This window comes from Ranitomeya imitator, chromosome 6 (assembly GCF_032444005.1).
Source record: "Ranitomeya imitator isolate aRanImi1 chromosome 6, aRanImi1.pri, whole genome shotgun sequence".
In the NCBI taxonomy this organism is placed as follows: Eukaryota; Metazoa; Chordata; class Amphibia; order Anura; family Dendrobatidae; genus Ranitomeya; species Ranitomeya imitator.
The window spans coordinates 488,575,814-488,691,875 of NC_091287.1; the positions used below are offsets into that span (position 1 = coordinate 488,575,814).

Below are 116,062 nucleotides of genomic sequence, written 5' to 3' on the forward strand. Positions count from 1 at the left end.
CTAGCTTATAAGCACTACACTGAGGCTGGCCAGGGTTAGGCAGTAACACCGCGCTCCAGCGATCATGGACGGCTTTAAAGCTCAGTAGAAAACAATTTGTAACACTGTGCATGTTCTGCTTTCTAGCAGTGGTGGTCGGTTTCCAAGGCAACAAAATGTAAACAAAAGAAAACTATTAATACCTCAAGAATGGCTAACATTTTTAATAAGGAATTAATCGCAATATTACTTGTATTTTCCATGAATACCCGTCTATGAAGATGGGAATGACCCTTTACAGATGTCACCTTACACATTGTCATTATTGGTACACTAGATGGTGGCCCGATTCTAACGCATCGGGTATTCTAGAATATGTATGTAGTTTATTTATGAAGATTTCAGAATAATGCCATGAATACACAGGATTCGGCCTGCTGGGCGTGACCAATCAGCGAAGCGTGGTTTAAATCCCGTGCCAATTCGCAGCCGGACTGCGTCTGTCGCTGATTGTTTGCGACCGGCTGGGCATGACCAATTAGTGAAACCAGGGCCAGCTCCAGGTTTTTGAGGGCCCCGGGAGAAAGAGTCAGACAGCCCACGTAGCACATAACACAGCCCACGTAGTATATAGCACAGACACGTAGTATATAGCACTGCCCACGTAGTATACAGCACAGCCCACGTAGTATACAGCACAGTCCACGCAGTATATAACACAGTCCACGCAGTATATAACTCAGCACCTTGAAAAAGAGCAGCAAAACGCGCGTCGGTGGCGGTGTGACACGGGTCCGGCATTTTATTATACAATGGGTAAGCTCCCTAAATAACCACTGTGCTATATATCACTATGCCGTAACTTGGTAGTAATTCTTAATGGTAGCTGATATATGCTGCCGGGTTATGCTTCCCATGAGAACTGTGGGCACTATGCACCTTATATTTTGATAAGTTTTGCCGGTACACCCGTGACTACCCTTACCCTTTGTATGTAAATTGTTATTATATGTGTATGTTTACAAACCATTGATTAAATAAAGTATTATGTACATTTTTACGGATTTTGGACTGAGTACTCCAATTGTTTCTCTGGGTTATACACGTAGTATATAGCACAGACACGTAGTATATAGCATTGCCCACATAGTATACAGCACAGCCCACGTAGTATATAGCACAGCCCACACAGTATATAACACAGGCTATGCAGTATATAACACAGTCCACGTAGTATATAACACAGCCCATGTAGTATATAATAGTATATAACACAGCCCACGTAGTATATAACACAGCCTATGCAGTATATAACACAGCCCACACAGCATAAGCATCATTTTTCCGCTGGACTGTGCCGGTCGCTGATTGGCCGTGGCTGTTTTGCCGCGACCAATCAGCGACTTGGATTTCCATGACAGACAGAGGCCGCGACCAATGAATATCCGTGACAGACAGACAGAAAGACAGACGGAAGTGACCCTTAGACAATTATATAGTAGATATGTATGAGGCTCTGAAGAGGGGTTGTCCCATGAAACACTCTCATCCCACTGTTACATGTCAGGGATTATTAATTTATTCAGTGGCGTAGGAAGAGGGGGGCGGGGGGGGCGGTCCGCCCCGGGCGGCACAATGCGGGGGGCGGCCGGCGCTGCAGGAGAAGAAAAAAAAAAGACGCCCCTTTAAATCTTCGGGCGGCGCCGTCCGCCGCCACGACCAGGGCCAGCTCCCCCCACCACCAGACCCCGCCCCCCGCTCTATACTCACCTCTCCTGGTTCCTGCGGCGCCGGCAGCTGCAGCGTCCTCTGACTCTGCGACGTCTCAGAGCAGAGGGCGCGATGACGTCACTACTGTGCGCGCCGCTCTGCCTCTCTGTCCTGAGCGTCGCAGAGCCGGAGAGACGCTGACTGCACTGGACCTGCGCTAGGAACGGGAGAGGTGAGGATTTTACTTTTTTTTTTTTTCTTTATGTCTGACTGTCTGGGGCTGGGGCAATGCTGGACACACTGGGGCAATACTGGAGACCATGGGGCAGATTGCTGGACACACTGGGGCAATACATGAGACCATGGGGCAGATTGCTGGACACACTGGGGCAATACATGAGACCATGGGGCAGATTGCTGGACACACTGGGGCAATACAGGAGACCATGGGGCAGATTGCTGGACACACTGGGGCAATACTGGAGACCATGGGGCAGAATGCTGGACACACTGGGGCAATACATGAGACCATGGGGCAGATTGCTGGACACACTGGGGCAATACGGGAGACTATGGGGCAGATTGCTGGACACACTGGGGCAATACTGGAGACCATGGGGCAGATTGCTGGACACACTGGGGCAATACAGGAGACCATGTGGCAGAATGCTGGACACACTGGGGCAATACAGGAGACCATGGGGCAGATTGCTGGACACACTGGGGCAATACAGGAGACCATGGGGCAGATTGCTGGACACACTGGGGCAATACTGGAGACCATGGGGCAGAATGCTGGACACACTGGGGCAATACAGGAGACCATGTGGCAGAATGCTGGACACACTGGGGCAATACAGGAGACCATGGGGCAGATTGCTGGACACACTGGGGCAATACTGGAGACCATGTGGCAGAATGCTGGACACACTGGGGCAATACAGGAGACCATGTGGCAGAATGCTGGACACACTGGGGCAATACAGGAGACCATGGGGCAGATTGCTGGACACACTGGGGCAATACAGGAGACCATGGGGCAGATTGCTGGACACACTGGGGCAATACTGGAGACCATGGGGCAGAATGCTGGACACACTGGGGCAATACAGGAGACCATGTGGCAGAATGCTGGACACACTGGGGCAATACAGGAGACCATGGGGCAGATTGCTGGACACACTGGGGCAATACTGGAGACCATGGGGCAGAATGCTGGACACACTGGGGCAATACAGGAGACCATGGGGCAGATTGCTGGACACACTGGGGCAATACTGGAGACCATGGGGCAGAATGCTGGACACACTGGGGAAATACTGGAGACCATGGGGCAGAATGCTGGACACACTGGGGCAATACTGGAGACCCTGGGGCAGATTTCTGGACACATTGAGGCAATGCTGGAGACCCTGGGGCAGACTTCTGGACACACTGGGGCAATGCTGGACACTGGGGCAGATTGCTGGACACACTGGGGGTAATATGCTGGACACACTGGGGCAATGCTGGACACTGGGGGTAATATGCTGGACACACTGGGGCAGACTGCTGGACACACTGGGGAAAGGCTGGACACTGGGGCAGATTGCTGGACACACTGGGGACAGTGCTGGACATACTGGGGCAGATTGCTGGACACACTGGGGGTAATATGCTGGACACACTGGGGCAGATTGCTGGACAACATGGGGGTAATATGCTGGACACACTGGGGCAGATTGCTGGACAACATGGGGGTAATATGCTGGACACACTGGGGGCAGGACTTGAGGCATGGGCAGAATGTAGATACGGGGCATGATTGGAGACACGGGGCAGGATTGGATCATGGGACAGGACGGATACGATGGAGGCTGGTGGGGCAGGATGTGGAGATCATATGGGGTAGAATGGATACTCATGAGGGCAGGATGCGAGAACATATGGCTGGAGCCAGGAATGAGAAACGGGGCCAGGGTGGGGAATATTATTACCATAGGGGCTAATTAAGGGATATTATTACTGCAGTGATGTATTTATTTTATTTTTTGAGTATACTGTTTTAAATGGGGGGGCGGTCCTGTTACTGTGCAGAGTGACACTATATCACCTTTTTTTCTTCATGTGATGTAATGTAGAAGTTGTGAAAAATTAAGTAATGTGTTCTGCAAGCGGAGCTCGAGATAACTGTGTTATTTCCTGCAGAAACGAGTCCTGGCTGGAAGGAATGATGGCGGTCTGTGCTGGATGAAAGATGAAGGACTTCACCTAGAGACGTCACTGGTGAGTCAGTGTTACCTATACACTGACACTATACACTGTATACTATATAGAGGTCCTGTGTATAATGTCACCAGTGATCTCTGTATTACCTCTACACAGATACTGCATACTAAGTACAGATCTCCTGTGAATACTGGCACTTATGGTGATAGTATTGTTTTTTTTTTTATTACTGATCAGTATTGTAGTATTCAGTCACTATGTGGTGGTAATATGTGGTCTGGAAATGGTGTTGTGGTATTTGTCCCTTGTATGTAGTATTATTCGGTCACTATGTGGCCTGGTCATGGTGTGGTGGTATTAAGTCACAGGTGTGGCATGTGGGGGTGACACCATTAGGCCCAGTTTAAGTTCTACAAAACAGGAAAACCGTTTTTGGTAACCTTTGTGTGTATTGAGACGGGAAGGGGGGGGGGGGGGGGGCGCCAAACTCGGGAACAGCCCTGGGCGGCAAAAGCTCTAGCTACGCCTCTGAATTTATTATATACAGGTATCTATGTTCTCCCTTGTACATGGTATTACTGTGCACCGTCGGGAGCACACACACACACACACAGCGCAGCGCAGCACAGCGATGGTGGTGAGGTACGGTCGGTCACACTATGGGTGCAGCACAGTCTGTGTCTACACACTATAACCTGGCTGCTGACGCGTGCGCAGTGGAGCTGCCTCTGCTTGCCCTGTCCCACGTGTGCAGCAGCTGCAGGACGCTCCTGGTCTCCGCTGTTGTTCATATGGTAACAGCTGTGTGCAAGTAAACATCGTCCTGCGGAGTGAGGCAAAAGGTTCTGCCCCAGGGGCAGCTGCAGCACCTCTTGTGCGCTTCTCTGAGGTCCTTCCTTACCTGATGCTGGATGTGACCTCTGCAGCCGCAACTTGTCTCATTAACCCTGCCGCCGCTGGAGGAGCCATGGGCTGTTCAAGCAGCACCCTCACTCACCCCCAGGGGAGCAACCGACCACCTGCGAAGGCAGTGGAGACCAATGGTCCCAAGAAAAGTGGTGAGTGACAGACGTGAGCAGACACCCACTGCTGCATAGGTGTGATATATGTGTGTGTAATTATATATGTATGGTGATATGTACATATATAACGTGTGTATGAAACGTGTATGTGTATATTGTAATTACGTGGATATATCTATGTATAGTTATATAGTGTGTGTGTGTGTATATTTGTGTATATATATATATATATATATATATATATATATATATTGTGTGTGTTTCTGTGTGGATGTAAATATATGTGTGTATGTAATCTATCTATGGGTATGTTACATGTGCTGAAGACTGTTCACGCTTAGCAATGTTTGCTCCTGTGCAGCCATCAGTGTCTGATATTTATGATGGCGCTGACTGTTTATGATGGACGTGTTCGCTGTAATGTACTGTATACAGGGTCATTGGATCACATGCAGCACAATGTACTCACACAGTGCGTCAGTGCAGTGGTCTTTGCTGTACATCTGAGTCCAAAATTGGAAATAATCGCCGCGATTAAAAGACAGTTTATTTTACGAGCAGATTTACAGTGCAATACTGCGCCGAATATGGATTTCAACCTTTCTTGTTGTACGTGTTACACACATAGATATTACTGTGGAGTTTCTGTGTGTTAAAGGGAACCCATCAGCAGGATTCTGCTCAGTAAACTACACACAGTGTCAGGTTGGCGCCGTTATACTGATTAAAATATCTAAACGACAAGACGTGTAATAACACCAACCTGACACTGATTGCAGTTTACTTAGCAAAATCCTGATGACCGGTTTCCTTTAAGTTTTTCAAAATGACAGTTTTCAAGCCAAAATTATTTCAAGAAACAATTTTTTTCCCTGAGTGTTGGGTCGGTTCACCCAACCGTATTTTCAGTGCAAATTTTCTCCATTAAAAAAAAAAACGTCCAGCACACAGAATCAATGTTATTAAATGGGGCGATGCAGATGAGTGTTTTTTTTTGTAATCACCATATCTGCATGTGAATAAAATAGCGGCATGCACTAGTTTCTTCTGTATACGGAGTCAGGCTTGGCCATTCTAGTCTATGAGTGCTCAGAAAAAAAAGTGGATCTCATAGGTCTCATTCACATAGCATCTGATTTTTTCGTATACATTGCAATTCTTTAACATAGGAAACTGTAAATTGTCTTGTAAATTATTAATAGCTGCTGCTTTAAAAAAAAAAAAAAAAAAGTATTGCAAACGGCTGAACGAGAGAAAAAAAAAATCATTATTTTTTTTCTGGATGAAAGTTGGATGATTTTTTTCTTCTCCAGCCTTTGGCTATGTTCACATGCTGCGGTTCCGCAGCGTTTCCGCAGCTGCGGGTCCGCAGCAGCTACCCATGCATTTACAGTACAGTGTAAACCTATGGGTAATGCAATACGCAGTGCACATGCTGCGGAAAAAAAACGTTCGGAAACGCAGCGGCATTCCGCAGCATGTCAATTCTTTGTGCGGAATCCGCAGCGGTTTTTGTTGTGAGTTCTGTTTTTGGGCTCCCTCTGGTGGTTACTGATGGTACTGGGTGACTTGTCTTTCCTGGGTTTCTGGGTTCCACCTGTTCCATCAGCATATGGGAGTTTCCTATTTAACCTGGCTTTGCTGGCATTTCCTCGCCGGTTATCAATGTATCCAGTGTGTCTTGTTACCTCTGCTCCCTGCTCCTAGAACCTTCTGGACAAGCTAAGTTTGGATTTTCCTGTTTTGTGTTTTGCTTAATTTGGTTTTTAGTCCAGCCTGCAGATATGTGATTCTCTGCTGCTGGTTGCTCTAGTGGGCTGAAATTGCTTTTCATGTACCATGAGTTGGCACATGAGTTCAAGTAATTTCAGGATGGTTTTTTGAAGGGTTTTTCGCTGACCGCGCAGTTCACTTTTGTATCCTCTGCTATCTAGCTTTAGCGGGCCTCATTTTGCTGAAACTGTTTTCATACTACGTATGTGCTTTCCTCTCATTTCACCGTCATTATATGTGGGGGGCTGCTATTTGCTGTGGGGTATTTCTCTGGAGGCAAGAGAGGTCTGTGTTTCTTCTGATAGGGGAAGTTAGATCTTCGGCTGGAGCGAGACGTCTAGGATCATCGTAGGCACGTTCCCCGGCTACTTTTATTTGTGTGTTAGGTTCAGGGTCGCGGTCAGCTCAGGTTCCATCGCCCTAGAGCTTGTTTGTATCTGTGCTTGTCCTTTTTGTGATCCCCTGCCATTGGGATCATGACAGGTTTTACACCTGCTCCATAATAGAAAACCGCAGGTGTAAAACCGCAGTGGAATCCGCACAAAAACCGCGGTAATTCCGCAGGTAAAACGCACAGCCTTTTACCTGCGGTTTTCACAAATCGGCTGCGGAAAAATCCACAGACCTCAAGAATACGTGTGCACATCCCCTTTGTCTTCCAACTTCTCAGTGCTTTGTTCGGAGCAGATTCCCTGGGATTCCATGCAAAGAAGGTGACGTGCAGTTTTATTTTTCCACCAGGCATTTTTCGAAACCTGTTCAGAAAAAAAATCCTAAAAAAGCTGGTGGCGACCAACAAAGTCGATTTCCCATGTAAAGGAATAGAAAGGGTTTTCCAAGTGTTTTTGAGGATTTTAAAATGAATCTCATCAAGATAAAAGTTTTTTGCTAACATCAAAGGCAACACAAACGAAATAATAAACATTACTCCTTTTTTCTTTCCTCGGCATTCCAGAGCTGACATTCCGGTTGTCATCTGGCCATCATGTGACCGCTGCAGCCAATCAGTGGCCACAGTGATCATGTGCCACATCTTACTGACGACTTCACCTAGTCAGCACAGAACCACGATGCCGATAGTATGGTACCTGAGCCATGTGTACACTGATTGATTACAGCGGTCACATGCTGGCAACCTGCTAACAAAGACCAGAGAAAGAAGAACTGAGTAGTATTTAGTTATTTAACAAAATATATATATTTTCCGAAATTGTACAATCCTTTAATGATGGTTTCCAGTTGCAGTAAATTAGCTAATGTTTGTCATTGAACTTTTTTTCTGGCCATGTGGCAATAACTTGGCATTACTGCACATAATAATAATAATAATAATAATCTTTATTTATATAGCGCCAACATATTCCGCAGCGCTTTACAGTTTAACAGTTTCAAACACAAAAGTCATAAGTAACAACGTTAACAATACAATAATTAAAGCAAAATAAGACGATTGTAAGCTCGTGAGAGCTTACAATCTACAATGAGGTGGGGGAGATGCAAAGTACAGGTGTGTATTTACAATGATGTATTTACAATGATGGTCCAGCCATCTTCAGGGGGTGGGGGGATAGATGGGGATAGTGAATGGGCTACACACACACAAACATAACATAACTTTGATTAGTGAACGTGATAGGCCGCTCTGAACAAATGTGTTTTGAGCGAGCGCCTAAAACTATGCAAATTATGGATGGTCCTAATATCTTGGGGTAGAGCATTCCAGAGGATTGGCGCAGCACGGGAGAAGTCTTGGAGTCGGGAGTGGGAGGTACTGATTAGTGCAGAGGTTAATCGAAAGTCATTTGCAGAGCGCAGTGGTCTGTTAGGCTGATAGACAGAAATGAGGGAGGAGATGTAAGGGGGTGCCGCACTGTGGAGAGCTTTGTGTGTGAGAACAAGTACTTTGAATTGTATCCTGTAATGAATGGGCAGCCAGTGTAACGACTGGCGAAGAGCGGACGCGTCCGAGTAACGATTAGCCATATGGACGACCCTGGCTGCTGCATTAAGGATGGACTGGAGAGGGGAAAGTCGAGTGAGGGGGAGGCCAATTAATAGAGCGTTACAGTAGTCCAGGCGGGAGTGGATCAGGGCGACAGTGAGGGTTTTAGCTGTCTCCATGGTGAGAAAAGGGCGGATTCTGGAGATGTTCTTTAGGTGTAAGCGGCACGAGCGGGCAAGAGATTGTATATGGGAGGTGAAGGAGAGATCGGAGTCAAACATAACACCCAGACAGCGCGCCTGCTGCCGGGGTGTTATTATGGTGCCACCCACGGAGAGGGAAATGTCAGATTTAGGGAGGTTAGTAGATGGTGGGAGCAGAAGAAGTTCAGTTTTGGAGAGGTTGAGTTTCAGATAGAGAGCGGACATGATGTTGGAGACTGCGGACAGACAGTCAGTGGCGTTCTGTAGTACAGCGGGGGTAAGGTCAGGGGATGACGTATATAGTTGTGTGTCGTCGGCATAAAGATGGTACTGAAAGCCAAATCTGCTGATTGTCTGTCCAATTGGGGCCGTGTAGAGAGAGAACAGAAGGGGGCCAAGGACTGAGCCCTGAGGTACCCCAACAGTGAGAGGAAGAGGAGATGAAGTGGAGCCAGAGAACAGAACACTGAAGGAGCGGTCAGAAAGGTAGGAGGAGAACCAGGAGAGAGCAGTGTCCTTAATGCCTAGTGACTGGAGCCTAGAGAGAAGGAGAGGGTGGTCAACAGTGTCGAAAGCTGCAGAGAGATCGAGAAGAATGAGCAGAGAGTGGTCACCATTACGTTTTGCTCTCAGAAGGTCATTGGTCACTTTGATGAGTGCAGTTTCTGTCGAATGTAGGGGGCGGAAACCGGACTGTGAAGGGTCTAGGAGGGAGTGAGTGGAGAGGTAACGGGTAAGGCGGGAGTATATCAGGCACTCCAAGAGTTTAGAGATGAAGGGGAGATTGGAGACCGGTCTGTAGTTGTTTGTGAAGGATGGGTCGAGGGTGGGTTTCTTTAGTAATGGAGTAATGATAGAGTGTTTGAAGGAGGAGGGGAAAATGCCAGAGGAGAGGGAGAGATTAAAGATTGTAGTTAGGTGACTTGTGACAACTGGAGAGAGAGACTGGAGGAGATGTGAGGGAATGGGGTCGGTAGTGCATGTAGTCGGACGAGAAGAGGAGAGGAGCTTGGAGACTTCTTCTTCTGTGATGGGATCGAATGTGGAGAGTGAGCCAGGGGCAATGAGGGGAGGGATGGGAGTCACTGAACTTAGTTGTTGGGAGCGGATTTCCTGACGGATATTGTCTATTTTCTCTATAAAGTGGGAGGCCAGGTCACCAGCACAAATATCTGTGATAGGGGCTTGTGCTTTTGGCCTGAGGAGGGAGTGAAAGATGTCAAAAAGTTTCTTGGGGTTGTTGGATAGTGAGGAGATCAGAGTGGTAAAGTAGGTCTGTTTAGCGAAGTGAAGGGCAAAGTTATAGGTCCTTAACATAAATTTGAAGTGTATGAAGTCTTCTGGTGTGCGTGTTTTCCTCCATAAGCGTTCAGCACACCTAGAGCATCGCTGGAGAAATCGGGTTTGCGATGTGAGCCAGGGCTGTTTCACTCTGTGTTTGGAGGTTCTGAGGGTGAGGGGAGCTACTTGGTCCAGGGTGCTTCTAAGAGTGTCATTGAAGTGATGTACAACCAGATCAGGACAGGAAAAGGAAGAGATTGGGGACAATGATGAGCGTAGGGAGTCTGAAAGTGTAAGAGGGTTAATGGCTTGTAGATTTCTGACTGAATGGTGTGTAGGAGGGTGCTGGGGTGAGCGAGGATATGTGAGTGTGAAGGAGAAAATGTTGTGGTCAGAGAGGGGAAGCGGTGAGTTATCTAGGTAGGAGGTTGAGCAGAGCCGGGCAAAAACCAGGTCCAGGGTGTTACCGTCTTTGTGTGTTTCAGAGGTTGAGAGCTGTGAGAGGCCGAGAGAAGTGGTTAGTGACAGAAGCTGGGATGCATATGTGGAAGTGGGCCTGTTAATGGGGATGTTGAAGTCTCCCAGGATAAGGGTTGGTAGTTCTGAGGACATGAAGTGCGGCAGCCAGGCAGAGAAATGGTCCAGGAAGCGGGTGGGTGAGCCTGGGGGCCGGTATATGACCGCTACTCTGAGGGAGAGGGGACGAAAGAGCCTGATTGTGTGGACCTCAAAAGAAGGGAATGAGAGTGATGGAACTGAGGGGATGACCTGGAAAGTGCATTGTGGGGACAGGAGTATGCCAACTCCACCACCAGGTCTGTTTGTTGGTCTCGGGGAATGGGAGAATTGTAAGCCACCATGGGTTATGGCAGTAGGAGAGACAGTGTCAGAATCCTGAATCCAGGTTTCTGTGAGGGCCAGCAGATTCAGAGAGTTTTTCAGAAAGTAATTGTGTAGGAAAGGAAGCTTGTTACATACAGACCGTGGATTCCAAAGGGCACAATTAAAAGAAGGAGGAGATGAAGGAGTGAAATTGATATTAGTAAGATTATTAAGGTTTCGATGTGAGGTAGGGTAGGGGTTGAGGTTGGTGGATGGTGGACCGGGGTTTGGGGAGATGTCTCCTGATATCAGCAGGAGTAGGAAGATAAAAAGCAAGTAGCTTTTGGGATTGTATGAAGTTTTTTTATGCAGTCTGTTTGGGTAAGATGGACTGAGGTTTTTCAGGAAGGTGAGAAGTGCATGGGAGCTATACATGGGAGAGGGAAGGAGAGAGGAGCTGATGTATATGAGTCGTGATGGAGGGGGGATTGGGCGGTGAAAGTGGATTACAAGGGAACATACGAGGATAGGAATAAAGCACATGGATAGAAGGGAGAGCAGAGTGTGGGTTACCTGACTCCTGCCCTGACTAACTGCCATGAAATAACTGCGGTATCACGACGCTTATCTTCTGTAACGCTTTGCTTCTGGGACGCTAGCGTGCACCCCCACTTCCATAGACGTTTTATTCCACTAAATTTATTTGATTATGACTATTAGAATATATTAGGAATTAAAAATCATGTTTAGAATAATAGTAACAATAATAATATTTATTTTCTCCTGCAAAATGTTTCTCATCTAGTCAAAATATCCCTATTTGTAATTATTAAAATAAAGTAAAAATAATAATTATTCTAATATTTTTCTATTTTTTTCCTATAGAATTTCCCAATTCCAATCAATAGTCTCGTCCTTTAAAAGTCTAGTTTAGATTATCGGGGTGTCTGATTGAGGGTCCTAATCTGTTCATTTAGCTACTTTGTCTATATTGAACATATTTGTATGGATATTCATCTTTTGTAAAACTACAACTCCCAACGGTGTAGAGACAGTGTTGTGGTAGCATCACACATAGCATGGACTTTGACTGTAAATTCATCATCTTCCCGGCTGCATCTATTATGGAAGACGCTCTCGGCTTTCATTACTTGGTCCAGCCTGGGGATCAGTATTTCACTACAGGTGGGGTAACCCATGATGGCGTGATCCAGATACCGTCCTGACAGTCCATTATCACATTGATCGTCTGATCGCCACATATTCTTTGAAATGGTCTCCGTTGTGACAAAGTAAACACCGCTATTCCCTGTAAGGATTGTCAGTGACCACTGTGTCCATGTAACGATGGAGGCAAGAAAAAGCTCAATGCAAGTCAGATAAATCCCATCCCCCAGGCAAGAAATCAATAACTTGTCTCATTAGCAGATTTAATCACATTTGGTCCCACGTCCACATTCCTTATGGTGTTAGGTATAGGATCCAGTGCAGAGTTGCACATTTTTCCTCTCTGGGCTGTGATCCGAGGACGCAGGCCTCACCGTTCTGGGATACAGTCCAGTAATGATTAGTCTGTGCGCTCGCATACCTCTCTGTGCTGGCTGATGCGATTTATTATTAATTACATGTTTTGGGTGAGATCATGTTATTCTTTGTATAATCATTGATTGAATTGGATACGGACAGCCTGTGCTTTGCTTCTGCTCTGCAAACCATCTCCTCTTTGTATCTTCAGTATATCTCCAATATAACCTTTATTTGGATTTCTTGCTACATAAATAGGCATATAGCATGCTAGACTTGATTGATTACCTTATCATCTAGCACCCTCCTTTACCAGAATCATTTATAGGATGAAAAGAATTGAAATGCAGGGTCACACAACCATGAAGGATCTGACAGCACTAGGACCAATGTTATTTGTATGGACTGTTCAGATGAGGGTTTTTTTCACGGAACGTATCTGCTTGTGGAAAAAAAAAAAAAAAAAAAAAAGCAGAATGCAATAGCTCCTTCTGTATGTCGGGCGAGACTTGCATATTCAAATCCATAGGTTTGCAGATCCATCAGGTTTTTTACAGCTACATTGCTGTTTTTGACGGAAGAAACTGTATTTGGTCTTATGAACAGGATCAGACTGGCCCACAGGAGAACAGGGAAATCCACTGGTGGGTCTCCCACAACACTATATGAGCAGTAGTTGCCATACTACACTTGTTGTAAAGACAAGAGCAGCATCTCATCATTCATTTAACAAAATACCCAGTTTGTTACTATATTGAAGAACTATAGGTAAATTTGTGAATTTGGGTATGCGCCAACCATCCCGAATAGCAGCGATTTGGATACAGCTCACCTGCTCTGCGTCCAAAACGCTGTGTTCTAGGTTACAAGCAGAGTGGATGGGATTTCTATAAATCCCATGGCCACTGTGCTTCTATTTAACACTGCGTAAACTCACTCAGCATGTCGATTATTTGCAGCGTAGAATCTATTCTCACCCATAGCCGTTCATTACTTGCGGTAAATCTACATGGATCACTGAACACATGCGGAATTACCGGCGTGATTAGAACGCGGCATTTTTGATGCAGCAAAAATACGCTGTGTCCAAAACGCTGCTATATCTTGGTCGTGGACACATAACGTAAGGGTAATGTGTGTGTGTGTGTGTGTGTGTGTAGCTGAGCAGTGGTCCCTCAGAGTACGTTACTAGTAGACCCTCGGCACTCAAGTCCGACACTGCTTGTCAAGCCACGTTCAGTATTTGGTCAGTTTTTTACCTCAGTATTTGTAAGCCAAAACCAGGAGAGGAACAATCAGAGGAAAAGTATAATAGAAACACGTCACCACTTCTGTATTTATCACCCACCCCTGGTTTTGGCTTACAAATGCTGATGTAGAATACTGAACTTGTGAACGTGGCCTAAAAGGGATTGTCCGGGCTTAAGGTACAAGCCTGCAGTGAACACATGCGGATTTACCTGCGTTCAATAGACGGCAGCGCTTTGGACGCAGGGAACATGTTCTTCGTCCAAAGACCTAGTTCTGGATCGTGGGCATCTGGCCTAAGACAGCAAAACCTTTATAAGTGGCAGCTGCCGTCCACCCAATTGCATGCAACTCCTTTTATTGCTTTGGACTGCAGTTGTAGCTAAATAGTTAAAATCAATCAGTAGTGCTACAGAAAGTCACAGTGTAACCTAGGCCTAATCCCTGAACCTGGAATAACCTCTACCACGCACTGACCTCTGCAGGGGAACGACACTGTTCTTAGGCTGTGTGCCCACGTTCAGGATTTTTAGCGTTTTTTTAATGTTTTTTTCATCGGTTTTCCGCTGCAAAAATGCTAAAAAAAAGCTTACATTAAGCATCCCATTATTAGAATGCATTCCGCAATTTTTGTGCCCATGCTGCGTTTTTTTCCACAAAAAAAACGCATCGTGGGAAAAAAACGCAGCATGTTCATTAAATTTGCGGAAAATCTCCGGATTTGCCACTATATAATATAGTAGTGGGTCGCTCCGGAAAAAAACGCGAGAAAAAGCAAGCGGATTTCCTGCGAAAGGAGTGTGGTTTTGTTCAGGAAAATTCTGCTAACATTCTGCAACGTGGGTACATAGCCTATATTCTTAATAATGCTTATTCATTTCTGTCTGATGTATAGAACTATGAGAGAAGTGGATAAGAATCTAGTCTTCTTGTGACCACTCTCAAATTGTATGCTCATGGTCACTGGTTGACTACTTGAACTGGAAAAGAGTTGAATCCTAAAAGTGCGATATTACACACTATTAGGGTATGTTCACACTGCATCTTCTTCCTGCAATTTTCTTTCGTTCTATTCAGTTTTATTGAAATTCTTTGAAACTCTCCAAAACAGGCACCATCCAATCTAAAAACTGCAAAAATCACTTCAGAAAATGAAAAACTCTTCCAAAATCTCCCGAAACAAAATTTTAGTAAAAAAGTTTCCACTAGAAAAATACTCAAGAAAGGATCTCAAGAAAAAAATAAGTCTCAATGTTTGAACATAGCCTTAGGCCGGGATCACACACAGCAAGACATGGCCGAGTTTTGCAGGTTAAAACCAAGCTCTGGTGCCGGCACTCCAGAGCGGAGCGTGCGGCCGCATAGCAACACATGGAGCCGCACGCTCCGCTCTGGAGTGCTGGTGCCAGAGCTTGGTTTTAACCTGTGAGACTCGGCCGTATCTCGCTGTAGTGTGACTCCAGCCTTATAGTCAGTGAGCTTCAGTGCTTGTCAAAAATTTACTCTAGGCTGGACAATCTAAGTCTGTACATTATTTACTATGCACTTTCAGAGGAATTTGTCAAAACTGCTTAATAATTTAATTATTAACCAGAATGTTAATGGGTCGCACAGTCAGGGAGTGAAATCTGGAGTTTTCTTAAAGAGGAAAACCCATTGTCAATGAGCTAATAATAAGACATAGGGTTTCCCTGTTCATGAGCATTATACAGTATATTAGCCATTATACATTAGCCAGAATGGATACAAAAATGACCTCTCACTTTTTAGGGCCCAGCCTGTCTTTGTATTATATAGGCAGCCTGAAATATCAGTGAGAGTGCAGAAATATAGCCATCATGGAAGAGTCATCAGAAGAAAACCTCTCCTGTATCCTCACCATAAAATTCAGCATAAGAAGTATGCAAAAGAACATCTAAACAAGCCTGATGCATTTTGAAAACTAGTCCTGTGGACCGATGAGGTTGAAATAAAACTCTTTGGCCACAATGATGAAAGGTATATGTGGAGAAAAAAGGGAACAGAATTTCAGGAAAAGAACATCTCGCTAACCATTAAGGCTAGGTTCACATTGCGTTAGGGCAATCCGTTAAGCGCTTAGCGCTAGCGGATTGCACTAATGCAATGTTTCTCTGGGGTCCGCGTTCGCAGTCCCCGCTAGTGTAGATCCCCGATCTGCGATAGCGAGGGACGGACCTCGGACGCTGCAAGCAGCGTCCGAGGTCCGTCACAAAAGAACGGCACATCGATAGCGCATGCCGAAAATACAAATATCTCGCTGAGGATTTGTTTATACCAAGGAAGGTGACGGGCACAAGGGGTCATTCTTTGCGTCTGGAGGATAGAAGGTTTTTCCACCAACATAGAAGAGGATTCTTTACTGTTAGGGCAGTGAGAATCTGGAATTGCTTGCCTGAGGAGGTGGTGATGGCGAACTCAGTCGAGGGGTTCAGGAGAGGCCTGGATGTCTTCAAGGAGCAGAACAATATTGTAACATACAATTATTAGGTTCTGTAGAAGGACGTAGATCTGGGGATTTATTATGATGGAATATAGGCTGAACTGGATGGACAAATGTCTTTTTTCGGCCTTACTAACTATGTTACTATGTTACTATGTAGCGATGCTCTACAGGCAAAAATAACATTGCTGTCAGTGGGTGCACTAACGGACCCGTTGCATGGCGTTATTTCGCCGTGCAACGCAGTCCGTTAGCGTTAACCCATTAACGCAATGTGAACCTAGCCTAAACATGGTGGTGGGTCAATCATGCTTTGGGGTTGTGTTGCAGCCAATGGCACGGGGAACATTTCATGGGTAGAGGGAATAATGGATTCAATGAAATGTCAACAAATTCTTGATGCAAACATAACACCGTATGTAAAAAAAAGAAAAAAAAAAAAGGGTTGATCCTACTGACAGATTACTTAATGAAAAGGGATTGTTTAAATCAAGGGAGCAAAGAGAATGGGGTCATCAAGGCCGGGCCTCCCTCTCTCCAAGGGCCCCATAGCATCTACATTGGCAAACTGAATGAATATCTGTTATATGATATTTGCTTCACTATTTCTTACTAAGTGCGCAGATCACAAAGATTGTCATACTCCGCACCTCCTGTAACTACTCACCCCGAGTACTCGTGCTCTGCTTTCTGTATTGTTGCGCTTCTATTACTGAATTCGGTGACAGGTCTGGGGTTTGTTACAGCACAATGGAAATTATTTGTATTTTTATTGGAAACAACAATCATTTCTTTTTCCATGCGAATTAATATTCCTAAAGGGTTTGTTCCCAGGAAAGGTTATAAGTGTCAATCTCTGGAGTCCTGAGACCTCTTAATAATCATTAGGTCAGAGGTCCTGTGTCCCTCTCTTGAAGTTAGCATATTTGCTCTGCCTCTCTATTCATTGACTATGGTGCTAAAGGTGAAAGCGGAGTACTGTTATCCCCATGAGTCTCATAGAAAATTAACGAAATGGAAGTACACATGTGTGAAGGCTGTAATTTGCGATTAGAAGAAAATTCTTTTTTAAAGGGGTTCTCCTCAAATAAAAACATCAATAAATAGGAATTTGACATTCTGTTTTAAATTCCTGAATTAAGCTGAGTTTACGTCTGTGTTATAAATGTTGGAAATCTGGTACAGCACATGCATGCTGTTTTATCTTCTGATAATGTGATGAACAACATGACAGAGATGGAGTCCATTGTTTGCCACTGCTATCTAAAGGATTTATCCAAAATAGATATTTTTGCTATGGGCCTAAAAACTAATGGGCAGGCAGTTGCTACCTACTCACCTGCTTGTTGTGCCCGGGGTCGGCGCCGAACTCTGCCAGCACTGAGCGGTCACAATATGTAAAATAGAAGAAAAGGTAACACTCGCCCTCCGATTAAAACTTTCTTTATTCAGTCATGTAGTAGCGGGTTCGGGTTCAGCAGGAGGAATGGGGGGGGACTTCTGGAAATGACGGTAGTTTCGCACTCATGCATGAAACCCGTTGAAGCGCATTGAGCACGAAAAGGCTGTCGTTTCCTGAAGCCCCCTGTGATGCAGTGACCCCTGTGACAGCTAGGGGGCGCTGTGAGTGCTCCTTGGGATGTGCATGGAGGCATATCTATTGTGATAATCGTGGTGAAACAGTGACTGGCTGCGTTGTGAATGGCCGATATGTGTCGCAGAGGGAGTCTGCGTAGTAAGTCTGATGCAATGTTGTTGTTCTGGGACCTGTAGTCCCTCAAGAGTGTGTATATGTATGGTGTAGTTGTAAGGGAGACTTACTAGGCTAGTTGTGTGAGATGGGCGAGACAAACTAGCCACACATCCACACTCCCATCCAGGGGAGTGGTTAAGGGTATATAATGTGACCAAGGTGTGGATCACATGTTCCTGTGTGGTTCCAGTGTTTGGACCTGAGTGGTGAAGGTCCTGGAAGTATGTGTTGGATTTCCTGGGAGTAGGAGTCCTGAAGAGCACATGGTGGGGCTTTGGACTTGCTAGTGGCCTGGGGTGTTGGACTGATGTCCTGAATAGCACCTGGACTGGTTATATGCCTGGGGTGTTGGACGAGGTCCTGAATAGTACCTTGGCAGGTCATATGCCTGGGGTGTTGGACGAGGTCCTGAATAGCAAATGGACAGGTCACATGTGCGGTTCATGTGAGGAGGAGATGCCAGTGTGTTGATTTCCTGGGAGTAGGAATCCTGAATAGCACACTGGGCAACCTGTGTTGGAAGACCTGGGAGGAGGCTTCCTGAAGAGCACATGCTGTGGTGTTGGGAGGTCCTGGGAGTAGGACCGGATCCCTGAATAGCACACAGAAAGACTATGATTCTGGATGTCTATGTGGGGGAAGCTACCGTCCTTCGGTGGGTCTAGACTGACTAAGATATGCTGCCCAGGCAAGCTGGTGATCCCTGTAAGGCAGCTTTCCCGGAGGATTGGACTGACAGAGTCAGCAGGTGGAGCAGGAGCTCCCGTCAGGTACCTATACAGACTGTTGGTGCTTGTGATGTTCTATGAACTGTGTGGTCTCCCACGGTGACTGAACGGAGTGAGGTTCGGCGTCTTTAGAGACCGCGACCCAGTGTCATATGCGCTGTATGTGACTTGTGACATTGGTGAAGTGTACGGCGTACGGACACCCATGGTAACTGGGCGAAGTGAGAGGTCCAGCATGTTTAGTGTCTGTGAGACAAAGCTGTAAATGAAGTGTTGAAGACAAAGCTGCAAGTTAATATCACCAGTTGGTGCCTGTTGTGTTTGATGAAATGTATAATGTGAACTGTGCGCAACCTGGTTTATGACACTTTAATAAACCGTATAGACTGTGTTTAAGCGAAAAATCGGGCCTGGCTACGTTAATCCTGTGCCAAGCGAGTGTCCCCCAATACACTTAGTGAGAGCAATCTTACATATGGCGTTCAAATGCGGGCAATGATCCAGGATGCACGTGCGGAGTTAATGCCTGTAACTTGGCGGGGTTACGAATGTGACAAGCGTCTTGCTGTGGATCGGCGGGTCCACGAAGGTGACAAGCGGCTTGCTGTGGATCGGCGGGTCCACGAAGTTTGCGGTGGAGCCGTGCAGAGCCTTGTGGAGCGTAGCTGCAGTTGCAGCAAGAGGTTCCGCAGCAGCCGGAGCTGCAGTGGCAGTGGCTTGTTGTTGGCAGTCGGAGGTGCCGGTTATATGTGTCTGCAGCGGGAGCTATGGCAGTACCAGCAGGAGCTGATGAAGTGACATATAAAAAGGAAAAAAAAAATCTTTCCTCCCAGATCGTGCAGACTCTTAAAGGGCCAGTACAAGCCCAGAGACATAGTGGTGTACTGTGCGAACTGGGGCCTGAGTGCCGTGGGGGAGTCCACAGGGTGTCCCCAGGGAAGGGGTGGTGTCCCTAAAAGAGGAGGTATCCCTAAAAGTGGGCGGTGACTCAAACGGGGATGGTTGCCCATAAGGGGGTGGAGTCCCAAAAAGGGGCGGTAACCCGAAGTGGGGCAGAGCCAAAAAAAGGTCGGCAATCAGTGACGAGGCACGACTGTGTCCTTTTTGGCTGGATGGAGAGTGTGTGCGGGGGTTGTTAGACCCGGAGAGGGAAGCGTCTTTTTTGATGACCCTTCCTGAAAATTCTGTGTCACCTGGGACAAAGGCGAAAGTGGGTGGCATAGTTGGGGACACTAAAGGTCTTCAGGTAGCCACTCTCTATATTGTCGCAGCTGAGGGTTCCACATACCATGAGGTGGCTGTAGTCCCAAACTTGCCGTGTCCTATGGTAATAGGACAAGATTTGGAAGCACTGTGGGACTGGTGGAAAAAGGGTGAAGTGTTTGTGGAAATAAAGTGTGTGGGAGGTAGTAGTGTTGAGAATGCCCCCCCCCCCCCTAGCGTTGGCAGTCCTTACTTGGGCATGACCACGGAAAATGGTGGACGGCCCCAACTTACGGACATGTCACCTGTTGTGTGCTACGATGTGACTGGTAGTGGTCTGGTAGATAAGGATGGCGTGGTTAAATAGAGTGGAGCTGTCACCCAGATAGCGAGTGACTGTCGGGGACCTCATATTGTTGGGTGTGATATAGACTATGAGGCTGACTGTGACTCTGAGGAAGTAAGGGAGTACAGTAAAGAGGAGGCCACCAAAAGAGTGGGGCCTGAAGTGGAAACCCGGTTGAAGCAAGAGGAGCTTCAGAGACAGGCTGCTGGGGACCGTGTGGGTGCCTTTGAGTTAAGGGATGAAGGATGGCACCTTACAGGACTGCTACGCCCAATTGATGGAAGATGGCGGCCACTTTTGACCCGAAATGTGGACAAACGAAGGGGTGGGAGTACCCTGTCGGATGAAAGAAGTAGTGTCACCTCAGCTAACTCAGGACTGAGCGACATAGGTGGGAGACCTTGTAGCCAAAGTGGTGACAAACTCTGACCAGACAGTAGCCTCGACTGTAAGTGGGACTCATGACCGCACCAACCGTGGGTGGTGGCCATGGAGAGAAAGGCCGGGCAATGGGGTGCACTTGGAAAGTGTGGTGACTAAAGGTTTGGTGACACAGACAGACTGTGACAAAAGGGCCAAAGCTCAAGGCCTACGTGTTTACTGCTGGGGGCGGGGTAAACCCAACAGGGGTATGATTGTGTTATGCGCAAAACTGACTGAGACGGTTCTTTCGACTGGTAGGGCAAGGTGACGTGTGTGACCTGTCTCGAGATCCCAGGTGTATTACAGGGGTTCAACTCCACAAGTTTGAACAGGAGGGGGTATGTGATGCAGTGACCCCAGTGACAGCTAGGGGGCGCTGTGAGTGCTCCTTGGGATGTGCATGGAGGCATATCTATTGTGATAATCGTGGTGAAACAGTGACTGGCTGCGTTGTGAATGGCCGATATGTGTCGCAGAGGGAGTCTGCGTAGTAAGTCTGATGCAATGTTGTTGTTCTGGGACCTGTAGTCCCTCAAGAGTGTGTATATGTATGGTGTAGTTGTAAGGGAGACTTACTAGGCTAGTTGTGTGAGATGTGCGGGACAAACTAGCCACACATCCACACTCCCATCCCGGGGAGTGGTTAAGGGTATATAATGTGACCAAGGTGTGGGTCACATGTTCCTGTGTGGTTCCAGTGTTTGGACCGGAGTGGTGAAGGTCCTGGAAGTATGTGTTGGATTTCCTGGGAGTAGGAATCCTGAAGAGCACATGCTAATGTGTTGGATTTCCTGGGAGTAGGAGTCCTGAATAGCACATGCTGGTGTGTTAGATTTCCTGGGAGTAGGAGTCCTGAATAGCACACTGAACAACCTGTGTTGGATTTCCTGGGAGTAGGAGTCCTGAAGAGCACATGGTGGGGCTTTGGACTTGCTAGTGGCCTGGGGTGTTGGACTGACGTCCTGAATAGCACCTGGACAGGTCATATGCCTGGGGTATTGGACTGACGTCCTGAATAGCACCTGGACTGGTTATATGCCTGGGGTGTTGGACGAGGTTCTGAATAGTACCTGGACTAGTCATATGCCTGGGGTGTTGGACGAGGTCCTGAATAGCACCTGGACAGGTCACATGTGCAGTTCATGTGAGGAGGAGATGCCAGTGTGTTGGATTTCCTGGTAGTAGGAATCCTGAATAGCACACTGGGCAACCAGTGTTGGAAGACCTGGGAGGAGGCTTCCTGAAGAGCACATGCTGGGGTATTGGGAGGTCCTGGGAGTAGGACAGGATCCCTGAATAGCGCACAGAAAGACTATGATTCTGGATGTCTATGTGGGGGAAGCTATCGTCCTTCGGTGGGTCTAGACTGACTAAGATATGCTGCCCAGGCAAGTTGGTAATCCCTGTGAGGCAGCTTTCCCGGAGGATTGGACTGACAAAGAGTCAGCAGGTGGAGCAGGAGCTCCCGTCAGGTACCTATACAGACTGTTGGTGCTTGTGATGTTCTATGAACTGTGTGGTCTCCCACGTTGACTGAACGGAGTGAGGTTCGGCGTGTTTAGAGACCGCGACCCAGTGTCACATGCGCTGTATGTGACTTGTGAGATTGGTGAAGTGTACGGCGTACGGACACCCATGGTAACTGGGCGAAGTGAGAGGTCCAGCATGTTTAGTGTCTGTGAGACAACGCTGTAAATGAAGTGTTGAAGACAAAGCTGCAAGTTAATATCACCAGTTGGTGCCTGTTGTTTGATGAAATGTATGATGTGAACTGTGCGCAACCCGGTTTATGACACTTTAATAAACCGTATAGACTGTGTTTAAGCGAAAAATCGTGCCTGGCTACGTTAATCCCGTGCCAAGCGATTGTCCCCAATACACTTAGTGAGAGCAATATTACACCCCCCATTCATCCTGCTGAACCCGAACCCGCTACTACATGACTGAATAAAGAAAGTTTTAATCGGAGGGTGAGGACTACCTTTTCTATTTTGAACATTGCTATTACAAAGGCTTTTATGGTATGTACCTGTACTTCAATGGTTGATGATGGTTTGCTAAAAGACTGAACAGGTGGTATACAGCTGCTTCAGCAAATGATTAAGTGCCGGCATTCCTTTGCTATAAATTTTCTCCAAAGTTGTCATAGACAGCTCCTGCTGACGATTCAGCGACTTCCGCTGAGATAATGTCCGCTTTGCTTTGTTGATGGGACGTGACTGCTGTAGTCATGCTGATTGACATCCGGCTGCCTAACTGCGGGAGCTGACTGTCAGTCAGGATGATGTCGGCAGTCACACCCCATTGACAGAGCAGCCCAGAAGAGGAAGAGCTGCTCTGTTGACATGGAGTAGCTGAATCGCCGCAAGAGTGGCCAAAGACTTCTAACAGCTGGCGCTGGGTATTCAGGCAGGTAGTTAGCAACTACCTCCCTGTTTTTTTTTTTTTTTTTAAATATGGGCTTAAAAACTTACTGGATAAACCCTTTAAAGAGCAACTAAACTTTCCTTTTTTTATACTTTCCTCCATTGGAAAGTTATAAAACTTTGCAAATTAGTTTATTAGGTGATTTGTCTTAATTTTTGTAAAATAAATCAGTCATCTAAGTGGCTTCCAATCCTATGCTTTTTCTCACTTTATTTGCCTAACTTCAACCGCATTGATATCAGATTGCAGTAATTTGGAGTACAGATGATGGCAGTCACTGCTCAGCTCAGCAGCAGTGTCTCACTAAATTCTAGGAACAAGCTGCTGCAAGAGATTGTCCTGATAAGCAGAAAACTTGGAGGAGACAAAAAAAAAAGAAAAACAGAGGTCTGGAAGTCACTTACATGTAGTTTCCTTTTTACAGGACTGAAAACAAATCCCCTAATAAAGTAAATTGCAAAGTGTCATACGGTAAATTTCCATGCTGGACAAAATTATTTTAAAAAGTTTTCGTTCCTCTTTAACCCCTTTCTGCCATTAGACGTACTATTGCGTCCATGTGGGGTGGGCTTTACTTCCCAAGGACGCAATAGTACGTCATATGCGATCGGCAGCGCTCACGGGGGGAGCGCCGCCGATCGCGGCCGGGTGTCAGCTGTTTATCGCAGCTGACATCCGGCACTATGTGCCAGGAGCGGTCACGGACCGCCCCCGGCACATTAACCCCCGGCACACCGCGATCAAAGATGATCGCGATGTGCCGGCGGTACAGGGAAGCACCGCGCAGGGAGGGGGCTCCCTGCGGGCTTCCCTGAGCCCCCCGCAGCAACGCGATGTGATCGCGTTGCTGCGAGGGTCTCGCCTCCCTCCCTGCTCCCTCCAGCCCCGGATCCAAGATGGCCGCGGATCCGGGTCCTGCAGGGAGGGAGGTGGCTTCACAGAGCCTGCTCAGAGCAGGCACTGTGAAGGCTGCAGCGCTGCATGTCAGATCAGTGATCTGACAGAGTGCTGTGCAAACTGTCAGATCACTGATCTGTGATGTCCCCCCCTGGGACAAAGTAAAAAAGTAAAAAAAAAAAATTTCAAATGTGTAAAAAAAAAAATAAAAAAAAATATTCCAAAATAATGAAAAAAAAAAAATATATATTATTCCCATAAATACATTTCTTTATCTAAATAATAAAAAAAAAACAATAAAAGTACACATATTTAGTATCGCCGCGTCCGTAACGGCCCGACCTATAAAACTGGCCCACTAGTTAACCCCTTCAGTAAACACCGTAAGAAAAAAAAAAAAAAAAAACGAGGCAAAAAACAACGCTTTATTATCATACCGCCGAACAAAAAGTGGAATAGCACGCGATCAAAAAGACAGATATAACTAACCATGGTACCGCTGAAAACGTCATCTTGTCCCGCAAAAAACGAGCCGCCATACAGCATCAGCAAAAAAATAAAAAAGTTATAGTCCTGAGAATAAAGCGATGCAAAAATAATTATTTTTTCTATAAAATAGTTTTTATCGTATAAAAGCGCCAAAACATTAAAAAATGATATAAATGAGGTGTCGCTGTAATCGTACTGACCCGAAGAATAAAACTGCTTCATCAATTTTACCAAACGCGGAACGGTATAAACGCCTCCCCCAAAAGAAATTCATGAATAGCTGGTTTTTGGTCATTCTGCCTCACAAAAATCGGAATAAAAAGCGATGAAAAAATGTCACGTGCCCGAAAATGTTACCAATAAAAACATCAACTCGTCCCGCAAAAAACAAGACCTCACATGACTCTGTGGACCAAAATATAGAAAAATTATAGCTCTCAAAATGTGGTAACGCAAAAAATATTTTTTGCAATAAAAAGCGTCTTTCAGTGTGTGACGGCTGCCAATCATAAAAATCCGCTAAAAAACCCGCTATAAAAGTAAATCAAACCCCCCTTCATCACCCCCTTAGTTAGGGAAAAATTAAAAAAATGTATTTATTTCCATTTTCCCATTAGGGCTAGGGTTAGGGTTAGGGTTAGGGTTAGGGTTAGGGCTAGGGTTAGGGTTAGGGCTAGGATTAGGGTTAGGGCTAGGGTTAGGGCTAGGGCTACAGTTTGGGTTGGGGCTAAAGTTACAGTTAGGGTTTAGATTACATTTACGGTTGGGAATAGGGTTGGGATTAGGGTTAGGGGTGTGTCAGGGTTAGAGGTGTGGTTAGGGTTACTGTTGGGATTAGGGTTAGGGATGTGTTTGGATTAGGGTTTCAGTTATAATTGGGGGGTTTCCACTGTTTAGGCACATCAGGGGCTCTCCAAACGCGACATGGCGTCCGATCTCAATTCCAGCCAATTCTGCGTTGAAAAAGTAAAACAGTGCTTCTTCCCTTCCGAGCTCTCCCGTGTGCCCAAACAGGGGTTTACCCCAACATATGGGGTATCAGCGTACTCAGGACAAATAAGACAACAACTTTTGGGGTCCAATTTCTCCTGCTACCCTTGGGAAAATACAAAACTCGGGGCTAAAACATATTTTTTGTGGGAAAAAAAAAGATTTTTTATTTTCACGGCTCTGCGTTATAAACTGTAGTGAAACACTTGGGGGTTCAAAGTTCTCACAACACATCTAGATTAGTTCCCTGGGGGGTCTAGTTTCCAATATGGGGTCACTTGTGGGGGGTTTCTACTGTTTAGGTACATTAGGGGTTCTGCAAACGCAATGTGACGTCTGCAGACCATTCCATTTAAGTCTGCATTCCAAATGGCGCTCCTTCCCTTCCGAGCTCTGCCATGCGCTCAAACGTTGGTTTCCCCCAACATACGGGGTATCAGCGTACTCAGGACAAATTGGACAACAACTTTTGGGGTCGAATTTCTCCTCTTACCCTCGGGAAAATACAAAACTGGGGGCTAAAAAATAATTTTGGGGGGAAAGATTTTTGTTTTATTTTTACGGCTCTCCATTATAAACTTCTGTGAAACCCTTGGTGGGTCAAAGCGCTCAGCACACATCTAGATAAGTTCCTAAGGGGGTCTACTTTCCAAAATGGTGTCACTTGTGGGGGGTTTCTACTGTTTAGGTACATTAGGGGCTCTGCAAACGCAATGTGACACCTGCAGACCATTCCATCTAAGTCTGCATTCAAATGGCACTCCTTCCCTTCTGAGCCCTCCCATGTGCCCAAACAGTGGTTCCCCCCACATATGGTGTATCATCGCACTCAGGACAAATTGGGCAACAAATTTTGGGGTCCAATTTCTCCTGTTACCCTCAGGAAAATACAAAACTGGGGGCTAAAAAAATAATTTTTGTGGGAAAAAAATTTTGTTTTATTTTTACGGCTCTGCATTATAAACCTATAGCGTTCCTTATTTACACCGGCCTGATGTAGTAACCGGGGTTTCCCTGTTTATATATGTATAGCATAAGCGGTTAAGATGGTATTTTTATACCACGGATGTTATCCAATTACTATATTTAGGGTTTCCCTAGTACCGTAGTTATGGGCCTGTACAATGTGGCCATTGCGCTAAGTACATTTTGGCCCTCTATGTAATGGCCACACAATGTGCTCCTCGGCTGGTCTCCTTTAGGATGTCCGATGTATGCGCTCCGCGCATGCGCGGATGCTTTGTTATTTTCTATGCGGCCACTAGTGCATGATCCTCCGGACTCCTTGAAGATGGCCGACAGAGGCGATATGCGCATGCGCGGATGACGTGCAATATCCCGGCGATCCGGAAGTATTGATTCTACCCTGCCATCATGGCGCCATCGCTGTAGTAGCACATGGGGCCCCATGTGGCTGCTGCGGCGTGGCGCCCAGGTGCTGCGGGAGCGGATCTATTAGATACCACACTGTCATCAGGTATTCTTCGCCACTATTGGTCGGTTATTTAGACTTTGCCCAATCATTTTGTGCCCCCTTCTTCTTATACTCCACCCAGCCTGTCACTAGCATACCCCTTGAGAAAGGCAGTAGCCGAAACGCGCGTCGGGGGGGGACAGGTGTGCGGTGTCTGCTCATACTAAGATTCTCCACTTCTACCCGGTATGTATACACTCTGTTATGCATGGAGATGGTCAAAATGATTTGTACCATATGGTCTCTCAGGTTATTTAGCTACAATGGGCCACTCCTGCATGGCCTCTATTGAATATGAGCTGTGCTCTTAGGGTAGTCCTAGTGTGTACCTATATTATGTGGATACCAATCACCTGTCCAATGCTTACATGCTCTGTGTAGTGTGGGGATTATTCTATCCCTCTGTCATGGTTTTATCTGGTGTCATTTAATAAAAAGTTTCTATATTTTCATTACTTTGGACTATTTGCTGCTTTTTTTCTCTTGCTGCTTTTGGTTACAATTGTGCAGTTTGAATTCAAGCTTCAGGAGGCTAATTTCAGAAGGGATTCAAGCTTCAGGAGGCTAATTTGCATATTCCAGGTGCCTTCTGGGAGAAGCGAAGTCTCCCTAAGCTAGAAGATCGTTGGGTACAGCCGGGACCAGCTGCTTCGAAAGCATCACCAAACCGAATTTTTGCCTGTAGGACATTATTGCAAGAGAGCTTGGCTGAGTAGATTACACAAGAAGGAAAACACACAGCAAGTCAGCAGGATCTAGGAGCAACATGGCAGATGTGACAACCTACATCAGGGCCGGCTCCAGGTTTTTGACGGCCCCGGGCAAAAGAGCCTCAGTGGGCCCCCCTCTTTAACACATACCACGATTCATGATGCACAGATACAGCAGAGAAATATACCACAGCCAAGTAGCATATAACGCAGCCCACGTAGCATATAGCGCAGCCCACGTAGCATATAGCGCAGCCCACGCAGCATATAGCGCAGCCCACGCAGCATATAGCGCAGCCCACGCAGCATATAACGCAGCCCACGCAGCATATAACGCAGCCCACGCAGCATATAACGCAGCCCGCGCAGCATATAGCGCAGCCCGCGCAGCATATAGCGCAGCCCACGCAGCATATAGCGCAGCCCACGCAGCATATAACGCAGCCCACGCAGCATATAGCGCAGCCCACGCAGCATATAGCGCAGCCCACGCAGCATATAGCGCAGCCCACGCAGCATATAACGCAGCCCACGCAGCATATAGCGCAGCCCACGCAGCATATAGCGCAGCCCACGCAGCATATAGCGCAGCCCACGCAGCATATAACGCAGCCCACGCAGCATATAGCGCAGCCCACGCAGCATATAGCGCAGCCCACGCAGCATATAACGCAGCCCACGCAGCATATAACGCAGCCCACGCAGCATATAACGCAGCCCACGCAGCATATAACGCAGCCCACGCAGCATATAACGCAGCCCACGCAGCATATAACTCAGCCCACGCAGCATATAACTCAGCCCACGCAGCATATAACACAGCCCACGCAGTATATAACACACACCACCCCCACGTAGTATATAATAATATGATAATACAGCCAGCCATTTAGTATATACAGTCAGTAGTAGTCTATGCCTTTAGTCTGTATGATGCAAGTTGCAACATTTGAGATTTGGAAAGTAAATGGGTCAGTGTTCAGTGTTCTCTTCTGACTATCTATGGGGGGGATACAATAGGGAGGGGAAATAGCCTCAGAGACCCTCAGTCTACATGATGACCTAACTCATCAGGATCAGAAACCAGGAAAGGCCTGGTTCACAAACTATGAATGAAGCAAGCAAAACAGCTTGGCATTAGGATGCACCCAGCAGGCCCAGGCTCAGCAGGCTGCATCCCATCCCCCTCCACCCCTGCCCCTGGAATGCGCAGCGTTGGGACTGTCACCAAAGACGAGTCACTCACTCACTGTCACTGCCTGCTTCACTCGGCGCTGTCACCCTCATTGTGGACACGGAGAGAGTGCACCGACTGTGCACCTCCTGAGTCCCGACTCCTTACTGCAGCTGCTGCTTGTCTTCTCCTGATTGGCGCTGCAGCTGCCTGCTGGAGCCTGGACCTGTCCTGGAAGTGGAATGTAACCAACATGAAGGAACGGAATTGATGTGATCCGATGATCTCTTCTTCTCTGTGCTCTTCCTGCCGGCTCTTAGGATGATGAGCCGATCGGAAGTGACAGGACAGATGAACCGGCGTCGCCCGGAAGTGACTCTCTTTGTATTGTATCCATGGTGACGGGCCGGCGGAGGTGAGTATTGCAGCTGCGCAGGGCCAGGCTTCAGCGAAACCCTTAGATCTCTGTGCCACCTTCTTCCGAGTCGCTGCCGGGCGCCGGGGATGAGGGATTTGAATGACTGAGTAGTCTGAGTCACTCTTGTCAAACACAGCAGGGATATAGTGCACTACCATAAATGGGCCCCCCCGGCTCGCCAGGGCCCCGGCACTTGCCCGGGTGCGCCGGGTGCTGACGCCGGCCCTGACCTACATGGTGAGCTGCAGCATGTGCTACATGTTCACAGATCGACCAGAAGAAGAATCCAATTTCACCTGTCAGAAGTGTAGACTAGTGGCCCTTTTAGAAGAAAAGGTGCGGGGTCTGGAAGAAAGAATAGCAACTTTGAAACTCATCAAAGAGAATGAAGACTTTCTAGACAGAACAGAAGCATCTCTACTGGTCACAGAAGGTGCAAAAAGTGTCAGAGAACCTCCAAAAGCAGATGAGTGGAAGCATGTGACCAAAAGAAGCAAGAAGACCGTGGAGAAATCACCAACCACACAACTGAAGAACCGATATCAAATCTTTGTAGAGGATGAAGATGGCACACCTAAGAATGAAGCAATACCAGCAAGCAAAAAAGAAAAGGGCACACAGCAACAAGTGACAGCAAAAAGTACAGCCAAGAAGCAACGAAGAGTGGTGGTGGTGGGAGACTCACTACTGAGAGGCACAGAAGCAGCCATCTGCAGACCGGACATAACTGCAAGAGAAGTATGCTGCCTTCCAGGTGCGATGATCAAGGATGTGACCGATAGGATACCAAAGCTCTTCAGCTCCAAGGACGTCCACCCATTTCTTCTGATACATGTTGGCACCAATGACACGGCAAGGAAGGACCTACCGACAATCTACAAGGACTTTGAAGAGTTGGGGAAGAAAGTAAAGGAACTGGATGCACAGGTAGTTTTTTCTTCTATCCTTCCAGTAGATGGGCATGGCACCAGGAGATGGAACAGGATCCTTGATGCAAACAACTGGCTAAGACGATGGTGCAGACAACAAGGATTTGGATTCCTGGACCACGGTGTGAATTACTGGTATGATGGACTCCTCGCCAGAGACGGACTACACCTCAACAAACCTGGGAAACACACATTCGCCAGAAGACTCGCTACACTCATCAGGAGGGCGTTAAACTAGAAGAAGAGAGGACGGGAAGAAAAACATTAGACTCGAACAAAGACAACCCAGGAAAACATACTCAGAAGGGAGGTAAGAACATTTCTAAAACAATCCACAGTGAGGAGATTGGAACAAAAAAAAGTCCTCTAAACTGCATGCTCGCAAACGCCAGAAGCCTGACAAACAAGATGGAAGAACTAGAAGCAGAAATATCTACAGGTAACTTTGACATAGTGGGAATAACCGAGACATGGTTAGATGAAAGCTATGACTGGGCAGTTAACTTACAGGGTTACAGTCTGTTTAGAAAGGATCGTAAAAATCGGAGAGGAGGAGCGGTTTGTCTCTATGTAAAGTCTTGTCTAAAGTCCACTTTAAGGGAGGATATTAGCGAAGGGAATGAGGATGTCGAGTCCATATGGGTTGAAATTCATGGAGGGAAAAATGGTAACAAAATTCTCATTGGGGTCTGTTACAAACCCCCAAATATAACAGAAAGCATGGAAAGTCTACTTCTAAAGCAGATAGATGAAGCTGCAACCCATAATGAGGTCCTGGTTATGGGGGACTTTAACTACCCGGATATTAACTGGGAAACAGAAACCTGTGAAACCCATAAAGGCAACAGGTTTCTGCTAATAACCAAGAAAAATTATCTTTCACAATTGGTGCAGAATCCAACCAGAGGAGCAGCACTTTTAGACCTAATACTATCTAATAGACCTGACAGAATAACAAATCTGCAGGTGGTTGGGCATTTAGGAAATAGCGACCACAATATTGTGCAGTTTCACCTGTCTTTCACTAGGGGGACTTGTCAGGGAGTCACAAAAACATTGAACTTTAGGAAGGCAAAGTTTGAACAGCTTAGAGATGCCCTTAATCTGGTAGACTGGGACAATATCCTCAGAAATGAGAATACAGATAATAAATGGGAAATGTTTAAGAACATCCTAAATAGGCAGTGTAAGCGGTTTATACCTTGTGGGAATAAAAGGACTAGAAATAGGAAAAACCCAATGTGGCTAAACGAAGAAGTAAGACAGGCAATTAACAGTAAAAAGAAAGCATTTGCACTACTAAAGCAGGATGGCACCATTGAAGCTCTAAAAAACTATAGGGAGAAAAATACTTTATCTAAAAAACTAATTAAAGCTGCCAAAAAGGAAACAGAGAAGCACATTGCTAAGGAGAGTAAAACTAATCCCAAACTGTTCTTCAACTATATCAATAGTAAAAGAATAAAAACTGAAAATGTAGGCCCGTTAAAAAATAGTGAGGAAAGAATGGTTGTAGATGACGAGGAAAAAGCTAACATATTAAACACCTTCTTCTCCACGGTATTCACGGTGGAAAATGAAATGCTAGGTGAAATCCCAAGAAACAATGAAAACCCTATATTAAGGGTCACCAATCTAACCCAAGAAGAGGTGCGAAACCGGCTAAATAAGATTAAAATAGATAAATCTCCGGGTCCGGATGGCATACACCCACGAGTACTAAGAGAACTAAGTAATGTAATAGATAAACCATTATTTCTTATTTTTAGGGACTCTATAGCGACAGGGTCTGTTCCGCAGGACTGGCGCATAGCAAATGTGGTGCCAATATTCAAAAAGGGCTCTAAAAGTGAACCTGGAAATTATAGGCCAGTAAGTCTAACCTCTATTGTTGGTAAAATATTTGAAGGGTTTCTGAGGGATGTTATTCTGGATTATCTCAATGAGAATAACTGTTTAACTCCATATCAGCATGGGTTTATGAGAAATCGCTCCTGTCAAACCAATCTAATCAGTTTTTATGAAGAGGTAAGCTATAGACTGGACCACGGTGAGTCATTGGACGTGGTATATCTCGATTTTTCCAAAGCGTTTGATACCGTGCCGCACAAGAGGTTGGTACACAAAATGAGAATGCTTGGTCTGGGGGAAAATGTGTGTAAATGGGTTAGTAACTGGCTTAGTGATAGAAAGCAGAGGGTGGTTATAAATGGTATAGTCTCTAACTGGGTCGCTGTGACCAGTGGGGTACCGCAGGGGTCAGTATTGGGACCTGTTCTCTTCAACATATTCATTAATGATCTGGTAGAAGGTTTACACAGTAAAATATCGATATTTGCAGATGATACAAAACTATGTAAAGCAGTTAATACAAGAGAAGATAGTATTCTGCTACAGATGGATCTAGATAAGTTGGAAACTTGGGCTGAAAGGTGGCAGATGAGGTTTAACAATGATAAATGTAAGGTTATACACATGGGAAGAGGGAATCAATATCACCATTACACACTGAACGGGAAACCACTGGGTAAATCTGACAGGGAGAAGGACTTGGGGATCCTAGTTAATGATAAACTTACCTGGAGCAGCCAGTGCCAGGCAGCAGCTGCCAAGGCAAACAGGATCATGGGGTGCATTAAAAGAGGTCTGGATACACATGATGAGAGCATTATACTGCCTCTGTACAAATCCCTAGTTAGACCGCACATGGAGTACTGTGTCCAGTTTTGGGCACCGGTGCTCAGGAAGGATATAATGGAACTAGAGAGAGTACAAAGGAGGGCAACAAAATTAATAAGGGGGATGGGAGAACTACAATACCCAGATAGATTAGCGAAATTAGGATTATTTAGTCTAGAAAAAAGACGACTGAGGGGCGATCTAATAACCATGTATAAGTATATAAGGGGACAATACAAATATCTCGCTGAGGATCTGTTTATACCAAGGAAGGTGACGGGCACAAGGGGGCATTCTTTGCGTCTGGAGGAGAGAAGGTTTTTCCACCAACATAGAAGAGGATTCTTTACTGTTAGGGCAGTGAGAATCTGGAATTGCTTGCCTGAGGAGGTGGTGATGGCGAACTCAGTCGAGGGGTTCAAGAGAGGCCTGGATGTCTTCCTGGAGCAGAACAATATTGTATCATACAATTATTAGGTTCTGTAGAAGGACGTAGATCTGGGGATTTATTATGATGGAATATAGGCTGAACTGGATGGACAAATGTCTTTTTTCGGCCTTACTAACTATGTTACTATGTCCTTATTGTTGTCCCGCTCGACTATAGATATAGAGATACCCTTAGTGGGTTTGTCATAATATGTTGGTGACTGCATTTTCATCCACATTTGTGCTTTATCTAAATTTCTTTACTGTGTTATGCACAGGCTACGTGGATTTAAACATGGACTACAGAGCCAAGGAACGGTCTTGGCTTGATGAGATGGACCAGATTTCTAATGACGGTGGGATGGATGCGCAGCGGCCAGTGGACTCTAGATGGGACGAGAAATTACAGTCTATCAAGACTATGTTATTAAGGCGCTCACGTCTGTGGTGGAACAGAATGTTCTTAGAAAAATATATTCGAAATAAAATGATCCCGAGAGGACTGAGAGTGAGGATTCTTCCCTCTTTCCCTGTGGAGGATAGTAACTTCACTATACAATGGGAGGAGGCATGCACTCTCTGTTCCACCACCCTCATGCAGCTCCTTGTCAATTTTAACACTGGCAGTATTGCTGAATTAGATAAATCCATAGATTTAATACAGGCTGAAGTGAGAAATGGGTGCCCCCCTACTAAATTACAACAGTTCGAAGGTGACTTGGAGAAGTCAATGGATTCTTTGGTAAAAAAAATCCAGGAGTCCCAGACATCTAAATATAGTAGGGACACCAAGGATTATCAATCGAAGAGGGTCTACTTATGGAGGACAAAGACGATCCAACAATCTGATAGAGCCTTGTCTGTTACCTCTCTTTCATCTATGAGTGGACATTCGGACATATCATCAGTCTCTGCATCTGGAGATGGCGGAAACAGGCTACGGGACCATACGTATCACCCATATAGGAGGAATAATAAGATATCAAAGACCTCTAAACGAGATAACAAGGTGATTAATCTGAGTAGTCATGTTCTCTCCGATACCGATGTACAATTATTGGAGAGGGGTCTGTCTTTTTCTCCAGCGTCCAACTTCGATCTTTTTTCAACAATTAAAGATCTTCATTTGTTTGCCCGGTCGTTGCTGTTCAGGAGATACCATTTTAATAATGAGTTACACCTTTTGTTCCCCACAGAGGAGGAGCAAAATACTCTGAGAATCCTGGAGGAGCTGGCGGTGGAACATACACATGAAGGTAATTTGATCCCTCCATCTATTCGTCCTCGCTCCAGCAGGTTCCCCCCACTGTCGTCCTGTTCTTCTATCGATACGTTTGTCCTGGTGGTGACGGAGGAGCTTGGAAAAATCCAAAGGTCCTCTTCGCACGACAATCTATCTAGAGCGGAAAGGAGTAGATTACAGTACCTTCAGAATCTACCGAATGTGGTTATAAAGCCGGCGGACAAAGGTGGTAACGTCGTCCTCTGGCCCGTGGATATGTATGAGAGGGAGGCATTTAGACAGCTTGGTAATAACACCTGCTATAAAAAGCTTACCTACAACCCCCTCTCTGCATTCTCTGCACAACTGGAATCCATTATCCAGCGGGCCGTGGGGGACGACGTTATCACCAAAGATCTGGCGACGGCATTAATGGTAAGGGAGCCAAGTATCCCTACCTTTTATTTATTACCAAAAATTCATAAGGGCCTCCAATCCCCACCCGGTAGACCTATTATTTCAGGCAGGGGTAACCTGCTGGAGAATGTGAATAGATGGATAGATTTCCACCTCCAGCCCCTAGTCTCCAGCCTTCCCTCCTTCCTCAGGGATACTGGGGATCTTCTGCGTAGGGTCGACGGATTGTGTCTAGAGGGTGGTACTCTATTAGTTTCAGCGGATGTTGAGTCTCTTTATACGAACATCAGGCACTGTGATGGCATCCGTGCTGTTAGATATTTTTTGGATTATTCATCTCTTTCCACTGGTATGAGATCGCTTCTACTGGAACTTCTGGAGTTCACCCTCACTCATAATTTTTTTGTTTTTAAAGGGTCCTTCTACCTACAGCTCCAGGGGACCGCTATGGGGGCGGCTTTTGCGCCCGCATATGCTGGTCTTTTCCTGGGGTTGTGGGAGAGGGACCTCCCCCTGTCAGATGAACAGGGATCGATTGACCGTGTCCCTTTGTGGACACGGTATATCGATGACATCTTCTTCATCTGGCAGGGCACATCCGTCGACCTTACGCAGTTTATGTCTCTCCTGAACAGCAACGACCTAAACATTCATCTCACATTTGTGTGTAGTAATGAATCCATTGACTTCTTAGATGTCACAATTAAGAGAGATATGGGGGGTATCCTAAATACGGACATTTTCCGCAAAAAAACATCGACCAACACCCTGTTACATGCCACATCGGGACACCCCACACATATGATCAAATCCATACCGGTGGGTCAATTTCTTCGTCTGAGACGAATTTGCTCGAATATGGGGGATTTTGAAAAGAGAGCAGATGAGCTTCGTCACAGATTCAGGGAACGTGGGTACAGCGGTAGGTCCATAAAAAGAGCGTACTTAAGAGCGAAACACACCTCCCGTGATAGCCTAATCTATGGTCACGTTAATCAATCTTCAGATGATGCTAGTGGAAAAACTAGGTTTATTACTACCTTTAGTCTTCAATCGAATCAGATACGGCAGACTCTGGAGAGAGCTTGGCCAATCTTGAGGGTGGACCCAATTATTGGGAAATTTCTCCCCGATCGGCCACTTGTTACATTCAGGCGAGCTAGAAACCTCCGGGATTGCTTGGTCCGAAGTCATTATGTGGGCAAACGTCCTCCTACCTTTTTGGATAGATACTCTCCAAAGGCTGGATGTAGTCCGTGTGGCCACTGTGTCGCCTGCCCTAATATGGATACCTGTGACACATTTGTTGATTCAAAAGGTGCGAGGATTTATTCCATTAGAACACATATTACGTGTACTACACGGTACGTCATCTATTATGCCACCTGCCCCTGCGGACTTATTTATGTAGGATTGACTACTCGTCAATTAAAAGTCCGCATTCGGGAGCATGTTCTTGGTATCCAGGCGGCACGTGACCACACGGACCCATCTATGCTTAAAACGCTGCCCAGACACTTCTGAGAGCAGCACGGATGTGATGCAGCTCTGCTAAGAGTTAGGGGGATTGACGCACTACGTATTAACATCAGGGGGGGCCAGCTTTCAAAGAAACTTGGTATGCTGGAGACGCGATGGATTTGGCGTCTCCGGACTACCCACCCGGAGGGCCTGAATGAAAATATTTCATTCGCCCCATTCCTGTAGTCCACTGGTTGCTGTTGCTAGTATCTCTGCATGCGCCTCCGCATGTATTGTATTTTATGTGATTTTAATGGGTGTTTTTTTATTCTTTAGTACTGATGTGTTTGGCACGAGAGGATGACCTATCATTGACTTCCCTATGAATATTTTAAGGAGTCGTCATGCAATTCTACATATTCGTTCCGCCGATGAGACAACCACCGAAATGGGCTACTCAAGAAATTCCATCTTGGTGTATTGCGGCGGATATCTCTTCCTCTCGTATTCTTCTCTGATGGACATTATTTTGTGTTTAGGTTATTCTCTAATATACCGTCCCGTATGTTGCGGTTCAAAAATTGGGGGGTTCTCTGTTGTTAACCTTTATATTCGTTTATATATGTTTTTTTGTGCTATTTTGTTTGTTTTTTTTTTTTTTTTTTCTTTTTCTTTTGTATTTGGGCACAGCCTTTCATGACCTCTATTGATCTTAAAGTGTACTGATTGTATGTTTAGTGCTTACCACATCATATATTTAACGTATATTGATGCACATTGTTTACCTATAGCGTTCCTTATTTACACCGGCCTGATGTAGTAACCGGGGTTTCCCTGTTTATATATGTATAGCATAAGCGGTTAAGATGGTATTTTTATACCACGGATGTTATCCAATTACTATATTTAGGGTTTCCCTAGTACCGTAGTAATGGGCATGTACAATGTGGCCATTGCGCTAAGTACATTTTGGCCCTCTATGTAATGGCCACACAATGTGCTCCTCGGCTGGTCTCCTTTAGGATGTCCGATGTATGCGCTCCGCGCATGCGCGGATGCTTTGTTATTTTCTATGCGGCCACTAGTGCATGATCCTCCGGACTCCTTGAAGATGGCCGACAGAGGCGATATGCGCATGCGCGGATGACGTGCAATATCCCGGCGATCCGGAAGTATTGATTCTACCCTGCCATCATGGCGCCATCGCTGTAGTAGCACATGGGGCCCCATGTGGCTGATGCGGCGTGGCGCCCAGGTGCTGCGGGAGCGGATCTATTAGATACCACACTGTCATCAGGTACTCTTCGCCACTATTGGTCGGTTATTTAGACTTTGCCCAATCATTTTGTGCCCCCTTCTTCTTATACTCCACCCAGCCTGTCACTAGCATACCCCTTGAGAAAGGCAGTAGCCGAAACGCGCGTCGGGGGGGACAGGTGTGCGGTGTCTGCTCATACTAAGATTCTCCACTTCTACCCGGTATGTATACACTCTGTTATGCATGGAGATGGTCATAATGATTTGTACCATATGGTCTCTCAGGTTATTTAGCTACAATGGGCCACTCCTGCATGGCCTCTATTGAATATGAGCTGTGCTCTTAGGGTAGTCCTAGTGTGTACCTATATTATGTGGATACCAATCACCTGTCCAATGCTTACATGCTCTGTGTAGTGTGGGGATTATTCTATCCCTCTGTCATGGTTTTATCTGGTGTCATTTAATAAAAAGTTTCTATATTTTCATTACTTTGGACTATTTGCTGCTTTTTTTCTCTTGCTGCTTTTGGTTACAATTGTGCAGTTTGTCCAGTATGGTCCTTATTGTTGTCCCGCTCGACTATAGATATAGAGATACCCTTAGTGGGTTTGTCATAATATGTTGGTGACTGCATTTTCATCCACATTTGTGCTTTATTATAAACTTCTGTGAAGCACTTGGTGGGTCAAAGTGCTCACCACACCTCTAGATAAGTTCCTTAGGGGGTCTACTTTCCAAAATGGTGTCACTTGTGGGGGGTTTCAATGTTTAGGCACATCAGTGGCTCTTCAAACGCAACATGACGTCCCATCTCAATTCCTGTCAATTTTGCATTGAAAAGTCAAACGGCGCTCCTTCCCTTCCGAGCTCTCCCATCCGCCCAAACAGTGGTTTACCCCCACATATGGGCTATCAGCGTACTCTGGACCCCAAAAGTTGTTGTACAATTTGTCCTGAGTACGCTGATAGCCCATATGTGGGGGTAAACCACTGTTTGGGCGGATGGGAGAGCTCGGAAGGGAAGGAGCGCCGTTTGACTTTTCAATGCAAAATTGACTGGAATTGAGATGGGACGCCATGTTTCGTTTGGAGAGCCCCTGATGTGGCTAAACATTGAAACCCCCCACAAGTGACACCATTTTGGAAAGTAGACCCCCTAAGGAACTTATCTAGAGGTGTGGTGAGCACTTTGACCCAACAAGTGCTTCACAGAAGTTTATAATGTAGAACCGTAAAAATAAAAAATCATATTTTTTCACAAAAATTATCTTTTCGCCCCCAATTTTTTATTTTCCCAAGGGTAAGAGAAGAAATTGGACCCCAAAAGTTGTTGTACAATTTGTCCTATTTCTTCTCTTACCCTTGGGAAAATAAAAAATTGGGGGCGAAAAGATAATTTTTGTGAAAAAATATGATTTTTTATTTTTACGGTTCTACATTATAAACTTCTGTGAAGCACTTGTTGGGTCAAAGTGCTCACCACACCTCTAGATAAGTTCCTTAGGGGGTCTACTTTCCAAAATGGTGTCACTTGTGGGGGGTTTCAATGTTTAGCCACATCAGGGGCTCTCCAAACGAAACATGGCGTCCCATCTCAATTCCAGTCAATTTTGCATTGAAAAGTCAAATGGCACTCCTTCGCTTCCGAGCTCTGCCATGCGCCCAAACAGTGGTTTACCCCCACATGTGGGGTATTGACATACTCAGGACAAATTGTACAACAATGTTTGGGGTCCATTTTCTCCTGTTACCCTTGGTAAAATAAAACAAATTGGAGCTGAATTAAATTTTTTGTGAAAAAAAGTTAAATGTTCATTTTTATTTAAACATTCAAAAAATTCCTGTGAAGCACCAGAAGGGTTAATAAACTTCTTGAATATGGTTTTGAGCACCTTGAGGGGTGTAGTTTTTAGAATGGTGTCACACTTGGGTATTTTCTATCATATAGACCCCTCAAAATGACTTCAAATGAGATGTGGTCCCTAAAATAAAATGGTGTTGTAGAAATGAGAAATTGCTGGTCAACTTTTAACCCTTATAACTCCCTAACAAAAAAAAATTTTGGTTCCAAAATTGTGCTGATGTAAAGTAGACATGTGGGAAATGTTACTTATTAAGTATTTTGTGTGACATATCTCTGTGATTTAATTGCATAAAAATTCAAAGTTGGAAAATTGCGAAATTTTCATAATTTTCGCCAAATTTCCGTTTTTTTCACAAATAAACGCAGGTACTATCAAATAATTTTTACCATTGTTATGAAGTACAATATGTCACGAGAAAACAATGTCAGAATCACCAGGATCCATTGAAGCGTTCCAGAGTTATAACCTCATAAAGGGACAGTGGTCAGAATTGTAAAAATTGGCCCGGTCATTAACGTGCAAACCACCCTTGGGGGTAAAGGGGTTAACAGATGTGTGACAGAACGAATAAACAGAAATACGAATGTAGATATGAACAGGACCATAGCGCTATCCATCGTCTAATTCCTGGGATGATAATGAGTAATATGGCCGCCTAGAACACATACCTGAAGAAGGGCCGTATTGTCACTTTTATTGTTATTTATTTTTTTGTATTTCTTTCCGGAATGTTGGCCTCCGGGCATTAAAAAATCTGCTTCCTTCATGGTCCATGTCTCCCTATGTATACGTGTACATTGATCTTGCCATGTAGCCACTAAGGGTATGTTTGCACAGACAGAATTTCGCCATGAACGTTTAGGGAGATCGGAGATCAATATTTTCCTTTTTCGCAACACTTGTGAACAGTTTCCATGCAAGTTTAGCATGATACAATCATGAGAATGCACAGTATTTCCTAATGAATTATTTTTTTTAAACAAATGATCACTCTTCTCATGAGAAAGTTTAGCTTAACGTAGCTTAGTTGTTCGAATACTGATCTTCATACCCCTGTACTTAGACATAGATTTTAAACACAACATTTTGGCTAACTGCGATCACCACTAGGTGGAGCTCAGGAACTTGATGCATACTGTTCTAAAAGCACATTATAGAGTAAACTTCCTGTAGTGGTGGATGTAGGTAGCCATTATTTTATCTTTTATATCAATGTTTATGTAAAGGATTTGAATCTTAATCAGAAAAACTAAGCTCTGACCACTTTCAAAATAAACAGTAATTTAGCTTAGAATTTTAGGCCCAATTAGGTCAGGATTATTAAAGGTGGAGATTCACATTAATTTTAATTTAGCTTTTATTTCTTTCACATACACTGTCCATCACTGTACGATTTTGCAAGTTTTCCCACCTATAAAGAATGTAGAGGTCTGTAATTTTTATTATAGGTACACTTCACCTGTGAGAGACAGAAAATCATAAAATCACTTAATTTTAATTTTATTGCATGAAATAAGTATTTGATAAAACAGGAATACAGATCTTAATATTTGGTACAGAATCCTTTGTTTGCAATTACAGAGGTCAGACGTTTCCTGTAGTTCTTGACCAAGTTTGCACACACTGCAGCAGAGATTTTGGCCCACTCCTCCATATAGATCTTCTCCAGATCTTTCAGGTTTCAGGGCTGTCGCTGAGCAACATTGAGTTTCAGCTCCCGCCAAAGATTTTCTATTGTGTTCAGGTCTGGTGGCTGGCTAGGACACTCCAGGACCTTGAAATGCTTCTTTCGGAGCCACTACTTAGATGCCCTGGCTCCGTGTGCCGCGTCATCGTCCTGCTGGAAGACCCTGCCATGACCCATCTTCAATGCTGTTACTGAGGGAAGGAGGTTGTTGGCTAAAATCTCGCGATGCATGACCCCATCTATCCTCTCTTCAATACGGTGCAGTAGTCCTGTCCTCAGAGCAGAACAGCACCCTCAAAGTATGATATTTTCCCCACCATGCTTCACGGTTGGGACGGTGTTATTGGGGTTGTACTCCTTCTTCCTCCAAAAACGGCGAGTGGAGTTGATGCCAAAAAGTTCTATTTTTGGTCTCATCTGACCACATGACCTTCTCCCATTCCTCTTCTGGATATCTAAATGGTCATTAGCAAACTTCAAAAGGGCCTTGACATGTGCTGGTGTGAGCAGGGGACTTTGCATTCTCTGCAAGATTTTAATCCATGATGGCGTAGTGTGCTCCTAACGGTTATGTTTGAGACTGTGGTCTCAGATCTGTTAGGGTCATTAATCAGGTCATTCTGTGTAGTTCTGGGCCGATTCCTGACCTTTCTCAGAATCATCATTACTCCACGAGACGAGATCTTGCATGGAGCTCCAGACGGAGGGAGATTCTGTTTTCTAATTATTGTGCCAACAGTTGTTGCCTTCTCATCAAGCTGCTTGCCCATTGTCCAGCAGCCTATCCCAGCCTTGTGCACGTCTACAAATGTGTCCCTGGTGTTTTTTACACGGCTCTTTGTTCTTGGCCATGATGGAAAGGTTGGAGTGTGATTGATTGTGTGTATGGACAAGTGTCTTTTATAAAGGCAACAAGTTCAAATAGGTGCAACTAATACAGGTAACGAGTGCAGAGTAGGAGGGATTCTTAAAGGAACACCAACAGGTCTGTGAGCCAGAATTCTTGCTGGTTGGTAGGTGATCAAATACTTATTTCATGCAATACAATGCAACTTCATTATGTAAAAATCATACATTTTGATTTTCTGGTTTTTATTTTTAGATTGTCTCCCACAACTGAAGTGTACCGACTATAAAAATTATAGATCTTTGTAGGTGGGAAAACTTGCACATCAACAGTGTATCAAATACTTACCGTGTATACTTGAGCATAAGCCGAGATTTTCAGCCCATTTTTTTAGGCTGAAAGTGCCCCTCTCGGCTTATATTCGTGTTATTGTCCCAGGGGGGTCGGCGGGGGAGCGGCGGCTGTGACATACTCACCTGCTCCTGGCGTGGTCCCTGCATCTCCGATGCTCTCCGGGCGCTGACAGCTTCTTCCAGCTTTGAGCGGTCACATGGTACCACTCATTACAGTAATGAATATGCGGCTCCACTCCCATAGGGGTGGAGCCGCATATTTATTACGGTAATGAGTGGTACCGGTGACCGCTCAACGCTGGAAGAAGCTGTCAGCACCCAGAGAAGACCATCAGGGAAGCTGCCAGGGACCGCGCCGGGAGCAGGTGAGTATAACGGGGGAGGGTGAGCATTGCACGATATTCACCTGTCCTCGTTCCACCGCCGGGCTCCGTCTTCCGTGTCCTCTGCTGTGACGCTCAGGTCAGAGGGCGCGATGACGAGGTTAGTGGAACGAGGACAGGTGAATATTGCAAGTGCTGGGGGCCTGAGCGATGAGAGGTGAGTATGTCATTATTTTTTTTAATCGCAGCAACATCATATGGGGCAAATATCTCTATGGAGCATCTTATGGGGCCTTAATCAGCATTTGTTAAGCATTATATGGGACAAATATCTCTATGGAGCATCTTATGGGGCCATAATGGCATTTGTGCAGCATTATATGGGGCAAATGTCTCTATGGAGCATCTTATGGGGCACTAATTAACCTTTATGCTCTACTGTATGGGGCACATGTTTCTATGGAGCATCTTATGGGGCCATAATCAACCTTTGTGCAGCATTATATTGGGCAAATGTTTCCATGGAGCTTCTTATGGGGCCATTAATAACCTTGGTGCAGCATTATATGGGGCATATTTTGTATGGGGCATATTTTGTATGGAGCATCTTATGGGGCCCATCATGAACTGTATGGGGCTCCTGATTCAATATGGATATTCAAAAACACTTAACCTACTGATGTCTCAATTAATTTTACTTTTATTGGTATCTATTTTTATAGTGCTTTGTAAAAAGCACTATATTGTTATTCCACCGTAGACAACTTATTATAGTGCTTTGTAAAAAGCACTATATTGTTATTCCACCGTAGACAACTTCTTCTTATTATTATTATTCAGTCCGCAATTAATGCGGCCCGAACCGCTGCACGCACAGACTCCAGTGAGGTGTCATTTCGAAGCCAGCGTTCCTGAGAGGTGTGCTAAGTATTTTTCGTGTCGATCGGATTTGTAGTTTTGGCGCAATTGGCGTTTGAAAATTTCGTCTCAATGCATTTCAATGGGGAATTGGCTGATTTCTGAGGCAATTTCAAAATAACTGCCCACTGCCACCTGGCTGATGAGCTCATTGCTATGTGCAGTCAGACCCAGTTACTATGCCGACGCCTACGAACTCTACATGACCCCACCAGGACACAGTTTTGCCAGATAATATCAGCTCTTAAAGTGACCCGCACACCAAATCCGTGTGTGAAACGTAAGTGCACCTCCGGTCCCGTGTGTGAAAAGTAAGTGCACCCCTGTTTCCGTGTGTGAAAAGTAAGTGCACCCCCGGTCTCGTGAGTGAAAAGTAAGTGCACCCCCGCTGCCATATGTGAAAAGTAAGTGCACCCCCGGTCCCGTGTGTGAAAAGTAAGTGCACCCTTGGTCCCGTGGGTGAAAAGTAAGTGCACCCCGGTCCCGTGTGTGAAAAGTAAGTGCACCCCTGTTCCCATGAGTGAAAAGTAAGTGCACCCCCGGTCCCGTGTGTGAAAAGTAAGTGCACCCCCGGTCCCGTGGGTGAAAAGTAAGTGCACCCTCGGTCCCATGGGTGAAAAGTAAGTGCACCCCCGGTCCCGTGGGTGAAAAGTAAGTGCACCCTCGGTCCCAAGGGTGAAAAGTGCACCCTCGGTCCCATGGGTGAAAAGTAAGTGCACCCCCGGTCCCGTGGGTGAAAAGTAAGTGCACCCTCGGTCCCGTGGGTGAAAAGTGCACCCTCGGTCCCATGGGTGAAAAGTAAGTGCACCCCCGGTCCCGTGGGTGAAAAGTAAGTGCACCCTCGGTCCCAAGGGTGAAAAGTAAGTGCACCCCCGATCCCGTGGGTGAAAAGTAAGTGCACCCTCGGTCCCGTGGCTGAAAAGTAAGTGCACCCTCGGTCCCGTGGCTGAAAAGTAAGTGCACCCCGGCACCGAATGTGCAAAAGTAAGTGCGCCCCCGGCCCCGGGTGTGCAAAAGTAAGTGCACCCCCGGTCCCGTGGGTGAAAAGTAAGTGCACCCCTGGTCCCGGGTGTGAAAAGTAAGTGCACCTCTGATCCCGTGGATGAAAAGTAAGTGCACCCTCGGTCCCTTGTGTAAAAAATGCACCCCCGGTCCCGTGAGTGAAAAGTAAGTGCACCCCCGCTGCCATATGTGAAAAGTAAGTGCACCCCCGATTCTGTGTGTGAAAAGTAAGTGCACCCCCAGTCACGTGTGTGAAAAGTGCACCCCCGATCCCGTGTGTGCAAAGTAAGTGCACCCTCAGTCCTGTGGGTGCAAAGTAAGTGCACTCTCGGTCCCGTGGGGGAAAAGTGCACCCCCGGTCCCGTGGGGGAAAAGTAAGTGCACCCCCGGTTAAGTGTGTGAAAAGTAAGTGCACCCCCGGTCCCGTGTGTGAAAAGTAAGTGCACCCCCGGTCCCGTGTGTGAAAAGTAAGTGCACCCCCGGTCCCGTGTGTGAAAAGTAAGTGCACCCCCGGTCCCGTGTGTGAAAAGTAAGTGCACCCCCGGTCCCGTGTGTGAAAAGTAAGTGCACCCCCGGTCCCGTGTGTGAAAAGTAAGTGCACCCACGGTCCCATGTGTGAAAAGTAAGTGCACCCCCGTTCCCGTGGGTGAAAAGTAAGTGCACCCCCGAACCCGTGGGTGAAAAGTAAGTGCACCCCCGGTCCCGTGTTTGAAAACTAAGTGCACCCAGGTGACCCCGCCCACCAAATTGGACCCAGAGTGGCCCCGCCCACCAAATCGGACCAAGAATTGCCCCGCCCACCAAATCAGACCCAGAGTGGCCCCGCCCACCAAATCGGACCCAGAGTGGCCCCGCCCACCAAATCGGACCCAGAGTGGCCCCACCCCCCAAATCGGACCCAGAGTGGCCCCGCCCACCAAATTGGAACCAGTGGCCCCGTCCACCAAATTGGCCCCCAAGGTGCCCCACCCACCAAATCGGACCCAGAGTGGCCCCGCCCACCAAATCGGCACCTGAGGGGCCCCGCCCACCAATCGGCCCCTGAGGGGCCCCGCCCACCAATCGGCCCCTGAGGGGCCCCGCCCACCAAATTGGCCCCTGAGGGGCCCCACCCATCAAATCGGACCCTGAGGGGCCCCGCCCACCAAATCGGACCCTGAGGGGCCCCGCCCACCAAATCGGACACTGAGGGGCCCCGCCCACCAAATCGGACCCTGAGGGGCCCCGCCCACCAAATCAGCGCCTGAAGGGCACCCAAGTGTGAAAGTCTTGCAGGGGCAGCCTGGGCACCATTACAAAGCACTATCTGTAGTTCCTTCAGGAAATACCCATCTAGTTATAGTGCTTTGTAAAAAGCACTATATTGTTATTCCACCGTAGTCAACTTCTTATTCTTATTATAGTGCTTTGTAAAAAGCACTATATTGTTATTCCACCGTAGACAACTTCTTATTATAGTGCTTTGGAACAAAGCACTATATTGTTATTCCCCCGTAGACAACTTCTTATTCTTATTATAGTGCTTTGGAACAAAGCACTATATTGTTATTCCACCGTAGTCAACTTATTCTTCTTCTTATTATTCAGTCCGCAATTAATGCGGCCCGAACCGCTGCACGCACAGACTCCAGTGAGGTGTCATTTCGAAGCCAGCGTTCCTGGCAGGTGTGCTAAGTATTTTTCGTGTTGATCGGATTTGTAGTTTTGGCGCAATTTGCGTTTGAAAATGTTGTCTCAATGCATTTCAATAGGGAAATCTTGCCATAAGCTTATAATGGCAGTTATTTTGAAATTGCCTCAGAAATCAGCCCAACTGCCACCTGGCTGATTAGCTCATTGATATGCGAAGTCAGACCCAGTTACTATGCCAACGCCTATGAACTCTACATGACCCCACTAGGACACAGGTTTGTCAGATAATATCAGCTCTCAAAGTGACCCGCGCACCAAATCGGACCCTGAGGTGCCAGCCCACCAAATTGTTACCTGAGGTGTCCAGCCCACCAAATAGGAGGCCGAGGGGCCCCAACCACCACATCGGAGGCCGAGGGGCCCTGACCTCCAAATCGGAGGCCGAGGGGCCCCGACCTCCAAATCGGAGGCCGAGGGGCCCCGACCACCAAATCGGAAGCCGAGGGGCCCCGACCTCCAAATCGGACCCTGAGGGGCCCCGACCTCCAAATCGGACCCTGAGGGGCCCCGACCACCAAATCGGACCCTGAGGGGCCCCGACCTCCAAATCGGACCCTGAGGGGCCCCGACCACCAAATCGGGCCCTGAGGGGCCCCGACCACCAAATCGGGCCCTGAGGGGCCCCGACCACCAAATCGGACCCTGAGGGGCCCCGACCACCAAATCGGACCCTGAGGGGCCCCGACCACCAAATCGGACCCTGAGGGGCCCCGACCACCAAATCGGACCCTGAGGGGCCCCGACCACCAAATCGGACCCTGAGGGGCCCCGACCACCAAATCGGACCCTGAGGGGCCCCGACCACCAAATCGGACCCTGAGGGGACCCGACCACCAAATCGGCGCCTGAAGGGCACCCAAGTGTGAAAGTCTTGCAGGGGCAGCACGGGCACCATTCCAAAGCACTATCTGTAGTTCCTTCAGGAAATACCCATCTAGTTCTTATTATTATTAGGCTTTTTTCCGCAATTAATGCGGCCCGAACCGCTGCACGCACAGACTCCAGTGAGGTGTCATTTCGAAGCCAGCGTCCACGAGAGGTGTGCTAAGTATTTTTCGTGTCGATCGGATTTGTAGTTTTGGCGCAATTAACGTTTGAAAATTGTTTTTCTCTCATTGGAATGCATTGCCAATGCATTTCAATAGGGAAATTTTGCCATAAGGTATAATGGCTGATTACTGAGGCAATTTAAAAAATAACTGCCAACTGCCACCTGGCTGATCAGCTCATTGATATGCGAAGCCAGACCCAGTTACTATGCCAACGCTTACGAACTCTACATGACCCCACCAGGACACAGTTTTGCCAGATAATATTAGCTCTTAAAGTGACCCGCACACCAAATCTGACCCTGAGGTGCCCAGTGCACCCCTGTTCCTGGTGTGAAAAGTAAGTGCACCCCCGATCCCGTGGGTGAAAAGTAAGTGCACCCCCGCCCCCCAAATCGGACCCAGAGTGGCCCCGCCCACCAAATCGGACCCCGAGGGGCCCCGCCCACCAAATCGGACCCCGAGGGGCCCCGACCACCAAATCGGACCCCGAGGGGCCCCGACCACCAAATCGGACCCCGAGGGGCCCCGACCACCAAATCGGACCCCGAGGGGCCCCGACCACCAAATCGGACCCCGAGGGGCCCCGACCACCAAATCGGACCCCGAGGGGCCCCGACCACCAAATCGGACCCCGAGGGGCCCCGACCACCAAATCGGACCCCGAGGGGCCCCGACCACCAAATCGGACCCCGAGGGGCCCCGACCACCAAATCGGACCCCGAGGGGCCCCGACCACCAAATCGGACCCCGAGGGGCCCCGACCACCAAATCGGACCCCGAGGGGCCCCGACCACCAAATGTGACCCAGAGGTGCCCCGCCTATAGGAATGAGAGAGGTTATGGTTGCAAAGTAGACTTTATTTTTTTTTATTAACGCATAAAAAAGGGTCGCGTTTTGCATATAGTGCCATGAACTCGTTGCCCAAGGTAATATTAGAAATGAATAAAAAATTAAATGCTTAGTATTGGAGAAGTGCCGTGGGGCTAATTGAAGAATACCGTATATACTCGAGTATACGCCGAGATTTTCAGCCCAAATTTTTGGGCTGAAAGTGCCCCTCTCGGCTTATACTCGAGTCACGGTCGGCGGCAGGGTCGGCGGGTGATGGGGAGAGGGCGCTGAGGCATACTTACCTGCTTCCGGGGCTCCTGGTGCTCCCCCTGCCCGTCCCACGGTCTCCGGGTGCCGCAGCTCTTCCCCTGTTCAGCGGTCACGTGGGACCGCTCATTAAAGTAATGAATATGGACTCCAATCCCATAGGGGTGGAACCGCATATTCATTTCTCTAATGAGCGGTGACCGCTAATAGAGGAAGAGGCTGCGGCACCGAAGACCAGCTGTCCGGAGGAAGGAGCGGGACGCTGGGAGCAGGTATTACATATTCACCTGTCCGCGTTCCACATGCCGGGCGCCGCTCTGTCTTCGCATCCTCTTGCACTGACTGTTCAGGTCAGAGGGCGCGATGACGCATATAGTGTGCGCCCCACCCTCTGCCTGAACAGTCAGTGCGGAGAGACGCCGAGACGGGACGCTGAGGAGCTGCAAGCAAGAGAGGTGAGTATGGCATTTTTTAAATTTTATTATTGCAGCAGCAGCAGCAATGGCACAGCTTTCTATGGTACATCTATGGGGCAATAGTGAACGGTGCAGAGCACTATATGGCACAGCTGTGGGGCAATAATGAACGGTGCAGAGCACTATATGGCAGAGCTATGGGGCAATAATGAACGGTGCAGAGCACTATATGGCACAGCTATGGGGCAAGAATAAACGGTGCAGAGAACTATATGGCACAGCTATGGGGCAAAAATGAACGGTGCAGAGCACTATATGGCACAGCTTTTTATGGTACATCTATGGGGCAATAATGAACGGTGCAGAGCACTATATGGCACAGCTATGGGGCAATAATGAACGGTGCAGAGCACTATATGGCACAGCTTTCTATGGTACATCTATGGGGCAATAATGAACGGTGCAGAGCACTATATGGCACAGCTATGGGGCCATAATGAACGGTATGGAGCATCTATTTTTATTTTTGATATTCACCGGTAGCTGCTGCATTTCCACCCTAGGCTTATACTCGAGTCAATAAGTTTTCCCAGTTTTTTTGTGGCAAAATTAGGGGGGTCGGCTTATACTCGAGTATATACAGTGATTTTTTTTCTTTAGAAATTTTGAGCAAATCTATTATGTCACAAGACTGCAGGTCATTTTAGAGATGCAAAAGTCCAAATTTCCTGCAAAAGCAGGAAATTTCATAAATTTGCAGAAAAGCCTAAGCAGAATGCCTTCTGTATGGTCAACTGCTCTTGCAATTCTTTGCCAAATGCCCAATACAATTACAAATTAAGTTTATTAGACTGCTGAGTTCAATAAACCAGGGGCACAATGTAAACAAGTTCAACACAACTAATATAATAAGTGGTTTCTCCAAATTCACTAAATGCCACTTTTATTCATTACTGTAATCTGAGAATTAGGCTATGGTCACATGATCAGTATTTGGTCAGTATTTTACATCAGTATTTGTAAGCCAAAACCAGCAGTGGGTGATAAATGCAGAAGTGGTGCATATGTTTCTATTATACTTTTCCTCTGATTGTTCCACTCCTGATTTTGGCTTACAAATACTGAGGTAAAATACTGACCAAATACTGAATGTGTGAACGTGGCCTTTTAAACCCCTTCATAACAATTGTCTTTAGTTCTTAGTAGATTTCCTTTTGGCTGTTATGACCTGCCTGTTGCAAATGTGTTTTTAATATCCCACCAAAGATTTTCTATGGGGTTTAAGTTGAGCAAATATGACATTGACAGCCGCTCCAGAATCATCCATAACTACTTCTGAATCCAACCGTTGGCCCATTGTCCAAAATGACAATGTTCCTCTGTTATGAAGATTGTTCTGTTGGAGGGTCCTATGATGCCCTAGCTTCACCTCCCTCACAGAAGACATGACATTTTCTCCTAGTATTCCCTGATACTTGATTGAATCCATCTTGCCCTTCACACACTGTAGGTTTCTAACGCCAATAAAGCAAATCATCTGCAGAACATCGCTAAGCCACCGCCATGGTTTACTGTAGACCTCACCGAAGTACCACCATGCTTCACTGTAGACATCACCAAGCCACTGCCTTGATTCACTGTAGGCATCACAAAGCCACTGCCATGCTTCACTGTAGGCATCACCAAGCCACTGTCTTTCTTCACTGTAGACATCACTGAGCCTCTGCTATTCTATTCTTTTTTTTATTTTTTTTTATTTAAATTCAGTTTGCTGATCCAATTTTCTTTCCTAACTTATCCGATGGTCAAACGGAATCTGGATCCTGACTGCAGTATCCGAGGCTATCTACCATATAATACACAGTGAGGCACCATTCCCCTTTTTTTGTTTCATATTCTTCAATGTAGTCATCACCGAGCTACCGATTTGCGTCACTGTAGACATCACCCATCCTCTGCCATGCTTCACTGTAGGCATCAGCGAGCCACTGCCAAGCTTCACTGTGAGCATCACTGAGCCTCCACAATGCTTCCCTGTGGGCATCACTGAACTACCACCATGCTTCACAGTAGGGTGTTCTTTTCAGTGCATTTTTTCTTCTTCCTGCCTGGGACACACTGCTGTTTAATAGGGCCAAAAAAAAAGTACCTTTTTTCTTTCTCATAACTCTAAGGATTTTGATCATCTTTCTGTTCAGAAATCTGCTGGAGCCAAGTGACTACCTCCTCTTTCTGCCACATCCAGATAGTTCTCATGCGCACACTGGCTACACTGTTTCCAATCGTATCACTATGAAGATTTCAGTGCCATTACTATCTTTTTGTATAATTTTCTTTGTTTCTTCATGGCAATGAGCTGTTTGCTTCACTTTTTAGACGACAGGTTGGTAACCCAAGAATAATAGAGAAATGAAGGCAGTGACCCGTGAGAAATGGGCTAAGATTCCTCAGGAACGTTACCAGAAGCTGGTATCTGGCTATGCATTGTGTCTGCAGCAGGTCATAATAGCCAAATGGGCTCTACTAAGTACTAATGACGCTTGTCGTAAAGAGGCTGAACAGTTCTGAGACTACAATAGTCAATAAAAACATAATTTTGTGTTAAATTTGGGGAAACCTCTTGTTAGATTAGTTTTGTTGAGCTATATATTCTATTCTTGTTTGATTAGTTTATTGTAAACCACAAGTTTGTAAACATATATCAGTCTGTGTAAAGTGATTGGACGGGGTCAGACTGTGGAGGGAAATACCTTATTGGCTAGGGAATGGTAACACCTAGTTGTCAGTGTATTAATTTACGTCCAGCAGGAATAACAGCACGATGCAGATATCTAATGAGTGATGCTCCGGAATTTATGCCAGAACACAAACATTTGCCAAGATATTTCAGGAGAGGTGACAGGTCCTCTGTAGATGTGACACATTATACTGCCTTTATTCTCCATTGTATTCTGCATTTTAAACATAAAGAAGTCATGATGTTAATTATACCCCGTCTGCAGTGCTAAAGGCACCAATCCCCTGGTACTATTAGGCTAATTGGCTTCTCTGTACATACACACTTGTTATGTGGCAGACACAACGCTAGTGCTATTTATTTCAAGCTGATGCAATTACCTTCAGTTGCGAACACAAACAGAGTGTTGTATGCAGATGCCTTTATTTAGACACCATGATAAGTAATATTAGTGGCACTGGACAGTAAAGGCAATGACAAAGACGCCTTTATCATGCTGATATGACACTTTGGTCGCTTCTTCCAGCATTTTGTATGGTGCAATAACCAAAAAATACGCAATTTTGTCGTTTTGAATTTTTTTTTTTGGTTTACGCCATTTCCTAATTGGGTTAACTATTGTAAGATCAGACTTTTATGAAAGCAGCGATACCACATGTTTTGTTTTTTTTTTTAATTAGATTTATTTTAATTGCGTAATAGGTGGGAAATCACGAATTTAACTTTTATTTTTTATTTTTCAAAACTTTTATTTTTACTGTTTACTGTATTTATTAGTCCCCTTTGGGGACTTGAACCTGTGATCGTCAAATTGCTTATGCTTTGTACAGTACCACAGTATTGCTGCATACAGTAAAAATCACAGTCTCAGGTTGACTTTCAAAGGAGCTCCGCAATGACAAACGCAGAGGTCTTCAACAGACCCCTAGCTCTCATAGCAATCTATTGGCGCCCCTATGATCACATAACGAGGGCGCTAATGGGCGCATAGAATGATGTGCCCTAGGCTGGTGCACTGTTAGTACCGCTGTCACAGATAGACAGCAGTATTTTTGACAGGTTAGTAGTCGCAGGCGAAGCTCCTATCCACCCGCAGCTGTTAGAGACACATCCTGGCTGTGTATCACACTCATTATCTGCTGGGGCGAGTCGCTCTATACACTCACTACCGACTTGTACTGTACATGTATGGTAGATGTCGCTAAGGGATTAATTGCAGGTTTTACAGCTGTAGTGCAGTGGTAGCACCGTATGCAGTGATGAGGCAGTGACCCAGAAAACTTCTAAAGAAAAGTCTCTTTACTGTTCAACTCAAGCAAGACAGCACACGATATCCCCCGGTTCGCAGGCGGGAACCATATCTTCGAGTTTACAGTCACTAAACACGCCAGTCCACCTCTTGAAACCAGTTACCATTGGCGACTGCACTGCTGTGTCCGCTGTGGGTACCAGGCATCTCAGCTCCCCGGCTGTTTGGCTCCGCTTGCCTGCGTTGCCTCACACAGGTGGATCTCTGCGGTTCCGCTTGCCTGTGTTGCCTCACACAGGTGGAGCTCTGCAGAGCCAACTGCTCTGCACTCCTGCAAACACCAGACTGACAGTGACTCTGACCCTGACACACCCAAACCCTATACTGCAGGGTTTTTAAATTGAATCTGTGGCCCTTAGCCACATGGAAAACCCGGCCCAGAATGAAACGGACTTCACCAATACCATCTGCAGTTTGTTTCAAAACACAAAAGCCCAGAGCAGGTTTTCCCTAAATCTGCCTTGGACATTAACATGCCCAAAACCTAAACTCGCTATAGCCTGCATTGCAACCACAGCTATGCCTGCGACTGCAATGCCCTCTCATAGCCTCAATACGCCTCTGCGCATCCTGGGGGAAACATACAGTGACCCTCACATGTGACACCGGTCACTGCCTCAGACAGCAGATTTCAAGCAGTTTTTACTGTGTGACCTATATGTAGACACGTTCATTCAAAGTGTATCTGTCATTGCGGACAACTTTTCAGAATGAGCTGTCATGTGTGGTAATTAGTGATGAGCGAATATACTCGTTACTCGAGATTTCTCGAGCATGCTCGGGGGTCCTCCGAGTATTTTTTAGTGCTCGGAGATTTAGTTTTTATTGTTGCAGCTGAATGATTTACATCTGTTAGCCAGCTTGATTACATGTGGGGATTCCATACCAACCAGGCAACCCCCACATGTAATTATGCTGGCTAACAGATGTAAATCATTCAGCTGCGGCAATGAAAACTAAATTTCCGAGCACTAAAAAATACTCGGAGGACCCTCGAGAAATCACGAGTAACGAGTATATTCGCTCATCACTAGTGGTAATGAAAAATAACTCTTTTTATGCCATTATATGACATATTCTATTTTTATCACCAGTTTTTCCCTCTGAAAGATATCTTCTTTTCAGTGGTCACTTGTGATAGCAAGCTGCTGTGATGTCTCCCATACACAGTACACACATGCAAGAGATTTCTGCTCTTCTGTCTTCAAGTAGCAAAAGCAAAATCAGCATAACAGACATTATACACAGTACTGATTAGTGTAGCTGTGAATCCAGCTTTTAGGTATTTTATTAAATGCAATGGGATCAGTCAGTGTGTCTGTTTTATCTGTTCTTCCCTCCTTCTCTATACACTTCAGTAGGCAGCTGTGATTTGATCCCTCAGTGAGTTGTCAGTCAGTCTGGTCTTGATCAAGAAGGATTTTAGCTGAATTTTTTATTTTTTTTAAAATTTATTTAGGGTTACTGCTTTGCATTAATATAGGAATTGGATTAAGATTCTGTGGTTGCACATATGCATTGATTTGAATCACTTTCATGTACTAAAATGGCCTATTTATAATTTTTTTTATTAAGCTCACTTATATAGCACCATTATATTCCGCAGCGCTTTACAGACATCATTACTGTTCCCATTGGCGCTCACAAGCTGCATTCCCCATCAGTATGTCTTTTGGCCAGCAAAGAAACCTTTTGTTTTCCCTTCCCCCATGACGGCACACCTGAGAGAGGGGATCCGCCCAGCCAGGACAGGAAACCCTACTGAAAATAAAAGGGCGGTACCTCTCGGTCACTTCAGTTGGGTTTCCTGTCCTGACAGGGACCCTTGTACTGAACACGGCGGTGATTCCACTTACCCAGGTCCCGTCCCGGCGTGAAAGAAACAGGCAGCGCCTGTGCATCGGGTTCGGGAGTCTGGAAGCGCCGTCCGCAGGTCCTCCGGGTCTCTGCGTCCGAGCGGGCGTAGTTGCAGCATGGTCGGATTTTCCAACTCCTTCCGTGGCTGCCACGCCGCCCTCCTCCCTCTGCCGGCATCCTGGTGTGGCGGCCACTTCCAGGTCGCCCGTCTGACGTCACGCGCAGGGCACGCTGGGAATGGGCGTGCCCGTGTGACGTCGGGGGCGGGCGCCGGATCCAAGATGGCGGCGCCCATGAAGAAACGTCGGCCGGTGGAATAGGACACCGGTGGCGCGGCAGAGGAGGGGAGGGGTCACTATTGGGCACCGGAGGAGGCGGAGAGTGCAGTGGTCCCCCATAAAAGGGTGCCTGACCACAGAAGACGCGCTCATGTCCTAAGCTTCAACATGGAAGTGGGACAACAGGAGCAGCAGCAGCAGCCGCAGCCATTACAGCAGCAGCAGCAGCGTCATTAGCCCTCATCAGATGCTTTGCCGAGCCACCAGCACAGGAGCAGCCGCTCAAGTGGTAGGAGTGGCAGCCGTCCCGTCCGGCAAGACTCTTCAGCGTCCAGAAAGGACACTACACGTGCATCTGTCCAGCCTCCAAAATCGGTACCCTTGACGGTCGGCGGTGGTGAGTGATCTATGTGAATGTCACCCTTATATTAACAGGGTCCATTTTTTCTGTTTGATCACTAGGGGTCGAGGAAATCTAGCGGCAAAACAAAGAACCGTGAATGTGCCCTTTGTAAAGTCCCGCTTGCAGTTCAGTGGCAGAAGGATCTCTGCGCTGACTGCATTAATAGAACTATTCAGGAAGAGACCCCTAATTTTACCACGAGCCTTAAAGCCATAATACAGGCAGAGATTAAAGACTCCTTAAAATTGGCCCTCAAAAAAGCAGGGAGAAAAAGCCGTAAAGTGTCTACGGATTCGGAGGCCTCTCAGAAACAAGAGAGTCAAAAATCATCCCGGTCTCCCTCTACCTCTTCCGCCTCTATCCAGTCCTCAGATTCCTCCTCAGATAGTGATACAGGGGGGCGTCCATGTTTCCCAACTGAGCATGTAGAAAAATTAGTTAAAGCGGTCAGAGCTGCTATGGGTCTTAAAGAGGAAAAAACGCCTAGGTCACTTGAGGATGTCATGTTTGGCGGTTTAGAAGAAAAGAGAAAGCGAACATTTCCGATGTAGAAAAATTAGTTAAAGCGGTCAGAGCTGCTATGGGTCTTAAAGAGGAAAAAACGCCTAGGTCACTTGAGGATGTCATGTTTGGCGGTTTAGAAGAAAAGAGAAAGCGAACATTTCCGGTCAATGCAAAAATGAAAGCATTAATCGAAAAAGAATGGAAGAAACCTGAAAAAATGGGTACCCTACCTTCTTCATCAAAAAGGAGATATCCTTTTGAAGAAAAAGACTCAGAATCCTGGGAGAAAATCCCTAAGATTGACGGTGCGGTAGCCAAATCCTTGAGAAAATCATTCCTTCCGTTAGAAGATTCAGGGGTCCTAAAAGATCCACTAGACAAAAAAGCAGATGGGTTCTTGAAACACATCTGGGAAGCCGCAGCAGGGGGCCTGAAACCAGCTATAGCTGGAACTTGTACGGCTCGCGCCCTTATGGTCTGGTTACAACAAATTGAAGACCAGCTAAAGAATAAAGTTCCTAGGAATTACATTCTTACAAACATATCCCTAGTTCAAGGGGCAGCAGCCTTCTTGGCAGATTCCTCCGTGGACTCTGCGAAATTAACGGCTAGAGCAGCGGGCCTGTCCAACGCGGCCAGGAGAGCCTTATGGCTCAAAGGGTGTCCGGGAGATTTGCCATCCAAACATAAGCTTTGCTTCCTCCCATGCGACGGTCAACTCCTCTTTGGGAAAAAGTTAGAAGAGATATTGGAACAGGCAGGAGACAAAAATGGAGCCTTTCCAACCTTCCCTAAAGATCCTAAAAAACCTTTTTTTCGGAGAAGATTTAATAGAGGCCGACCTCCAGGAGATAGGAGAAATTGGGATTTCAAAGATAAAAGGAGATCGGGCTATATTGTTATGACCTGGTGGTCAGGACAATAATGGACCTGGTGGTTAAGAGCACACGGAATGACCTGATAGTTACTGATAATAAGGACGAGCTCTGGGACGTGGGAACTCTGCTGACCGCAATCCCTAAACCTATCAAACACACTAGAAATAGCCGTGGATTGCGCCTAAAGCTCCCTATGCAACTCGGCACAGCCTAAGAAACTAGCTAGCCCTGAAGATAGAAAAATAAAGCCTACCTTGCCTCAGAGAAATTCCCCAAAGGAAAAGGCAGCCCCCCACATATAATGACTGTGAGTAAAGATGAAAATACAAACACAGAGATTAAATAGATTTAGCAAAGTGAGGCCCGACTTACTGAACAGACCGAGGATAGGAAAGGTTACTTTGCGGTCAGCACAAAAACCTACAAAAAGACCACGCAGAGGGCGCAAAAAGACCCTCCGCACGACTCACGGTGCGGAGGCGCTCCCTCTGCGTCCCAGAGCTTCCAGCAAGCAAGACAACAAATTAAATAGCAAGCTGGACAGAAAAATAGCAAACCAAAGAAATACAAGCTGGAACTTAGCTTCTGATGGGAAGACAGGTCACAAGAACGATCCAGGAGTGAACTAGACCAATACTGGAACATTGACAGGTGGCATGGAGCAAAGATCTAAGTGGAGTAAAATAGAGCAGCAGCTAACGAATTAACCTCGTCACCTGTGAAACTCAGAAACACCCACCAGAGGAAGTCCATGGACAGAACCAGCCGAAGTACCATTCATGACCACAGGAGGGAGCCCGACAACAGAATTCACAACAGTACCCCCCTCCCTTGAGGAGGGGTCACCGAACCCTCACCAGAGCCCCCAGGCCGACCAGGATGAGCCAAATGAAAGGCACGAACCAGATCGGCAGCATGAACATCAGAGGCAAAAACCCAGGAATTATCTTCCTGACCGTAACCCTTCCACTTGACCAGGTACTGGAGTTTCCGTCTCGAAACACGAGAATCCAAAATCTTCTCCACCACATACTCCAACTCCCCCTCAACCAACACCGGGGCAGGAGGATCAACGGATGGAACCACAGGTGCCACGTATCTCCGCAATAACGACCTATGGAACACATTATGGATGGCAAAAGAAGCAGGAAGGGCCAAACGAAATGACACAGGATTGATAACATCAGAAATCTTATACGGACCAATGAAACGAGGCTTAAACTTAGGAGAGGAAACCTTCATAGGAACATAACGAGACGACAACCAAACCAAATCCCCAACACGAAGTCGGGGACCCACACAGCGCGGCGGTTAGCGAAACGTTGAGCCTTCTCCTGGGACAATGTCAAATTGTCCACCACATGAGTCCAAATCTGCTGCAACCTATCCACCACAGTATCTACACCAGGACAGTCTGAAGACTCAACCTGCCCTGAAGAGAAACGAGGATGGAAACCAGAATTGCAGAAAAACGGCGAAACCAAAGTAGCCGAGCTGGACCGATTATTAAGGGCGAACTCAGCCAACGGCAAAAAGGACACCCAATCATCCTGATCAGCAGAAACAAAGCATCTCAGATATGTTTCCAAAGTTTGATTAGTTCGTTCGGTTTGGCCATTTGTCTGAGGATGGAAAGCCGAGGAAAAAGACAAATCAATGCCCATCCTAGCACAAAAGGATCGCCAAAACCTTGAAACAAACTGGGAACCTCTGTCAGAAACGATGTTCTCCGGGATACCATGTAAACGAACCACATGCTGGAAAAATAATGGCACCAAATCAGAGGAGGAAGGCAATTTAGACAAAGGTACCAAATGGACCATCTTAGAAATGCGATCACAAACCACCCAAATGACCGACATCTTTTGAGAGACGCGGAGATCCGAAATAAAATCCATAGAAATATGCGTCCAGGGCGTCTTCGGGACCGGTAAGGGCAAAAGCAACCCACTGGCACGAGAACAGCAGGGCTTAGCCCGAGCACAAGTCCCACAGGACTGCACAAAAGAACGCACATCCCACGACAGACGGCCACCAGAAGGATCTAGCCACCAAATCTCTGGTACCAAAGATTCCAGGATGCCCAGCCAACACTGAACAATGAATCTCAGAGATAACTCTACTAGTCCATCTATCAGGGACAAACAGTTTCTCCGCTGGGCAACGGTCAGGTCTATCAGCCTGAAATTTTTGCAGCACCCGGCGCAAATCAGGGGAGATGGCAGACAAAATTACCCCCTCTTTGAGAATACCCGCCGGCTCAGGAACACCCGGAGAGTAAGGCACAAAACTCCTTGACAGGGCATCAGCCTTCACATTCTTAGAGCCCGGAAGGTACGAAACCACAAAATCAAAACGGGAGAAAAATAACGACCATCGAGCCTGTCTCGGATTCAACCGTTTGGCAGACTCAAGATAAGTCAAATTCTTGTGATCTGTCAAGACCACCACGCGATGCTTGGCTCCTTCCAGCCAATGACGCCACTCCTCGAATGCCCACTTCATGGCCAACAATTCACGATTACCAACATCATAGTTACGCTCAGCAGGCGAAAACTTTCTAGAAAAGAAAGCACATGGCTTCATCACCCAGCCATCAGAACTTCTTTGCGACAAAACAGCCCCTGCTCCAATCTCAGAAGCATCAACCTCAACCTGAAACGGAAGCGAAACATCTGGCTGGCACAACACAGGGGCAGAAGAAAAACGACGCTTCAACTCCTGAAAAGCCTCTACAGCCGCAGAAGACCAATTGACCACATCAGCACCCCTCTTGGTCAAATCAGTCAACGGTTTAGCAACAGTAGAAAAATCAGCGATGAAGCGCCGATAAAAATTAGCAAAGCCCAGGAACTTTTGCAGGCTCTTCACAGATGTCGGCTGAGTCCAATCGTAAATGGCCTGGACTTTAACAGGGTCCATCTCGATAGTAGAAGGGGAAAAAATGAACCCCAAAAATGAAACCTTCTGAACTCCAAAGAGACACTTTGACCCCTTCACAAACAAGGAATTCGCACGAAGGACCTGGAACACCATTCTGACCTGCTTCACATGAGACTCCCAATCATCCGAAAAGACCAAAATATCATCCAAATACACAATCAGGAATTTATCCAGGTACTCTCGGAAGATGTCATGCATAAAGGACTGAAATACTGATGGAGCATTGGAAAGCCCGAATGGCATAACCAGGTACTCAAAATGGCCCTCGGGCGTATTACATGCTGTTTTCCATTCATCGCCTTGTTTAATACGCACAAGATTATACGCCCCTCGAAGATCTATCTTGGTGAACCAACTAGCCCCTTTAATACGAGCAAACAAATCAGACAGCAACGGCAAAGGATACTGAAATTTGACTGTAATTTTATTAAGAAGGCGGTAATCAATACAAGGTCTCAAAGAACCATCCTTCTTGGCCACAAAAAAGAACCCTGCTCCTAACGGTGATGACGACGGGCGAATATGGCCTTTCTCCAAGGATTCCTTTATATAACTCCGCATAGCGGCGTGTTCTGGCACAGATAAATTAAACAATCGGCCCTTAGGAAACTTACTACCAGGAATCAAATTAATTGCACAATCGCAATCCCTATGAGGAGGTAGGGCACTGGCTTTGGGCTCATCAAATACATCCCGATAATCCGACAAAAACTCTGGAACTTCAGAAGGAGTGGAAGACGAAATAGACAAAAATGGAACATCACCATGTACCCCCTGGCAACCCCAGCTGGACACAGACATAGATTTCCAGTCCAATACTAGATTATGAAGCTGTAGCCATGGCAACCCCAAAACGACCACATCATGCAGATTATGCAACACCAGAAAGCGGATATCCTCCTAATGTGCAGGAGCCATGCACATGGTCAATTGGGTCCAATACTGAGGCTTATTCTTGGCCAAAGGCGTAGCATCAATTCCTCTCAATGGAATAGGATACTGCAAGGGCTCCAAGGAAAAACCACAGCGCCTGGCAAACTCCAAGTCCATCAAATTCAGGGCAGCGCCTGAATCCACAAATGCCATAACAGAATAGGATGACAAAGAGCAAATCAGAGTAACAGACAATAGAAATTTAGACTGTACCGTACCAATGGTGGCAGACCTAGCGAACCGCTTAGTGCGCTTAGGACAATCGGAGATGGCATGAGTGGAATCACCACAGTAAAAACATAGCCCATTCTGACGTCTGTGTTCTTGCCGTTCAGCTCTGGTCAAAGTCCTATCACATTGCATAGGCTCAGGCCCATGCTCAGATAGTACTGCCAAATGGTGCACAGCTTTACGCTCACGCAAGCGTCGATCGATCTGAATGGCCAAGGACATAGACTCATTCAGACCAGCAGGCATGGGAAACCCCACCATGACATCCTTAAGGGCTTCAGAGAGACCCTTTCTGAAGATTGCTGCCAGGGCACATTCATTCCACTGTGAGCACAGACCACTTTCTAAACTTCTGACAATATATCTCCGCTTCATCCTGACCCTGACACAGAACCAGCAAGATTTTCTCTGCCTGATCCACTGAATTAGGTTCGTCATAAAGCAATCCAAGCGCCAGGAAAAACGCATCAACATCACGCAATGCCGGATCTCCTGGCGCAAGGGAAAATGCCCAGTCTTGAGGGTCACCACGTAACAAAGAAATAATGATCTTTACTTGTTGAACAGGGTCACCTGAGGAGCGAGGTTTCAAGGCAAGAAACAATTTACAATTATTTTTGAAATTCAAGAACTTAGATCTATCACCAAAAAACAAATCAGGAATTGGAATCCTAGGCTCTGACATCGGATTCTGAACCACAAAATCTTGACTGTTTTGTATCCTTGTAGTGAGATTATCCATCCAAGAGGACAGACCTTGAATGTCCATGTTTACACCAGTGTCCTGAACCACCCAGAGGTAAAGGGGAAAATAGAGACAAAACACACTGCAAAGAAAAAAAAATGGTCTCAGAACTTCTCTTATCCCTCTATTGAGATGCATTAGTACTTTGGGCCACCTGTACTGTTATGACCTGGTGGTCAGGACAATAATGGACCTGGTGGTTAAGAGCACACGGAATGACCTGATAGTTACTGATAATAAGGACGAGCTCTGGGACGTGGGAACTCTGCTGACCGCAATCCCTAAACCTATCAAACACACTAGAAATAGCCGTGGATTGCGCCTAAAGCTCCCTATGCAACTCGGCACAGCCTAAGAAACTAGCTAGCCCTGAAGATAGAAAAATAAAGCCTACCTTGCCTCAGAGAAATTCCCCAAAGGAAAAGGCAGCCCCCCACATATAATGACTGTGAGTAAAGATGAAAATACAAACACAGAGATGAAACAGATTTAGCAAAGTGAGGCCCGACTTACTGAACAGACTGAGGATAGGAAAGGTTACTTTGCGGTCAGCACAAAAACCTACAAAAAGACCACGCAGAGGGCGCAAAAAGACCCTCCGCACCGACTCACGGTGCGGAGGCGCTCCCTCTGCGTCCCAGAGCTTCCAGCAAGCAAGACAACAAATTAAATAGCAAGCTGGACAGAAAAATAGCAAACCAAAGAAATACAAGCTGGAACTTAGCTTCTAATGGGAAGACAGGTCACAAGAACGATCCAGGAGTGAACTAGACCAATACTGGAACATTGACAGGTGGCATGGAGCAAAGATCTAAGTGGAGTTAAATAGAGCAGCAGCTAACGAATTAACCTCATCACCTGTGAAACTCAGAAACACCCACCAGAGGAAGTCCATGGACAGAACCAGCCGAAGTACCATTCATGACCACAGGAGGGAGCCCGACAACAGAATTCACAACACTATATGTTCAAAGGGCCCTCTGTTGTGAATTCCGCTCTTGGGCTCCCTCCGGTGGTTGTAAGTGGCACTTTTGTGAGTTCTGCTCTTGGGCTCCCTCTGGTGGTTTCAAGTGGTATGGCTGCTCCTTGGATTTAGCTGTCATCAGCTGCTTCCACTGATTGTCCTTTCTGATCGGCTATTTATGCATGGCTTTTCCTTCAGCCAGTGCCACTTGTAAATGGTTTCTGGTTGGATTCACATCTCTTTGGATTTCCCTGTTATCCTGACCAGTTCTGCAAAGCTAAGTTCTTGCTTGCTCTTTCCTGTCCACAGATTGTGGACTTATCCGTTCTGTGTTTTCTATGTTTGTCCAGCTTATCAGTATGAATTAATTCTGTCTTGCTGGAAGCTCTTGGAAGCAGATTCACCCTCCACACCTTTAGTCAGGTGTGGAGTTTTTAGTAAACTCTGCGTGGATTTTTGTAGTGTTTTATACTGACCGCACAGTATTCCATCCTGTCCTATCTATCTAGCTAGACTGGCCTCCTGTGTTGTGAATTCTGTGGCAGAGCTCCCTCCTGTGGTCACAAGTGGTACTTCGGCTGATTCTCTCTCTGAGCTTCCGTTGGTGGAGGAGAGTGGTACTGCGGCTTCTGAGTTTCCTTCCTCAGGTGATGTGGTGAAGTCGTTAGGTGCTGCTCTATTTAACTCCACCTAGTGCTCTGATCCTGGCCTTCAGTCAATGTTCTAGTATTGGACCTGTTTCCTCCTGGATCGTTCCTGTGGCCTGCTGCTCTGCATAGCTAAGTTTCGCTTTGCTATTTTGTTTGCTGTTTTTTTCTGTCCAGCTTGTCTATTTGTTTTTTCTTGCTTGCTGAAAGCTCTGGGACGCAGAGGGTGTACCTCCGTGCCGTTAGTTCGGTACGGAGGGTCTTTTTGCCCCCTTTGCGTGGTTTTTGTAGGGTTTTGTGTTGACCGCAAAGTTACCTTTCCTATCCTCGCTCTGTTCAGAAAGTCGGGCCTCACTTTGCTAAATCTATTTCATCTCTACGTTTGTCTTTTCATCTTAATTCACAGTCATTATATGTGGGGGCTGCCTTTTCCTTTGGGGTATTTCTCTGAGGCAAGGTAGGCTTATTTTCTATCTTCAGGCTAGCTAGTTTCTCAGGCTGTGCCGAGTTGCGTAGGGAGCGTTAGGCGCAATCCACGGCTGCCTCTAGTGTGCTTGGAGAGGATTAGGGATTGCGGTCAGCAGAGTTCCCACGTCTCAGAGCTCGTTCTATGTTTTTGGGTTATTGTCAGGTCACTGTATGTGCTCTGACCTCTATGTCCATTGTGGTACTGAATTACCTTATCATAACACTCCTGTGCTCATTCTGGTTTCATTCTGTGTATGTCTTTTCCCTCTCCACTCACAGTCATTATTTGTGGGGGCTAATCTATCCTTTGGGGATTTTCTCTGAAGCAAGATAGTTTTCCTGCTTCTATCTTTAGGGGTAGTTAGCTCTTAGGCTGTGACGAGGTGCCTAGGGAGAGTTAGGAGCAATCCCACGGCTACTTCTAGTGTTGTGTTGAGCTTAGGGACTGCGGTCAGTACAGATACCACTTCCTTCAGAGCTCGTTCCATGTTGCTCCTAAACCACCGCATCATAACAGCCCTCTACCTCAGCAAAAAAGTCCCCCCAATGACATTACATTACAGGTTGGAGGAAGACTCTCCCTCTTCTATCCAGCCTGGATAAACATCTCCCCGAGCACCTGGGTTCTAAATATTATAAAAGACGGCCTAAAAATAAAATTTATCCGTCCACCCAGGCACAATTTTGTAATAACTCCTCGGAGGAAAGTCCAGCAGGAACAATTAGCTCTAGAAACAGAAGTCCTTGGTCTGATTCAAAAAAATGTCTTGCAAGAAGTTCCGGTTCAGGAAGTAGGAAGGGGGTTTTACTCCCCCCTCTTTCTGATACAAAAACCCGATGGCTCTTGGAGAACCATAATCAACCTAAGAAAACTCAACCATTCAATAGACAACTACTCCTTCAAGATGGAGTCCATCAATACAACCACAAAGCTTCTGTTTCCTCACTGCTTCATGGCAGTAATAGACTTGAAGGAGGCGTATTACCATATTCCAATACATCGCGGATACTGGAGATACTTGAGAGTGACACTCTACATACAAAACCAAGTGAAACATTACCAATATACAGCCCTTCCATTCGGCCTATCTACAGCTCCCAGGGTCTTCACCAAGGTGATGCCAGAGGTAATGTCATATCTCCGTTCCCGGAATGTCGTGATTGTTCCATACTTGGACGATTTTCTTGTGATAGGGAAGACAGAGGCCGATTGCTCCCATCAGATAACAGTAGTGACATCAACTCTAATAGAGCTGGGTTGGATGATAAATGTTCCCAAATCGAAATTAGTCCCAGTGAAGGTACAGTCCTTCCTAGGTTTAATACTAGATTCAGAACGTCAGCTCTGCCTCCTCCCGGAAAACAAAGTAGCCAAAATAATCAACTTGACCACTGCAGCAATACACCAACCCGAGATGACCCTAAGAAAAGCGATGTCCCTACTAGGCTCGTTAACATCTTGCATTCCGGCCGTAGGATGGGCACAATTCCACCTGAGACAACTGCAGTGGGAAGTTCTGTCAGCCCAAAGACTGTTAAAAGGGCGTTTGGAAGGAAATCTATGTCTTCAATGGGATGTAAGAGATTCCTTAGTTTGGTGGACCATAGAGGAACATCTCAGTATGGGAGTCCAGTGGCAGAATCCGGTCGAGGAGGTCATCACGACCGACGCAAGCGGCTTAGGTTGGGGAGCTCACTTAAGATCCCATTCTGTTCAAGGAACTTGGTCCTCCCAAGAAAGGAGCTATGGCTCAAACGTAAAAGAACTATGGGCAGTAGAAAAGTCCTTGAAACATTTTCTTCCCCTGCTCCAGGGCCGCCATGCTCGAATCATGACGGACAATCGAGCAGTAGTGGCCTACATCAATCACCAGGGGGGGACGAGGTCTTGGAACCTCATGGAGGTGTCAAACTTACTATTTCGTTGGGCAGAACAACACCTATCTTCCCTAACGGCACTACACATAAGGGGTGTAGAAAAGTCACGGCCAGATTTTCTGAGTCGCAGAATTCTGAGACAAGGGGAATGGTCCCTGAATCCCGGGGTATTCCAACAAATAATACAGGCCTGGGGTACACCAGAGATAGACTTATTTGCCACCTCACACAACAAGAAAGTGAAAAAGTTCTTCTCACTAAACCCAAAGGAACATCCTTTCGCGGTAGATGCCCTTCTAATACCGTGGAAATTCTCTCTGGCTTACGCATTTCCGACAATAGTGATGATTCCAGCAGTAGTCCGGAAAATCAGAGAAGACCGAGCGAAAATAATACTCATCGCTCCATTCTGGCCAAGAAGACCATGGTTCTCCCTTCTAAGGCAGATGTCGTTAACAGACCCATGGATCCTGCCAGATGTGCCGGACCTGTTAACCCAGGGACCAGTAACCCACTCTCAGGTGAAGGGCTTCCATCTGGCAGCCTGGAATTTGAGAGGGTGCTACTGAGTCGCGAAGGATTCTCACCAGGGTTAATCTCCACCCTGTTAAAAAGCAGAAAGCCTATAACATCCAGAATCTACGGTAGGACCTGGAAGAAATTTTTAGACTTCTTGGGTGAACCGTTAGGGGATGTAGCTCCAGTGGGTCCCATCCTAGAATTTCTACAAACGGGTTTGCAACTAGGATTAGCAACTAGCACCCTTAAGGTTCAAGTTTCAGCCTTAGGGGCCCTATATAATTGCAACCTAGCATCTAATAGTTGGGTTTCACGATTTATAAAATCCTGTGGCAGGTCTAGACCGATTATTATCCCCAAAATTCCTACTTGGGATCTAAATCTAGTCTTGGAGGGTTTAACCAAAGATCCTTTTGAGCCTTTGCAGGACATATCACCTAAATTACTCACCCTGAAAACAGTCCTACTAGTAGCCCTAACATCGGCCCGTAGGGTAGGTGATTTACAAGCTCGATCAATATGCCCTCCTTATACTCAGATTCTTGATGACAGGATAATCCTAAGACCAGATCCAGCTTATCTCCCCAAAGTAGTCCAAAAATATCATAGGAGTCAGGAGATTACGTTACCATCATTTTGTAATAATCCTAAAAATCCGGGGGAACAAGTTCCATATGTTAGATGTAAAGAGATCCATGTTTCAATACATGACCATGACTAGTCAGTGGAGGAAAGATCAAACCCTATTTGTAGCCTTTCAGGGTAGTAAAAAGGGGTGTGGGGTAGCTAAAAGTACTATTGCTAGATGGATCAGGGAGGCCATTAGTCTGTCCTATTCTGCAAGTGGCACTCCGGTTCCTGACGGCATCAAGGCTCACTCCACCAGAGCTATGGCTACCTCCTGGGCAGAGAAGGCTGAGGTATCAATTGACCAAATTTGCAAGGCCGCTACCTGGTCCTCACCCTCGACTTTTTTCAAACACTACCGGCTAGACCTTTCCTCCTCTGCTGACCTAACCTTTGGTAGAAGGGTACTCCAAGCGGTGGTCCCTCCCTAAGGTTTTTTCTTTCTACAAAAGTCTCTCATGTGTGCCGTCATGGGGGAAGGGAAAACACCAAGGTTACTTACTGGTAGCCGTTTTTTCCGGAACCCATGACGGCACCCGTATATTCCCCCCCTTTTTTCACCCTTTCGGTGTGCACTATTGTTTTGGGTGCTTTTAGTTAATATGATGTGGTGTTGGATTGCCATGTGAACTAACCAGGGGGGGCTCTCATGCTCTGAAAACCAACTGAAGCGACCGAGAGGTACCGCCCTTTTATTTTCAGTAGGGTTTCCTGTCCTGGCTGGGCGGATCCCCTCTTTCAGGTGTGCCGTCATGGGTTCCGGAAAAAACGTCTACCAGTAAGTAACCTTGGTGTTTCTGATGGCTCATCATAGCTATCCATTACTTTCCATAAAATTATGGTGAAAAACACATAAGAGCTAAGCAGACTTACCGTAGTTCTTTTTGAGCACCATAATCCCTGCTACACATCTATGGGGACAAGGAAGCAGAGAAGTCTCTTTAACCCCTTGATATACATATATATATATGTAGATAGATAGTGCTCAAAAAAATAAAGGGAACACTCAAATAACGCATTCTAGATCTGAATGAATGAAATATTCTCATTGAATAATTTGTTCTGTACAAAGTTGAATGTGCTGACAACAAAATCACATAAAAATCATCAATAGAAATCAAATTTATTAACCAATGGAGGCCTGGATTTGGAACGATACTCAAAATCAAAGTGGAAAATCAAATTACAGGCTGATCCAACTTCAGTGGAAATGCCTCAAAACAAGGAAATGATGCTCAGTACTGTGTGTGTAGCCTCCACGTGCCTGTATGACCTTCCTACAATGCCTGGGCATGCTCCTGATGAGGCGGCAGATGGTCTCCTGAGGGATCTCCTCCCAGACCTGGAATAAAGCATCCGCCAACTTCTGGACAGTATGTGGTGCAACGTGACGTTGGTGGATGGTGCAAGACATGATGTCCCAGATGTGCTTCATCGGATTCAGGTCTGGGGAATGGGCGGGTCAGTCCATAGCTTCAATGCCTTCATTTTGCAGGAACTGCTGACACACTCCAGCCACATGAGGTCTGGCATTGTCCTGCATTAGAAGGAATCCAGGGCCAACCGCACCAGCATATGGTCTCACAAGGGGCCTGAGGATCTCATCTCGATACCTAATGGCAGTCAGGCTACCTCTGGCAAGCACATGGAGGGCTGTGCGGCCCTCCAAAGAAATGTCACCCCACACCATTACTGACCCACTGCCAAACTGGTCATGCTGAAGGATGTTGCAGGCAGCAGATCACTCTCCAGACTCTGTCACATGTGCTCAGTGTGAACCTGCTTTCATCTGTGAAGAGCACAGGGCACCAGTGGCGAATTTGCCAATCCCGGTGTTCTGTGGCAAATGCCAAGCATCCTGCACGGTGTTGAGCTGTTAGCCCAACCCCCATCTGTGGGGGTCGGGCACTCAGACCATCCTCATGGAGTCAGTTTCTAACCATTTGTGCAGACACATGCACATTTGTGGCGTGCTGGAGGTCATTTTGCAGGGCTCTGGCAGTGCTCCTCCTGTTCCTCCTTGCACAAAGGCTGATGTAGTGGTCCTGGTGCTGTGTTGTTGCCCTCCTACGGCCCCCTCCACGTCTTCTGGTGTACTGGCCTGGCTCCTGGTAGAGCCTCCAGTCTCTGGACACTACGCTGACAGACACAGCAAACCTTTTTGCCACAGGTCGCATTGATGTGCCATACTTGAAAAGCTGCACTACCTGAGCCACTTGTGTGGGTTGTAGAGTCCGTCTCAGGCTACCACGAGTGTGAAAGCACAACCAACATTCAAAAGTGACCAAAACATCAGCCAGAAAGCATTGGTACTGAGATGTGGGCTGTGGTCCTCACCTGCAGAACCACTCCTTTATTGAGTGTGTCTTGATAATTGCCAATAATTTCCATCTTTTGTCTACTCCATTTGCACAACAGCATGTGAGATTGATTGTCAATCAGTGTTGCTTCCTAAGTGGACAGTTTGATTTCACATAAGTTTCATTTACTTGGAGTTGTATTCTGTTGTTTGTGTTCCCTTTATTTTTTTGAGCAGTGTATATAGATATTACGGAGCGGATCAGGGTGTGTGGAGCGGACCCCACATGCTGTCAGCAAATTCCACACGTGGAACATGTTGGCTATGTTACATAGCTGTCATCTGTCTCTTAACAGCGACCACTTTAATTGCGCCAGCTCATAACTCTCCATGACTCTACACAACAAGATTGCAGGAAGCTGATGGGTTTTCATGGCTTCTGGTCGCCGGCTGAAGTCCCCCACGGCCGCCATCTTCTAAATTTGTAGTCCAGGTGAATTGCAAAATGCCAACCTTTAGGGTATGTGCACACGTTGTGGATTCTCTGCGGATCCGCAGCGTTTTTTTGCAGTGCAGAAACGCTGCAGATCCGCAATTGATTTACAGTACAATGTAAATCAATGAGAAAAAAAATGCACACTTTGCGGAAAATCCGCCGCGGAAACGCTGCGGTTTAACCCCTTTCTGACATTAGACGTACTATCCCGTCGAGGTGGGGTGGGCCCATATGACCACCGATGGGATAGTACGTCATACGCGATTGGCCGCGCTCACGGAGGGAGCGCGGCCGAGTGTCAGCTGCCTATCGCAGCTGACATCCAGCACTATGTGCCAGGAACGGTCACGAACCGCTCCCGGCACATTAACCCCCGACACACCGCGATCAAACATGATCGTGATGTGCCGGCGGTACAGTGAAGCATCACGCAGGTAGGGGGCTCCCTGCGGGCTTCCCTGAGCCCCCCGCAGCAACGCGATGTGATCGCGCTGCTGCGAGGGTCTCCTCACCTCCCTCCCTGCTCCAGGCCCGGATCCAAGATGGCCGCGGCATCCGGGTCCTGCAGGGAGGGAGGTGGCTTCACAGAGCCTGCTCAGAGCAGGCACTGTGAAGCCTGCAGTGCTGTAAGTCAGATCGGTGTTCTGACAGAGTGCTGTGCAAACTGTCAGATCACCGATCTGTGACGTCCCCCCCCCGAAACAAAGTAAAAATAAATTTTTCCAAATGTGTTAAAAAAAAAAAAAAAAAATATTCCTAAATAATGAAAAAAAAAAAACATTTCCATAAATACATTTCTTTATCTAAATAAAAAAACAAACAAACAATAAAAGTACACATATTTAGTATCGCCGCGTCCGTAACGACCCCACCTATAAAACTGGCCCACTAGTTAACCCCTTCAGTAAACACCGTAAGTAAAAAAAAAAGAGGCAAAAAACAACGCTTTATTATCATACCGCCGAACAAAAAGTGGAATAACACGCGATCAAAAAGACAGATATGAATAACCATGGTACCGCTGAAAGCGTCATCTTGTCCCGCAAAAAATGAGCCGCCATACAGCATCATCAGCAAAAAAATAAAAAAGTTATAGTCCTGAGAATAAAGCGATGCAAAAATAATTTTTTTCTATAAAATAGTTTTTATCGTATAAAAGCGCCAAAACATAAAAAAAAGATATAAATGAGGTGTCGCTGTAATCATGCTGAGAAGAAACTCCGTGTGCACTGCTATAGACCGGTGCAGAGACTAGGTACCCAAACCATAAAGTACAATATGAAAAGAAGTCTCGCACTCAACTTAAATGTACACGAAACACATTTAAGTCGAGTGCGAGACTTCTTTTCACGCTGTAATCATGCTGACCCGAAGAATAAAACTGCTTCATCAATTTTACCAAACGCGGAACGGTATAAACGCCTTCCCCAAAAGAAATTCATGAATAGCTGGATTTTGGTCATTCTGCCTCACAAAAATCGGAATAAAAAGCGATAAAAAAATGTCATGTGCCCGAAAATGTTACCAATAAAAACATCAACTCGTCCCGCAAAAAACAAGACCTCACATGACTCTGTGGACCAAAATATGGAAAAATTATAGCTCTCAAAATGTGGTAACGCAAAAAATATTTTTTGCAATAAAAAGCGTCTTTCAGTGTGTGACGGCTGCCAATCATAAAAATCTGCTAAAAAACCCGCTATAAAAGTAAATCAAACCCCCCTTCATCGCCCCCTTCGTTAGGGAAAAATTAAAAAAATGTATTTATTTCCATTTTCCCATTAGGGTTAGGGCTAGGGCTAGGGTTAGGGCTAGGGTTAGGGTTAGGGTTGGGGCTAGGGTTAAGGCTACAGTTAGGGTTGGGGCTAAAGTTAGGGTTAGGGTTTAGATTACATTTACAGTTGGGAATAGGGTTGGGATTAGGGTTAGGGGTGTGTCTGGGTTAGAGGTGTGTTTAGGGTTACTGTTGGGATTAGGGTTAGGGGTGTGTTTGGATTAGGGTTTCAGTTATAATTGGCGGGTTTCCACTGTTTAGGCACATCAGGGGCTCTCCAAACACGACATGGCGTCCGATCTCAATTCCAGCCAATTCTACGTTGAAAAAGTAAAACAGTGCTCCTTCCCTTCCGAGCTCTCCCGTGTGCCCAAACAGGGGTTAACCCCAACATATGGAGTATCAGCGTACTCAGGACAAATAGGACACCAACTTTTGGGGTCCAATTTCTGCTGTTACCCTTGGGAAAATACAAAACTGGGGGCTAAAAAATAATTTTTGTGGGAAAAAAAAAGATTTTTTATTTTCACGGCTCTGCGTTATAAACTGTAGTGAAACACTTGGGGGTTCAAAGCTCTCAACACACATCTAGATAAGTTCCTTAGGGGGTCTACTTTCCAAAATGGTGTCACTTGTGAGGGGTTTCTACTGTTTAGGTACATTAGGGGCTCTGCAAACGCAATGTGACACCTGCAGACCATTCCATCTAAGTCTGCATTCCAAATGGCGCTCCTTCCCTTCCGAGCCCTCCCATGCGCCCAAACAGTGGTTCCCCCCCCACACATGGTGTATCATCGCACTCAGGACAAATTGGGCAACAAATTTTGGGGTCCAATTTCTCCTGTTACCCTCGGGAAAATACAAAACTGGGGGCTAAAAAAATAATTTTTGTGGGAAAAAATTTTTGTTTTATTTTTATGGCTCTGCATTATAAACTTCTGTGAAGCCCTTGGTGGGTCAAAGCGCTCAAATCACATCTAGATAAGTTCCTTAGGGGGTCTACTTTCCAAAATCGTGTCAATTGTGGGGGGTTTCAATGTTTAGGCACATCAGTGGCTCTCCAAACGCAACATGGCGTCCCATCTCAATTCCTATCAATTTTGCATTGAAAAGTCAAATGGCGTTACTTCCCTTCCGAGCTCTCCCATGCGCCCAAACAGTGGTTTACCCCCACATATGGGGTATCAGCGTACTCAGGCCAAATTGTACAACAACCTTTGGGGTCCATTTTCTCCTGTTACCCTTGGTAAAATAAAACAAATTGGAGCTGAAGTAAATTTTGTGAAAAAAAGTTAAATGTTCATTTTTATTTAAACATTCCAAAAATTCCTGTGAAGCACCAGAAGGGTTAATAAACTTCTTGAATATGGTTTTGAGCACCTTGAGGGGTGCAGTTTTTAGAATGGTGTCACACTTGGGTATTTTCTATCATATAGACCCCTCAAAATGACTTCAAATGAGATGTGGTCCCTAAAAAAAAAATGGTGTTGTAAAAATGAGAAATTGCTGGTCAACTTTTAACCCTTATAACTCCCTAACAAAAAAAAAATTTGGTTCCAAAATTGTGCTGATGTAAAGTAGACATGTGGGAAATGTTACTTATTAAGTATTTTGTGTGACATATCTCTGTGATTTAATTGCATAAAAATTCAAAGTTGGAAAATTGCGAAATTTTCATAATTTGCCAAATTTCCGTTTTTTTTTCACAAATAAACGCAGGTACTATCAAAGAATTTTTACCACTATCATGAAGGACAATATGTCACGAGAAAACAGTGTCAGAATCACCGGGATCCGTTAAAGCGTTCCAGAGTTATAACCTCATAAAGGGACAGTGGTCAGAATTGTAAAAATTGGCCTGGTCATTAACGTGCAAACCACCCTTGGGGGTAAAGGGGTTAAAAGAAGTAGCATGTCACTTCTTTTTTGTGAATCTGCAGCGTTTTTGTACCCATTCCATTATAGAAAACCGCAGGGGTAAAAATCGCAGCAACTCCGCAAGAAAACCGCAGCAAAAACGCACAAAAAACGCTGCGGAACCACACAAAAAACGCGACAAATCCGCAGGTGCCTTTTCTGCCAGGAGAGGCAGAATCCGCACCAGAAATTCCTAAACCTAATCCGCAACGTGTGCACATAGCTTTACACAGTGTTTACACTTACAGATTTTTTTCAGTATTTATCCCGTCCATTCTGCACCATAATCATGATGTGAAGTTAGCATGACCTGCAGTTTGGTGGCTGATACCATCTTTTGGAGTTACATTACAGCACATAGGTCAGTAATTGTTGCAATGCTTTGGGTCATGTAGTTGTCAGTTTTAGGTTTCAGTCTAGACCAGGAAACGAAGGATAATCTCCTGGATTACAAATGACTCATTTAGGTGTTTGGCGAGCCTTTCTTTGAGCATAGTAATAGAAACATTAGTAAAGCAAATTAATGAATTGATGATGATGTCTTGTAACATGCCCCCACCTTTTTGAAGTTGCTCCGCGCTTGTAAGATGGTTTTAACAGGGCCAGTTGTTTTTTTTAAATCTGACAAGTGTCAGTTTGTGAGGTAATAACTCTGGAACGCTTCAACATATCCTATTGATTTTGAGATTGTTTTTTTTCATCATGACACATTGTACTTTATGACAATGGTAAATTTATGTTGATATTTTCTGTGTTTTATTTATAAAATTATCAGAAATAATTTTTATTTTTTTTTTAAAAATGTGCGATTTTCAAACTTTAAATAATTATCCCTTTAATCCAGATAGTCATACCCCACAAAAACATTAACCCCTTCATGACCAGAGCTTTTTTCGTTTTTCGCTCCCCTACTTTCTAGAGCAATATTTTTTTTTATTTTTCCGTCAATATGGCGAGCTGTACTTCTGAATCACATCATTGGTTTTAGCATGTCGTGTACTCGAAAATGGGAAAAAAAAAATTCCAAGTGCTGTGAAATTGCAAAAAAAGTGCAATCCCACACTTAATTTTTGTTTGACTTTTTTGATAGGTTCACTAACTGCTAACACTGACCTGATATTATGATTCCCCAGGTCATTTCGAGTTCATACGGTGAGTCAAAAGACGTGAACACAGCTACTAGGGTGCATGGGTAGGTTCCCAAACCATATGCATATAGATATAAAGAACCTGGCACTCAACTTGAATTAAACTTGAGGTTTTTTTATTCCGTAGTGCGAAAAAACGTTTCGGCCTAGTGTGGCATTCGTCAGTTACGTACTGAAGGATGACTGAGAATAACCTCAGTATGTGTGATAGATCCGTGGGTTATCACTTAATGGTGGTCCGCTTAAATAGGTATAGCGCAGCTGTGAGCTGAGAGTGGCCAGGTCCTGACACGGTGTCCACCGCTGTCGGCGTGAAAGCCCGGGTCGGAATAAAAAACCTCAAGTTTAATTCAAGTTGAGTGCCGGGTTCTTTATATCTATTTCGAGTTCATAGACACCAAACATGTTTAGGTTCTTTTTTATCTAAGTGGTAAAAAAAAAATTCCAAACTTTGCTAAAAAAAAATAAAAAATTGCGGCAATTTTCTGATACCCATAGCGTCTCCATTTTTCATGATCTGGTGTTGAGTGAGGGCTAGTTTTTTGCGCACCAAGCTGACATTTTTAAAGATACCACTGTTGTGCAGATACGTTCTTTTGATCGCCCGTTATTGCATTTTAATGCCATGTTGCGGCGACCAAAAAAACTTAATTCTGGCATTTTCAATTTTTTTTCTCGCTATGCCGTTTAGCAATCAGGTTACCGTAATCCTTTTTTTTTTATTGATCAGGCGATTCTTAACGCGGCGATACCAAATGTGTGTATGTTTGATTTTTTTTTTATTGTTTTATTTTGAATAGGGCAAAAGAAGGGTGATTTGAACTTTTATATTTTTTATATTTTTAAAACTATTTTTCTTTAAGTTTTGGCTTGCTTCAATAGCCTCCATGGGAGGCTAGAAGCTGCCACAACTCGATTGGCTCTGCTACATAGAGGCGATGCTCAGACCACCTCTATCTAGCAGAATTACTGCATTGCTATGAGCGCCGACCACAGGGTGGCACTCATAGCAATCCAGCATCAACAACCATAGAGGTCTCAAATAGACCTCTGGTTGTTATGCCGATGACTGATGACCTCCGATCACGTGACGGGGGTCAGCGATGTGCAGATTTCCGGCCCGATGGCCGGTAGCGTGTGTTAAATGCTGCTGTCAGTTTAACAGAGGCATTTAAATAGTTAATCGCGATCCGCCCGCGCCTATTGCTGGCACATGTCAGCTGTTCAAAACAGCTGACATGTCCCGGTCTTTGATGCGGCTCACCGCTGGAGCCCACATCAAAGCGGAGGTACTGCCATTGGATGTACTGTCCCATCCAATGCCATTGAGGGGTTAATAAATAACGTTTCCCTCATGTCTGCTTTACACCAGCGCATTTTTAAATGTTTTTTATTTTGTTAGCATTTTAGAAGGTTTAAAAATGGAGCAATAATTTTTTTTTTTTTGAGGAAATTTACAAAACGTATTTTTTTAGCTACCTATTAAATTTTGAAGTGACTTTGGGGGTCCTATATGTTTTAAACCCCCAAAAGTGGTGCCATCTAAAAAACCACACCCCTCAACGTATTCGGAATTGCTTTCAGGTGGTTTATTAACCCTTCAGGTGCTTTTCAGGAATTAATGCAAAGTGGCATGACAGGAATGAAGAAATGTATTTTTACCATCTAAATGCTGATGATTCAGCATAAACCAGGGATTCAAGCTTGAGGAGGCTAATTTGCATATTCCAGGTGCCTTCTGGGAGAAGCGAAGAGTCTCCCTAAGCTAGAAGATCGTTGGGTACAGCCGGGACCAGCTGATTGGAAAGCATCACCAAACCAGGGATTCAAGCTTGAGGAGGCTAATTTGCATATTCCAGGTGCCTTCTGGGAGAAGCGAAGAGTCTCCCTAAGCTAGAAGATCGTTGGGTACAGCCGGGACCAGCTGATTGGAAAGCATCACCAAATTTTTGCCTGTAGGACATTATTGCAAGAGAGCTTTGCTGAGTAGATTACACAAGAAGGAAAACACACAGCAAGTCAGCAGGATCTAGGAGCAACATGGCAGATGTGACAACCTACATGGTGAGCTGCAGCATGTGCTACATGTTCACAGATCGACCAGAAGAAGAATCAAATTTCACCTGTCAGAAGTGTAGACTAGTGGCCCTTTTAGAAGAAAAGGTGCGGGGTCTGGAAGAAAGAATAGCAACTTTGAAACTCATCAAAGAGAATGAAGACTTTCTAGACAGAACAGAAGCATCTCTACTGGTCACAGAAGGTGAAAAAAGTGTCAGAGAACCTCCAAAAGCAGATGAGTGGAAGCATGTGACCAAAAGAAGCAAGAAGACCATGGAGAAATCACCAACCACACAACTAAAGAACCGATATCAAATCTTTGTAGAGGATGAAGATGGCACACCTAAGGATGAAGCAATACTAGCAAGCAAAAAAGAAAAGGGCACACAGCAACAAGTGACAGCAAAAAGTACAGCCAAGAAGCAACGAAGAGTGGTGGTGGTGGGAGACTCACTACTGAGAGGCACAGAAGCAGCCATCTGCAGACCGGACATAACTGCAAGAGAAGTATGCTGCCTTCCAGGTGCGATGATCAAGGATGTGACCGATAGGATACCAAAGCTCTTTAGCTCCAAGGACGTCCACCCATTTCTTCTGATACATGTTGGCACCAATGACACGGCAAGGAAGGACCTACCGACAATCTGCAAAGACTTTGAAGAGTTGGGGAAGAAAGTAAAGGAACTGGATGCACAGGTAGTTTTTTCTTCTATCCTTCCAGTAGATGGGCATGGCACCAGGAGATGGAACAGGATCCTTGATGCAAACAACTGGCTAAGACGATGGTGCAGACAACAAGGATTCGGATTCCTGGACCACGGTGTGAATTACTTGTACGATGGACTCCTCGCCAGAGACGGACTACACCTCAACAAACCTGGGAAACACACATTCGCCAGAAGACTCGCTACACTCATCAGGAGGGCATTAAACTAGAAGAAGAGGGGACGGGAAGAAAAACATTAGACTTGAACAAAGAAGATCCAGGAAAACATACTCAGAAGGGAGGTAAGAACATTTCTAAAACAATCCACAGTGAGGAGATTGGAACAAAACAAAATCCTCTAAACTGCATGCTCGCAAACGCCAGAAGCCTGACAAACAAGATGGAAGAACTAGAAGCAGAAATATCTACAGGTAACTTTGACATAGTGGGAATAACCGAGACATGGTTAGATGAAAGCTATGACTGGGCAGTTAACTTACAGGGTTACAGTCTGTTTAGAAAGGATCGTAAAAATCGGAGAGGAGGAGGGGTTTGTCTCTATGTAAAGTCTTGTCTAAAGTCCACTTTAAGGGAGGATATTAGCGAAGGAAATGAGGATGTCGAGTCCATATGGGTCGAAATTCATGGAGGGAAAAATGGTAACAAAATTCTCATTGGGGTCTGTTACAAACCCCCAAATATAACAGAAACCATGGAAAGTCTACTTCTAAAGCAGATAGATGAAGCTGCAACCCATAATGAGGTCCTGGTTATGGGGGACTTTAACTACCCGGATATTAACTGGGAAACAGAAACCTGTGAAACCCATAAAGGCAACAGGTTTCTGCTAATAACCAAGAAAAATTATCTTTCACAATTGGTGCAGAATCCAACCAGAGGAGCAGCACTTTTAGACCTAATACTATCTAATAGACCTGACAGAATAACAAATCTGCAGGTGGTCGGGCATCTAGGAAATAGCGACCACAATATTGTACAGTTTCACCTGTCTTTCACTAGGGGGACTTGTCAGGGAGTCACAAAAACACTGAACTTTAGGAAGGCAAAGTTTGACCAGCTTAGAGATGCCCTTAATCTGGTAGACTGGGACAATATCCTCAGAAATGAGAATACAGATAATAAATGGGAAATGTTTAAGAACATCCTAAATAGGCAGTGTAAGCGGTTTATACCTTGTGGGAATAAAAGGACTAGAAATAGGAAAAACCCAATGTGGCTAAACAAAGAAGTAAGACAGGCAATTAACAGTAAAAAGAAAGCATTTGCACTACTAAAGCAGGATGGCACCATTGAAGCTCTAAAAAACTATAGGGAGAAAAATACTTCATCTAAAAAACTAATTAAAGCTGCCAAAAAGGAAACAGAGAAGCACATTGCTAAGGAGAGTAAAACTAATCCCAAACTGTTCTTCAACTATATCAATAGTAAAAGAATAAAAACTGAAAATGTAGGCCCCTTAAAAAATAGTGAGGAAAGAATGGTTGTAGATGACGAGGAAAAAGCTAACATATTAAACACCTTCTTCTCCACGGTATTCACGGTGGAAAATGAAATGCTAGGTGAAATCCCAAGAAACAATGAAAACCCTATATTAAAGGTCACCAATCTAACCCAAGAAGAGGTGCGAAACCGGCTAAATAAGATTAAAATAGATAAATCTCCGGGTCCGGATGGCATACACCCACGAGTACTAAGAGAACTAAGTAATGTAATAGATAAACCATTATTTCTTATTTTTAGGGACTCTATAGCGACAGGGTCTGTTCCGCAGGATTGGCGCATAGCAAATGTGGTGCCAATATTCAAAAAGGGCTCTAAAAGTGAACCTGGAAATTATAGGCCAGTAAGTCTAACCTCTATTGTTGGTAAAATATTTGAAGGGTTTCTGAGGGATGTTATTCTGGATTATCTCAATGAGAATAACTGTTTAACTCCATATCAGCATGGGTTTATGAGAAATCGCTCCTGTCAAACCAATCTAATCAGTTTTTATGAAGAGGTAAGCTATAGGCTGGACCACGGTGAGTCATTGGACGTGGTATATCTCGATTTTTCCAAAGCGTTTGATACCGTGCCGCACAAGAGGTTGGTACACAAAATGAGAATGCTTGGTCTGGGGGAAAATGTGTGTAAATGGGTTAGTAACTGGCTTAGTGATAGAAAGCAGAGGGTGGTTATAAATGGTATAGTCTCTAACTGGGTCGCTGTGACCAGTGGGGTACCGCAGGGGTCAGTATTGGGACCTGTTCTCTTCAACATATTCATTAATGATCTGGTAGAAGGTTTACACAGTAAAATATCGATATTTGCAGATGATACAAAACTATGTAAAGCAGTTAATACAAGAGAAGATAGTATTCTGCTACAGATGGATCTGGATAAGTTGGAAACTTGGGCTGAAAGGTGGCAGATGAGGTTTAACAATGATAAATGTAAGGTTATACACATGGGAAGAAGGAATCAATATCACCATTACACACTGAATGGGAAACCACTGGGTAAATCTGACAGGGAGAAGGACTTGGGGATCCTAGTTAATGATAAACTTACCTGGAGCAGCCAGTGCCAGGCAGCAGCTGCCAAGGCAAACAGGATCATGGGGTGCATTAAAAGAGGTCTGGATACACATGATGAGAGCATTATACTGCCTCTGTACAAATCCCTAGTTAGACCGCACATGGAGTACTGTGTCCAGTTTTGGTCACCGGTGCTCAGGAAGGATATAATGGAACTAGAGAGAGTACAAAGGAGGGCAACAAAATTAATAAAGGGGATGGGAGAACTACAATACCCAGATAGATTAGCGAAATTAGGATTATTTAGTCTAGAAAAAAGACGACTGAGGGGCGATCTAATAACCATGTATAAGTATATAAGGGGACAATACAAATATCTCGCTGAGGATCTGTTTATACCAAGGAAGGTGACGGGCACAAGGGGGCATTCTTTGCGTCTGGAGGAGAGAAGGTTTTTCCACCAACATAGAAGAGGATTCTTTACTGTTAGGGCAGTGAGAATCTGGAATTGCTTGCCTGAGGAGGTGGTGATGGCGAACTCAGTCGAGGGGTTCAAGAGAGGCCTGGATGTCTTCCTGGAGCAGAACAATATTGTATCATACAATTAGGTTCTGTAGAAGGACGTAGATCTGGGGATTTATTATGATGGAATATAGGCTGAACTGGATGGACAAATGTCTTTTTTCGGCCTTACTATGTTACTATGTTACATTCCTGACCAGGCGGTTATAGCCGGCAGACTCTAAGGCTGTTAATTGGCCCAGAATTGCCATGGCAAACATCAGGACCAAAAAATCAAGGTCTCAGGGTGCCGATATGGTTAAAGAGGGAGCCCCCACAAGGTATTAACCATCTAGATGCTCTAGTCATTATTGACAGCAGCATTTAAGGGGTAAATGATTATTTTTGGTACCAACACTGGCTAATGTAGTAAGTTGTCAGCTATAGTGTACAGCCGACAGCGGCTTGATTGTCACCCATCAGGGGATTCTAGTCTCTTATAACTCAGGTCAGTAAAAAGACGTATTGGTGGTCACTATGGGGTTAAATGTTCTTTTACCCTGTGAAAACTAAAAATAACAGATTTGCCCCAACATTGTTGGAACAGGAGGGGAGTCTCTGTTACTTTATTCCCCAGTGTCAAATAAAATGTTTAAAATGGAGTTGTCCGAGTAGTGGACAGAGCTTTTACAGAGGTTGGCCATATTAACGATGGACATGGAAGTGGGTCAGACCTGGAGAAGGCGACTCCTTCAGAATGTAGAGACCCATGGGTGCACCGAATGTGTGATCTGGCACAACGTCATCAGAAGCCATGCTGTCTATCACTTTCATCTTACCCATAACCTAGTCGCCCTGATACTTGGGGGGATTTGGTTAATCTGATTCAATAGAACTTTTGTAAATGTTTAGAGATCTGTCCAAGGCTGACATGACATCACTTCTGTGCACAGACCAGACTTGTTTAGCCAGGAATTTTATTTCCCACAGAATTGTTGTAAATGTTTAACTCGGGAAGTCAGATTCGTTATTGGCAGTGTGGAAATGAGATCACCAATTGTAGTTATACTTAATATTGTGATTTTAAGGATGATATCAACTTCTCCCAAAAGTGGTTTCAGTAGTAAGGCCTGGGTCAAACAAGCATGTAAAAAATTGTCAGATTTCCATCCATATTGTCAGCCATTTTTATGGACCAACACATTAAATTGTACAAGATCAATTACCGTCTCCTAGACTATCAATGGCAATGTATCTGTAAAAATCAGGTGCAAATGGAGGTTCCTTATGAGAGATTTTTTTTTTGCACAGCCATGCACATGAATGGGCAAATATAGTCAGAGATTCTTAAGAGAAAATTGCACAATGTGATTATTCCCACACAGACTCTTTCCATGTGAAAAAACTGAGCATCCATATCAAAGCAAAAAAAAAAACATCTGGAGAATGGGCAGCTCACTTCTTTTAACCTTTTGGCGATGAAAAGCCTGAACATGAACATCAAGTCATTTTTAGAAAGCAATCCATATACTCATTTCGTTCTCCATTGGTCCATGTTCACATCATGCCTCCGGTCAGCCGATGATTGAGCAAAACCTTGTGTGTCTGCTGATTTCATAGATAACGTGGGACATTAAACCTGCGTTGTTGGCAGCACCTCTTCCTATGTAAACTGCATACGATATGGAGATAGAACATAATTTAAACTTTAACATTTCATGGTTTTTTTTATACATTTTTATAATTTTTTAATGCTTTTTACATTTTCAGTTAGTGCCCTCAGGTACTTGTATCTGCCATCATTTGATCACATCCAATTCTGTAGTGTTGCAGTGTGTAGTGAAATTAATGATGTGCTCTGCATATTGAACATTTAGAATGTGTTCACACCACGCCTTCGCGTTGCATTTTTTTGCCACGATTTCCAAAAATCGCAATAAAAGCATGACCATTGTATTGTGTGAACATCTTCTAAAAACTGACCAGCTGCTTTTAAAGGGACCCTGTCACAAATAGCTGATGTTACGTGGATTTTGAGGAAGATCTATTTAATAATGTGCTTCAATTACTCTTTTAGGCCTCATTCTGACATCCGATTATTCCATGTACGAGAAAACTGGACACATTTTTTTGGATCACACTTTGATTGGAGTGTGGTCTTAGTGTCTCCAGTTTTCCTTGTACGTGGAGAAAAAAAAAAAAAATCGGAAAATCCTACTGTAGTCAGGTGCCATCCGAGTGTTGTACAATTTTATTTCATGGACTCGGACTTACATGGCTGATTTTGATCAGAACTGCAGATCAAAAACTGACATGTCTACACAATTTTTGGCAAACTGCGTAATAAAAAAATCACTGATACATGAATGGCCCCTTAGACTATCACAGTTACGAGTGCTGTCCGTGAAAGCCATGCATAGCACTCGTGCGCAAGAATCGGATGTCTGAATGAGCCTTATATTTGGCTACGTTCCCATAAAATGCATTTTCTTTGCAATTTTGCAAGGAGTGGAATTCACACCTGTATAAGCATGAATTGACGCACTTCGGATCTTGAACTCGCTGCTGTTGCTGGGGATATTTTTTGTGGTATGTGCATCGGCTTTCTTAAAATCACATGCACTATAAAATGCAGATTTTCCACAAATACGCAGGAAAAAAATCCACTCAATTTTGCAATAAGAGGAATTGTAGCTTAAGAAAACAATTTTCATGTGGATCTGATTTTTTGTTGCTGTGATTTTTTTAAAATTCAGCAATTTTACAGTATTTTGGGAAAATTGTTGCCAAAATGCATGGAAAATGCTTGTTTGATGAGCCCTAGGAGGTGTCTATGTTGCAGTTTTTCTTTTTGCCCATGATAGCGGTAATACAATGTACAACCTTATTGAGCCTGCTCTCCTGTGTTGTTTGAAGGCTGTCTGTCAGTAATTTGCCCTAGGCAAGCAGAGGTCCTGCAGATTATGGTAGTGTAAAACTTTTCCAAGGGCTCTGGTGGGCAAATCAGTATCAATGAATTCTCAGTCCTCGGCCCTTGCTTCTTTTTCCCTTTGCCGCCTGTGCTCATTATTGACAGTGGAGACATAGGCTTTGCATCACCTCTGTTCCCTCTGTGACGCTGGCGGGGAGAAGAGGAGCCGAGGAATAAGAGTGCACTGATACTCATGCGCCCAGCAGTGCACTTGCTAAGCTAATTTGCATTTGAGCAAAAATAAGAATTTCACAGCAGGGAAGCATTGAAAAGGGCCAAAAAAGTATCTATGGAAAGGTATTACACTACTCTCGTCTGGATCAACTGTAATCTGAGCAACCAAATATTCAATGCACAACCACGTGAAAGTGATGCACAGTTCAGTGAAATCAACAGGTTGCACATTTAATAAATGAACTTCTAGGGTCTTCAAAATAGAGCAACTTTCTGCTTTAGTTTATGCATAAGCGTCCTAAATGGCAGACCCCTATCCAATTTAGAATGTTCTGACGGTATTTTTATACAGGCGACCCACAACCCTTTAGTGTGTTGTGATAGGGAAATTTTTTAACTCCCGGGTTGCTCCACTCAAAAGGTACATCATTTACACTACGCAATTATCAAGAATGAGCGCTTCCTAGGAATGCTAGTTTCCCAATAATAAGTCAGCGTAGGTTGCTGATCAATCAGCGAACAAGAAAAACCCTCGTTCGTCTGGTGAAATCATTTTTAATCTTTGTTCTCGGCAGCACATTGTTCTGCACAAACAGGATCTGTGCTGCTGAGAACATCGGCAACTTATGCGCAAGGAAAGATCTATTACTGATTGTTCTGTGCACAATGGAAGTGTGATCTGCCTTTGTAAACATACTCGGGTGGGGTAAGCCCACCCATAGTAAACTGTGATGCTGTATCGGTATAAGGGAGGGTTTTTGTGTTGCCTAGTATTTGTTAATTGGCAGAGGCTTCCAGTTGAGCCACTGTGCACATGGGTGTCTTGTTTTGGAGCAAGAGGGGTGGGGGGAAACAGTCGGAAAATTGTATAATGAGGGCCAAGGTGCAATTTTCTGCTCTTTATCCTACTTTGTTCCTCAGTTCATTGCTCATGGTACTTGGAGCAGGGGTGTTTTTTCCTTGAATATATTGATCAGGAAGGGCTTGTCTTATTCACAAAACTAAAATCCTGGACTTCGACCTTCTGCTTTTCCAATGCATCATGGCAAGCCCCATAAGGAGAGGAGGAAGTCAGAATTGTTACATAGGGTGTGTGCATACAACAAAAAGAGTTAGAAAAGCGCCCCATAAAATGAACGATCTGCACAGCAATGTCAAAATGACACCGCTGTGCACATATTCCGTCTTATGCCACTTGTTTTAACTGCTTCAGGGTTCTGAAACCATAAAGTGGTTAAAAGAAGTGACCTGCTCATTCTTTAGGTGGCTTCTGTTCGGAAGCCACCTGCTTTCCATTCTTAGCAGTATAGAGTGAAAGACGTCGGCGGAGGAGGTGCTGCAAGAATGATGGCAAAGCCGCCAACATTTTTCTAAAGCGGCTTCACCACTCCATTATCTGAAGCCATAAAAACATATGCAGATTTTCTTGTGGAAATAGCCTAGATTTGCCCTTTGTATTTCAATTCTGTTTTGATATCTGTTACAGAAATTCACTCATAGCAAAATGATGCAAACTGAACAGATGATATCCCATCATTTCATGTCTCTCAGCTATGGGAAATTCAGTAGATAAGAGTAATGAGGCATAAAAGAGCTTAGGTGAACTATCCAGCTGACTTGGTTCATTGTAATTATTGGGTCCATTGACAAACCATATAAATGTACACTAAAGCACATATTTACTTTCAGCATCATCAGAAGTCAGTGACCAAATCATAGACGATATCGAAACTATTCCAGATCAGACAAAACTGGTTCCATTGACAGAGAATGAACCATCATCGATTGATTTTCCACCAGAAGACGAGCAAACTGAAGCTGTAGCTGCCGTAGAGTTAGATGAGGAAGAAACAACGGAGCCTGCGGCAGAAGACTGTCCACCAGCAGAGGAAGAACCTGTGCAGATGGAAGAGTCTACAGACCTGATCATGAGTCAGGACAGCTCAGTGGTTGAAGGTCAGTGACATTCTTATTACTGACATGGAGTGGCCACTTATGAAATGACTGTTGACACATTTGCCTACTTGGAATATGTTGGTTCAGTCCCGAGAGCCTAAAAGGTTGTCTCAATATTGATTTTTCAGGACAGCGCCACTCCTATAGCCTCTGGGCGTAAGGCTTTATTCACACCTCAGTATTTTCTTTGTTTTCAAAATTGTAATTTTTATTTAATTTTTTTTTTAATTTTTACAGCAACAGAAAAAAAATAGCCATTTTAAATTTGTCACTGTCAATTATAGGATGTCAACCAATCTTATTCTATAATAATACTTTAACATTCGGTAAAAATTTTTGAAGTATATAAAGAGTAAAAGCTAATGAACAAACCAACACTCAGACAAAAGGAAAAGGGGGGATATGATATGGAATGTTGTGACCTAGTTATATCCATCTCATAGAGGTCATATACCGTATATACTCAAGTATAAGTCGACCCGAGTATAAACCGAGGCACCTACTTTTGCCACGGAAAACTGGGTAAGCTTATTGCCTCGAGTATAAGCCTGGTATGCATTGTCCCCCTCATCCCTGTCCTGCTATGCGTGGCTCCCCCTGTCCTGTTCTGCTATTCGTGGCTCCCCGGTCCTGTCCTGGTATGTGGCTCCCCTCGTCCTGTCCTGGTATGTGGCTCCCCCTGTCCTGTCCTGATATGTGTGGCTCCCCCGATGCCGCACTGCTCAGCTCCCCCGGTCCGTTTGGCTCGGCTCCCCCCTTCCCATGGTTGTATGCATGGCTCACATTCCCCCCCCCCTTAATGTCATACTCACCCTTCTCGCGCCTGCATCTCCATCCCTTCATCTCTGTTGTCCAGGAGCCGGCGGCTCTCCTCTGCGGTTACGTGGTACCGCTCATTAAGGTAATGAATATGCTCTCCACGTCTATGGGAGTGGAGACATGTCCATATTCATTACCTTAATGAGCGGTACCACGTGACCGCTAAGCACATGAGAGGAGAGCTGCCAGTGCCGGGACAACGGAGATGCAGCGACGGGGGGTGAGTATGAGGTCTTCTGTTAGCTGGCGGCTGCAGCTGTCACTATACCACAGCCGCCGGCTCCTGCTGCTGCTATGCCGCTCCCCCTCCCCTGCCATCGTTCTGAACAATGACTCGTGTATAAGCCGAGGGGGGTGTTTTCAGCACAAAACATTGTGCTGAAAATCTCGGCTTATACACGAGTATATACGGTATTTAACATGGCCCAAAAGGAATTCCAATGAGACCAAACAAGGTTAAATCTCTCTACAGTATTGTAATTAAGGGCTGCCGGGTACTCAAGATTCCTGATATCCTTGATGTGAGAATATAAATCTAGTTGGGAAGGTGGAGAGGTTTGCTTCCAGATGTAGGCAATCAAACAGCGAGCTGCTGTTAACATATGTAAAAAGCAATCTAATGGATCTCTTAGATATGGACTCAGGGAAAATATTTAATAGAAAGAGCAGAGTATCTAGAGGGAATTCTACTCTGAAAACTTGCTTAGTGAGGAGTTGGACTTTCACCCAAAACTGTTTAATCAGTGGCAGTCCCAAAAAATGTGAAATATAGAACCTCTAGTCAGGTGGCACCGCCAGCCAAAGTGAGGAATAGATGGATTCATTTTATGTAAAAATTCAGTTGTTTGATACCAGAGATGAAGGATTTTGTACTGATTTTCTTTGTATGAAATACAAGATGCAGACTTGGTCCAAATATTTCTCCATTCTACCACGATCAGTGTTTAGAGAGTGTCTAGTTAGTGAACCTGTGTCTGGAGCCTGTAGAATATTGTAAATAAAAGATATTAAACCTTTTGTTGTTGAACTATTCTTGCACAGTCTCTCGAGGAGCGGTAGGAATGGAGGTCTGTAGACCGTGGAATAATGATGAGGCAAAGTGCCTGATCTTAACCCCTTACCGACATCGGACGTACTATACCGTCCGATGCCGGCTCCCCTGCTTTGATGCAGGGCTCCGCGGTGAGCCCGCATCAAAGCCGGGACATGTCAGCTGTTTTGAACAGCTGACATGTGCCCGTAATAGGCGCGGGCAGAATCGCGATCTGCCCGCACCTATTAACTAGTTAAATGCCGCTGTCAAACGCAGACAGCGGCATTTAACTACCGCTTCCAGCCGGGCGGCCGGAAATGACGTCATTGCCGACCCCCGTCACATGATCGGGGGTCGGCAATGCTTGTATATTGTAACCATAGAGGTCCTTGAGACCTCTATGGTTACTGATGATCGGTGGCTGTGAGCGCCACCCTGTGGTCGGCGCTCACAGCACACCTCCATTTCTGCTACATAGCAGCGATCAGCAGATCGCTGCTATGTAGCAGAGCCGATCGAGTTGTGCCTGCTTCTAGCCTCCCATGGAGGCTATTGAAGCATGGCAAAAGTTAAAAAAAAAGTTTAAAAAAATGTGAAAAAAATAAAAAAAACATAAAAAGTTTAAATCACCCCCCCCTTCGCCCCAATCAAAATAAATCAATAAAAAAAATATCAAATCTACGCATATTTTGTATCGCCGCGCTCAAAATCGCCCGATCTATCAATTAAAAAAAAGTATTAACCTGATCGCTAAACAGCGTAACGGGAAAAAAATTCGAAACGCCAGAATTACGTTTTTTTGGTCGCCGCGACATTGCATTAAAATGCAATAACGGGCGATCAAAAGAACGTATCTGCACCGAAATGCTATCATTAAAAATGTCATCTCGGCACGCAAAAAATAAGCCCTCAACCGACCCCAGATCATGAAAAATGGAGACGCTACGAGTATCGGAAAATGGTGCAATTTTTTTTTTTTTTTTTTAGCAAAGTTTGGAATTTTTTTTCACCACTTAGATAAAAAATAACCTAGTCATGTTAGGTGTCTATGAACTCGTACTGACCTGGAGAATCATAATGGCAGGTCATTTTTAGCATTTAGTGAACCTAGCAAAAAAAGCCAAACAAAAAACCAATGTGGGATTGCACTTTTTTTGCAATTTCACCGCACTTGGAATTTTTTTCCCATTTTCTAGTACACGACATGCTAAAACCAATGATGTCGTTCAAAAGTACAACTCGTCCCGCAAAAAATAAGCCCTCACATGGCCAAATTGACAGAAAAATAAAAAAGTTATGGCTCTGGGAAGGAGGGGAGCGAAAAACGAACACGGAAAAACGAAAAATCCCCCGGTCATGAAGGGGTTAATGTATTGTAATAATGTAAGAGAATGGAGAGATAACTTTGTTTTCAGCTCATCATCATAGGAATGTAAAATTCACGTTTTATAATTGATTATGGCAGTGAAGTTAAAGAAACCAGATTGAGTCCATACCCGTCATTGAGTGGGTTAAACTTTCAGGGAAATTCGGATGGAAAAGGAAGGAAGTGAGAGCGGAGTTCGTTGATGCCAGATTGAATTTTTTAGAGCAGACCCTCCTTATATTTCTGGTGAGCATAATTGGACCTAATTGGTCCACTGATGGGGGATTGTAAAGCCCCATTCTAGATCAGGGAGTTGGGGTGAGCTGGGGCTAACCATAACTTTTCAATCTCCGTCCCTTTCGTATAGACAGGTTTAGAAGACCACGATGCGATCGTGTGGAGGTGTGATGCCCAATAATATTGAACAATGTTAGGAGCCGCTAGACTTCCCATCTTTTTTTCAGCCTACAATACAGACTTTGGAATTCTGACGTTTTCCTGCCCTAATAAAATTTAAAGTGACTGCTTAAAAAGCACGTAAATCTCCGAGTTGGATCGATGTGGTTAACCCCTTTCTGTCATTGGACGTACTATTCCATCCATGTGGGGTGGGCCCTACTTCCCAAGGACGGAATAGTACGTCCAGCACGAGCGGCCACGCTCACGGGGGGAGCGCGTCCGATCGCGGCCGGGTGTCAGCTGCCTATCGCAGCTGACATCCGGCACTATGTGCCAGGAGCGGTCACGGACCGCCCCCGGCACATTAACCCCCGGCACACCGCGATCAAACATGATCGCGATGTGCTGGCGGTATAGGGAAGCATCGCGCAGGGAGGGGGCTCCCTGCGTGCTTCCCTGAGCCCCCCCGCAGCAACGCGATGTGATCGCGTTGCTGCGAGGGTCTCTTACCTCCTCCTTCTCCTTGCAGGCCCGGATCCAAGATGGCCGCGGCATCCGGGTCCTGCAGGGAGGGAGGTGGCTTCACAGCGCCTGCTCAGAGCAGGCACTGTGAAGCCTGCAGTGCTGGAAGTCAGATCGGTGATCTGACAGAGTGCTATGCAAACTGTCAGATCATCGATCTGTGATGTCCACCCCGAGACAAAGTAAAAAAAAAAAAATTTCCACATGTGTAAAAAAAAAATAAAAAAAATTCCTAAATAATGAAAAAAAAAAAAAAATATTATTCCCATAAATGCATTTCTTTATCTAAATAAAAAAAAAAACAATAAAAGTACAGATATTTAGTATCGCCGCGTCCGTAACGACCCCACCTATAAAACTATATCACTAGTTAACCCCTTCAGTAAACACCGTAAGAAAAAAAAAAAACGAGGCAAAAAACAACGCTTTATTATCATACCGCCGAACAAAAAGTAGAATAACACGCGATCAAAAAGACAGATGTAAATAACCATGGTACCGCTGAAAGCGTCATCTTGTCCCGCAAAAAACGAGCTGCCAAACAGCATCATCAGCAAAAAAATAAAAAAGTTATAGTCCTCAGAATAAAGCGATGCAAAAATAATTATTTTTTCTATAAAAGTTTTTATCGTATAAAAGCGCCAAAACATAAAAAAATGACATAAATGAGGTATCGCTGTAATTGTACTGACCCGAAGAATAAAACTTCTTTATCCATTTTACCAAACGCGGAATGGTATAAACGCCTCCCCCAAAAGAAATTCATGAATAGCTGGTTTTTGGTCATTCTGCCTCACAAAAATCGGAATAAAAGGCGATCAAAAAATGTCACGTGCCCGAAAATGTTACCAATAAAAACATCAACTCGTCCCGCAAAAAACAAGACCTCACATGACTCTGTGGACCAAAATATGGAAAAATTATAGCTCTCAAAATGTGGTAACGCAAAAAATATTTTTTTGCAATAAAAAGCGTCTTTCAGTGTGTGACGGCTGCCAATCATAAAAATCCCCTAAAAAACCCGCTATAAAAGTAAATCAAACTTCATCACCCCCTTAGTTTGGGAAAAACTAAAAATTTAAAAAAATGTATTTATTTCCATTCTCCCATTAGGGTTAGGGCTACAGTTAGGGTTGGGGCTAAAGTTAGGGTTAGGGTTTAGATTACATTTACAGTTGGGAATAGGGTTGGTATTAGGGTTAGGGGTGTGTCAGGGTTAGAGGTGTGGTTAGGGTTACGGTTGGGATTAGGGTTAGGGGTGTGTTTTGGATTAGGATTTCAGTTATAATTGGGGGGTTTCCACTGTTTAGACACATCAGGGGCTCTCCAAACGCGACATGGCGTCCGATCTCAATTCCAGCCAATTCTGCGCTGAAAAAGTAAAACAGTGCTCCTTCCCTTCCGAGCTCTCCCGTGTGCCCAAACAGGGGTTTACCCCAACATATGGGGTATCAGCGTACTCAGGACAAATTGGACAACAATATTTAGCGTCCAATTTCTCCTGTTACCCTTGGAAAAATACAAAACTGGGGGCTAAAAAATAATTTTTGTGGAAAAAAAATATTTTTTATTTGCGCGACTCTGCATTATAAGCTGTAGTGAAACACTTGGGGGTTCAAAGCTCTCACATCATATCTAGATGAGTTCCTTAGGGGGTCTACTTTCCAAAATTGTGTCACTTGTGGGGGGTTTCTACTGTTTATGTACATTAGGGGCACTGCAAACGCAATGTGACGCCTGCAGACCATTCCATCTAAGTTTCCACTAAATCAATCAGTGGGAGATAAATATTGGCCTCTGGGCTTGTGTGCCACTCCTGACTCCTGTGTGTGCCCTCCCATGTGCCCAAACGGTGGTTCCCCCCCACATATGGGGTATCAGCGTACTCAGGACAAATTGTACAACAACTTTTGGGGTCCAATTCTCTTACCCTTGGGAAAATAAAAAATTGGGGGCGAAAAGATAATTTTTGTGAAAAAAACGATTTTTTATTTTTACGGTTCTGCATTATAAACTTCTGTGAAGCACTTGGTGGGTCAAAGTGCTCACCACACCTCTAGATAAATTCCTTAGGGGGTCTACTTTCCAAAATGGTGTCACTTGTGGGGGGTTTCAATGTTTAAGCACATCAGTGGCTCTCCAAACGCAACATGGCGTCCCATCTCAATTCCAGTCAATTTTGCATTGAAAAGTCAAATGGCGCTCCTTTGCTTCCGAGCTCTGTCATGCGCCCAAACAGTGGTTTACCCCCACATGTCGGGTATCGGCGTACTCAGGACAAATTGTACAACGACGATTGGGGTCCATTTTCTCCTGTTACCCTTGGTAAAATAAAACAAATTGGAGCTGAAGTAATTTTTTTGTGAAAAAAAGTTAAATGTTCATTTTTATTTAAACATTCCAAAAATTCCTGTGAAACACCTGAAGGGTTAATAAACTTCTTGAATGTGGTTTTGAGCACCTTGAGGGGTGCAGTTTTTAGAATGGTGTCACACTTGGGTATTTTCTATCATATAGACCCCTCAAAATGACTTCAAATGAGATGTGGTCCCTAAAAAAAAATGGTGTTGTAAAAATGAGAAATTGCTGGTCAACTTTTAACCCTTATAACTCCCTAACAAAAAAAATTTTGGTTCCAAAATTGTGCTGATGTAAAGTAGACATGTGGGAAATGTTACTTATTAAGTATTTTGTGTGACATATCTCTGTGATTTAATTGCATAAAAATTCAAAGTTGGAAAATTGCGAAATTTTCTAAATTTTCGCCAAATTTCCATTTTTTTCCACAAATAAACGCAGGTAATATCATAGAAATTTTACCACTATCATGAAGTACAATATGTCTCGAGAAAACAATGTCAGAATCCCCGGGATCCGTTGAAGCGTTCCAGAGTTATAACCTCATAAAGGGACAGTGGTCAGAATTGTAAAAATTGGCCCGGTCCATAATGTGCAAACCACCCTTGGGGGTAAAGGGGTTAAAGTCTCAAAAAGAAAAAAAAAGTTTTGGGAGGATAGTCTTTTTTTATTGCTGAAATGCGTCCAAATAGTGAGAGATGGAGTGATTTCCATTTCGTCATTAGGGATCACATTCCTTTATATAGTGAAAGGACACAAATCGGTATATTTGATCAGTATTTCATCAGTATTTGTTTGCCAAAGGCAGCCATGTCTCCAAAACACAGAACAAGTGTCAATCTTTCAATGATAATTTTTCTCTTCTCCTGGTTTTGGCATCCAAACACTGATGCAAAATGCTGACATGTGAATAAGCCCTAAGAGATGGTTTCTATCAGCAGCATGATCACACCTCTCGCCTGAATTGTGTGCGCTCCAATGGTGCAAGCAGAGGCAGCTTTACCACTGCAGCTTTGGAGGTGAAGAGTTGGTTTGAAGTTGGCCAGGATTGGGAACTAACTGCAGTCCAGCAATCCTGTCCAGCTTCAGAGCAGCACTTACAAGCTCTGTTGCAAATAGCTTGTAAGTACTGGACATGTTCATCCATTTGTCATACATTGCAGCATTGGTTGGTGAACATGGCAACAAGCAGTTAAAAAATAAAAAATCACTTTGCAATAATTCCTTCCTTCCCACACTCGGTAAGGTAGCTTTTGTTGCATTCCCACTTCATATATCTTGATAATTTTTCAAATAAAAGTTATATTTTATTGCACCTATTTGACCGCAATTTTTATTTTATATCTCAAATTCTATAATCATTTACCCCGAATTTTATGTCAAGCTCCCTTGTCTTTCTTGAGGAATCAACCCCTTAATGACCGCCGATTAAGGGTACTTAAACCACAGCGTCGCTTTTTAAGGTTATAGCGCCCCCCCCAAATTTCTCTGGGGTCTTGGCTGCTGGCGTAGCTGAGACCCCAGAGAACATGGTTCAGGTCGGTTTTTACCGACCCCGGTGTTGATTGCCGTTATTAATGGTATAATGGCAACCACAAAAAGAAAGAAGTCTGACTTTCCATTTAATTTCTCTCTCCTCTGTGATCGCACATCAGAGGAGATAGAAATAGGGTCCCCAATCACCCCCCCCTGTACCTCTGGAGTCCCTGCCGTCCCCCGCGATGTCCCCTGGGCCGCCGTAGTCTTCTTTCGGGAGAAAATGGCAGGTGCATGCGCCTGCTGAGATCTGCCAGCCAGCACCCGGCAACAATAGAAATTTTTCCTATTGGTTCATTTTGATCACTGTGATAGACCCTATCACAGTGATCAAAATAAAAAAATAGTAGCTAAAAACCCCTTTTATTACCCCCTTAGTTATGGAAAAATAATAAAATAAAAAATATATATTTCCATTCTTCCATTAGGGTTAGAGTTGGGGTAAAGTGAATTGGGCTAAAGTGAGTTGAGCTAAAGCGAGCTGGGCTAAAGTGAGTTGGGATAAAGTTAGGGTTAGTGTTAGGGCTAGGTTGGGATTAGGGATAGAGGTGTGTTGGGGTTAGGGTTGTGATTAGGGTAATGGTTAGGGTTGGGATTAAGTTTAGGGGTGTGTTGGGTTAATGTTGGGGTTAGAATTGGGGGATTTCCACTGATTAGGTACATCAGGGGGTCTCCAAACACGACATGGCGCCACCATTGATTCCAGCCAATTTTGCGTTCAAAAAGTCAAACTGTGTTCCCTCCCTTCTGAGCTCTGCCATGCACCCAAACAGTGGTTTACCCCGACATATGGGGTATCGGCTTATTCAGGACAAATTGCACAACAACTTTTGTGTGTCTAATTTCTCCCGTTACCCTTGGAAAAATAAAAAATTTGGGGCGGAAAGATCATTTTTGTGGAAAAAAAAATATGATTTTTTATTTTCATGGCTCTTTATAAAATGTGAAGCACTTGGTGGTTCAAAATGCTCACCACACATCTTCCTTGGGGGGGGGTCTAGTTTCCAAAATAGTGTCACTTGTGGGGGGGTTTCCACTGTTCAGGTACATCAGGGGCATCCGATCTCAATTCCAGCCAATTCTGTGTTGAAAAAGTCAAACGGCGCTCCTTCCCTTCCAAGCTCTGCCGTGCGCAGGTATCGACGTATTCAGGAGAAATTTCACAACAACTTTTGTGATTCATTTTCTCTTTTTACACTTGTGAGAATAAAAAAAATTGGTTCGGAAGTAAAATGTTTGTGAAAAAAAGTTAAATGTTCATTTTTTCCTTCAACATTGCTTCAGTTCCTGTGAAGCACATAAAGGGTTAATAAACTTCTTGAATGTGGTTTTAAGCACATTGAGGGGTGCAGTTTTTAGAATGGTGTCACTTTTGGGCATTTTCTGTCATGTACACCCCTCAAAGTGACTTCAAATGTGATGTGGTCCCTAAGAAAAAAATGGTGTTGTAAAAATGAGAAATCGCTGGTCAACTTTTAACCCTTATAACTCCCTAACAAAAAAATATTTGGTTTTCAAAATTGTGCTGATGTAAAGTAGACATGTGGAAAATGTTATTTATTAAGCATTTTGTGTGACATATATGTCTGATTTAAGGGCATAAAAATTGAAATTTTGAAAATTTCAATTTTTTTTTGCCATATTTCCGTTTTTTCATAAATAAACCCAAGTCATATTGAAGTGGGATACTTTGAAGGGTTCCAGAGTCATAACCACATAAAGTGACTGTGATCAGAATTGTAAAAATTGGCCTGGTCAGTAAGTACCAAATTGGCTCTGTCACTAAGGGGTTAAGCATCAGTACAAACCAAGTTTATTTGGGCAAGCAAACCTCTTCTTAGATGAATTATATTACATTGCTCCAAATATTCAGAGGATATAGCGCTGCCCGACTTCAGATCTTTCTATATTGCCTCCCACCTGTCTAGGATATTGGATTGGGGTAGAAATGGCCCCGGAAAAGTAAATATCCCTCTCATATCGGCCCCCTGGTTGGGCTCTACTTTGGTCAAAGTGCTTAAGACACATCCCACAATTGGGGATACTCTGGCTTGCTGTTCCTTACCTGTAGTGCGTTACCACATCATACCGCAATACTTTTCCATGTTTCCCATTTTGGGCAATCCACTTTTTCCCCCGGGTCGACGATAGTGTTTTCCGAGTTTGGATAAATAGGGGCCATTTCAGAGTTTGTCATTTTGGAGCAGGACACCCCCGCCTTCAAAGGATCATCTCCTTGGAATTCCTTCACTATCCAACCTACATGCATGGAGAGTAGGTCGACCATTTAATTTTTTCAGTCAATCCATCCTAGAGCCTGCTTTAGTAGTGAGAACGACTTCGAGACAGATTGCTCAATTGCAGGATCACTGATGCACACCTTGTCATCTTAAGACTCCTTACTCATTAACCCACCAGACCCAGTGTGAAGGGGATTTAGGCCTCAATAGAGGCATCTCCTAAAGCATCGAGTTCTCATTTCCATGAGGCTAATTATAAATTGCTGTCTTGATGGTGTAGAGTTCCATCTCAACTATATTCAATTTTCCCTGACATGAGTCCCATGTGTTGGAGATGTGGCAGTGAGGAAGGGAATCTTTTATACATTTTTAGTCATGCAAACTAATTGAACTTTGACCCAAAAAGGAGTAAATCGGTGATACGAATGTTCCCTGATCTCATGACTGACCTGACTGCGGCTCTTGTCCTTCTCCATCATTGGGACATCGCGCTAAAAACATACAGTCATACTATTAGGTGGCCATGGCTCCAGCATATTTTACCTTCCGTATTGCAGCTACGATTTACAGTTTAATTGATGAACTCAGATCTCATAGGCTTCGGTTAGTTGGCCTGTTCGAGGTCGGCCGGCCAGTGCAGCCATATCGTAACCATCTGATAGATCTTGTAATGATACTGTACATGACCGGCATTAGTAGGCAAAGGTCTAACGCCATATATCCATGGTGACTGTGTCCAGGTGAGATAGAAGAAGCTGTGGAAGCCAAGATGCAAGAAGAGGCTGTGAGTGAGGGGCCCGAGACAAAAGAGGATGAAACAGGACACCCAGTGGATGAGGTGGAACCAGAGATGGGTACAATGATAGGTGAGTGAATGTCCTCTTTGTTACACTGGTGAGACAAACATTTCTGTCCACGTAATGAGAAGATCCGTCATTGCTGCTCTTCTGTTACTTTGCTTGGCTCACTAGTTATGTAAGGAGATACTCCAACTTTACACATGTCGCATGTGTGCAAAACTGGTGTGTTTGTCAGTCAATTACTATTGTATTGTCAATAGGATTGTACCTGTATGCCACTCATCCGTATATTGCATTTTTTTTTTCCTTTGTAAATCACCCTTGTCATGGCGGGGAAGAAAAGCTGCTTAAATTACATACAGGTCAGACCTGTTGTAAAGTCTTTTACCAGTTCAACACTGAAATGCATCCATAGTACATACCCTAAAGATCACTGATGTACTGACTGTGCGAGTCATCAGGGTAGTAAAAAAAAAAAAAGCAAAGCCCTTGGGTCCAATTATAACATTTGCATCTTTTTTTTGTCCAGTTTTTGGTGTTTTTGCCTCTGTGCATTTCAATTGTGCCTTATTCTTTTAATTTGTACCTTTTTTAAAATCTATTTTACATGTTCACCCGTTGGTTTTTTTTTTATGTTAGCCATTGGGAGTGTGGTTTGCGATTTCCAAAATTCTTCAGCTTATTCATCAATTGCGAGGTTTTAAAAAAGCGAAAAAATATTATTATTGTGCACATATACTATAGTACACCCATGGAGGTATTTTTGGTATGGCTTGAATTTTTCCTAAAATATAATAACATTTTAGTAGACCATGCAACTTTTTGCGTTATAAAGTAGCAAAAAAAAGTTAAAAAAAATAGTTTTGATTTTGCACAAAATTCATGAACCGCGTGCACAATTTTGAATAATTTGGCACAAAAAATGGTCAATGAATACCACAAAACAAAAAAGAAAAGTGACCTAAAAAAAAGCACAAATGATGAATTATTCACTTATTTTCCCCGTCCAGGAATAAGACATAGAATAGCTAAAGAAAATGTCATGATAAATAACTAAATACATTTCATTAGCAAATCACTTTTTGTCTAATGAGGTAATTGCTACATCAAAATGGCTGCTGTCTTGTTACACTAACAGAAACATGACCTACAATGTTAGTCAGATGACTGTTAGCATGTGCAGTAAGGACAGGGTGGGCAGCAGTGTGAGCAGCCTCTCCTTACCCCATCACTCCTGGTATCTCTAGTATTAAATCACATAGAATGGTGGACTACAGTGTGAACAGTCGCTGCTTACCTCAGCACCCCTGGTATCTCTAGTGTTAGATCATATATATAAGGTGGATAGCAATGTGAGCAGTCTCTTACCTCAGCACTCCTGGTAACTCCAGTATTAGACCAGATAGACAAGGTGGACAGCAGTATGAGCAGTCTCTTACCTCAGCACTCCTGGTAACTCCAGTATTAGACCAGATAGATAAGGTGGACAGCAATGTAAGCCGCCTCTTCTTACCTCAGCATCCCTGCTATCTCCAGTATTTGATCATATAGACAAGATGGACAGCAGTGTGAGCAGCCTCTTCTTACCTCAGCATCCCTGCCATCTCCAGTATTAGATCATATAGACAAGATGGACAGCAGTGTGAGCAGCCTCTTCTTACCTCAGCATCCCTGCCATCTCCAGTATTAGATCATATAGACAGAGAGGACAGCAGTGTGAGCAGCCTCTTCTTACCTCAGCATCCCTGCTATCTCCAGTATTAGATCATATAGACAGAGAGGACAGCAGTGTGAGCAGCCTCTTCTTACCTCAGCATCCCTGCTATCTCCAGTATTTGATCATATAGACAAGATGGACAGCAGTGTGAGCAGCCTCTTCTTACCTCAGCATCCCTGCTATCTCCAGTATTAGATCATATAGACAGAGAGGACAGCAGTGTGAGCAGCCTCTTCTTACCTCAGCATCCCTGCTATCTCCAGTATTTGATCATATAGACAAGATGGACAGCAGTGTGAGCAGCCTCTTCTTACCTCAGCATCCCTGCTATCTCCAGTACTTGATCAGACCGGGTGGACAGCATTGTAAGCAGCATCTTCTTACCTCAGCACTCCTAGCATTTCCAGTATTAAATCAAAATATCCACTGGGAATATTCCTAATGTTTATGCTCAAAGGGTCCTGTCTAGTGATGCTCGTTACTCGAGTTTCTCCGAGCATGCTTAGGTGGTCTCCAAGTATTTCAGCGTGCTCGGAGATTTAGTTTGTCGACACAGCTGCATGTGGCTGCTGGACATCCTGAATACATGTGAGGATTCCCTATCAAACGGGCAATCCTCACATGTAACATGTATTCAAGTTGTCTAGCAGCCGCAAATCATGCAGCTGTGTCGACATAAACTAAATCTCCGAGCACGCTGAAATACTCGGAGACCACTCGAGCATGCTCACTCATCACTAGTCCTGTCCTATTAACATTTTAGTTAGTGTAACACAACAATGGCCATTTTAGTTTTAGGTTTAAACACGGATGTGAAAAACCAGTACTGGTGCCATTGCTGTTCTCCATCAGTTTGTCATCTGTGTATCCATTTTTACCATGTGTGCTTTTCACGGATGGATCAATAAATAAAAAAAATGACAAAGCTTCTCCTACACTTTGCAATGTTAAACACGTACAGTTCATGGATGCCTCCCCTGTTTTTCACGGACCCATGGGCTTTTATTGGTCCTTGTCCTCCGTGCTGCCATAAAAACACAGACGGGACACCTTGTTTTTTGCACGGACATGTGAGCAGCCTCCTAGATTATAATGTGTGTGATATCCGTGAAAAAAATGGATGCTACACGTACTGGAAACATGGACCTGTGAAGGAGGCCTAACATAAGTAATATATTTCTGAAAAGTTTAGCAATATCACAATGGCGCTCAGCTACTAGGTAATGAATAGTAGCGATATCATTGAGAATGAGAAAACTATTTTTTTTTTTTTTGCAGATACAGCTGGTGTAGAAGAATAAGTGCATTCTGAAACCTTCATAATCTGGACTTTTTGTTTGTACTGTTGCTGTAGAATTTCTGGAGCTTCTTTAGATGTTTAAGTGAGAGATAAGCCCATCAGAACTCATATCACATTGCCAAGACTTCAGCACGTAGTGACAATCTTCTGTGACAACAGTTTGTGCCTTATATATAAACTCGATCGGTGGAGTTACTGAACTTTCTTTGCCTGATCTCAATGTTCTATGTGATATCAAGAAATAAGAAACCGCAAGATGAGGGAAATGTCGCCACCTTGTGGTCTGAAAGAGTAATGGTCACACCATATTATGTAACAGCAGTTGTCATTTTCCTGCATTAAATGATGTAGACATTACTTATAAAATGTCATGTTTTCTGTTTCACATTGAATGGTTTCCAGTATTGATTTTAAAGTTGATCATATTCATTTGAGGAAGGTCCTTTCTGTTCCCAATGATTTTGCCCCAGTGGCACAAAGCAAGGTCCATAAAGTCATGGTTGGGTAAGTTTAGTGTGGTAGAACATCGCTGACTGCACAGAGCTCCGACCTCAGCCCCATCCAACACCTTTGGGATGAACTAGCCAAGAGATTACGAGCCGGGTCTTCTCCTCCAACATCATCACAAATGCTTTTCTGGATGAATGAGGCAAAACCTCCCACAGACACCTCCAAAATCTTGTAGAAAACCTTCCCAGAAGAATGTCAGCTGTAAAGTGGTGAACAGACTCCATGTCAGTGCCTATGATGTAGGATGGGATGTCATAAAAGCACATGTAGGTAAATCTGTTGGTGTCCAAAAGAGGGCAAGCTGATCTTCCCGCTTTCAGCCCGATGCACACTATGTATTGGTACATGATGAAGGGGACTGGGGGTCTGTGCATTAGCCATAGCATAAAGAGGTCAAATAGACAGCCGGTCTCCTTCATTAGATACAGACACATGAAGCGGTGGGAGGACGGACCCCAGCCTGTGTCTGCACAACCATGGAAGTGGAGGTGCTGGCACTGTGGTTATTTGGTTGTATATAGTGGAGTGTGACAGACAGGCAGTGACAACAGGAAAGTTCAAAACCAAGGTCTTTTAACCCCTTCATGACCGTGGGATTTTTTTGTTTTTCCGTGTTCGTTTTTCGCTCCCCTCCTTCCCAGAGCCATAACTTTCTTATTTTTCCGTCAATTTGGCCATGTGAGGGCTTATTTTTTTGCGGGACGAGTTGTACTTTTGAACGACATCATTGGTTTTAGCATGTCGTGTACTAGAAAACGGGAAAAAAATTCCAAGTGCGGTGAAATTGCAAAAAAAAGTGCAGTCCCACACTTGTTTTTTGTTTGGCTTTTTTGCTAGGTTCACTAAATGCTAAAACTGACCTGCCATTATGATTCTCCAGGTCAGTACGAGTTCATAGACACCTAACATGACTAGGTTATTTTTTACCTAAGTGGTGAAAAAAAATTCCAAACTTTGCTAAAAAAAAAAATTGCGCCATTTTCCGATACCTGTAGCGTCTCCATTTTTCATGATCTGGGGTCGGTTGAGGGCTTATTTTTTGCGTGCCGAGATGACGTTTTTAATGATAGCATTTCGGTGCAGATACGTTCTTTTGATCGCCCGTTATTGCATTTTAATACAATGTCGCGGCGACCAAAAAACGTAATTCTGGCGTTTCGAATTTTTTTCCCGCTACGCTGTTTAGCGATCAGGTTAATGCTTTTTTTAGTTGATAGATCGGGCGATTCTGAGCGCGGCGATACCAAATATGCGTAGATTTTATATTTTTTTTATTGATTTATTTTGATTGGGGCGAAAGGGGGGTGATTTAAACTTTCATATTTTTTTTTTATTTTAACATTTTTTTTTTCAACTTTTTTTTTTTTTTACTTTTGCCATGCTTCAATAGCCTCCATGGGAGGCTAGAAGCAGGCACAACCCGATCGCCTCTGCTACATAGCAGCGATCTGCTGATCGCTGCTAAGTAGCAGAAATGGAGGTGTGCTGTGAGCGCCGACCACAGGGTGGCGCTCACAGCTACCGGCGATCAGTAACCATAGAGGTCTCAAGGACCTCTATGGTTACAATGGAGACGCATCGCCGACCCCCGATCATGTGACTGGGGACAGCGATGACGTCATTTCCAGCCGCCCGGCCGGAAGCGGTAGTCAAATGCCGCTGTCTGTGTTTGACAGCGGCATTTAACTAGTTAATAGGTGCGGGCAGATCGCGATTCTGCCCGCGCCTATTGCGGGCACATGTCAGCTGTTCAAAACAGCTGACATGTCCCGGCTTTGGTGCGGGCTCACCGCGGAGCCCTGCATCAAAGCAGGGGAGCCGACATCGGATGGTATAGTACGTCCGATGTCGGTACGGGGTTAATGTTCAAAGAAAACTTACAACTGGAACTCAAAGACATCGTCTGGATCGCAGCTGGGAAAAATGAGACCGGTTGCCGTGGGCGACTGCACCACCGTATATGCTCAGGGGTACCAGGCCTTTTGGCTCAGTGTTGCTTCATACAGGCTGAGCGCTGCAGATTCTCCTGCTCTGCATGCTTGTAAACCAAATCTGATACTCCACCCTTTGCTGCGGGGCTTTTACAAAGAACCTGTGGCCATAGGCCACTTGTAAGACCTGGCTGGGAGGAAATGAATCGCCCCACTACCTTCCTGTAGTCAGTTTTCAAAAACAGCCCATACCGAGTTTTCTTAAATCTGCCTTGGGAAAATAGCTTGCCGAAGACAAAACTTTTATTTTGACCTGCAATCACAGCTGTACCTGTGACTGCAATCCACTCCAGCGGTCTTAATACCCTTCTATGGGCATCCTGGGGGACACATAGCGACCCTCGCATATAATACCAGTCATTGCCTCACATACGACATTAGCCTGGGTAGATCGGAATAGACAGATGATGTGTGTTCCTATGACTGTATACGTATTATAACTCGTCATTATAGATGCACAATGTCCAACATATCAATACCACATCACAGAGTTTCCCTGAACCAGTTACTGTTACCTTTACTGTTCTCACCCTCCCCTCAACCCCATTTTTCTAATCTGATGTGTCCTGTTGTGTTAATACCAGAGGGGTGCTTCTCCCAATTCAAGTGATTCTGAGCATTCGTGATACTACGTGCTTCCTGTTAGGGGTAAAGTAGGTTGGTAAAACTTGTATGCAATATGAAAAAGATCAGAAATTTTACAAAAGTGGTAAATTGTTGTTTTCCAACTTCGATTTCTCTTATAGCTACATTACATCAGCACCAGTTTTGCTACACCCTTTTATTTTGTTAGGAATAGTGATGAGCGAATATACTCGTTACTCGAGATTTCCCGAGCACACTCGGGTAATCTCTGAGTATTTTTTAGTGCTCGGAGATTTAGTTTTTATTGCCGCAGCTGAATGATTTACATCTGTTAGCCAGCATAAGTACATGTGGGGGTTGCCTGGTTGCTAGGGAATCCCCACATGTAATCAAGCTGGCTAGTAGCTGTAAATCATTCAGCTGAGGGGAGATAAACTAAATCTCCGAGCACTAAAAAATACTCGGAGGTCACCCAAGCGTGCTCGGGAAATCTCAAGTAACGAGTATATTCGACTAGTTAGGATATTAGAAGGGTTAAAAGTTTAGCAACAATTTTTCAAATTTTTGCAGGTGATCTGTTACCAGGATTGTGTTTCCTAATCTTAAAGACAGCATAATGTAGGTGCAGAGATCCTAATTCCAGCGATGTAGTGTAATTTTGAGAAAACTTTTTTTTGTTTTAGCAGCAGGAGATTCATTAGAGGACTAGTAAACATGCTGCCAGGCAGTCCTCCATATTCGTGTGCTCAGTGTAACAGCAACCCCATCCCTGATTGGCAGCTTTCTGACAATCAGTGGTGTGGGCAGGGTTACACAGCGCTTGGCAATCAGAGAACTGCTAGATCTGAAGCATAGAAAACTGATTTTTATGAAAATGACAACAAGCAGCCCAGTAACTGCTTTATCGTTGAAATCAGGGTCTCTGCCCTCTGATTATGGGTCAAAAACCTGGTGACAAATTCCCTTTAGAGGGAACCTGTCAGCAGGATTGTGCCGAGTAACCTACTGACAGTGTCAAGTCGGCGCTGTTATACTGATTAAAATTGATACCTGGTGATGAAATCCATCTTGTGGCTGTGGTGTAATCTTTATTTTTAGTTTTGCATTAGAGATTCTCGTGCTCCGGGGCGGCCTGTGGGGGTCTTCATGTGGTGCTCTGCTTAGCAATTCATACTGATGGCTTATGGTGGGTCACTGATCCGTTTTTGGAGAAAAAAAAAAAATCACATTCAGCAGACAGGCAGCGGTGCCTTGGCTGCAGCATGATCCCATCTATAATATGCATTAAGTTGTTTTACTTAGTCATATACATTTATTGTGGGGAAAAAAAAAATATCTCAAAATAGCGCCGGCCACGCCCGTGCAGTAGCATCTATTGGATAGCCGGCTTCTGCCTGCTGAATGTCATTTTTTTTTTTTCAATACACATAATATTCAGTATGTAAAATAGAGGGCAGATCAGTGAGGGATCAGCGACCTGTCAGAAACCATACTGATGAATACCTAAGCAGAGCACCACATGAAGACCCCCACAGGCCGCCCCGGAGCACGGGCATATCATTAACTAAAATTGAAAATAAAATTTAAACAAGAATCACAAGACTGATTTCTTCACCCAGATATCACTGTAATCAGAATAACGGCGCCGACCTGACACTGTGTGTAGGTTACTGTGCACAATCCTGCCCACAGGTTCCCTTTAACAAAATTTACCAAATCTATTTTTCTTTTTTCCAAACCAATTACAATTTTAAGTCACTTTGATGGGCCTACATGTTAGAAAACTCCCAAAATATTGTTTAACCCCTATCTGACCTCGGACGGGATAGTACGTACGAGGTCAGAAGCCCCGCTTTGATGCAGGGCTCCGCGGTGAGCCCGCACCAAAGCCGGGACATGTCAGCTGTTTTGAACAGCTGACATGTGCCCGTAATAGGCGCGGGCAGAATCGCGATCTGCCCGCATCTATTAACTAGTTAAATGCCGCTGTCAAACGCAGACAGCGGCATTTAACTACCGCATCCGGCCGGAAATGACGGCATCGCCGACCCCCGTCACATGATCGGAGGTCGTCGATGCTTCTCCATTGTAACCATAGAGGTCCTTGAGACCTCTATGGTTACTGATCGCCGGTATCTGTGAGCGCCACCCTGTGGTCGGCGCTCACAGCACACCTGATTTTCTGCTACATAGCAGCGAACATAAGATCGCTGCTATGTAGCAGAGGCGATCGCGTTGTGCCTGCTTCTAGCCTCCCATGGAGGATATTGAAGCATGGCAAAAGTAAAAAAAAAAATGTGAAAAAAAAAAAATATATAAGTTTAACCCCTTTCTGCCAGCTGACGGAATAGTACGTCAGCTGGCAGATCCCCTGCTTTGAGGTGGGCTCCGGCGGTGAGCCCACCTCAAAGCCGCGACATGTCAGCTGTTTTGTACAGCTGACATGTGCGCGCAATGAGCGCGAGCGGAATCGCGATCCGCCCGCGCTCATTAACTAGTTAAATGCCGCCGTCAAGCGCTGACAGCGGCATTTAACTAGCGCTCCCGGCCGCGCGGCCGGTATTGCTCGCACTACTGACCCCCGTCACATGATCAGGGGTCAGCAGTGCATCGCCATAACAACCAGAGGTCTCCTTGAGACCTCTATGGTTGTTGATGGCCGATTGCTTTGAGCGCCACCCTGTGGTCGGCGTTCAAAGCAACCCTGCATTTCTGCTACATAGAGGTGATCTGTACTTCACCTCTATGTAGCAGAGCCGATCGAGTTATGCATGCTTTTAGCCTCCCATGGAGGCTATTGAAGCATGCTAAAATTAAAAAAAAAAAGTGATTAAAAATATAAAAAAAATTAAAAATATATAAAAGTTCAAATCACCCCCCTTTCGCCCCAATCAAAATAAAACAATTAAAAAAAAATCAAACATACACATATTTGGTATCGCCGCGTTCAGAATCGCCCGATCTATCAATAAAAACAAAGGATTAACCTGACCGCTAAATGACGTAGCGAGAAAAAAAATCAAAACGCCAAAATTACGTTTTTTTGGTCGCCGCAACATTGCATTAAAATGCAATAACGGGCGATCAAAAGAACGTATCTACACCAAAATGGTATCATTAAAAACGCCAGCTCGGCACGCAAAAAATAAGCCCTCACCTGACCCCAGATCACGAAAATTGGAGACGCTACGGGTATCGGAAAATCGCGCAATTTTTTTTTTTTTTTTTTTAGCAAAATTTGGAAATTTTTTTCACCACTTAGATAAAAAATAACCTAGAAATGTTTGGTGTCTATGAACTCGTAATGACCTGGAGAATCATAATGGCAGGTTAGTTTTAGCATTTAGTGAACCTAGCAAAAAAGCCAAACAAAAAACAAGTGTGAGATTGCACTTTTTTTGCAATTTCATCACACTTGGAATTTTTTTCCCGTTTTCTGTTACATGGCATGGTAAAATCAATGGTATCGTTCAAAAGTACATCTCGTCCCGCAAAAAATAAGCCCTCACATGGCCATATTGACGGAAAAATAAAAAAGTTATGGCTCTGGGAAGGAGGGGAGCAAAAAACGAAAATGAAAAAGCGGAAAAAGCTCCGGGGGTGAAGGGGTTAAATCACCCCCCTTTCGCCCCAATCAAAATAAATCAATTAAAAAAAATCAAATCTACACATATTTGGTATCACCGCGTTCAGAATTAATCTATCAATTAAAAAAAAGCATTAACCTGATCGCTAAACGGCGTAGCGAGAAAAAAATTCGAAACACCAGAATTACGTTTTTTTGGTCGCCACGCCATTGCATTAAAATGCAATAACGGGCGATCAAAAGAACGTATCTGCACCAAAATGCTATCATTAAAAACGTCATCTCGGCACGCAAAAAATAAGCCCTCAACCGACCCCAGATCATAAAAAATGGAGACGCTACGAGTATCGGAAAATGGCTCACATTTTTTTTTTTTTTAGCAAAGTTTGGAATTTCTTTTCACCACTTAGGTAAAAAATAACCTAGTCATGTTTGGTGTCTATGAACTCGTACTGACCTGGAGAATCATAATGGCAGGTCAGTTTTAGCATTTAGTGAACCTAGCAAAAAAGCCAAACAACAAAACAAGTGTGGGATTGCACTTTTTTTTGCAATTTCACTGCACTTGGAATTTTTTTTCCTGTTTTCTAGTACACGACATGCTAAAACCAATGGTGTCGTTCAAAAGTACAACTCGTCCCGCAGAAAATAAGCCCTCACATGGCCAAATTGACGGAAAAATAAAAAAGTTATGGCTCTGGGAAGGAGGGGAGTGAAAAACGAACACGGAAAAATGAAAAATCCCAAGGTCATGAAGGGGTTAAAGAGTGCACTCCTTGGACTATTCACAATTGTACATATTAAGTTTGTTAACCCTTCTGGCGCTTCACAGAAATAATTGCAAAGTGTAATAGAAATTTAAAAAAAAAAAAATTTCCACTAAAATGTTTTTTTTTTTTTTTCTTTCCATTTTCACAAGCTGGGATGAGAGAATGAACTGAAAAATGTGTTTAAAGGGAACCTGTCACCTGAATTTGGCGGGACTTGTTTTGGGTCATATGGGCGGAGTTTTCGGTGTTTGATTCACCCTTTCCTTACCCGCTGGCTGCATGCTGGCCGAAATATTGGATTGAAGTTCATTCTCTGTCCTCCGTAGTACACAAGATTGCCTTGCGCAGGCGTGTACTACGGAGGACAGAGAATGAACTTCAATCCAACATTGCGGCCAGCATGCAGCCAGCGGGTAAGGAAAGGGTGAATCAAACACCGAAAACTCCGCCCATATGACCCAAAACAAGTCCCGCCAAATTCAGGTGACAGGTTCCCTTTAAGCAATTTCTGTTGACCGCACTCCGATATGAGGTCAGAAACTACTGACGGGACAGAAGGAAAGGAGTGCTATTTGAGCATAAATTTGGCTGGAACAGACTGCAGACGTCACGTCACATTGGCAGAGCCCCCCAGATGCCGATACAACAGACATCCCACAAATGACCCCATATTGAAAACTATACCCGTTTATTTAATTAATCTTGTGGTGTAGTGATCATTTTTGAAGCTACAGGAGCTTTTCATGAAAGTCTATAACATCGGGATGTGAAAATGAAATTTTTTCCCCATGTCAATATTTCAACCCAAAATTTTTCTTTTTTTTACAAAGGTCACAGTAGAGAATAGAGCACACAATTTGATTTCTCCTGAGTACAGCGATACCCCATATTTTGGCACCCGAAAGGGATCCAAACCGAAGGAGCGCTTTTTGGATCTTAAGTTTGTGTCCAGTAGAAAAGCAGCTTTCCCCTGTGAGGCGTTTTACAATTGGAGGAGACTGATGGACAGGTCTGGCCACATGCTCCTCCGCTGGCAGCCATTATATGGACAGGACAGGTAGGGGGTATGTGTGTAGCCTTCCTCACAAAAAAAAGAGAAGGTGGCCACCCTCTGAGAATTCATCAGTGAGCTCATTCCAACAGTCTGAACCTCCATTTTTCTGTTGACAGACGACAGATCCAAGTGGAAGCTTGCTTTTTGTGGGAGGAGTTAAAGCTTATATTGGGGCCATTTGAGGGTACATAATTTTATTTATTTGTTTAAATCACTTTTTCAAATTTTTGGGAACAGGAATAGGGATTTTTGTGTACTCACCGTAAAATCCTTTTCTCCGAGCCATTAATTGGGGGACACAGACCGTGTGTGTATGCTGCTGACACTAAGTGAAACAAAGAAAGTTAGCTCCTCCCCTGCAGTATACACCCTCCTGCTGGCTCTCAGCTAACCAGTTCGATGCAAAAGCAGTAGGATATCAATAACATGAGCATATAGCATGTCATATTATATATGAGAGTATAGCATATCAAATTATAAAACAAGCACAAGCTAATAATGGGGTGGGAGCTGTGTCCCCCAATAAATGGCTCGGAGAAAAGGATTTTATGGTGAGTACACAAAAATCCCTATTTCTCCTTCCCCTCATTGGGGGACACAGACCGTGGGACGTCCCAATGCAGTCCCTGGGTGGGGACAACATCAGATCAGGCCCTGTGTAACCGCTACTTACAAGTGCGCCACCGCGGCCTGAAGAGTTTGCCTGTCCAAACTCACATCTGTGGAAGTGTGGGAATTATAGTGCTTCAAGAATGCATGCAGACTGGATGAATCCGCAAACTTGCAGCCGTGCTTGCCGGCATCTGGTGCCTAGACCCCTCAGACAGGGCGATAGGCTGACATGTAGCACGGAAGGACTCCTGGATGGTGAAACGAATCCACCAGGCTAACATGGCCGATGAAACAGCTAAACCCTTCCTGTGACTGTCAGGAAACCTTCTTACCGTCAGGAAGCCCAAATAAAGTGTCCAACCTTCGGAAGGATGCTGTCCTCGATACGTACCTACTCGAAGCACTCACTTCGTCCAGATTATGGAGAACCCATTCCATTTTGTGGACTGGAGCCAAAAGAGATGAGAGAAGGATGATGCCCCTGTACCAGTGGGAATACAATACCACCTTGGTAACAAGGGAAGGGGATGGCCTGAGGACAACCTTGCCTTGATGGTAATAAGCAAAAAAGTCTGAAAGAACAGAGCGGCAAGCTCTGAAGACTCATCAGGATGACAAGATCGCAGAGAAAAAAAAAGGGAGTGACCTTCCCCGATAGTAAAGTCTGTCCGGATCAAAAAAGGAGTCTACTGTAAGACCCCCAGGACCATTAAAGGTCCCAAAGATCTAACGGTATGCGATAGGCAAGAACCACAGGTGAAGACTCCCTGTGAGGAAGTCCATATTTGCAGTTTTGTTGCAATAAGACGGAAAAATACTAGTACCACAAACGAGAAATCCTGACATGGTCAGTGCGGGTCTCCCAGGATCACTGGGGCCCTTCCTGCTTCCAAAAAGATCTCGGAAGTAGTGGAAGAGGGGTTATGGAAATTGGTACCATGGAAGAACAGAGCATGCACTGCGATGCTCTTGGATCTCGAGGCCGAACCATGAACTCTAGTACATTGGCGTTCAGTTTTGACGCCATCCGACCTACATCTGGAGTACTCCAGTGAAGGCAGATCTGATGGAAGACTTCTTGGTGAAGTCCCCACTCACTTGAGGAGAAAACCTGACGGATGAAGTCGGATGGGGTGACTCGCCTGAAGGCAGTGGACCTGCTGTAGGATTAGCCATACTGTTCGGATCCCCAGAGCAATGATCGGGAGAAGACTGGCATTGGTATTCACTAATAACCATTGGACCAAGAGAAGGCCATGGATGAGGAAGGAGCTCAGAGACTACCCTTTGAAAGCCTGATTGACTTGCTGAAAACGAGCGGAGCGAAGGAAACTGCTTCCATTGCCGTTACCATTTTTCCTCAGAACCCTCCTAGCGAATCGAATGAACTGAGGGGATGAGTGATCAAGTGTGCGAGCTCCCTGTTGAAGGGCCACGACCTTGACTCGAGAGAGAATTACCTTCTTGTGCAGGATCATCCTCAAAAAGGATCTGCTGGGCTGGAAATGAGGAAAACTTGTCTAAGTTTAGATGCCAGCCCAGGTGAGAGCATAGTCCTGGAACAGCGGCTAGAAAATTGACCAAATAGGGCAGGAGGACCATGCTACTAAGGTGCCAGAGGAACATGACAACCGCCATGACCCTTGCGAACACTCTGGGTGCGGTAGCCAGGCCGAAGGGCAAAGTCGTGACTTGAAAACGCTGTTGGCAAAGGGAATTTTGTAGAGGGGAAAAATAGGAATGTGAGGGTAAGAATCCCGAATGTCGATGGATGCCAGAAACTCCACCTTTTTCTGTTGAAGTAATGCCTGAGCGGAGGAACGCCATCCGAAAAAAGAGGACCTTATCAAAAGGTTGTTAGAAGTTTGAGGTCCTGGATCGGTCTTACTTTTTATTCCCCCTTTTTGGAACCAAAATCCCTTAGATCTAGACTGTCCTGGACAACCCTTCCACTGCTGGTTTGGTCTGTAGAAAAAATACCATCCCTTGTTAGTCTCCCGCTCAGAAGATTTGATTGGCCAGCTGTACTGTCTTCAGGGAAAGGTTACTTGTGTGAATTGAAGTAGTTAAGGTCTCCGACCAGGAGACCATTGCTCAAGCAACCCATGTGGCGGCTAAGGAAGGGTAGAGCGCTGAACCCGAAGCCGCAAGACGGAACAAACCAGATTTGCTATCCGACAGTGGTTTTTTTAATTGATGATACATCGGGCAGAGATACTGGTAGGTATACCACAAGAGATTCTACCCGGTTAGTCTGCCAAGTGTCAGGAAAAAGCAGTCTGCCATCCTCGCTCTCTTTTGACAGTGCAGAGTAGAAAATTAGGAACCCTTGATCCACCATCCTCTTAACCGGGAAGTGGAGAGAAATCGTCCACCTTCTTGCATCATCCGCTAAATAGTGGTGATGCAAAGGGGGGTGCTCAGACGCCAAAAAGGGGTGCCTCTGTACATCCCCAGAGTCCGGGTCCCCGGGTGGACAGGGCAGGTTGTCTGGCGTTAGGTCTCGATGCAGTAGAGCAGTGTTCCCCAAGTCCGGTCCTCAAGAGCCACCAACAGGTCATGTTTTCAGGATTTCCTTAGTATTGCACAGGTGATGGAATTATTGCCTGTGCAGGTGATGCAGTTATCACCTCTGCAATACTAAGGAAATCCTGAAAACATGACCTGTTGGTGGCTCTTGAGGACCGGACTTGGGGAACACTGCAGTAGAGGATACATGGAGGCGACACTCCATGTGCTCATCTGTTGATGGTGTGGGGAGATCGGTGCCCTTTAAAGGACCCGTCGCCCTTAAAAATCAGGCCAGGCATGGCCTCCCACGTAGAGGCTTCTGTCCAGTGAATCGCTTATCCGGACTGAATGGCAAATGCTCTACGAGGGAGTTTAGTCTCCTTAGGCTAGGTTCACATAGCGTTATGGCAGTATGTTTAAAGGACTACGTTACACCGCGGCATAACACGGTGTAACGTAGTCCGTTAACGCCGCCATTGCTTGTAATGGTGAACGCATCGCTAGCGCACGCCCACATTGGGCGTGCGCTAGCGATGTGCCGTCATTTGAGTGACGGACCGCGAACGCTGCTTGCAGCGTTCACGGTCCGTTCCTCGCTAGCGCAAATCGGGCATCTGCGCTAGCGGGATCAGCAAACTCGATCCCTTTTGGGACATTGCATTAGCGCAGTCCGTAGCACTATGCGGACTGCCCGAACGCAATGTGAACCTAGCCTTATGAGGGACACTGCATAGTCTATAGCAGAACTAGAGTCCTCGTCAATGTAGCAAGATTGGTTGATGGTATAAATAGGCGAGTCCATCCTTTTCTGAAGATATGGCAAGTCCAGGTCCTAGGCAATATCCGATCCATACTCAGAGCCTTGTTGTCATCAAATCATTGGTGAGGGATCAGGAAATGAAAACTTCCGTTTTCTAGATGCCTGTATGTTTCTAGACGCCTATACGTTTTTAGAATATTTGTGGCCCCTGCTAGCCGATGGCTCCCATGTAGGATAGGGACCATGTATATTGGTCCTGCGAGCACTCCGAGCAACAGAGGGTACACAGAGGGATTCAATCTCTTGGTCAGAGAACCATGGATTGCGGTCAGTGACGAAGTCCACTGAGGGGAACTAGGTACTCTGGGATAAACTGGGATCAGCGGCGGAGGGCTCCTGAACTCATTTAGGTGACCGACTTCGGATTGATCATGTGACCTTAAGACCAGGGAATACTGGTCATGCGCCTTTAAGACCAGGGAATACTGGTCGTGTGGCTTTAAGACCAACTGGTCCAGGTACTTCCTTACCCGGGTACTGATATAGAGCCGTTGTGCCCCTTTAATGCAAAAACCATCGCCCTGTGTGAGCCGGCCGGGTAGAGCAAGATGGACACCGGGAGTTGCAGAGTTGATAAAATCTCGCAGAGAGCAAGAAGCGCAGAGCCACGGACACAAAGCCTCGAGAGTTCTGTGAATAGGCCCAAGCTGGGGCCTAAATTTCTGCAGCCAGCGGGCGATACCAGCGGCAGAAGTGAGGGGGGTTGTTTCCAGGCGAGAAGCGCCAGAAAAGCGGGTGGAGCCGCCTTAGCGCGCCATAGTGAGGGCGCGGCTTCAGGGATGCGGCCTACACATTGGCCGAAGCCGGGGGCTAAATTTTTGCAGCCGGCCGGAGTGTTACCTCAGGGAGGTGGGCCACAGGGGCCCTGTCAGCATGTGGATATCCCGCTGCAGATGGATCCACTCGCCATCGGTGCGCGTCCCGGCATGGAGCAACCGTGGTTGTGGGCTTCAGCGCTGTTCTCAGGTATTGCAGCGTGGACGGTGCAGAGATAGAGGGATAAGCCTCAATTCATCATCCCTTTGTTAGGAAGGTGGAGAGGAACCGTCCGCCTCCTTGTGCCATCTGCTTTAACAGTGGTAGGACAGTGGGGGCTGCTCAGACGCCATAGAGAGGGGCCTCTGTACATCTACGGAGTTCAGTCCCTGGGTGGACAGGGCCAGTTGTCCGGCTATAGGCCTGGCCCCAGGAGAGGATACATGGAGGCGATACTCCATGTGGTCGCCTGCTGCTGGTGTGGGGAGATCGGGACTCGAAGGAACCGTCGCCCCTGAAGTGAGCTCAGGCATGGCTTCCCACGTTACAGTGACACTAGTGTTAAAAAAAATACTATGTATTTGATATTTTTGCACACTAAAAATGGTTAAAAAGTTTGCCCATATTCTGAGAGGCATAATTAGGCTACAGTATTTTTATTGTTTTTTTTGTGCACCATTCACTATGCAGTAAAAGTGATGGGAATTTTTTTTTGGATCTGTACCATCAGTCAGACCACATTTTTATAGGCTTTCAATGTTTTCATATTCTTGTACACAAATTAACATTTTAGAAAAAATAAAAATTATAATATATATGCACACACAGTGTAGAGCAAAAGTTTGGACACACCTTCTCATTTAAAGATTTTTCTGTAATTTTTTTTTTTTATAATCTTTTTTTCATAGTCAATTTTCATGACTATGAAAATTGTACATTCACACTGAAGGCATCAAAACTATGAATTAACACATGTGGAATTATATCCTTAAAAAAGTGTGAAACAACTAAATATGTCTTTTATTCTAGGTTCTTCAAAGTAGCCACCTTTTGCTTTGATGACTGTGCTTGATGAGCTTCAAGAGGTAGTCACCAGAAATGGTTTTCACTTCACAGGTGTGCCCTGTCAGGTTTAATAAGTGGGATTTCTTGCCTTATAAATGGTGTTGGGACCATCAGTTGTGTTGTTCAGAAGTCTGGTGGATACATAGCTGATATTCCTACTGAATAGACTGTTAGAATTTGTATTAAGGCAAGAAAAAAGCAGCTAAGTAAAGAAAAACGAGTGGCCATCATTACTTTAAGAAATGAAGGTCAGTCAGTCCGAAAAATTGGGAAAACTTTGAAAGTGTCCCCAAGTGCAGTGGCAAAAACCATCAAGCGCTACAAAGAAACTGGCTCACATGAGAACTACCCCAGGAAAGGAAGACCAAGAGTCACCTCTGCTTCTGAGGATAAGTTTATCCAAGTCACCAGCCTCAGAAATCGCAGGTTAACAGCAGCTCAGATTAGAGACCAGGTCAATGCCACACAGAGTTCTAGCAGCAGACACATCTCTACAACAACCGTTAAGAGGAGACTTTGTGCAGCAGGCCTTCATGGTAAAATAGCTGCTAGGAAACCACTGCTAAGGACTTGCAACAAGCAGAAGAGACTTGTTTGGGCTAAAGAACACAAGGAATGGACATTAGACCAGTGGAAATCTGTGCTTTGGTCTGATGAGTCCAAATTTGAGATTTTTGGTTCCAACCACCATGTCTTTGTGTGACGCAGAAAAGGTGAACGGATGGACTCTACATGCCTGGTTCCCACCGTGAAGCATGGAGGAGGAGGTGTGATGGTGTGGGGGTGCTTTGCTGGTGACACTGTTGGGGATTTATTCAAAATTGAAGGCATACTGTACCAGCATGGCTACCCCAGCATCTTGCAGCGGCATGCTATTCCATCCGTTTTGCGTTTAGTTGGACCTTCATTTTTTTTTCAACAGGACAATGACCCCAAACACACCCAAGGCTGTGTAAGGGCTATTTGACCAAGGAGAGTGATGGGGTGCTACGCCTGATGACCTGGCCACCACAGTCACCAGACCTGAACCCAATCGAGATTGTTTAGGGTGAGCTAGACCGCAGAGTGAAGGCAAAAGGGCCAACAAATGCTAAGCATCTCTGGGAACTCCTTCAAGATTGTTGGAAGACAATTCCCAGTGACTACCTCTTGAAGCTCATCAAGAGAATGCCAAGAGTGTGCAAAGCAGTCAAAGCAAAAGGTGGCTACTTTGAAGAACCTAGATTATAAGACATATTTTCAATTGTTTCACACTTTCTTGTTAAGTATATAATTCCACATGTGTTAATTCATAGTTTTGATGCCTTCAGTGTGAATGTACAATCTTCATAGTCATGAAAATACAGAAAAATCTTTAAATGAGAAGGTGTGTCCAAACTTTCGGTCTGTAAATATATATTATTATCTCTATTGCAAAAAAGTGAGAGCAGCACAGAAAAGAAAAACAAATCAGAGTGCAGGGCCCCTCAGGCATGTACCAAACCTTGTCATTGAAGTCCAAAAATCAGAGGCAGCACACCATTCTGGATAAGGTTATGAAGGTATTCAAATTTAATAGCCCATCATGGCAACGTTTCGGCCCGTGGAGAGCCTTTCTCAAGCCTTCAGAAAGGCTCTCCACGGGCCGAAACGTTGCCATGATGGGCTATTAAATTTGAATACCTTCATAACCTTATCCAGAATGGTGTGCTGCCTCTGATTTTTGGATCTCTATATATCTCTCTCTCTCTATATAGATATACATACACACACACACACTGCAGGGGTGGAATAAGCATTGCACCCATCACCAATTTTCTAGTAAATGTATTTCTAAAGGTGCTATTGAAATTCTCACCAGATGGCAGTAGCAACTCGTCCATTCCACGCAGGCAATTTTCTGGAAAGCACCCGTGGATTCAAAATAGTCAATACATGTATAGATGAATTCCCAGAAGAGTGAAAATTCCAATTAGTGGTCACTTCATGGGGGATTCTGCTCTCCTAGGACATAAGGGCTTTGCAGATGGGAGTCTGCAACTATTATAGGAAAATCTGCACTCCAAAAGTCAAGCAGCGCTCCTTTCCTCCAAAGTGTCGCCGGGTGACCAAACTGTACTGTACAGCCAAATATGGGGTATTGCACCTAGAGTTGAGCGAATATGTTCGGAATCGGTCGGCAAATCTGAATTTGCCATATTCGTGTCATTTTGGTACCTAAATCGTGTCGAATTTATGTTTGACGATTGATTCCGAACATATTCGTCAATTTCTACTCCCATTGACTCCAATGACGTTTGGCTGTGTTCGGCGAATATTACAATAACAATATTCGCTGCCGATCATAATGGGAACCGAATGTTGAAAAATTCGCTCAACTCTAATTGCAAACCTAAGAACAAAACTGGTTTATAGGTGA

General features: G+C 45.0%; 1 protein-coding gene across 1 annotated transcript; it reads left to right on the forward strand.

Moving 5' to 3' along the window:
- Positions 1-4,468: 4,468 nt before the first annotated feature.
- ERICH5 (glutamate rich 5) lies at positions 4,469-99,760 on the forward strand. The gene is made up of 4 exons (XM_069731632.1): positions 4,469-4,955; positions 85,048-85,314; positions 96,328-96,453; positions 99,383-99,760. The coding sequence occupies exons 1-4, from the start codon at positions 4,802-4,804 to the stop codon at positions 99,403-99,405; spliced, it is 570 nt and encodes a 189-aa protein (XP_069587733.1). The 5' UTR covers positions 4,469-4,801; the 3' UTR covers positions 99,406-99,760.
- The last annotated feature ends 16,302 nt before the right edge of the window (positions 99,761-116,062 follow it).

Bases quoted from the DNA above. Each gene is read 5' to 3' on its own strand.
- ERICH5 (XM_069731632.1), top strand. From the start codon at position 4,802: ATGCTGGATGTGACCTCTGCAGCCGCAACTTGTCTCATTAACCCTGCC. The intron at 4,956-85,047 runs GTGAGTGACAGA...ATTTACTTTCAG, and splicing joins CAATGGTCCCAAGAAAAGTG to CATCATCAGAAGTCAGTGAC. The intron at 96,454-99,382 runs GTGAGTGAATGT...TTTTTTTTGCAG, and splicing joins AGAGATGGGTACAATGATAG to ATACAGCTGGTGTAGAAGAA.